The sequence below is a fragment of the Tiliqua scincoides genome, chromosome 4 (genome assembly GCF_035046505.1).
Source record: "Tiliqua scincoides isolate rTilSci1 chromosome 4, rTilSci1.hap2, whole genome shotgun sequence".
Taxonomy (NCBI): domain Eukaryota; kingdom Metazoa; phylum Chordata; class Lepidosauria; order Squamata; family Scincidae; genus Tiliqua; species Tiliqua scincoides.
Window position 1 is genome coordinate 210,630,504 of NC_089824.1, and position 144,179 is coordinate 210,774,682.

The following is a 144,179-nucleotide window of genomic DNA, read 5'->3' on the forward strand; positions in this document are numbered from 1 at the left end:
GTGCTCATTATGAAGTAAGTCTCATTAAAGTCATTGGGGCTTGCTCCCAGGAAAGCGTGGCTGAGACTGCAGCCTCAGAGCTCAAGCCTATGCATGTCTACTCAGAAGGAAGTCCCATTAGAGTCAATGGGGCTTGCTCCCAGGAAAGCGTGGCTAGGATTGCAGCCTGAGGGCCCAGTCCTACTGTCTACTCAGTAGGATTGCATGTCTACTCAGAAGGAAGTCCATTGTAGTCAGTGGGGCTTACTCCCAGGAAAGTGAGGGTAGGATTGCAGCCCTAGTCAAAAGGGGGGGTTGCTCCTGGTTTAAGAGCCCAATCCTATGCATGTCTACTCAGGAGTCCGTCCCATTATAGTCAATGGGGCTTGCTCCCAGGAAAGCATGGCTAGGATTGCAGCCTTGGAGCCTGCTCCTGTGCATGTCTGCTCAGAAGTAAGCCCCATTGCAGTGTGCGTGTGTACTCAGAAGTAAGCCCTATTACAGTGGATGAGGCTTACGCCCAGGAAAGGGTGACTGGCATTGCAGCCTTGGAGCCTGCTCCTGTGCATGTCTACTCAGAAGTAAGCCCCATTACAGTGTGCGTGTCTACTCAGAAGTAAGTCCCATTACAGTGGATGAGGCTTACTCCCAGGAAAAGGTGGCTGGCACTGCAGCCTTGGAGCCTGCTCCTGTGTGTGTCTACTCAGAAATAAGCCCCATTAGAGTTGATGAGGCTTACTCCTAGGAAAGAGTGGCTGGGATTGCAGCCTTAGAGCCCACTTCTGTGGGTGGGGCTTAAAATTTTTTTTCTTTGAGAAAATGAGCAGTGGCAAGGTCTTGCAGCCACCCCCTCCCTGCCAATAGTTCTTTACCCAGCATGTAATGAGTCTGTGGAACTCTTTGCCATAGGAAGCAGTGATGACAACTTGCCTAGATGCCTTTAAGAAGGGATTGGACAAATTTCTAGAGGAAAAGTTCATTTTAGGTTACAAGTAATAATAGGTAAAAGTTGTTAATGTATGAGTTGTTTTTTTTCTAAACTAAAACCTCAGTATTCAGGTTAAATTGCCATGTTGGCACTTTGTGATAAATAAGTGGGTTTTAGGTTGCAGTTTGGGCACTCGGTCTCTAAAAGGTTTGCCGTCACTGCCCTATACTGTTTTTTCCTCCACACTTCTCTTATCATGGGTCACTTGCAGACCTGCCACTGCAGAGAGGAACAGGTTGCAGGTGAGGTCATTGCTCTTTTGTTGCCCATTGCACTGGCATGGGGGGGGGGATGCTAAATTTCTGGCTGCTGGTGTAAAGTGGCCCCCCCTCCTCACCTTTAGAGCCAGTCATGGCTGTAAAAGCAAGTTGTGACTGACTCTGAAGGTGAGGAGCCAGGGCCGCTTTATACCAGCAGCCAGGCGCCTGAAGAATCTTAGTGTTTTGCCCCACCTCCAGGAACACCAGTGGCCCGTTACATTGGAAACATAACAATAATATTCATTGGGAGATGTAAAGGTCTCCTTCTTGTGTCCAGGATGCAAGGTGGCAAACCCGATAGGATTTACTTGCCTTCTTTTAGATAAAAGTCAAGTAAAAATGGCAAGTGCTTTCTTTAGGGAAAAAAGGTGTTAGATCTGAGCTACAAATCTGTGAAGTAGGCCATGTAACCGGAAGAGTCAGTGAACAGCTTCTTAAAACTGGATAACAAAAACTTCTTCCCTCTTGCCTGAAGCTGGGATGCCTCTAGGAATAAGAGGTGATTAAATGCAGGCAAAGACAGCTGTGCACAGAGAGAGAGAAAGAGAATCACAAAGAGATGTGTCAAGAAGCTGCGGAAACAAGGATTAAGCCCGGGCCTGGGGAGAAAGCTACAGAATTGGAAACTCTGCCCAACAACAGCCAAGGCATGTGTTTTTGGGTTCCTTAGAAGGAGAGATAGCAAAACTGTCAAAAAGACCAAAAGGAAATTCTAAACAAGAGTCAGGAGACTGAAGCTGCTTTCAAGTCAAAGTACGTACCTTCCAGCCTTCCATCTTCCCCAGTGCCAACTGGGGGGGGGGGGGGAGAAGAGTACCTCATTCATATGTAAAGTGTCCTGTGGCTTTGCAAGGAGTTGTGCAAGTTTACCAGGGACTGAGCAATTGTCAGGAAGAGCCACCATCTTCACCTTCTTCTACGACAGCAGCAAGTGTGTCAAATCTTTCTGAAAACATGTTTTTCTGCCTTAATAGTAATTACCAGAACCAAGCAACTGTCAATCACAGCAAAGATTTGTATTTACAGTGAAAGTTGCAAAATCTGGCTCCTCCAGGACAGAAGGGTTGTGGGTTATCTTCATCTTCCGGATAGTAGAACATAGAGCAGCTATCAGTTTCACTGTGCAGCCACAAGAGATGCTCCTGAGTGCCTTCTGTAATCGTCAGCAGACTGCAAACTGGAATTTGGGCTGCTAAGTTTGCTGGGCTGAGTAATAGAGCTTTCCCAACCAGAAAGCCTAACATGAGAAATAGCAAATATAATTAGTCTTAGCAGGCCTCACTCTCTGGCTCATTCCTTCTGCTGGCAAAGGTCAGCATTGGCCCTAGACCAGTTGTTCCCAAACATTTTAGCACTGGGACCCACTTTTTAGAATGATAATCTGTCATTCACCAGAAATGATGCCGTTAACCTGGAAGTGATGTCATGGCTGGAAGTGACACAATCACACAGGAAATTTTTTAACACACCTATGTGACAAAATCAAATTAAATTAAGTAAATAAGTAAATTAAAAGTTTATAATAAGTATAAGTTAAAAAATGTATTTAAAATAAAGAATGCTCCTAACCCTTTCATTACTGATCTGTTTTTAAAAATCCCCAAACATCCCACAGGCTGCAATCCTGTCCGTACTTACCTGGGAGGGAGCCCCACTGACTAGCATTTTTAAAAGCATATACATAGTAGCCTGTTAAAAGTACAGATTTGTAACATTTCCCCAAATTCTGTAACATACCATGGGAGCATCAAGTCTAATATATTAAGAAGAAAATATACCTTGAAATGAATGGGGACCCACCTGAAATTGGCTCACGACCCACCTAGTGAGTCCTGATTTGCAGTTTGAGCAACACTGCCCTAGACCAATAGGTGCTCCAGGCTGGGAGTGTCTTCTTCGGTGCCTCCTTCATTTGTTCAACATTTTAATACCTTATTTTTTATTACATTTATAGCCTTCTTCAGAACCTTGATGCACCATTGGCATGCATGGGTCTATAAATCTGTATGCATTCATGACTCATTGAAGCGGATGAAAACAAGTTTGTTTCTTCCAGGTTCTAGAGCCTTTCTAATGTTAAGAAGAACTGAAATCCCTGGCCCCCTCTCCTTCCAGGCCTCGTGCCCCAGATGCTTGCTGGGGTTACCTGTTCCAAAATTCTGCTCTCCTTGGGGAGGGGGGGGGTCTACAGTTGCTTTTCAACCAGCCTTGTCTGTTGTGCCCTTAGCAGGGACACAAATTGTTGGACGTTTCTTACCATGCAGTCAACTTACAGGTACTGTTAGGGGTCACCATACCCATCAGAAGGTTCACTCATTACTAGTGCAAATGCTCATGCCCATCAGGGGGGTGCCATGGGGGCTCAGTGCAGGGCTATGGTCCAGGGTCCTCAGACACCTGGTGCCAGCACTACTTGCAGGCTACAATGGTCCCAACATCCACCAACCTCCCCTTACACCTTAACTCCCTTCTCAGTCAACTACATTAAGTTGTAACATTTAAAACTCACACATGTTAAAGCAGTTCACATATACAGTATATTAACTTAATAATAATTAAAGCAGTCCTGGAAGTTAGGTCATAATTGGTTACCCTGTGAAGTGGGGGCAACTGAAACTGACAGTGGTCTCCCTAAGGCTCCTAGGCCCAAAAGAGGTGATGTGCTTATTGGGTGATTGGGGCCTACAAGCTTCATTTTTCTATTCCAACGTTTATGGTGACGCCTGCTTACCTGTCTCAGACCCTCAAGCCAAACCTGTAGCAACCATCAATACAGTGCAACAAAGAACCAAAAAAAGGGGGGGAAGAAGGCAAAAAGAAGACAGAAAAAGCATGAACTTAGGGGAAAGCTTTAAGAATTAACTGCTCTGCTCATTTACTGCTCTGCTATCAGTTGGCAATGTTTCTTGGCAAACTAACAAAGTGTCTAGCTAGCTAACCACAGACACCTGCAAGAGATGAACTTTAGAAAGCACACATTTTAATTAGATAAGCAAGCATCCTTGAACAAGTCAAAGTGAGACAAGGCTACTCCCTCTTTGAAAGTAAGGAGGGGGCGAGAAGATGAAAGGGAGAACAAGAAAGTACCAGGGAAACTTCTGCCTTTGAAGGCTCTCTGTTTGAATTGCAACTGAAATAGAGGCAGGCCATAGGGGACTAAAAGTTACTTGAAAAGTTTAAGAGAGCAAAGAAGCTGGCTGAAGCCTTAGTTCAGAGAGATTACACTTTAGCAGGTGCTAGGCAATCACTGAAGAGGAATGAGGTCACTTCTTAGCAAGGACATACACCACTATGCCTGCCAATATCTTTCATGCTTTTTAGGGCAAAAGACATATCCCTTAATACCAATGTACTCAAGGTAACTGGTCACAATAGTTATATAGAATTAAGCTATAGAAGTTTTAGTTTAATAAAGCTTTAGAAGACCCCTTTCAATAAAAGGAACCAGAGGCTATGTTAAGCAACAAGTGTAAAAGATAAAAGGACTGTATCCGGGCGCACTAATGAGATGGGCATGCCAAGAAACAGGTCTGAAGTTCTGCCAAAGATGAGGTCTTCATACCTGTGTTTGTACCCTCTTTTAATGATGTTACCCATCAAACAATCTGTATAATTGGAAGGTTCAGCACTGGGTCAACAATGGGTCAATACTGGAAACTTTGTAATTCAATATGTTTAATTGTTTAATTTCACCTTTTTGGAGACCTGTAACTTGAAGATCACCTATGAGGTGTCTCTAATGTTATCTTTAGCCTATTAAGACTGAGCCCCATCTATGATGTCAAATCTTCAGCAAATGAGAAGTCTAGATTTGAAAACAAAGAGCCTAGAATTATATAAAAAGTGTCCCATGCCTCTGAAAAGGGCCTTTTGGATTTGAGCTGAGTCTCCCATAGGCCACAGGCATGCCTTGCTGAAACCATAAACAGCCTTCATAGCCGTCCACCCTTCAGTGTCTCGCTTATGTGGTCTCAGCGGCACTGGATGGACCCACCCCTGTCTACCAACTGGCGCTGCCCTTTGGAGCAGGGTATGACAATGGTATGCACAGGGGCCTCAATCTGGGTTACAACCAGGGCAGGAGAAGGGGGCTTTCGGCTCCTCTGAGAGCTGTCCCTTCCCTGAAGGTGTGATTTGCAGGGAAAAAAACCTATAACCCAGTGGTTCTTAAACTGGTGGGTTGCAACGCACCAGTTCATGTAATGCTTCCCCGTTCCTTTAAGGGGCGGGGGAAGGGGGCAGTGACGTGATCCCCAGGATTGTGTCACTAAGGGGAGGCGAGGGGCATGCTTTTACTTACTGTGTGTTAGGGCAAGCAGCAGGAGTTGCAGGAAACCCCACGCAGCCCTCCGCAGGGCTCCCCAAGGCTTGGAATCTTCAGAAATAGCAAGTGCAAGCCACTTTCGGTTTCTGAGCAAACCCAAGGGCTCCCCAAGCCTCAGGGAGCCCTGCGGAGGGCTGTGCGGGGCTCCCTGCACCTCCTGCTGCTTGCCCTAACACACAGTAAGTAAAAGCACCCTCTCGCCCCCCTTAGGGATGCGATCCTGGGGATCACATTGCTGCCCTTGCCCCTCCCCTGCAAAGACTTACTTTTGGAATGAAGCTTCCAAAAAGTTTGAGAACCACTGCATAGCCTACATAAAAAATACGAAGGAGCTCTGCTGTGGTGTGACCTCTGTGCCTCCACGTATACTCTACTGGCATGTTTCTCAGTAATGGAAATACGATGCAAATGTTGTCCCCTCCTCCAAAGGACTGAGTAGCACAATCCTGGGAACTTGTCACCAACTGTCAGGAGTGGCACCAAGGCATACCAAGCCCTGGGGTGTCACTAAGTTTTGGGCCCTATGTGTAGATGTATACCCCAACACTAGCTTGTCCCACCCTTGGCTCCCGCCCTCTTCCCAGTTCATGCCGCTCCTCCCTCCTGAAATCCCCCGCTGTCCTGGGCAACCCTATGTGGTTACACTATGTCACCAGGAACCAGTCCGTACCCCTCTGTGCACTGTCCTCATGTCTTTGCACCCAGCTCTAAAAAAATGCTACCTACTGCACTACCAGGCATGCTATTTGCACTGATTACTCAACACTACTCCTGTTAAATGCTTCTATATATGCTATTGGTGCCCTCCCTTTGGGGAGAGGGTTCTTTCAATTAATAATAATCATAATAATAACTAGGTATTTATATACCGCCTTTCTGGTCATCGGATTACTCCTCTGACTTCATTCAAGGCGGTTTACATAGGCAGGCGTTCCTAAATCCCTCAAGGGAATTTTACAATCATAGAGGTTCTCTCTTTCAAGAACCAACAACATTTCAGAATGGATCTTCCTGGTTTGGTCTCACTTCTGGCCTCCAGTTCTCCCACGCAGGCTGACAAGCAGCTCCATCTCTCACATGGAGGGCAGCCAAGACGCTTCTTGCTCACACCCAGAGCAGGTGGAAACACTCAGCTGGGCTTGTCAGCTGCTTCAAGGTCTCGCCATTCTCAGCCTTTCAGGGAGCTGCTGCTGTCCTCGAATTGGCAACCTTCTGGTGTTAATTAGGGGGATTTGACATTGATTATGTACTTTCCTGTCTCATGAGACAATAAAAAGCCTCTTTTTGATTTTCCCCCATGTGTGTGTTGTATTGTGACTCTAAGGTTGCAATCCTAACCACACTTTCCTGAGAGTAAGCCCCATTGAACAAAATAGGACTTACTTCTGAGTAGACCTGGTTAGGATTGTAATTCCCACACCAACCCACCACAAATTTGTGTAATGCTCCTGCTCACCCAGCAGGCAGACGACAGTGGTGGTGTCAGCAGGCAGGCAGGCAGGCAGCCACTTCTCCCTGTCCCCAACTCTTCCCACCACTGGCATCCAAGTTGCATTAGCCTCTGGGAAGAGGAAAAGTCCAGTTAGGTGCTTCCTGCTCCTTCCCCACCGAAGCTAACGGAACAGCCACATAGACCATGCTGGCCACATGTCTGTTGACAACCTTCAGTCTCAAAAGATTATGGTATCGCGCTCTGAAAGGTGGTTCTGGAACAGCGTCTAGTGTGGCTGAAAAAGCCAATCCGGGAGTGACAATCCCTTCCACACCGGGAGCAAGTGCAGTCTGTCCCTGGTCGTCTCCCTGGCTATGGGCCTTCCTTCTTTGCCTCTTTGCCTCAGACTGTTGGCCAAGTGTCTCTTCAAACTGGGAAAGGCCATGCTGCACAGCCTGCCTCCAAGCGGGCCGCTCACAGGCCAGGGTTTCCCACCTGTTGAGGTCCACTCCTAAGGCCTTCAGATCCCTCTTGCAGATGTCCTTGTGTCGCAGCTGTGGTCTACCTGTAGGGCGCTTTCCTTGCACGAGTTCTCCATAGAGGAGATCCTTTGGGATCCGGCCATCATTCATTCTCACGACATGACCGAGCCAACGCAGGTGTCTCTGTTTCAGCAGTGCATACATGCTAGGGATTCCAGCTCGTTCCAGGACTGTGTTGTTTGGAACTTTGTCCTGCCAGGTGATGCCGAGGATGCATCGGAGGCAGCGCATGGGGAAAGCATTCAGTTTCGTGTTGTGAGCAAAGAGTCCATGACTCGCTGCAGTACTCAGGACACAAGTGTACTCAGGACACAAGCTCTGTAGACCTGGATCTTGGTATGTTCCGTCAGCTTCTTGTTGGACCAGACTCTCTTTGTGAGTCTGGAAAATGTGGTAGCTGCTTTACCGATGCGCTTGTTTAGCTCGGTATCGAGAGAAAGAGTGTTGGAGATCAGTGTGTTGAGCCATGGTACATAACGTCATGGACAACCTCCAGTTCATGTGCAGAGATTGTAATGCAGGGAGGTGAGTCCACATCCTGAACCATGACCTGTGTTTTCTTCAGGCTGATTGTCAGTCCAAAATCTTGGCAGGCCTTGCTAAAACGATCCATGAGCTGCTGGAGATCTTTGGCAGAGTGGGTAGTGACAGCTGCATCGTCGGCAAAGAGGAAGTCACGCAGACATTTCAGCTGGACTTTGGATTTTGCTCTCAGTCTGGAGAGGTTGAAGAGCCTTCCGTCTGATCTGGTCTGGAGATAGATGCCTTCTGTTGCAGTTCCAAAGGCCTGCTTCAGCAGGACAGTGAAGAAAATCCCAAAGAAGGTTGGCGCAAGAACACAGCCCTGCTTCACTCCGCTTCGGATGTCAAAAGGGTCTGATGTGGAGCCATCGAAGACAACAGTGCCCTTCATGTCCTTGTGGAAAGATCTGATGATGCTGAGGAGCCTGGGTGGACATCCGATCTTGGGGAGAATCTTGAAGAGGCTATCACTGCTGACCAGGTCGAAAGCCTTTGTGAGATCTATGAAGGCTATAAAGAGTGGCTGTCGCTGTTCCCTGCATTTCTCCTGCAGTTGTCTAAGGGAGAATACCATATCAGTGGTAGACCTGTTGGCTCAGAATCCATACTGCGATTCTGGATAGACGCTCTCTGCAAGTACCTGGAGCCTCTTTAGTGCAACTCGGGCAAACAGCTTTTGCTGTGGCCACATGCCACATGGCCACATGGATGGAGAAGAAAGTATTTGTCAAGGCACCTCCTTCTCACCAGGGCAATAAGAATTCTGTCATGGGCCCTAGTGTTACCCAACCAGTGGTACTCGTACCACTGGTAGTACTTGAGGTGGTGTCTGGTGGTACATCAGGACCCCCAGACCTCTTCTGCCTGGCAGCGAGACCAGCAATATGGCAAGCAGTGGCTTGGCTCAGTGGGCAGGGCTCCAGCATGTGTTTTTCTCACATACAAAAAAGCCCTCCCAACCACCCTGAACTTCTTACCAGTGGTTGTTGCATCATGTCTGGCCTCCCAATCCGAAAGCAACTGGTGATGACATCTTCATCAGTTACTTCTAGCAGTACTTCTAATAGATGGACCATGCAAAGTGGTACAGTGGGGTACAAATGCTAAGAAACATTGCCCTAGAGGGCTCCTGGAAGAATCCCATTGGCTGATGAAAGAGTCACAACAACCTTGGTTTACTTACGAAAACTTAGAACCCAATCCTATTCAGCCTTCCAGCATCGATGCAGCCATGCCAATGGGTCATGCACTGCATCCTGCACTTGCAGGGAGCAATCATGGAGGCCTCCTCAAGGTAAGGGAACATTTGTTTCCTTGCCTTGGGGGTGCATCAATGCTGGAAAGTTGGATAGGATTGGGTCCTTGGAGTTGCTGTGCCTCTATATTTTCTATATGCTGTGTGTGAGTTGCACATAGAGTTCAGAAAATCTACAGGCACCACACAAGGCTAGATTTTCCTAAGTAAGATTGTAGCGTAGGAATGTTCAACTCTTCCAGTTGATGATGTCACTTTTAGTCATGACATCACTTCCAGTGGGTCCTGACAGATTCTCATTCTAAAAAGTGGGTCCCAGTGCTAAATGTGTGAGAACCACTGACCTAGAACCACTGACCTAGACCTCTTCTGCTTCACGTGCTAGTCTTTGAGACATTGGAGATGGCATGCAGTGTTCTTTCAAACAGCATATATTTTGTATTTACAGTAGTTAATGTCTAAGGGCCCAATCCTATACAAATTTTCCTGTGCTGGTGAAGCTATGCAACCATGAGGCATGCATTGCATCCTGTGGCGGGGAGACAGTCACAAAGAACTCCTCAAAGCAAGGGAACATTTGTTTCCTTACCTCGGGGCTGCACTGCGGCTACACCAGTGCTGGAAAGTTGGATAGGATTGGGCCCTAACTGTGGTAAAACATTCAGGTCCAGCTTGCAATGGTGGTCAGTGTGCTGCGAGATGAAAAAGACTGAAAATCACTGAAGCAGAAGAAGGCAGAGAAGCAGCTTGAAATCCATTTTGTAGTTTACACTGGCAGCCCAATCGTATCTTGTACCAGGCTGTAGTGGCCTGTGCTGTATCCAGCACAGGTTAAAAGGCTGCTGGAGGTCACCTTGGGGTATGGGGATATTTTTCCCCTTACCGCATGTCATGCCGCAAGCTGTCCTATAAGGCTACGTGGCTCTGCACCAGCTATTTAGCTGGCGCAAAGCTGAGCAGCCCATGTAAGGTTGCCTGGCCCAGGAGTGGGATTTGGTGTGTGCTGCCATCGCTAATCCCACCCCACCTTTTAAAGGCCCAATCCTCCCCCATTCCACCCTCCCCACCCAAAAATGCCCCCTCCTCACCTCCTGGACTTCCCTCCTGCACCCTCTCCCACCCCCTGTACCTCCCAGCACAAAAGTACCCTGTCTGGGCAGCACAGGGGCTGAATTCAGCTCTGCTGAGCCAGCATGGGCCTCCATACCAGCTCAGCCAACTTCCAAGTCAGTGCAAACATGCCTTACAACACGTTTGCAACACTTAGCAGCCAGTGGAGGGGGCCTGTGCAGCTTAAGGGCCCAATCCTATCCAAATTTCTAGTGCCGGTGCAGCTGTGCCCATGGGGTGTGCACTGCATCCTATGGTGGGGAGGCAGTCACAGAGGCCTCCTCAATGTATGGTAACTCTTGTTCCCTTACTTCATGGCTGTATTGTGATTGCACCAGACCTGGAAAGTTGGATAGGATTGGGGCCCAAGTCGCTCTTTGAATTGTGCCCTTAGGCAACAGAAAATTTAGTAGGAGTCAAACAAACCTGGGTGCTGAACAGCTTGCAGCCCTTGTAGCAGCTTTGCCCCTTTGTTTTGTTAAATCCCATAAACGGGGGAGGGGGATGGAAAGCTCTTCTCAATCAGAATTCCTGCCAAAGTAGGACAGATTCCTAGGTGGGCTCTGTCCTCCCATCAGGTAGACAGGTGACATCATTATCACCAAATGTTAAAACTCTCAGCCCGCACAAAGAGAGTGGGCTTTGTTTCAGCTGCCAGTGAGCCCACATCCTGAGCTTCCCAGGGAAGCACCCACTCACAGGCAGTGAGTGACAAGTCCTGAAGATGCTACTGTGCACTGCAGGTAAATCAGACCAACAAGAGGGAAAGTCTATGCAGAGACACTTAGGTTGGTGTTCATTTTGAGTTGGCATTTCTTCAGCCAAGTTATAAATTCTTCCCAAATACTGGCAGATTGGTAGCTCAAGCTCCACCTGCTGGTCACTAGCAGAAATTTCACTCCCTATCAGTTTAACCATTAACCTTTTGCATCCCACTTTTTTCAATTTGTTATGTTCTTTTGCTATTCTATTTAACCCTTTTTGCTTAATCTTTTCAATAAAGATATTATATTTTAACCCTGGGTCCACCTGGTCCCTGGTATAGGAAATACAGTGGATTGTCACATCTCCTCATTCTGCAGATGCTACACTGATAATGATTTTGATAGGAAACCCTGAGGTCCAGGATTTTCCAGGGTGGGAGGGTTGCCCAGATGGTCGCCCTCTGCCTGGTCTGATCACCTGAGCTGGTGGCAGTGGATACATTCTACTAAGGCTTTTCCATGTTCGGCAGTAGAACATTCTCTTCAAAAGGAGAGAAGGAAGCAGGAAGGAAATAGCATGCTAACCACCAGGTGCTACTGTCCAGGATCCCCTCCCTCTTCCTTGTAAATAAAGCAAATATTACAAAGATACCCATTGCCTCCTGTGGTGAAAATCCCTACTGTTACCTCTTTTTCACTGTTGTGAGCCTTTCCAGGGGCTGCTGAGTCATTTGAAGACACTAGCCAGTGTTCACCCTACTGCACTATTGCTTATTGGTTGAGTGTCTTTCAGTTGATTGGGAAACAAAGAACTTGATACACTCATTGAACCAAGAAGCCCACCCGATTCCCACACCAAGAAAGTTGAGGCTCAGGTGACACCAAGCCACAGAGAAATCTAATGCAATGACAAGAGTTGATAGAAAGCAGGGACTTGCGCACGCACGCACACACACACACACACACCACTTTGCCCTGGGCTTTCATCCAAAGCTTCAGAAGCTCCATGGGGAGGTTGCTAACCCATCCTGCTAAAGCGTGCAAGGACCAGGAACCTGGAACACCATGAGCAAATGAGATAGAAAAATGACCCAGAAAAGACTCATCAGGTTTTATTTGCTGCTTGCATTTTAACATCCTTGGCTGACTTTTTTTCCCTTCCTTGCATGTCTTGGTTTGTCTTTTTTTTAAATCTTTACTGCCATAGTTTTGATTCTTTAAAACCTTGTAATAAACTATTTATTTTTTAAATGTTTTACCTGCCTGGGCTCAATTGACACAGGAGTGAGAAGGCTGCCACATCTTGCAAATTGCCCATATTCCACTACGCTTTGATTTTAAAGTAACCCTCTGGATTTAGGAGCTCTCTGTTAACATTTGCTGCCCAGAATGGCTCTGATGGTGAGTAGGACGCTTACATGGCTCACTGGAGCACTTGCAGTACTGATTGTTTTGGCTCCCCTCTAGCTACGCTACTGAGCACAAGGCAATTGGTATGTTTGAGGTGGAAGCCATGTCAAATCCAACCCAAGTCTTATGCTTTAGAAACACCCCCCCCCCCAAAAAAAAGAGACATTCAAGAAAGAACCCTACAAACAGTTGAGTTTTTCAATCATAATTTTAATGTGATCACTGCAATTTGACCACAGCTTCAGCAAGGAAAAAAAAGAGAGAGAGAAAGATACTCTCAAGTGATCTGTGCTTAGAACTTCAGTCAGTCTGAAACAGTTCACTGCCAACAGCTGTTCACGTTAAGAATTCCTGACCATAAAGATTCTCTTGTCTGAAAGGCAGGATTGCAACATGTTGAATAAATTGGTGCAACAACGCAACTCAGGAATGCTTCTTTTCTTCAAAGGAAAACAATACTTCATTTGCACACACACAAACCTAGCATGCAGATATACCAGGAGTGGAAGGAAAAAAAAATATATATATATATATATATTTATATATATATAGCACACAGTCCATCATAAATAGTTAGTTGTAGCCCACTGAGGATGCTTGGCTGATGACCACAAAATGCAGAGAGCAAAAATGGGAGGACTTTGTTTTTCCTCGATCAAAAGTTGGGCGTTGCATTTCGGAGGCAGGATACATTTGGGTAAAAAACAAAGCAAAAAGGTGAAGGCAAGCAATCCAAAGTATTGTAAAATTTATTGTTTTAAGTATTGCAGCTTTTTTTAAAGGATAGAATGACATATCATTGCCACTAACTGGTTACTGTTACACAAGAAGCGTTTTACAACAGAGTTGTGGAAATTGGCATCAGAGTATATATTCATACTAAAAACAGCAAAATATAAGTACTGCATTGCATGTGTTGTCTATCGTTTACATACTTTTATTTGAAAGAAAAAAATAATAATTCAGGATACAGGACTGCCTATAACAAACTCCAAAGCCAAAAGCAATGCAATTGGAAATTGAAGAAAATATTAAAATACAATGAAATGTGACTATAAGGCAAGCAAATTAGGACTTTTATTGTGGTCCTTCATGAGCTCTTATATTACAGCAAACAGGTGAAAGCGCAGTTGTATGGAAAACTCTGGTTGTTTTTTTTTAATTATCCCCAACCCCTTTAGTTTTGTGTAATACATGGGTAAATAATATCCAAGAGCCACACAGGTGGTACAAGAGAATACAAATTCAACCTGCTCGTGGTTAGTATGTTTATGCTACACATCTGACCTCCTTTAATTCAATTCTGGTGGGGTTGTGCCTTTCCATTTAAGATAGGATTTAGTGCAATTTTTAAAGAGAGATTCAGATGTACTATTGTTTTTAAAAGGCCGTCCTCAAGAATTATACTGATTTTTATTCCAACCAGATCTCTCCCTTATGATAAACTGTTCTGCTCCTTGTTCTTAAGCAAATAGTGGATCAGATTTCTAAACCTAATTCTTACTGCTGCTAAAAGCAAGGATCTTGAAAAGAACCTTTGTATAGTTGGAAAGACCAGTTCAAACCTATCTTTCTTACCATTAACTTCATATCCACACTCACACTCCAATACACTTTTTTTTTTTTGAACTAGTGCTTTTTCTTCTGCTTGTAAGATATGACACAAAGAGACCCTGAACATACTGCTTCAATTTTTAAAAAAAAAAAAAATCTAACCCAACTCTTGATAACTCCTAGCAAAATAGGCAGATGGGCACAGGAGGTTGCTAAATATAGGCGATGCCTTGTTCTTGTTTTTTTTTTAAAGTTCATCTTCCTTTGGGGTTTGCTTGATTTCTCCTTGAGTTGGGGTAGAAAGTTCCCATGGGTTTACATCAATGGTGTGTAGTCAGTTCAGCTGCAGCTCAACAGTGCAGGTCCCCTTCAGTACCTCATTAAGGTAAGGGGGAAATGATGGAATTCCAATTTATGCATGATAGGATGCTGCCTGTTATGTACCGAGTGAACAGATATGGGCATCTTGGTTATAAATGTACCTAGGATTCTTAACACAATTTCTGAAAAATTGGAGATTCGTAGGGCCAGGTCTGCAGCCTTGAACAGATACAAAAGATCAACACTGCCTGGAGAACTGCCACACTTGGCCTCTGTGAAAGTAATCTGACATCATTGCCAGTACACCAACTAACGTGTGTTGTGGATCTCATTGCAAAGTTATTTTGCAGCATTAGTAAAAATGGTAGAAAGATTCCTGTTATCTTGCAAATATAAGCCTAAATGTGAAAAACCCTCTCTCTCTAACAATTCCCAACAGCAGATAACCTCTTTGATAATTCTAGCCCAGTGTCAGGATTCCTACTACAGGGCATGATTTTTTTTCCTGGCAGGAGTCCTGTGTCTGTAACATCATGACCAGCAGAAATTCAACAGGTACACCTTTTTCTAGGGCTGTACAGACTATGATGGGGAAAACTTTGGCTGTTCCATTTTTGCCTTTCACCAAACTTTAAAGATATAGGAGCCCTGCAAAGGAAAAACACCCACAAAACACAGGGGACAACACTATTTTCAGTGGGAATGGGTCTTCATATTAAAGGACTAGCCATCCTTATTATGTGTGTATGTGCCTGAAACGGTTGCAGCTTTGTGTCTCTCTGTGAATGTCAAATACTGTTGTTGTTGAATGACAACTACTGCCTTGGAGTCAACACACGTTTGCCTGCATCCTAATGAAATGAGTTAACATGCCTTTTTGTCCGCTTGAAGCAGGTTGAATGGATCAACCAAAATCCATTTCCAGCAGAATCACCGTGTGCCGGAAAGATGTCACCCAGTGTGACCATGGTGGGGCCTGCTGAAAACAGTTGTGTGCTTGGCAATAGCTACAAAACCATAACAGGTATCAGCAAAGTTTGAAATACTGAATGGCATTAAAAAACTTGGAGCTGACCTAGCCAGATGGACACTCTTATGGAAGGGGTGGGGAGGAGAGCCAACTGTTGAGAAAAAAAAATTGTTGAAGTCTTTGTTTGATTCCCTCTAATAAATAAACCTCCAACATTTTACCTTGTTCTTAGTTTGCCTTGCCAACCAAGGTGCCACCTCTATTCTGGTCCTGCACTTTTTCAGGTCCAACATGGAGAAATGTTAACAGCTGAAGTTTTCCCCATCATTTTAATTCCATACCAGGAAAAGTTACCTTCTTCACTGCTGCATTCCAGCCAACTATTAAAAGGCAGAGGGGCTAGTAACACTGTCGGCAATGCCAGGAGATTAGCCCATCTCATAAAAGGCACTCCAGTGACTTTAGCAACCTCTGGTCCTGGGCGCTGATTCTGTCATGTAACTATGGCAGAGTTTTGAGAGATGTGATGGACACTCCACCTATAACCTATTGAGGTAAGCATTTTTTTTCCCTTGTAGCAAACACACTAGTAAGACCACAGAACAAAGAAGAAGAAAAAATCATCATCATAACAACAAACAATAAAAACAAACACCAACATTACTATTCACTCATTTTGGCTCAAGAGGGCAGCAGATATTATATTTCAGTTTTGTCTTTTGGTTGGTATTCTCGATTACAATATCCACCACAGTTTACTACCTACTGGAGTAGGATATGTGCATAAAATATATTCAAGTTACCTTACAAACAGTCCAAGCAAACAGATGGCAAAAGACAGGGAAGGAGCACCTTACGCAGCTAGGCACGTCAAACTGGGTCTAGAGGGTCTGAGGGCACAGCTCAGAGAAGAGGTGCCCCCCTCGCTTTTAAATAAGTAACTAGAGAAAACTGAAACCCAGGGCTCTAAAGGGAAAGTGACCATACCCTGGAAAGTTATATCGCTAACAATGATTGGATTTCTCCCACTTTTTATTTATTTATCTTTTTTTTTTTTTAAAAAAAGGGAGGTTTTCTGTTTCGTTTAATAAGGCACTAAATAGACATGTTACATAAAGGAAAGATACATATTAAAAAAACTTCTATAAATTCATTGACTTTGTACCTTTCATAGGAAGCTAGATATTTCTTTTAGTTCTCTTTTTAAAAAAAAGTTTGTAATTTGTAGGTGTTGTAAAGCTATTATCAAGAAGCTATTGGCACGGAGGGAAGGCAAGTTGCAACACTGTTTAAAAATAAAACAGTTCAGGAATCTATCACTAGGCAAAAGCGGGGGGAAGCAAAATTTTCCTCTAAAAAATGGTGAAAACTTCAAGTTCATCACTTCAACATCAGTATTGTCCTCTTTAAAATACATATAAATAGCATCCCAAATGATCAGAACATCAAAACTGTTCTCAGGTTTGTTTTAGGGTTGTTGTTTTTTTCTTTTTTTCTTCTTCAAGTAATAGAAAAGTTGCATAAAAACAAGTTATTGCCTTTATATCTTTCATTTATGTTACCTTACTAGTTAGCATCTGGCAAAAAGCAAAATTACACCTCCTTGTAAAAGCAGGGTCACTCAGTACAATTCCCTCTACTAACCCTTCCTTGCTTCATCATGGGGCTCTTACATTCTCCAGCAGGTGGCATTGTGTAGCTGTACAGGTTGCCAACTTTTCAACTGGCCCTTCTAGCTCTGCCTTCAACAGCAGCCAAAACCATGAATCCCAGTGGATCAGACTCAAAGTGCAAAGGTTCTTGAGTCCAGCTTCCTGCTTCCCAGTGTGGCCAATCAGACACCTCTAGGAAGCTTGCAAGCAGAGATCTTCACTTGTCTTCCAGTAATGGGTATTCTGTGGTATACTGCCCCTGAACCTGGAAGTTCACTTAGCTATCAAGGCTTATAGCCCATTGTATTCTCCATGGTCTGCACAGATATTAGCAGGCAAGAGTGTTTATATCTCCATGCTGTGAAAAGCTTCTCTCATCAATATCTGCACAGTATGCTGCTGTAAAAGGCACAAGAGCAGACTAGGCCAGATTTCTTCTGATAAGCTGCCAACCTTACGCTATTGATTAAAATCTATGCACAAGGCAAGAGAGAATAGGGGGTTTCATTCCCTTATGTTTTATTTCTTCCTCTCTCTCCAGAATTTACGCCTCTCACACTCTCACATTTGATCACGTACAGATTCACCATGAAATTTAAAAACAACCAATCAGATCTTTACACAATATAAAAATGTAAACAATAGCATTGTAAGACAAAATGCTTTATGAAACGAGAGGGCGAGACAAACACATGCACACTTTTTAAAAAAATACATGACGAGCAGATTTGTTTGAAAGGGGATAAGAGGGCAGAACCTTGACACGGAACGCAAGATGCTGCAATGGTGACGGTTGTGGGTGAAGGACAACCTTCAGAAGAGGTAACGGGTTTGCTTCTAAAGCATTAAGCATGACTCTTTAGCCTTAATACATCACAAAAGTTGACACATTTCCATCTATGTTTTTCCCCAGCACCACTTCAGCTAGAATAAATCAAACATAGCTAACAACCAGAGGCAGTCAAGAAAGGGGGTAATTCACCAAGCACTGCTTGTTGGACACCTTCCACTTCATACAATGTGCAGGTAGAGCACAATGGTGGATTGAATAAAAAAAGACTGCCATAGAACTGCAGGCTCTTTCCTTCCCTGATTCACAAGCTTCATACCTTGTGACCCACCTGGCCAATGTAGATGACTGGCTACAAACTGTGGCCCAACACAGGGCTTGGAAACCCACCTGTTTTTACCCGGGAATGCAATGCACCAGAAATTGGCTAGCCACAATACATGGCTGGGTGAACTGTGGTTGGCTTGGTGGGCCACAATTTCTGCAGACCCAGAATATCAGGTGCAAAGGAAGACAGGACTCCTGTCCCTTTAAGAGCTGCACAGAAGAGAGAGTGCAAATGGTCTTGCTGCCACAGGGCCAGAAGCACTTGCCAAATTCAAATCTTAAAGACACAAGAGCCCTGTCCTTTACCACTCCGCCAACCTTGGTTTATGAAGCTTATTTAAAACATTATGGAAAATGGAGTTACTCAAAACCAGGGTTCCAGGGCTTTATTTAAAAACTATCTATAAAAATAGGTTTATAGGATCTTGAAGGTTTTTTTTTTCATTACTGTAATTGATGAAGAGAACCAAATTAGCTTGATATTAAAAAAGACAATTAGAAGCTATCACCCAGTCATTAAAAGAAGGTGATTTAATGAGTAGTTATGCTTTTATGGTCCCCTTGAAATTAGTGGAACAGTACCATAGAAGAGGGTCATTCAGGTGCCCTCTAAGGGGACTTGGTTCTGCAAAGATCTGTCAAAAAAACACAGCCAAAAGAACAACTGATCCATCTGAAGTAGATGAGGGTTGGGGCAAGTTCCCCACTCACTTCAATGGGTTTCGCCATTCACTTCAATTTTGAGAGCTTTTTTCCTGTGCTTGTTAGGAGTGTCTGTGCACATTGTTGTCATCAACGCTGAGGTGAGTGGGGAATACCTTGCCACAGCAAAGCTCTAGGTGCATTTTAGAGCTGGACTGAGACAAATTAGTTAAGCACACAATGCTAAAATGTGTTTCAAGCATAAATCTGCATAGTGTGTGCCTGTGGAAGAGAAAATCAGAAGTGTGCCCTACACTCTGTGCTATCATGCTCCTTAGTCAAACCCAGAGGCAAACTCCTCGCATAGAGGTACAGCTAAGGAATGTACTAGTTGGGGGGGGGGGGAGGACTAGATGGCATAATCCAGTGTTTCTCAAACTGTGGGTCGGGACCCACTAGGTGGGTCATGAGCCAAATTCAGGGGGGTCCCCTTTCATTTCAATATTTTATTTTTAATAAATTAGACTTGATGCTACCATGGCAAGTGACTGTATTTGGGGAAATGTTACAGATCTGTACTTTTAACAGGCTACTACATGTTTAACATTGCTTTTAACAATGATAGTCAATGGGATTTATTCCTGGGTAAATGTGGGTAGGATTGCAGTCCAGGATTGTTAAACACTTTTCTGTTTGATGATGTCACTTCCGGTCATGACATCCCTTCTGGACAGATTCTCATTCTAAAAAGTGGGTCCTGGTGCTAAAAGTTTGAGAACCACTGGCATAATCCCATTTCCCCTCCCATCAGGTTACATTTTACTCAAACAAGAATTTTGCTCAGATCTTTAGAGGACCAAGATCCAAAATTTAGTTTTTGGAATCCTCCTTGTTACACATCCAGATAACCATAAATTGTAAAGCCGATGTATATTCAAAAATGTAAAATAAAAATAATTAAACCTTGATTTCATCAGAAGAGAATAGAATGCTTGCCCAGTTTTATGTTCTTGAGAACAGAGACCTAAGGGCAAAAAATGCACAAGCATCATGTCAGGTATGCAGCTTGCACAAATGCATACCATGCAGGTTGCACAAATGGTCTTTGAAAAACGGTGCATAAAGGTAGATGCCCGGTCCACTTCCATGCTGGCCTTTTTTAATGAGAAAACTGACCATCTATGTGTGCCATCAAAACTGATATAATACATGATGACCACCAAAACCGATGCAGTACATGTATATTCTGTAGCCAGGCCTCTGTGCCCAAATGCAACATGTAGCATTTTGTCACAAACCTCAGTCCTCAGGTTTGAGACATGACCTTGTGACTCTGGAAAGAAAAAAAAAAAAACTAGCATAAAAAGATGCAGTCCTTACATGAAGTTTCTGACTGGTCTGTTATTCTTCTATTCTTCTAGAAGCCCATTCTTCTAGGCTTTCCCTCCCCCAGGACTCCGTTGACTCTTCACGTCAATATATTTCCCTTAACAGTTTTGTGGTAGACACGATAGAGGCTTTTGACCAACACAAGCACAGACACATTTATATTAAAAAATAGTGCAAAATTTCAACATTTATATAAATAACTCTAAACCCCTGCTTTTGTGTTTTTTTTTCCAGGTTTTTTGTTTCTATTTTTTTTTTTACAATGTAATACATGCTTTTTTTGAGATGGCTCTCAAAAAAATCGCCATGTTTTTATTCTAGTACAGAAAAAAACAAAAAACTTTTTTTTCAATAGGCCTCTTCTAATATAAAAATACTCCTGCTTCCCCACCACACATACAGTTTCTCTTATTTTTTTTAATATATATTTATATATTTATATATATATTGCAGATCTTTAAACAAACATTTTTGTGCAAATATTTTTGTCTTTAAAGTTAAGTGAAAGAAACGAACAAAAAAAAAAGTGTAGCATTTACACACGCAGCTCAACTAGAAACAAAACCAGGGGGAATGGTTGGGGGAGAGGCAGTAGCGTAACTAGACAGGGTGCAAAGCACTAAGTTTTGCAGTTGCCTGAACGCTCCGTGCAAGGGGCCCCTCCCCCTCCCCTTCAGAGCCATTCCAGGTGAATGGACGGAGACTCCATTTTGCGCTTGGCACCAGGAATGGCAATGAAGGGGAGGGGCCCCTTGCACAGAGCGTTCAGGCACCTGCAAAACTTAGTGCTTTGCACCCCCTCTAGCTAAGCTACTGGGAAGAGGAGGAAAGACCGCTATAGACTTAAAAAAATTTAAAAAACTTCTAGACAGAGCTCAACAAAGAAAAGTTTCTGCAAGCTTTGTTGGCATGTGCATTCAGACCAAACGTAACATGTAAATATTTATACTACATAGAGGTGGAGAAGGGTGTTTCGTTTCGTGCATTGCTTCCCTGTCTCTCAATATCTTTTTTCCCCCGAAGTGCAGAGTGTTTTATTCCATTCCATTCTTAAAAGGGGTGCCCTTTTTGTTTCTCTTTATCTTTGTTCCATGCCGTTGTGCTCTCGAGACTGCTGATATGTGACGAAGGGTGGAGCCTGCCGCCCTCCAGTATTGAGGGCATCCCACTGTTGTTCTGCTGGTGTTGGTAAAAGGTCGAGCCGGGGAAATGACCTATGACTTCACTGTATGTGGGGGGTGGTCCTTCCATCCTGCCATTGCTTCCATAACAGGTGGCGCTGATGCCCGAGTTGCTGCTGGGAGGGCAAGGCCCTCCATATACCGAGTTGTCTATCAGGTCACTGTCGAAGATGGTCCTGTTGGGAGGCGCTCGGACAGACTCCCTGTTGAGTTCCATTTGCTGCTCTGGGTCCCGGAGCTGCAGTGTGCAGGGGCCCTGGTAAGGAGGGGGCTCTTCTCCGTCAGACAGAGAGATGGTGGGTGGCAGGTCAATTTCATGCTGCATGTAAGGATACGTCGGCTGGAATCTGTTAAAACGGTCTCTCTGTAAGAAGGACGGAACGGCTAGCCTGTCTGTGGGTCTCGGTGTGTAGACCTGCTGCTGGAGGCAAGGAAGTGGAAAGACATGGCTTTAGAATTTGGTTGTTTGTTTTTATTTACTTGCAATAGTTATATATCCTGCCTACTAAACTGCAGTCCTTGAGGCAGCTTATGATAGATTTAAAATATGCTAAAAAATAAATGATTTGGATCTTAGAGTCCCTAGGTGGATGGGACTCTCTCTCCCAGAGTGCCAATAGCTCCTTGTTAGTTCTGAATCATGAGGACAGACTCAAGAGATACAGGCTGTGGCTGACACACAATTATTTGCTTGCCTCTCCTCAGCCCTCATTTGCTCCAACTGCCACACTGCTGCTGGGTGTCTGGGCCTGCCTGGAAATGGCTGGTAAAGCAGCCAGGCACCCAGGTCCTTCACCTATGCTGCTGCTGCTCTTGCAGCTTCTGGCCCCTGATGACAATTGTAAAGGGCTCCTGAGCATCACGTGCAAACTAACAAGTGATCCAAGGAACACTCTGTCAGTTTTGCTTCTTACCTCTGTTACGCCGCTTCCCGACACTGTGCTTTCTGAAGGCCACAGGCTTCCTTCCTAAGATTGGAAAGAACAGGGAAAGGTTAAGCCTTGGACAGAATAATGCAAACTGTTTATGGAAGGAGTTACTACAGCACAAAGTTAAGAGTAGATCGCTTTGGGTTTCTTGGCACTATTGGAAAGGTTCACTAAAGACTGCAAGCACAAGCCCTTTCCCAACTCAGCTGCCAGGGCAATGCTGGAAAAAGCAACTCAGACGAAGAGACACACATTAGCGGGGAAGATGTTTGGCAACAGATGTACTGATCTCAAAAAGAATGGTATAATAAGACTGCAAGGAAACAAGTTGCATCCGGCTTCATCCATCAGTCTTGCCAGGAGTGGCCTGCCTGTTACACCTTCTGATTTTTAAATCTCTTAAGTTGCCAGGCCGGGGGGGTGGGGATCGGATCCCTGCATTAACTGATGGAAATATGTGCTTGCCAAATCCCTGCAAGACCATATAACATGACAGCTCACAAGGTATTTCTCAGTAATGTATGGCTCTTTGCTGAAACGAGCTGCCTTCAGGAATCACTGAAGGGCAAGTAATTATTAAATCTCGGGGTGCCTCTTGGAAGACTTCCAGACTCTGTCAAAGGATACTGGTTTAATGGGCAGCAGGTGAATGAAAGGATGGCATTTTGGTACATTGTTTTAAAAAACGACATCATGTTAATCACCCATAGAAGTTTATATGCACTTATATTGGTGTCTTTATCCTGCCCTTCCTCCAAGGAGTTCAGGTTGGGGTACATGGAGCTATCCTATTCAGTTCTCATAGCCCTGTAAAGTAGATGAAGCTGAGACACTGGAAGCAGACAGAAGGAGAAAATAGTTCAATTCCATGTCTGCAGTTTCCTCCCCCCCCCCCTTTTAACTTATTACTTAATCAATGAGATCATCATTACAAGCCATGGTCACACTACAGCCATATTGGCCATAATATCAGACAGGTCTTGGCAGTATGTGTGAAAACAATTTCAGTTCCCACATACCCAACACCAGGATCAAGCACACCATTAAGTGTATGGTACATCCAGGAGGAGGAGGAGCCAACAGTGGATGAACAGGCATGTCTCCAGGGGCTCCTGAGAGACAGTTTGTTTTCCCCCAAAAAACTGCAGGTCTGAAGAAGATCTGAAGATCTTTATCAGGAGAGATAAGATCTTTCCACCGTGCAGGTGCCAGAGATTTTGAAAGCCCGACCGGGGGGGGGGGGGTTTCTTCTCGGAAATCTAACCATCAGGGACAGTATTGGGGGAGGTGCAGTGTCTGCAATCAAGCTGCTGGCTCCGTGCTAAGATACCATATGGAAGAAAAAGCATGAAGTGTAAAGTTTAAGTTGGAAATTTAAGATAAGTATGTGTTAATATTGTCTCCAGCTTTGATTGACTGATTTGGCTAAAAGCCCTGGATACACTGAAGGCATTAATGAGAAACTTTTTAAGGATGTTGAAAGTGTTCGTTATCTTTGTAGTGGAATAAATCGGTTGTGTATTATAACTATAAATATAATTTGGTGTGTGGACTAAAATCCAGAATTACTTGTGGACATAATTTTTTATTAGACTTGAAAGAGTTTTGTCTCCTTGAGACTGTTTCTTTGGTTTTGTTTTTCTCCATTAATCACACTGTTATCTGTAAGAAAAATTCAAAAAATGCCTGACTGAAAAAACATGTGGTGGAAGTAAGGGGAATAATACGCTGTGGACATCTTGTGGATTAGAGAGAAATTGCAAGACGGAGCCTGTTCCAGATATTTGGACTCAAATGATGCTCAAAAATTTGGAAAAATTGCTCACAATGAGAAGACAGCAGTTGAGTTGGTCCTTGCAGATTCAAGCCAGTTTAAAGACTCTATCTTAACAGATAGATGTGTGCAAGGAGCAATTGGAAGATGTGAAGAAAACAGAAGATAAACAGAAGGAGAAAGCGGAAAAGAGGATGATGAGGGATGAAATCATCATCATAAGAGTGGATACAGAAATTAGAAGAGTGGAAAATCAACAGGATCTAGAGGGGACACTGATGGAGATTGAAATAGAGAAGATGGACAGAGTAACGTGGGCGCACAAAATACAAAATTTTTTGGAACAAGAAGAAGAAAACATATCCCAGTTAATTGGAAAAATGAACATACCTTATACAAGAAAGTGTGGGCTTTTTGGATTCTGTTATGGAGATAAATTATTAAAGATATTACAGGAGAAAAAATGGAAAGAAAGAAAGAAAAAGAAACCCAACGGTTAACCTGAGGGTTAATGAAAATCGGAGGATTTTATTTTCTTAAAAACTGGTTTAAATTTACTTAAAAATAAATATATACAAAATTGATATATATGAATTAGAATGAATTAGAAAAAATAGCTGGAAATGTTAGTGTGTGGATGAATTGTTTTATAGGTGGTTATTATGTTAAAGAAAAAAATGTAATCAGATTGGAGAATTAGATTGGAGAATGGTAAAGTACATATAAGAGATTGTTGGTTTTATTATACAGTGGTGCCTCGCATAACGAAATTAATTCGTTCCGCGAGTCCTTTCGTTATGCGAGTTTTTCGTTTTGCGAAGCGTGTTTTCCCATAAGAATGCATTGAAATTTAATTAATGCGTTCCTATGGGCAAGAAAAGTCAGAACAAAGTCAAATTTGGTTTACAAAGTGTTTATTAAGTGCTCTTTAAAGGCATACATACTGTACTGAGGATTTCAAAAAGGGGGGGATGCTGAGTGGGGAGCTTGAAGGCTGTAATCCTGTGCACACTTTCCTGGGAGCAAGCACAATGGGACTTACTTCTGAGGAGACACACACAGGATTGTGCTTTAAGCTGGGGAGGAGGACAGAGCAGCTGCACTCAATTGCTTGCTTTTGCCGTGATCATGGGGGGAAACGTGAAGGAAATGGGGCAGTGAGAGGGTGAATGAGCGATGGGGGGGATGCTGAGTGAGGAGTTTGAAGGCTGTAATCCTGTGCACACTTTCCTGGGAGCAAGCACAATGGGACTTACTTACATAAACTGACATGAAGATCCTCCCCTTACTAGGGTGGACGGGATCATAAACTGACATGAAGATCCCCCCTTATTAGGGTGAATGGGATCAGGCTTGCGGGGGGAGGGGTGGGAGGCTGCGATGGCAGGTTGCTGGGGGGGCTTACATTCAGATGCTGGATGAGGTGAGTGAAGGCACCCCTCCCCTGCTGTGTGAGTGGGGGGGCAGAGCGTCTGTGTGTGTAAGAGAAGGGGGCAGCCTGTGTGTGTGAGAGAGGGGGGAAAGTGTTTGTGTTGCAGAGAAGTTGTGATGCTCCAGGCTTGGGGTGGGGGGAAAGAGAGGCTGCAATGCTCCATGCTTGGGGGGAGAGAGGCTGGGATGCTCCAGGCTTGGGGAGAGAGAGGGCTGTGATGTTCCAGGCTTGCGGGGGGCACAAAAACGGGTGGGAACAAGAACGTGCAACCCCTGACAGGCACACAGGAGCCTGGCCCTGTGAGTGAGTGAGTGAGGGGTGGTGAAGAGAGCGTAAGTGTGTGTGTGAGAGGGAGGGAGGGATGCTGACTGACCCGCTGCTGCGCGAGGAAACCCCAAGAACTCATCATCCTTCCTTAGGGTGAACTGCATAAACTTGCATAAACTGGCATGACGATCCTCCCCCTTCCTTAGGGTGAACTGCATAAACTGGCATGACGATCCTCCCCCTTCCTTAGGGTGAACTGCATAAACTGCATAAACTGGCATGACGATCCTCCCCCTTCCTTAGGGTGAATGTGAGCATAAACTGGCATGAAGATCCCCCCCCTTAAAACAAACCAAAACAAACCAAAAAAAAAATTCGTCTTGCGAAGCACGGGTCATAAAAATTCGTTGTGCGAGTCACCAAAAGTCGCAAAACGCTTTTGTTCTGCGAGTTTTTCGGTGCGCGAGGCATTCGTTATGCGAGGTACCACTGTAATTTGGAAATTAGATTATTATTATTAGATATTAATGAGTAATTGAACTAGTTGAGATGATAAAAGTGAATATTTAGAAAAGATATCATAGGGAATTAGGAAAAATCTATTATATTTGATATAAGAAATATATAAATGAGTAGAAGAGTTAGAAGTAGATGGAAGAATTGTTTTATATGTTGTTATACTTTGGTAATTAGATTATTTTGTTTTAATATTAATGAGTAATTGAAGTAAATTTATGTTTGATAGAAAGTGAAAATTTAGAAAATACAGTACAGGGCATTAGGGAAAATTTAGCATATATTATATAAATAAATGGATAAACTAATAAGAGGCAGAAGTAGATGAGCAGTAGATTAGGAGATATAGTATGATTAATGAGTAATGGTATATCGTATTTAGCACTCCTAAATGTATGTTATATGTTTTGTATGTCTGTGCGTGTTAATTATAAATAAATAAATAAATAAATAAATAAATAAATAAATGTATGGTACATCCATTTATCACCTCCCTGTTCCAGAATCCACATACTATTAGCTTGCATTCAGTAAGTTCATTTTGCAGGAAACAAAACAAAACACAATCAATTCAGAGATTTACTTCCCCCTCCATCCCTTCTGAATCTTCCTAGCTGGATTGTAAGCTTTTGGGAAGAGCTTTCTAAATCCAAAAGCACTTCGGTGGCACTGGGTTCTTTTATGACTTCCCTCAAGGCCAAGACAAGACTGGAGTGTTAGTTAATCCACACTTTATTTGCCCCAATCAATAACTTTTTGCTAACCCAGTTTTGCTCTGCTTGAGCATGCCACCCATTGAACAGCTAAGAGTTACAGGACCACAGCTTTGGAAGGAATGGTCAGATTTTGGTGCAAGGCATGCCTGCTTGGGAACAGAGACCACAATGCAGTCATCCTGAACTTGGAAGAGGGATTTTTCCCTCTAAGGGCACAATCCTAACCAGGTCTACTCAGAAGTAAGTTCTATTTTGTTCAATGGGGCTTACTCTCAGGAAAGTATGTTTAGGATTGCAGCCTAAGAGAGTCATTTAAATGGAAATGGCAAAGGATCCTTGGCTTTAATATGTGGATTAGACAAGTTCATGGAAGAAATACTGACATCCTTAAGGGGAATAATTTAGTTGTTACACTAGTAACAGAAGCAGAAGGAAGGAGTTACAACAGAAGTACTATGTTATTGGTGTGACACTTGGGGAAGGGGAAGGTAACTTTAGAGGTCATCTCTCCGAGTTTAGTTATAGCTGCTGAGATAAGCAAATTGTTTGGTAGAATATGTTGATAAAGAAAGTTCAAAGAAAAATCTTCCAGAGTCATCACTGCAGCAATAACTGCTAATAGGGGGCCTATCAGCAATGATATTTAGCTGGAACCTCCAGAGGCCATATTCCCAAGAGGACCAGCTGCTAGTGAGTTACTATCTCCCATCATGGCCCATTTGTGAAATTCCCAAAGGTGTCTAGCTGGCCACTGTTGGAGACAAAGTTTTGGCCCTTGGCTCGAACAAATAAGGCAGTTCCAAGGCCCAAGAATCTAGGGTGCTATTATTTCCAGAAGGGAATAAGCAGCCAGTACACAGGCTGGAGTGATGTGCAATGTGTACTGGCCTTGTCTGTACATCAACTGCCAAGCAAATCTGGCTTTCTGAAAGCCCTGACTGCTCACAAACCTCAAGGCAGTTCTGTTACCAGCAGAGGGAAAAGGAAGTGATTTATATGGAAATGAGATACCCCAGATGCTTTCACCTTCCTTCTGTTTTATAGCAAATCTTGTCTCAAAAACGCTACAACATAAGATAAGGGACTACTTTGGAATGAAAGATAACGGATTGCCAATGTTGGTTTCATATGGCATACTAATTCAGCGGCAGCATTTGAGTGATGCAAATAATACAACATCCATATTTCAGAAAGGCTGTTGGATGTAGCTGGGGATTACTTAGTTATTCTGGTTGCCCTTGTGTCTTACTTTCTACATTTAAATTGAAATATATGAGAATCAGAAGAAGAAAAATTAGGGAAACGCTTCTGAATATGCCTCTAGATGATAGAAATGGAGATAAAATCCTTTTGATTTTAATAAATTTTGATTTTGATAATGGTTTGATAAAATCCTGTTGTTTTTCAAATGAAAGGTTTCCATGTAGTTTTCTTCATACAGCTGAGGACTCATTTAAAGAAAAAGTAACCAGAGAAAAATTATTGAATTTTTTAAAAATCTTGTAGTGAGATTTCCCTGTTTAAAAAAAGAGAAAAAAAAGACTAAGGATCCAATCCTGTCCAACTTTGCAGCAACAGTGCAGCCATAATGTAGCCCCAAGGTATGGGAACAAATGTTCCCATACAGCTATACTGGCAAAGGAAAATAGGATAGGATTGGGCCCTGAGTAAGCATATTCCTATTTAGATTGTAACTCTCCTTGGAATGTCATATAAGAGCATTTATATCATGATCTGGATCAGGCATGTCTAGGCCTGAGATTCAAGGAGTATACTTTTGTTTCTGATAAGAACTATGGGGACCAACTTAATTTAGGGGAAAAAATAGTAGTGGGGGATGGACAGACTCAAAGTCAGATGCAAAAGGGTGATTTATGGCAGTGGTTTCCAAACTTTTTTGACTGGTGGCTCCTTTGACCTTCTGGCCACTGGATGCGCTTCCCATCCTATACATTAGGCTACAATCCTATACATTATATAAGGCGGCAGGTTTTTCACGAGAATTCTACTACTCCCCTGGCTGGATTCCATGGCTCCTCAGGGAGCTACAGCTCACAGTTTGGGAACTACGGACTTATGGGATGGTGCCCCTTGAGCCAAACACATTGCAAGTACCAATCAATACTTAACAGGCAGTCCACTCCAACTTAAATCCCTACGTGGCAATGGAACAGCACAGGTTGCACTCTATCCCATCCCAAAGGGGATTTTTGACTGCGGGAGGTATCCCTCAGGGTAAAAGGACATTTGCCCCCTTGCACTGGGGTAAGCCTTCAGTAGCCACGGCTGGTTAATTCGGATCTGCACCAGTGATATTACTGGTGCATGTCTGTGTGGATCAGTGCAAGTGGACCAGGCCTGGGAAGGGCCTTGGAATTTGGCAGGTGCCAATCCTGCACCCTCCCAGGTCCAATCCACCCACCCCATCTCCTCCCTATTCCACCCTTGCACCCAGCCCTTGCCTACCTTCTCCCTGCCCCTACTCTGGACTTATCTGCTCCGGTGGGCCTCTGTCACTCCACCAGTGCCAGAAGGATGGCTCTGGCCTTCCTAGCAGTGTACCTGGGCCTTGCACTTTTGCAGCAGTGTGCAGGGGCAGTATGTGCACCAGCACAGGCCCTCAATAGGATTGGGCCATAAGGGTTCTAAGTTAGGGAGGAAAGAAGTTTTTTTTTTTAATTTTATTTTGGTTATGCCATTGTTAACCAGTTGAAAAACTCAGAAACACTTGCTGAGCTAGTGCAGATCATTTGCAGTCTACCATAGAATATCAGTCTAACCCATCCCTGCTCCGGAAATCTTCAGTTCACAGAGGAAAGGTCTATCAATGGCTATGAGCTATGAGACTATGTGGGACCTCCACCTTCAGTTGCAATGTGCCCCTGAACACCAGGCACTGGGAAGCAACAGTGGGAGAGGGTTTTCCTCTTCAAGTCCTGCTTGTGGGCTTCCCAAAGCCCTTAGCTGGCCACTCTGAGAATCAGGACACTAGGCTAGATGGACCCTTAATCTGACTCAGCAGGGACCTTAAAGTTGTCCGCACAAACTTTTTATCAGCCATACTTATAATGGTCCAATACAGTACATTGTGATTATTTTCCCCATATAGGAGACAGAGGGCAAGATATAGTAGATTGTATAGTACAGAAGATCAAATTCAGGACAGAGGCCAGTTTGGGTTTTGCCAGCCCTTCAGCTTTTTGATGTCAGTTGCTCCTCTCACACCCACACTTCATATAAGAGGGAGGATACAAATGGACCTTTAGAGGGGTAGGCATGTGCTGGATGCATAGGCCACATAACACATATGGAACTATGCTTGGTTGGCTCAGAAATTTGCTTGACAACAGTCTAGCCCCCTGGGCATAGGGGAAAATCACTGTGAGACATACAAATGTTTATTTTTCAGCATCCCATTGGGCAGATTTATGAAGTGGTGAATGTATCTCTGCCTTATACTCACTGGTTTATATTTTATTTAGCAGCGGGCAGTCTCGGTGCAGGATCCATCTGCTGCTCCAGCCTTGACATGAGTGGCGAAAGAAGTGGATGTTGATAGGTGAAGGTTGCCATACAATTGGAAAGGCAGCGCTTTGGAGCAGTTATTGTCCCTTTCACTTTTAAGAGCCCACCTGATCAGATGAAAGAGCTGAGAGGAATACCCAGGAGGTCACAAACCATCCAACTGGATGGCGCTATGACATCAACAACCCTAGAGTTTTTTAAAGGTTATGTACAAAAATGTTTAGATGTGTTGCCTTGGTTCGTGCCTGAAAGCAGTTGCTGCTTTGCAAAAGATGCACCTGCTCACCAGGTGAGTGCAGGGATCACACGAGTAAGTAGAGCTGGGAAATAGTGGTGTTAGGGATTTGGTTGTCCCCCCCCCCCCGGCTTGTTCTTTATCTGTTATGATATGATCTGTTATCTTTATCATTTGCCAACAACTCCCCTTTTCTTGTCCCTACTACTTCTATTGAATATTTATACACTGCTTCTCGGCAAGCAACATCACAAATTTTGGCCTTCCTGCGAAGAGTAAAGGCAGCCATTTCAGCAAGTCTCCAGTGTAATGGCAACTCCATTTTCCATCATGTGCTGCTGATCTTTCTTTAACACATCAATGCTCCTACTTACCTGTTTATGTAATGTTGTACTCTGTAGTGTTTTTCACTGTTACCTTAAATGCATTGTCTGTTTTCAGATTAATTGTGGTTTATGTTGCTTGGGTTTTATTGACTGCCTTGCACATTTTGTACGGAGATGAAGGCTAGAAATAAATACAGTTTACAAACCATGATGACTATATGCAGCCTCCAGGTTTGAGTGCCAGATGCAGGAATGGCAGCAGGACGCAGGTATCCTGTCGTCTTGAGTGCTCCAAGAGGAGCCAATGTGACATAAAGGAAGCTGGACTAGATGGGGCCTTACCTGATCTAGCAAGGCTCTTCTTATGTTCTTATTAAACAAAATAAATAAAAGACTATACCACAAAGGCAGCTTCCAGCAGCAAAGTTGAGTTTTGCCACTAGTCCACTGACAGCCCAATCCTATGCATGTCTACCCAGAAGTAAGTCCCATAATAGTCAATGCGGCTTGCTCCCAGGAAAGCAAGGATAGGATTGCAGCCTGACCTGGAAAAGAAGCAGCTGTGCATCATGGGAGGGACAGAACAGGACACGCCCTCCCATAATGCAGAAGGCAGAAGGACTCACTCATCTAAGATCCCTGCTGCTTGTGCCACAGGCTGTTCAGCTGCAACTTACATTAGCAAAGACTGGAGGACATTGGTCAAACATGGTTTTAAATGCCCTTTGCAAATGGGAGTGGAAGGGATATAAAAGCTGACTGAAGTCTTTATGTCTTTAGTCTTCTTAAAGCACCCAGGTCAAAACACATACAGTAAACAACTGGAAGTGGCAGGGGGAACAGGAGGGACAGGTTACTTACTGATGATAGGTTCTCCTCTCTCCTCCGCCCTTGGCTGTGCCGATTGATGAAGGACCGTGCAGAGAGTTTATAGTGATTCAGCAGACATGTGATGACGACCACCATCACCATCATCACCACCACGATTATGATTATCTGTACAAACTCCAACTCCGCTATAAAGAAAAGAGAGAAGAGAAACCACATATTTTGAGAGGTCCCAGTAGAAGAAAAGGCACTAATTGGAAAGTAAGCTCCACCACTAAGCAAGGGAAGATAGACAATTGTAACACTTGCAAAAGCAGATTCAAATTTCCAAACCTCAGAATCTCTAGTCCAGTGTTTTTCAAACCATGGGTCGGGACCCACTAGGTGGGTCGTGAGTCAGTTTCAGGTGGGTCCCCAGTCATTCAATATTTTATTTTTAATATATTAGGCTTGATGCTGCCATGGCATTGGACTGCATTCGGGGAAATGTTATAGATCTGTACTTTGAACAGGCTACTCTGTATTTGCTTTTAACAATGATAGTCAATGGGACTTACTCCTGTGTAAGTGTGGGTAGGATTACAGCCTAGGATTGTTAAAAAATTTCCTTCTTGATGATGTCACTTCCGGTCATGACATCACTTCTGGTGGGTCCTGACAGATTCTCATTCTAAAAAGTGGGTCCCTGAACTAAAAGTGTGAGAACCACTGCTCTAGTCATCCATTTGAGGAACAACAGGAAAAGGAATATGGACACAAGGCCCACAAGCCCCATAAATTAGCAGAAGGCACTAAGTAACAAAGGCAGGGCACCCATATTTTCCAACAAAAAGATGGGTGTGGGAATTATTGCCCTCTTATTTGATATTTTGGCTAGAACTGAGGTAATGCTTTCCAGGGCAGTCTACATGGTTCCCCTTCCTTTTATCCTCATGGCAACTCTCTGAGGTCTGTTAGGCTGAGAGATGGTGACCGGCCCAAGGTCACTTAGCTTCAAGGTTGAGTGGGGATTTGAACCTAGGTCTTCCAGGTTATAGTCCCAGCTTCTAATCATGACACAGACTCTCAGAGCAAGGTCATCTGCATTTAAGCAGACGAGATAAGGGTTTCACCACTGATGGTATGCCAGGCAGTGTTGGGTGGTACGTGCAGTAGCTGCTACTCGGCAGGGAGACCACAACAGGAGTTTCCAATGGTGGTAGGAAGCTCAGACCGACAGGCAGAGCTCTGGCACATAGTTTTTGCATGCTTGAAAAAGCCCTCCCACCTGTCCTGAGCCTCTTTCTGCCGTTGGAAGCTTCTGTCGCGATCTGTGAATTGGGAAGTAACTGATGATGATGTCATCGCCAGTTTCTTCCTCTGGTATTTCCGCAGCGAGTGCTGAAGCAAGTGGCACATTGGGGAAGCAGTGTTGAGAAATGCTGAACTAGATGACAACCCTACTCCAGGAAAATTCAGTCAGCCCCGTTTTGAAGTCATCCCTCGTTGACTTGAGTTGAGAATGACTCAATGGGGCGATGCCACATATCAGTGGTAGAACACTCACTTGGGGCCCCAGATTCGGTCCCTGGCATCTCTGAGAAAGACCCTGCATGAAACTCTGGAGGGAGAGATCTACTGCTGGGCAACGCAAACAACCTTTTTCATTAAATGTATAAGCGTCATTAAATGTATAAATGTACATACATTTCATTAAATGTATAATGTGGGCAACACTGCCTGAGATGGACCACCAGTCTGACTCAGTGGAAGGCAACTTCCCAAGTCCCTGATAGAACCAGTAAGAAAGGATTCTAAACTTCAGTCTAACTAACTTGTTTATTTTCAAGCACAACAAAATAGGGCCATGTATTAATTAAGGGACTCTTGAGTTGATTGTTCATCCGCTTTTAAACTGACTGGTTAAATGTAACGAAATGTGCATACACCAGAACCTCAGTATAGGTGATTCTTCTCCTCTCCGTTTTTAAAATGTTGTCTTTGTTAAATTAAAATTTATATTATCTCCCAACAACAAAAATACAATTTATAGCTTAATGCAGTGTTTCTCAAACTGTGGGTCGGGACCCACTATGTGGGTCACGAGCCCATTCCAGGTGGGTCCCCATTTGTTTCAATATTTTATTTGTAATATATGCTACCATGGTAGGTAACTACATTTGGGGAAATGTTACAGACCTGTACTTTGAACAAGCTACTATGTATATTCTTTTAACAATGACAGTAAATGGGACTTATTCCTGGGTAAGTGTGGGTAGGATTGCAGCTTAGGATTCCAAAAAAATTTTCTGCTTGGTGATGTCACTTCTGAACATGACATCACTTCCGGTGGGTCCTGACGGATTCTCATGCTAAAAAGTGGGTCCCGGTGCTAAATGTGTGAGAACCACTGTCTTAATGTAACAGTTATTTTCTGTCTTGTTACAGTAAGAGACCAGAACAAAAATAGCTTCAAATAACCTCCAAAATACATGTACCTTTCAGTCTCACCCCAAACAATTCCTTCAAAAGTTTAACCTGGTTCAAACTAAAGTGCAAGTTGATTAGCCTACAGATTAAATGCACTAAATAAGCAGTTTATAAACAGACTATCTCTCAGGGAATATTTGTCACCACCACCCTCAATTTTCAAAGCATATACCTGGAGCTCCACTCGGCCCCAACTGCAAGACATTCCTCTAGATTTCAGCCTCAACCCTCCCCTTCCCATTGAGCAAATCAATTGACGGCATGCAGATGGTGAAAAATGAAGTCTCGCCCTCGCGCTGAAAAACGCGCAGGCTTTTCTTAACCTATGCTGATTCCAGACCATTCCCAGCGGCATCCACATACCAGACTTCCAGACGTAATTTAATTTAGTGCTCAGTTCAGCCAGCTGGCAGTGGCAGCTTGAATGGCCTGAGCTGGCACAAAAGTGTATTGCAAAGGAAAAATGGGGGGGGGGGGGAGAGAGAGAGAAATGCAACCGAAGCCGTCAAGTAAACAAGAACAAGTAACAACAGGGCTACTAGTTAACTTCAACAGAGGGGAGAGAGAGAGAAAAAGGAAAGGGAGAGAAAGAGTAGGCAACCTTTGGCAAAAATAATTCCATAAGTTTGCAGATACAGTTCCCCACACATTGCTTGGACTGTGGTGTGGTTTTTGAGGCACAGAATTTGACCCCGGAGACAAAACACTCTCATTTGAGAGAGACTTATTCCCAAGCTGCTTTAGCCCCAGGAGGATGCGTTCTCCAGGCAGACTGCACAGATGCCACCCCTGCAGAGTCCTCTTTCCTGTCTGTGGCCGAGAGATTATGACTGTAAAACACAGATGCTCACCTGTGCTTCAGGCAGAAGGGAGGCTTTTCCCTCGTGCACTCTGTGTGCCAGGCCCAGGAGCTTAGTTGGGAAGGGAAGGAGCCAAGCCTTCAAACTGGAGCCAGGGCTCAGCCTCCAAAAGCCTAAGACATGAAGCAATTTGCAATGGAAAGGCAAATCTTTTGAGCAGGTGGGCTCAGAGTGCATTGCAGGCTCCCACTGGCGGGGGGGGGGAAGGCAGTTCCCTTTGCGCATACGGCTTAGATTTGTGCAAGAATGCATACTGTTGCCACATGGATAATGTGAACCAGACTCGCCACAAGACAGTGAATGCCTGCAATGCATTGGAAAGCCACTGTCAGCTCCAGATACCCTCCACCAGGGCCTGCAGCCACAAACGGATTGTTCTGAATCACATTCAGCCCTACCGGTCTCCCTTGCCCTCCTCCCATCGACAGCACGCTCCTTCTTATGTCCCGAAGCCCTATGTGAGGTTATCCTTTCAGTCAAATTCCTGACAGCGGTGTCACTGGTTGTCAGGATTTTGCAAGGGATGTTTTCCCCTTCGGCACTTGGACTGCTTGTGAAAGTTCTGGGACATCACAGCTTAGCTGCGATAGTCTGAAAAACCCATTCCAGACAGACATGCAAGGGAGCCCATCCATGAGGCTGGGTGAAGCAGCTGCCTTGTGCAATGGGCTGGGGAAAGTGCCAAATTGAGAAGGGGCATCTTGCACACTACATCCACTACCACTGGTGCCACTACCACTACCACTGGTACCATCCACTACCAGCACTACCACTACCACTACCACATCCACTACATCCACTACCATCCACTAGGGTGTGGTTGCTGCCACACCCTCTTCTCCAGTGCTCTCTTTCAAGAGCAAGTGAGGTACGGCAATGCGGCTTACCTGCACCTCCACCTTCTCTTCCAGAGGCACTGGAGAGGATCATGGTGGTGGGGTTGGAGAAAAAAGGCAGCCACTACTGCCATCACAGCTGCTTCTTTTCCTCCCTGCCTAAAGTTGCCAATTTAGGATGGGAAGGATGGTGGAAGTGGACAGGATCCTTCCCAGCTGGGCAGTTTATATGAAACTGAAGCAGTGAAGGGAGGGTGAGGCAGTGGCAATTCAGCAGAATTTGGCCCCATTTTGGGCACTGGGTTTTCTTGCACCTGGCCTGGAGACATGTAGGAATATGAAGGTACCTGTCCTGCTAGCCATTTTTCATGTTGGGGAATGTAATACTGCATTTCTTCCAGCTTACGTTCAAGTGGGCAGGTCACTATCTAATGTAAACTTGAGTTCATTTCAGCCCATGGAATCTGTTTTGTGAAGCCCAGTCGCTCAGATCTCCCATACCACGATATTCGGTTGGACTGTTTTCTCGTGCTGTGGGGACACGTAAGCAAATCCCTGTACTGCAATTTAGCAGCAGGAATTCCAAGCTAGGAGAACTGAACTTACTTTAGTCATGTTTTAACAAAGTTAATACTATCTGGAATTGAGAGAGCACTTAAAGATTAAGAGAAGTTGGCAAAGGTGGGAGAGAGAAGAGCATTTAAAAGAAGTCATCGAACACCATTGCCAACTATTTTTATACAAACTATGTTCACGGAGGAGAAGCCATGGAAACCACTTTTTGCAAAATCTGCTCTCAGCCACCACAGTTTGTAGTCAAGAAACAAGCAAGTCCCTGAAAAAAAAAAAAAGGAGCATGTCCACATAATTTCATTTTATGAAATGGGCTACTGCTGATTTGGGCAGGGCAGGGGAGAAGTAGAAAATTAATGGTGAGAATTCTTTTTGGCTTCTGAGAGCAATTAAGTACAGTGAAAGTAAACGAAATTGCCAAGCAAACAGCCCAGGTAGAAGACCCTGCCAGTTACCTTGGAGCAAATTCTGCTAATTGGCATCCACTGTGCCAGTCACTGCATATGCTCCAGTATAACATTTCCTGCATTTCTTCCCCAAAAGTGCCCCAAAGAACTTCCATAGCCATGAACTAGCTCCTTGTAAAAACTTTTATTTGTTTACTTTACTTTGAATTAATTAACTTGGGTTCAACCTATTCCCTGATCTGGCCTGTCAGCTGAATGTGGTTTACAGAAAGGATATAACATTTTTTACTATATGATATTACTTCTTCATTTACATAATTTAATATCCTGTTTCTTGTATCTTAAGATCTCAAAGCAACTTACAATTAAAACAATAAAACAGTTGCAATATAAAAACCGTTATCTCCCATAACAAATTCCAGCAATAAAATGTCCCATAAAACAATTTTGTTTTAATGATTGTCCAAAAAAAACACACCAAAACACTCTTGCGCTGCAATGGTACATGAAGTCAAAGGGAATTAAGCAATCTAGTAGCATTCACGATTGCAGCCTTAAACTTGTCCACAAAAAGCAAGACGGGTCATGCCCACGGTGTCCATGGGTCATGGTTTTCATGTAGGTGATCCCAGATTCAGTTCCTGGAATCTGCAGGTAAAAGGATCTCACGTATAGCAGCCGCCAAGAGCCTTGTACCCTGGCAATGCATCACTGTGGCCTGATTTCCTAGGGAGGACTGAACACAGTCAGCTGGGTTGGGTCTCCTCCCCTAATTATTGTGGTAGACGCCGTGGCGTAGCTAGAGGGGGGCAAAATGTTAAGTACCGCAGGCACCGCATAAGTAGCCCCCTCCCACTTGCCATAAAAGCCATTCTGGACAGTGACGGCAATGCGAAGGCACTCACCAAACCAGGTGGATTTTGCTACTGGGTAGATGTGACCGTGTTTCATTCTTGGTGGGCTAGCAGCAGCAACAGTGTTTAGCTGGGTTCTGTTGCCCACCATGATTTTCAATCCACAATGCCCCATGCAGGGTCACACAAGAACAAAAGAAACCTACACCTACCACCATGGTTAAGTGGAGAGGTGCCTAACCAATAGGGAGGGCGCAACTGAAGGGTGCCTTGCCAAGGGTGCCTTGCCTATTAAACGTGGAGCTGGCTCTGCTCAGGTATCTGGACTGGGATGATGAGTGTGAAATTTGAGAGCTGCTGCTAGTTCAAGTAGTAGGGTAATACTGGAGCTAAAATGACTAATGGTCCAGTTCAGGGATGGTCTGTTTGAGCCATCACCACCAGGACAGCCAGGCTCCATGTTACTCCAAGCAGAATGTGAAGAAGGGCTTTACTCACCCCAATACACGAGCGAGTTCATATGTGACAAGGCACTCCTTCATACACCACAGGCCTCAACCAAAATTGTGGGGGGGGGGGGTGACTTGGACTGCCCTTGAAAATGATCGGGAGGCCAGTGCAGTTGCTGAAGAAGTGGGGAGGGCACATATCCTTGCCAACCTGCCCCTCTAGAGACAGAGTCCAGTGAATCTGACACCAGACATCAAGAGCAGTAGCTTCACATAATGAAGAGCACATTTCTGTAACAGATCCTGGTGTCACTCAAACATGGTTAAGAACATAAGAACAGCCCCACTGGATCAGGCCATAGGCCCATCTAGTCCAGCTTCCTGTATCTCACAGCGGCCCACCAAATGCCCCAGGGAGCACACCAGACAATAAGAGACCTGCATCCTGGTGCCCTCCCTTGCACTGGCATTCTGACATAGCCCATTTCTAAAATCAGGAGGTTGCACATACACATCATGGCATTATGTAACCCATAATGGATTTTTCCTCCAGAAACTTATCCAATCCCCTTTTAAAGGCATCCAGGCCAGATGCCGTCACCACATCCTGCGGCAAGGAGTTCCACAGACTGACCACACGCTGAGTAAAGAAATATTTTCTTTTGTCTGTCCTAACTCTTCCAAAACTCAATTTTAGTGGATGTCGCCTGGTTCTGGTGTTATGAGAGGGTGTAAAGAGCATCCCTCTATCCACTTTATCCTTCCCGTGCATAATTTTGTATGTCTCAATCATGTCCCCCCTCAGGCATCTCTTTTCTAGGCTGAAGAGGCCCAAACGCTGTAGCCTTTCCTCATAAGGAAGGTGTCCCAGCCCAGTAATCATTTTAGTCGCTCTCTTTTGCACCTTTTCCATTTCCACTTGATGGAGAAAGGTTTGCTGTCAATATAACAGATAAAAATGCGCCTGGCAAAAGTGGTTGAACTCTGAAAGCCTACAAAACACCCAAGAGAAGAAAAAGCAAAATGCAAGGCAGTAATAGGCAAGGGGAAATTGCCATTCAAGTTGCCCACACTTTCCATGTTCCTTTCCATGTTCCATGCTCCTTCATTCCCCAGCTCCCATTCTTTCCTCTCACCCCTGCACAAATCTGCACAAGCACCCGGTCTAATTTAGTCATTTATTCCTCTCCGTGTCTTTGGCATCTATGAGAATGAACAAGACGCCAGCGAGCATCTCATTGGAACCAAATTTGAGTGGGGGCTGAAGGAGAGTGAAGAGATTTACCCAGCAACAGCACAAAACTCTCCCTCCGCTCCCCTGCGGCTTCCCACTCTTACTGGCTTTCAGGGCTCGAAGCCAAAGCAGTACCCTCCATTCAATGGAGTATCATATAGTGGTATATTGTTTCAAATATCTCCATCCCTCTCACTGGGGATTGTCTAGAGAGGGCCTGTAAATAAACAGAGGCCTTTAAATTGCCCCGAAAGGGGGGGGGAGGAAGGCAGGTCTCTCCTTTGTGCCGTAATGAGATACATATCCAAAACATGGCGCAACTGGCGTCAAGGCTCAAGGAGGTGGGAGAAACAACAAAGCCCAGTCGCGCACAGGGGCCAGGCACCTCATTTGAATGTTTAGCCCTTTTGGGTGGGGGTGGGAGGGAAATTCAAGGGCTCCCTTTGTGAGAAAGCCTCCCTGCGTCAAGCAAAGGACGAGAGGCCAGCAAAAGCATGATGCGCTGGGTCTCTTTGTTTCGTTACAGCCAGGAGGGGTTAAAGGTAACAGGAACCCAACTGGGGGACCATCCCCTTGTCCTTGTGTTAACTGCTTTCACCCAGGGTATGGTTGGCTGAGTCCTAGACAGCTTTAAGCACTCTGGCAGACAGACAAGGGAGCCTCAAGGATGGAGTTCAGGCAGGGGCTTTGGCAGTCACGTCACGCACCAGAGAGGCCACTGTGCACTGTCTGCCTGATGGGAGAATCGCAGGAGGCCAAGCGAAGTTTGTGCAAGAGCCCTCTCCAACCCCCCACCCTGGCCTGGTCAAATCAGCCCTGTGCCTGTCTTCAAGGACAAGGCAGGGGTTCCCACAGACACTATCTCCACATACGGTATATTGATCTGTGGGACTGAAGTGAGCCTGCAATTGGGGGATGCACTCTATCACAAGCAAAAACTAAAGACTTTCAGAATGTATGCTTTTCTCCTGCTGCAGAGTGTTGGCACTGATCAGTTTTATTATAGTGATAATGCTGCAAGTTTGATTTAGCATTACCTTGGATGTCTTTTTAATAAGAAACTCTTAAAAACAAAAACAAACTCAATAACAAAAAGAACAAAAAAATACAACCCCTCTTTTAGGATCTCTCGTTTCAATTGGATATAGACAGATTTCAGATTATATTCCCTCCAAATGTTTGTCAGCTTTAGTCATAATCTATTAGATGAAAACAGGCACCAATGTTTTATGTTAAAATGAATAGCCAAGACAACAGTCAGTGTGAATAAGCTGCTTCTATGAGGTCCAGCAGCTTGCCAAACCCACATTGGAATCCACTCAGCACATTTCCTTAAAATCCGGGGGGGGGGGGGAATCATAATTAAATCAACATTTATCTTATTTAAAGTGGCTGCCGGCTCTCTGATTCTCATCAGGAAATGATATTCTGCAAATTCATGATTTCTTCACATCTGTCTAACCTGGTACATTGTATACAGGTCGGTATATCTACAATGGTATAATGGCATTCTGCAAATTCATGATTTTCCCACTTCCAACATAGTACCACACATTAACTAAGGCTGAACTCACATAAATTGAACATTCAGAAAGAATTCTAGATTTTCAGATTTTTTTTTTCAAAGCATAGCTAAACCGTTACTGGCTTAAAGAAGAGTTTGATAACATATGGGTGGCACTGAGTGAAATCCTTCCACGATTTGGCTTCAGTGATGGACATAAATTTCCAGTTGCTTGCTAGCCTGAATGCTTACTCTACCAGCCACCAACCTTTCATCTTCATATCCTTGATTACGCCAAATGAGCAGATAATATATAACTATATCTAGGAAAATGGATTATTTGTCACTTTCCTATAAGAATAATTTTCAATGTGATGTGCAAAAGTAATCAAAACTAAACGCCATGTTGAGACAAAATCATAGCATTAGAAAAAGTATCTATACTGTATTTTACATTTATATTCTCCCTTTGTCCACCATGGAACTCAATGTTGTGTAAATAGTGTTCCCAGGCAGTTTCCTACCCAGGCACTATCCAGACCCAAGACTTGCTACACTCAAAGTCTCTTGCCTCATGTATCTTCAACCTGTGACCCTAGAATCTAGCACCATCTTAAAATCCTGGAGGTGAAACTTCAGACATGACATCTTTCTTAAGAACTCTGAAATACTATAACTCAATTACAGGTTAACAGGACTTAGTTTTAAGTAAGGATATGTAGGATTGCAGCCCAAAACCAGCAGGTAAACTACTTGAGTCCAGCCAAGACTTCTGCAAAAAACACAGTCTTTAGCAGATGAAGGAAGGCATGTTAAGCCAAGAGTCTCTTCCAGATCCCTAAAAAGGGAATTTCAAGAGCCAGGGCCATCACTGATAAGACTCTGCTGTGTATATTTTGAGATCAAAGTGAATACAGATCAGCCTCTGAAACAGAAAGCTGCTGTTCATGTAGCACAAAGAACCCTTGCAGTACTAGGCACGCGTACTCAGAAGTGAGCCCTCCCCATACAAAAGGAATCCCCACCAAGTAAATGTCGGCTTCTAGCAAAATATGATGGCTCCTTGACAGCTAGGTAGATTTAGTGTGGCCTTCCAAATGCTGATATGAAGTAAGAGTCTTACCTAACTTTAGGGAATTAGGTTACCCCCAAGTATAATTATCTCTGTCCCCTTCTCATCTTTCCCTCCATGGTACACTTGTTTGTGCTTAAATATTACTGTGGGGATCTGCTTTCTATACAAATCAACATTTTCTGTATTTCTAGCTTTCGTCTCCTACTCATAGGTGAACTTGGTCAAACACAGTACTCGTAGGTGGCAAGACACCTCTAGAATCTAGGAGCAGTAAAAGTGGAGTGAAGGCATCTTGCTACCTGCTAATCAAGTCCGGTCCTCCTAGACCACAGAATGAAGGGAGAAAAGAGAACAGTCTTCTCACTACCTTCTCACTATGTTTAAGATAGGTGACACCACTGAAGTTTAATGCTTATGGGGATCTTTTCTTGCACTTCATATTCATAACTACAGTACACTTTCAGGATGTGGTATAAGATATACAAGGAAATGAGAGACTAATCCTATGCGTGCCTACTCAGAAGTAAGTACCATTATGGTCAATGGGTCTTACTCCCAGGAAAGGGTTGATAGGATTGTAGTCTGAATCTACCTGGTTAATTTTTGATTCAGACTTGCAGTCACATGTGTCTGAAGGGGGATAGGAATCCCACAAAAATCCAATATCAGGTTAATGTATTACTAGAACAGTACTAACTCAATCACAGTGCAAGGAAAAGCCTTTGAGGATAGGAAATAAACATAAATTTATAATTCTGCTCACATCTCTTTACACACACACACACACACACACACACAAAATTTCAAAAAACCCAGCCCATTTTGTATTTGGCTTCCTAATCATTGTCACTTTTCAATTAGAGGAGACCTCATTCCATTTTTCCTCTGTAATTTTCTCCAGGGAAGTGTGATGGATGCACCAAGCTTTATGAGTCGGACAAATGTGGCTTCGAAATGCAAAGTAAGGTCACACTAATTTAATTTAGCATAATTTTAACTCCTGAATACATTTCAGAGGCAGGTTCAGACACTGCATTGCTGTGACACAACCTGCTTCTTTGTGTTTTCTGTCTAGACAAACAGTGACGCTTTGGGAAGCTGAGCGGCAGGAACTGGAAGCAATTCATAGATTGCTTTGCAAAAAAATACTTTTTCACACATTCCCATAAGCTTGAGTTATCAGTTTCAAGAACTGAATGAAAACACTTACTTATCACCAGGGGCTGTCAGCACTCACACAATTGTCTCAGGAGTTCTGCAATAGCCAGTTTTCTTCAATTATGTCTGTAAACCTCAAACCACTAATGTCCGCTGGGACTTAATGAGGCTTTTGCAGAAAATGTGGTTCTTACCTAACTGCACAATACATTGATCATAGCTTTGATGGAGAACTGAGAAACACAAGAGAGGTTAGCTACACATTGTAACAAATCTTGATACAACAATGTGCACAGTCACACCAAGTTTGCTTTTTTGGCTGTCTTCTGCCTGTGCACACAAGTGCACATGTACATTAGTAAAACCCTTCAAAGAAGAACCCTGATGAGATGTTGCATTTGATCACATCAGGATGGGGCATTTTAACCAAATGCACACAGCACACAAATTAGCCCCTGCTCCAGTGCCCTCAAAAGCCCCCTTTGCAGATTTTGTTGAAAAATATTCCCTATTGTCTTGGTTTGAGGCCATTTGGTGCATTTGATTTTACTTGATGATTTTTCAATGGCAATCAACAGCTGACATGCAGAAGTATTAACTTTTGACAGTATCCAACATCAGTAATAGCAATACTATTACATCCAACAGCAATAGCATTAAGTATTTGGCAGTTGTTGGCATCCTTCAGTCTCGAAAGACTATGGTGTCACGCTCTGAATGGTGGTTCTGGAACAGAGTGTCCTCTCCAGAGCGCGAAGCCTGGGTAAAGTAGGAATGGAGGATAGGCTGTTACCCATGCAGCAAATCCCCCCTCTCCACGTCGCTGAAATGGTCCAATGGAAAGGCAGAGGCCAATACGGTTGGTTCCAGCGGCGTCGCAGGAGTTGCCAGAACGTGACTGTGTTCAGCCATGAACTGCCTCAGGGACTCCGGCTCCGGATTTTGCCTCGAGGTTGACTCCTGAAGCCTTTTCCATAACTGGATGTAGCCACAAGGCAGTGAAGGTTTGGGATCAGAGTTTTCCTTCTCTCAGATGAGCTGCCTTCCCAGGCTAACATATCCCATCTAACCGGTGGCTGTTTAGTCACCTCTTACAACAAGTACAGCCAAACTGAGGGCCTATTCTTATCCCCAGCCCCCAGGGGTAATATTTGGCAGTATCTTATATGAAACAGGATTGTCATGAGGACAAAATATGCCCTTGGAAGAAGGGTAGGCAGGATATAAGTATGATCTAAATGAACAAAAAGCAAACAATAGCCTGAAAGAAAAGAAGGAACCAACTTTACAAAAGTTCCCTGCCTGGTCACCTTGAGGCAATCTTCCCTTGCCACAGGAAACTAGCTATACACTTGCTATATGTAGCAACACAATGGCTCTAGTCTACTACATTGTGCAAGAGCATAGGAAGAGACCTGCAGGATTAGACCAAGGAAGCTGACCACAGTGGCCAGTCAGATGCCTTCAGGAAGTCCACAAGCAGAGCATGAAGGGAACTGTCCTCCCCTACAGGCCCTGTCTTCCTAGCAACTGGTCTTTGGCAAGATGCTCCCTTCAAAGATAGAGGTTCCATGGAACCAAAATGACTAAGACCCATTGTTACAGATACTCTCCACAAATTTGTCTAACCACCCTTTAGAGTCATCTAACCTTGTTGCCATCTAACATCTTGTGGCAGTAAAGTGGCCAAATAATGGAGTGACCACACCCCCTTATCAAATTATGTGGCTCATTTTCTTGAGCTTGGAAAGATCAGAGTTCAATTCTCTACTCAGCAGTAAACCTCATGGAGGAATGCAAGGAAATAAATTACCAGCTCTGAGCCTCACCATGCTATCTGCTAAATGGAACAACAGTCAACCTACTTAAAAAGGTTCTGTGAAGATTGACAGAAGCAATCATCAAAACACTTTACACAATGCAAATGAAGTGATTTACGTGTAAAAGATTGTGTATCAGAAAGTCAGCAAATAAATGAATTTGGAAATTCCAGAAAGGAGTATGGTGTTGTCATTTAAAGGAGAAGTACAACGTAGACTTTGTATAACACAGAGTGTTCAACAAACCCAACAACAACTCCACGAGGTAGTTTTATTATGACCTTAAAGTAGATGTGGTCACCTAGTGAGTTCATTGCAGAGGTGAGATCTGAACACAGAGGCTAATCTTAGTAATGGCACCCTGACAGTGAGTGGTGGCTACAGTGTGTGACAATAACTGGGAAAGCCTATTTGAAATCCATGTTCTACCATGAAGTTCACTGGGTGATCTTGGGCCAATAGGTCTAAATATTCATAAAAGACTGCAGTAAAAACATACTTCAGCAACGCTCAAATCTTCAGAAACTTTGTCATTACAGTACTCTTTATTTCCCATTTCCTGAATCTTCTGAGAACAATGATAGGCAGGAGCTGAATTTCAAAATCTGCCTTTGAAAATACTCAGTGCACCAGTGGGAAGAGACTTGGGCTGCAATCCTAACCACACTTTCCAGAGAGTAAGCCCCACTGAACAAAATAGGACTTACTTCTGAGTAGACCTGGTTAGGATTGTGCCCTTTGTTTGTTAGAGTGAAACCCTATGCACATTTGTCTTGGGGTTAGCCCCACTGAACACAGTGGGACGTACTTCCAAGCAAACTTGAATAGGACTGCATGATTTTTTTAATCTATTTTACTTACTAAATGTATACCCCGTATTCTCTCCCCAAAGGGCATTCTGCATATGTATACATTTTACACATTTGAGGAAATATCTAGAAATCCACACAAAATCTAGTTTTGTTAGAAATCTACGCAGTGTTCCGTGTGGCAGACTGAGTGCAAAAATTGAGTGCAAAGACAGAAGGGAGGAGAAGGAAAGGCAGGCTCTATTTCCTAGAACAACCTTTTTAAAAAGCAAACCTATTAAATCCCCTCTGGCATACACTCACCCACCCCCCTCTGCTGGCTTTCAACCAAGCATGTGCGAGACCCAGCCATGTCTGGGTTCCTGGCTGCCCAGGAGGGTGCGGGGGAGGGGCAGTGTCTCAAATTTATGAAAATCTAATCTTGTTAGCCAATGCAATCTGTGTGACAAGGCAGAGGAAAAACTCATTGTCATTCTCACTGGCAAACCCCCCTCTCCCCACGTGACTGACTTGCATCGGGCATGCAATTTCATTTATCTCGGCTCCAAGCACAGGCCTAGCCAAGGTTTCCTCTTGATTTGTATGAAGACCTTCTTTAGGATTGCCAGCCAAATTGAAGCAGACACTTAAAGGAATAACTTTGCAGGCACATCTCCGGCGGCGCTGCAGCCACAGAGCATTTTGTTCCCATAAAAAATGTTCAAAAATCTTTTGCCCCTCTCTTTCTCTAGAATTCCCCCCTCCCCAAAAAGAACACTCAAGGTAGTTGCTCTTTCTGCCACTATCAAGGAACATTACTCTTCCTGACCAGTTGAAAATGTACAGCTCTAAGGTTGACTATCAGGGTCAAATGCCATATTTAGCATACTGCTTTGTGCTTGAGTGTGAATCCCTCTAAGGGCAATGCACATTTCTCCCAAGGAACTCAGAACCACAGACATGGTCTTGACCCTACTTTATTTTCACAACACCCCTGTGAAGTAGGTCAGGCCAAGAATTGGTGCAGGGCCCAAGGTCATCAAAGAGTTGGGATATTTGAACATAGCTCTCTCTGATCCAAGTCCAGCATTTTAACCACAATCCCACATGGGACCTCAGGCTTACTGAATGTGAACACAAAAAACCACCTTGCTGATCACACTGCAGCAGAATTACCTACTCTGCCAGCAGCTTTCCAAGGATTCAGACAGAGGCCTTTGCAGCCTCATCACACAGAGAATTTAACCCAGGACCTTCTGCATGCAAACACATGCCTTGTTGCCAAACTCTTCCTCTTAAATCAACATGTTAAAAGAATATATGTTCAGAAGTGGCAATGGACTGTGTCCCTTGTTTGTATGTTTGACATTCCAACCCACTGCTATACATGCAAATTATAGTGAAAATTTGTAGATCTTGTAGCCCAATCCATCCTGGACTGGCCCATAGCATGCAACAGTGGCAGTACCATCTCTGCTGCATGCTATCGGCTGGTGAAGGACTACTAGGCAGTGATGGAGAGGTAAGTAAAAACACTCTTTAACTTACCTATTCTGCTGCACATGATCTCCAATGGGCCTACTTGGCTCTGCACCAGCTCTTTGGCTGGCATAAATCTGAGTGGGTCCAATGGACCACGTGGAAGTTGGAGCCAGTCAGAGGCATGTTAGGGCTGGACCGGGAGCATAGGATGTCGGCAGAGCTACTGTCACTGATATCCATCACTCTGCCATTGACATGCCTCCTGATGGCCCTGATCCCTGCCCTGATCTTCCACTGGAATTTCCCCTCCTGAAAGGCTCTGGTGGCATGGGAGGGGCCAATTACCCGGCACACTGTGCCACCTGCAGTACTTACCACACACCCCCTCCCATAGCTAGGACATGTTTGTACGTTCTCTCCATTTTTTCTGTGGACTGTTTCAGCAACTCCCAGCAGCAGATATTGCTCCACAATTTGAGATACTTCTCTCTTGCCTAATATAAAGCAAGCATGCCCTATTTTCAGCTAGCAAAATGTTTTCAAAACCCAGAAAATGAGTCACATTAACAAGGAATGAATTTGCCTGTTAAGTATGGAAATTTGCAGTAACTTCCTAACAGTTTCCAATACCAAATTTCAGGAAGAAGGAAGCCAAACCGGGCATAAGGGACGGAAATTGGGCTTCATTGTTAAGTAGCAGTTGCTGGGTCTCCAAGTATATAAAGTCTATAAAGTCCGAAAGCCAAAGCTAATGCGGGCTTGGAAAGGGGCAGATGAAAAAAAAAAAGAGCAAGAATTCATTATGCCAGAGAGGAAAGGACTGGTCAGGACAGATGATCAGCTCAGAGTAATGATATTTAGCATTTGTATTTTGCTTTCAAGTGTTCAAAGGATTTAGAATAATCCAATACAGTAAGCAAGGATTATTATTCCCACAGTACTGCTGCAGGATGGAGGACAGAGGCTGAGAGATCTGCCTAAGGCCATGTGGTGAGTTCATGGCAGAGGTGAGACTTGACCTGGGAAAGTCCTGACTTGGAGCTCCATATCTTCGGCACTAATTTATGAAAACCGGATAGGGAGCCACTCAACACTGCAAAAACCTAACTCCTGACCTCTGGAAACTCACCAGAGGGCAGCTCAACCTCGAAGCCTTCAGGCACTACCGAGTGTTTCCATACAACTCATAAACAACATGTTTTAATATAACAACCCCCTAACATTTTTCTGCGTAAGAATACCCTGCAGACATATTCCGCTTGCCTAGCTGGCAGTGTTTTTGCTCTTGGAGGAGGACAAGAAGAGGAGAGTGAAAAACCTTGCCTCTCGGAATACACAGATGCAAACTGCACTCTGAACAAACCCACAAGACAACTTGGAAGGGTCTTGAAGAAACCTGCACAGATGTCAGATTTTGCAGCCGCAGACACTCAGGGAATGTCCCTTTACTAAAGGTGCATAGCGAACTGTAATCCTAAAAAATCGACATCAGTACGATTTCCCCCCCTTACTCACTGCATTGCTTAAAGCCATCTATTGTGGGGGGGGGGGGAGCTGCCTGAGTGCTACAGCTCCTCAGCTAAGCACAAGCACCTGTGCTGAATTCCAAAGATTATACTGGATAGTTAACAGAGAGGGGAGAAAAGCAGAGGGATAAAGGGATTAAAGAGGATTCACAAAATATACACGAGGTGGGGATGGGAGAGGCAAACTGGAGCTTTCTATACGTAAGCAGAAAGGGCCATTTGTGAGCCTCTGTGCATCTTGGATCAGGGTACCTCTCAAACCTGCATGATCCTGGGAAAGGCATAGCCCTCATTTTCAGTTGTCTTTCTGTAAAATAAGGGAAGCAGACTGGGCCATGCCCATTGATTTATGTGCCAATAAATCAAAACGTTGCCATTGAAATGAATCACACAGATTAGGCACAGCGGCATAAATCCAGGTTCTGCCTATGCCTACCATGCCCAGGAGTCTTTCTTGGGATGCAACATTAGGACATTTATGTCAGGATGTGGTGACGGCATCTAGCCTGGACGCCTTTAAAAGGGGATTGGACAAGTTTCTGGAGGAAAAATCCATTACGGGGTACAAGCCATGATGCGTATGTGCAACCTCCTGATTTTAGAAATGGGCTATGTCAGAATGCCAGATGCAAGGGAGGGCACCAGAATGAGGTCTCTTGTTATCTGGTGTGCTGGTGGGCCGCTGTGAGATACAGGAAGCTGGACTAGATGGGCCTATGGCCTGATCCAGTGGGGCTGTTCTTATGTTCTTAAAAAATACATTCTACAGCAAAAAAGCAGAGCTTCTGAAACTTGTCTCCCTTGGGGAATCCTGTCCACTTCTTGATTCACATCTAACTACAAAAAGCAGAGCCTTCTCTCAGGGCCCATTTTTGAATGCATAGGCTCAGCCCTTAGGATACGAAAAGTGGTAATATGAATATGGAAGTGCCTCTGAGAACATGCAGAATATCCTTTCTTCAGTACCAATGATGGATTGACACATCAGAAGAGGAGCTGGCAAAGTCAGCTTTCCAGATTCCAATTGGACATCAGGAAAAAATTCCTGACCATCAAGGCAGTTTGGCAGTGGAACAGATTGCCGGGTGAGGTGGTAGTCTCTCCCTCACTGGACACCTTCACGCAGAAGCTCGACAAGCACCTGTTGGAGATGCTCTAGAAGGATTTCCTGCTACAGGCAGCGGGTTGGATTAGATGACCTATTAGGCCCCTTTCAACTCTATGATTTTAAGTCTTGAAAGGACTATGATTTTAAGTTCTGATTTTAAGTAGTAGAATGGACTGTGCCCGCTGAGACTGCAGGTTCCCAGAGTGTGTGCATGACATGTATTAATTCTGCTTTATGTTTTAAAAAATGCTCCTGGCAACTAGAACGATAACACAAAAGGAGATGGCTGAGAAACAGCCTTCTCCCCACTTTGTTTTCTACAGAAAACAAAAAAACAGAACATTTTTTTTTAAACATGGCATGCACCCCTATATGTAGTCCTAATTTAAGTGTTTCCAGGTCTTGAATTCACAGCATAAGTTCATAAATCCATAATGAGCATCCTCATGGTTCAAGTGGCTTTTTCTAGCACGGCTTACCATGCCCACTGCCATAATTAACACCTCCGATGTCATTAGAGCTGTACTTGCAACAGAACTCACAAAAGAGAAAGTGAACATTGGTGAGAGTCCTCCCGAGTTCTATTTTAATCTCCATTTTCCATTCATTCTGCCCTGTTCTGTTCTCTCTCCAGCAAGCTCAATTTTTTGCTGGGTTGCTTTGCATGAAGAGATTTCTTAGGGGTGCTGCCGGTAGGGTCATCATGTGCAAATTGCAGAACACAGACAATGATGCTGTAATATGAAATAAGGCGCTCCTTACATACTATGAATTATGACAGGTGGGAAGTCTCAAACAGGGTACAGGGTTGGTTCTAGGTAAGTATAGGACCAAGACAACTACTCTTTCCTCCAGTGTTGACTTCCCTTTCACTTTGAGAGTTTCCCATTTCTTTATTGTAGCCGCCTTGGGTGCCCTTCTGGGCGGAATATAAATCCAATAAATAAATTTACTACTTCTGTGCTTCTAAAGCAGCATGTTCTGTGGAAATGTATTTGGTGAAGCATTTCTCAGTACTTTATCTCGATGGAAAGATAAGGTTTCATGTGCTAAAGTTTGTGTGATGGGTTGTGATTAAAGTTTGTGTGTTGGGTTTAAGCATAGGAGCAAGGACAGCAAAAAAGTTGGCTGTCTTTCTTACGCTCCCATTCTCTCTTCCAGGGATTGGCTACATTTTCTTTATCTGCTGCATAGTTGGCTAGAGGGGTTGATTAAACTCCTGTAGTCTTCATATTTAAGAATAGTACTGACTATATCAATAGGATAACGTCAAAGCATAGATTGATAATCACAACCTTTCTGTGATTCAGGAATGTTATGTAACAGTAGGAAAAATATATTGCAGGTAACTCTCATCTACCATCATTCCCATTGTAAGGCAGGTGTGTACATACAAAAACATTTTGTGTCAGAATCACAAATTTTTTTGGGAGATCCTGGACCACTTGTTCATTTGTTTCAGGCTTATTCTCGGGTCTCTCTCTCTCTCTCTCTCTCTCTCTCTCTCTCTCTCTCTCACACACACACACACACACACAGTTTTAGGACCTACTTGAAGGGTTCTGACTAATTTCATGCCACACTGGATTTTGTTTTAAGTAAATGAAAAGTCTTATCTGAACTTGTCTTTTGTTGCCACCTGTGTTGACAGTGGCAGGAGATGCAGAGTGCAGCCACCTCTTGGTTGGGGCCAAGATGAAGTAGCATCCCAGGACAGCACAAATAAATAAATAGCCACCCCAAAACACCAGGTCACTTCTGTGAAAATATAGTGGTTGTCAGTGCAGCAGCTGTTGTCCTTTTCAGAGCGACTGCCACATTTTTACCTCTACACAGAGGGTGAGGAAAATAAATTCAAAATATTTTTTATGTAAAAATGTAAATGGTAATGAATGAGGTTTCAAAAACCCCATTAATACTCATTTCTGCACCACCAGGTTAGTTTCAGAATGAAGGGAGCCTCAACTGAATTCAATCTGGGTGCAGGGCCCTTAAAAGGCAAGTACAGGAGGAAATTTGAAGCCAGATCCAGGGTCATAAAAGGGGCCCAGGAATCAAAAGAGCAGGCCCAGAAATTTCCTGATCTTACATTTTCCTATCTCACCTGGACTCGCTGCACACATGGGATGCTGGGGGTGCTATGCGGGTGCATGGCAGTAGTTGCAAAATTGAGCACTGGGTGACATTTGTTTCAAAAATGAGTGCCCATATTGGCTGTGAAGTCTATGAGGACTGATTTCCTTCTGATGGCTTTCCTTTACGGAAAAATGTTCACGAAGGTGTCAGCACAACAGGTACAACATCAGAAGTCAATATCTACATGGATTTTACAGTAATGAACTACAAGCAAAATCAGACAGGAATCCAGTCTCCTGTTTGCGGATCTTTCATGCAAAATTCATGAGGTCTTTACATTTTTTACTTTTCACTCAGCAGAACAAATGGAAAAACAGTATCACATCTGTGCCCACAACGGGTTGGATCAAAAGCCTGGATCAAAAGGTGACTTCTGCTCATCAAAGAGCTGTTTATGCCTCACATTAACAGCATTGCACAAGAAATGTGAAACTAAATTAAAAAAATGCTATTCCACCCACACAACTTGCACAACTTCTTTTGCACAAGCAGATGCATGAGAACTCCTATAGAATCTCCTACAGAATCCCATTCCACACAATGATACATCCTGCACAAGTATTTGTGGGACAACACTGTGGTTATTTTTTTCCCCATTCACAGTTACTTTGGTTCCATCCTAGTATACTTCAGACTTAAAGGAGATCAGGATCTACCAGCAGAGTTCTGGGACATAGGCTCGTAGATCAGCAAAGGTTTCTGACTCCCAAGAGTTGAACAATAGCAAGTCAAATTTTCAATTTAAAAAATTTCTCACTTTGTGCTTATTGTTTCTTAATCTCAATGTCCCTCATTTACAAAGGATAGATGTTAATTGGCTTCCTCTGACCAGGTGTTTGTGTAACTCTGCTGGCTAGTTTTAGCATTTTCGTGTTTGAATCCCTGATATGTAGTAACTCAGATGCAGCTTTGCCCTTGTATATACAGGTCATCTTGATATTTGGCACACAGATTGCAGTGGCTAACCAGTTCCATCACTAAGCCACCTTTTGTATTGATTTATTTTTATCTAATTTAGGGTGCAATCCTAACCAACTTTCAAGCACTGGCCTAGCTGCAATGCAGCCCAAAAGTAAGGTAATAAACATGTCCTTACCTTGAAGATGCACCCTTAACTGCCTCCCCACTGCAGGATGCAGTGCATGCCACATTGGTACAGCTACATCAGTGCTGGAAAGTTGGTTAGGATTGCGCCCTTATATGCTGTTTTTCTACATTATGGTACAGTAACATTCAGGACTGTAGTGCTAGTTCAGTCACTGCTTTGCACCTGGATCCTGCTGGTGCAACACAGTTAAAAAAAAATGAAGTGGGTCTTGGAAGCCCTTTGCCTATCCCTGTTTTAAAGGTGTCTTGAAGATAAAAACAAAGCATAAACCCAAACACATCCAACATACTTTTCCCAAACAACAAACATACCTGAGCTTGTCAAGTGATGCCAAACACCTGTAACATATACAATGCAGGACTTGTTGCCTCTCGTGGATTTCAGAATTTATACCAGGCTTGTAAATATACCAGAATTTATACCTGTGGTAGAGTTTCCAGGCAAATTAGAGAGGAAATTGTACACAGGTTGACTCTTAAAAAAAAAAAAAAAACTTTTAGTATATAGTTGACCAAAAGAGGTATATCTTGCTGGCATCCTAGTAACAAACTTCTGTGGACTTGGAATTATTGTGAACTTACGTGCACATGAAGCTGCCTTTTTTCTGAGCCTTGACTATTGGTGAAGAAAATCCCAAACAAGGTTGGTGCAAGAACCTGCATTGGCTCGGTCATGTCGTGAGAATGGATGATGGCCGGATCCCAAAGGATCTCCTCTATGGAGAACTTGTGCAAGGAAAGCGCCCTACAGGTAGACCACAGCTGCGATACAAGAACATCTGCAAGAGGGATCTGAAGGCCTTAGGAGTGGACCTCAACAAGTGGGAAACCCTGGCCTCTGAGCGGCCCGCTCGGAGGCAGGCTGTGCAGCAAGGCTTTTCCCAGTTTGAAGAGACACTTGGCCAACAGTCTGAGGCTAAGAGGCAAAGAAGGAAGGCCCACAGCCAGGGAGACAGACCAGGGACAGACTGCATTTGCTCCCAGTGTGGAAGGGATTGTCACTCCCGAATCGGCCTTTTCAGCCACACTAGACGCTGTTCCAGAACCACCTTTCAGAGCGCGATACCAGAGTCTTTCGAGACTGAAGGTTGCCAACAACAACAACAACAATGACTAGTGGTCTAGTAATTGGCTCTTTTGGTCTACACTGGCTGGCAGTAACTCCCTAGAGCAGCCATTTTCAGCCACTGTGCCGTGGCACACTGGTGGGCCACAAGTGGTCCACAGATGTGCCACAGGAATTTGGGGGAAGGTCATTTATTAGTAGGGCCAACGGGGGATGTGAGCCTCCACTGGCAGCACAGTGTGCCTTTTCAATTTGTAAAAAACCTGACGGTGTGCCTTGTCAGTGTGACGTGAGTTGAAAAAGGTTGAAAACCACTGCCCTAGAGTGTCAGGTGAGTCAATCCCAGCTCTTCTGAGAGAAATCAGAAATTGAACCTGGGAGCTTCTGCATGCAAAAGGCCACTGAAATTTGGCCCACCCCTAAATTTGGGTAGCTTCAGCCATAGTCAAAAGCTGAATGATTGAAAAATGAGACTGGAGAAGATTGTTTCTTTGTTTTCTGGGAGCCATCAGTGGTTGTGATCATTTTTCAGCTTCCAGAGCTAAAGAACTTTCTCCTTCTAGCACGCTAGGGTCACATTCATTTTTCAGGTTCTAGCAGCTTGCCATGCTAGCAATATTCCCTGTGAGCTTGGGGCTAGAAAACAGAGCTGCCCCCATGAATAATGTTACCAATTGCTCTGTCCTACAGACTTTGGCCAACAGACTGAGGCAAAGAGGCAAAGAAGGAAGGCCCATAGCCAGGGAGACAGACCAGGGACAGACTGCACTTGCTCCCAGTATGGAAGGGATTGTCACTCCCGAATTGGCCTTTTCAGCCACACTAGACCCTGTTCCAGGACCACCATTCAGAGTGCGATACCATAGTCTTTCGAGACTGAAGGTTGCCAACTGCTCTGTCCTAAGGAACCAACAGGGTGCAGCCATTTTGCATGGCAATCAGGAAAGGTGGTGGAAGAGAGGAATTTGGACACAAAGGAACCCTCCATTCTCAAGATTTGAAAAGCATTGTACAGAGGTTAATCACTTTGAGCTAACTTTAATAACTACAAGGCAATGATGAAATGTCGAGAAAACTTCCTAAAGTATGTTCAACACCATCATGTTCCTAGCATGTTAGAGGTTTCACTTCCAGTTATTTTCTAACCAAAAAATGAACTCAGCTATTGTCTGGCCATCTTCCCTGGCCTCTGCCTACACCTCCTGGTAAAGACTCATCTCAAATTTTGAGGGCCACTGCTTCCAATTAGTTACTTTACCTCAGTCTGGGCCTCACCTGGATTCCAAATATGCTTCCTGTTTGTACCACAGCATTACTCAGAACCCCATCACTATCAAGACACTACTAGCTGTTGTACTAACCAAAAGAAGAAGAAAACTTAACCACACTACATCCTCAAAAAAGTGGGGAAACATGGGGGGAAGAGGAGGAAGACTCTATTGGTTCAATACTGTTAAAATACTGTCATCTGTAGTCCATGTTTTCCTCATGGACCCCCTCTCTTTGTAACATCAATTCTGAAAAACACAACATCAGCAACAGTCATGGAAGATATGATAGAATCACCTAACACAGAGCTGTTTTATGTGCTCATAACACTTACTTTGCCACAGATGTATAAATTGGGCTACCACTCTGTGCAGTGGGTACCTGAGCCATATACCTGCCCCAAAATAAAAACACTTATGTTGCACTTCACAAGTCTTATTGATACAATGCCAAAAGCGCTATACAGAACGAAGTAAAGAGACAGTATCCTGCCCTAAGGAGTTTAAAAGTGGTACGCTACATACATCAGCTACGTTAAAATTTTCTCCATCTATATAATTTCCTCCATGCACTGTGTATGAAGATGTCCACAGCAACATATGAAATTTGGTTTTGGTCAGCTTAGCTACAGTGCTATTTGAGGATAGCTTTTAATTTTGCAGATATTTAAATGAACTTACAAATAACCAATGGCTACCACCCCCTCCTTTCCCAACACACAGCAAAGTTTTAAGGCTGGGTGCCATTTCTCTCACTGGGTCCTTGCACCATTTTTCTGGTCTCCTTTCCCAATCCCAAATATGGGACTGTCGCTTTCTCTGCAATAACCATCCCCAAACCATAGCTTTTCACTTCTATACTCCAACTTCTGGAGTTCCCTCTTGGAACTCAAGGAAGTATATGTGCTTGCATCCAGACATTTCCCAAATCCCCAATTTGCTTAACTGAAGCACAGTGATTCTATCAGGTCCTCTCAGACCATGTCCTGAGGCATATTTTCACACTAGAAATTCTGATTTTTGGAGTGGGTAGGCTCATCTGGGATTAGAAAAGCCACTCTCTGGCTAACAATCTTTTGCCTTAACCTAATGTTTACATTTTTATCCTTGCCGGTGCTGCATACTCCCAGGATGGCCCAGACAGACAGACATACAGACAGACAGACATGGTTGGAATTCTTAACAACAGTGATAAATTTCACAACAGTAAAAGGTCAGACTGAAGTATTCAGTTTTGCAAGCACTTTCATTACAGAAACACAGCAACACCACTCCGTCATTTGTTACTGACAGGGATTTGCAGTCCTCCTTTCCAGTTCTTCAGCAAAGGCTAGGAACATTGTCCTTCCTGGCCAAAAAGAAACTTGTCGATTTGAAAAGATAGAAAGCAGGGACAAAAGAAGGAAAGATGTCAAGCAGTGGCGTAGCTAGAGGGGGAGCAAAGCACTAAGTTTTGCGGGGAGTCTCACCATGGCATGCAAGTGACCCCTACCCCTCGCCTTTGGAGTCATTCTGGGAGATGGGAGCAAAATGGAGGGGTATTTGTAGGTGCAACTTAGTGCTTTGCACACACACTCTAGCTATGCCACTGATGCCAAGGATTTCTGGACAGTTTTAAAAATTGGAATTGATTGTTCTGGTTTGATAAGAACCTCAAAGAGCACCCTTTGCACAGCCCTACACAACCTGCAATACCTCAAGCTTAATAAACCATGTGCATAGGAGCCTGAGTTTGATAAGAACCTACAAAGAGCCCTGCCAGGCCTAGGGCCCATCTAGTTCACCTTCCTGTATCTCACAGTGGCCCACCAGATGCCTCAAAGTGCACACAAGACAACAAGAGACCTGCATCCTGGTGTCACTCCCTTGCACCCGGCACTCTGAGGTAGCCTACTTCTAAAATCAGGAGGTTGCACATAACCATCACTGCTTGTAGCCTGTGATGAACTTTTCCTCCATAAATCTGTCCAATCCCCTTTCAAAGGCATCTACGCCAGATGCCATCACCTGTGGCAAGAAGTTCCACAGACTGAGCAAAGGAAAAGCCATCTGTAATGAACAAAAGCAGGCTTAGTTGTTCTATCAGCAGGCATGCCTGACATGGATGGCTTTGTAGGGGTCAGGAGCATCACCTCACCTTCTTCTTGCTTCCTTGGCTAGCCTCCTCATATTTTGCCTCCTCACACAGAGCTGACATGCAGCCCAAAACTCTGCCAGTTACTTCTCAGGTCACCAGCTTAAAGTCTAGTGCAGGCTTAAGCTCTGACACTGTCCTAAGTTATTCTAGGAACTAATTGCTTTAATGGACACTGAGCCTGCTCCAAGCAGTGAGTGAACAGTAGAGTGAGGCAAGCTAATTAGAGGAAACACAGATGTAATTTGCCACTGTATTGTAGTAGATAAATCAAGAATAAGAGCCCTGGTATGAGCCCTCCAGTGGTGCATGGCATCTGTGAGCAAGACACCAGAATCCATTCCGCTAAAGCCAAGGATATTGTGCAAATAAGACTTTTTTCTGGTCGTTCAATTAAACAGTAATAAAAATACTATGAAAGCTGGAGCTTGATCTGCATGGCTCTCAGAATACAGTATTTTCTTCCCCAGTCCCCAAGCCACCCACAATTCACAACATCAGGAAGCGTGCCTCTCTTTTGAGTTTAGCTATAGATACTTCTACTAACTGCCATTTAGGAATTTCATTTCCTGCATGATCAAGTCCTAGTGAAAGAGGCAATTATTAAATTTGTTTCTAGTTATGGAAATAGATGTTTGTTGTTACCCAACCACATCTGTCTCGCCAGCAAACTGTCTGCTCTGGGCTCCCTAAATAATAAAGGGGGGGTGGGGGAAAGAAAGCAAAGCCATTCCCTAGAGAGCTGGCTACCACTACAGAATGCTAACAGCAATCAGATGGATTAGGTTGCTGCTTCCTTTTAAAAAACAAACAAACATAAAACCCCAGCAACACTGTGTCTCCAATTTACCCAACTTTTACAAAAATGCCACTCTGAAAGCACACATCTCCCTAAGGTTGGGCAGATGCAGTCATTCTCTCTTTTGATACCATCAAATGAACAGTAGCATAGTTAGGGGAAGGGAAAACTGTAAGTGCTGCAGGTATGCAGTATGTGAACCGTGTAAGCAGGCCCTCCCACTCACCATTGGAACCATGCCAAGCAACAAGGGCAACAAGCAGGTGCTCGCTGAACCAAACGGCACCTTTTGCACCGTGTGCCACTTGCTATGGACAGGAGTCGCCACTTGGTCTAGAGAGCAGTGGACCTTCTGATCTGTGTCCTGCCAGCCTATATGCTGCAATACTTAGGACCGCAGGTCAGAGGCCTCGTTCTCACTGAGGTTCTCACCTGTGTGAGCGCCAGATGTCATCCCATCACAGGGGGTCATTTCACATACTGTGTTTAAAAAGTGATTGGATCGAACCAAAGAAAGTCAGCCATGAATAAGCACCACTGAAATAAAGGAGATACTGTAATTAGTCATGACTAACTTGAGTGGGATGTAGTCAGGGCTTTTTTTTTTTTTTGTATACAACCCCTTGTTTCCAGCTTTCTCCCACACACCAAATGTCTTCCAGAAATGACTCAGGGCCTTTTTAGTCGTGGTGCCACTGTTACAGAATTCCCCCCTTGAGGGAGGTCTGTCTGGCTCAAATTCTGCTTGCCTTCCATTAAACAATTAAAAAAACAGAACACCTTAATGATTCTGGAAGAACTTCAGCGCTAATGCATATCAATCCCAAATCGTTTCTAGATTATCTTTCAGAGTGGTGCTTTTTCTTGGGATGCTGCTGGCCTTTTGTATTTTTTAATCAACCCCTTTTACTGCTGTATATTGCTGCTAATATTTCCATAATCTGCCTTGGGGATCATCAAGGGTCAAAAGGTGGAGTATTAAAAATAATGTACAAATACAGAAACACAAATCTTTCCCTCCTCCTTCTCCGTCTGCAGTACCTCTAAGAACAAGTTTGAAGAGGTCATGTTTGGAGTTCCAGTTCAATAATTTTTCTTCCAAGCAGAAAGAAGAGGCAAACATGATGCAGGTGCCTATATGTGTTAGGACACACACTTGCTAAGGCAGGAAGGGAGCAAGCTGTACACGAACCACAACCCATTTCAGTTTTGCAGGATTACCAAGGCAAGTCCCTGCACAGCCTCTCAATGGAGGCCTCTTTCCCCATGCACTAGGAACCAGAAGGTAGATGGATAGGTTGGGGGTGGGATGGAGGCAAATATTTACAGCTTTTCAAGCAAGGTCAACACCAACAATAGCTCTCCCTCCCCACTTGCCCACAAGGAGGAGGGACAAAACAAAGAAGAGCTCTCTTTTATGGCAGACTAGAGAGAGAGACTGGCTGCTCCCCCCCTCCCCGCTTGGTCTCCACAGATGTAATTTTAGCTCTGCTTCCAACCCGCTTTCCAGAGATCTTTGCATTCTCAATTCAGAAAAATATCTACCACTGTGGTATGAATGGAAAACTTTCTTTCCTGGGACCTTGGTCAGGAAGGAGAAAATTACAACATTCTTGACTTGGCAATTTTGTCCTGATGAGGGATAGCATCAAGGGGAGGACTTTGTTTGGGGACAGGGAGCAGAGGGCAGATTATCCATGAGCACAGCTTGTTCCCCCCCCCCATGTCTTGCAACAATAAAGAAGTCACTATGGCAACAGGGTTAATTAATGCATTTCATCTGCATAACTAAAACTCATTCAGAGCATCTTCTTGTTTCCATTCTTAAAACCTGGCCTAAGGAACTGTATTCTTCTTGCTGAAGCATGAATGCAAGCAAATGGAGCTGGGGAAACCAACCAAAAAAGAGAAGTGGCTATATTAAAATATAGACATAGCTTTGGAAATGTGATTGGCTTCATGAACACCATCCCCCCCCCCTTTATCCAGGCTTTACTCAAGTGTGAGTCTGTCTTGGGGGGATAAGGACAGAAAGCACCCACAAAGTAACGCATCGCAAGAAGCATGCAGCAAAAGACTGGGAAAGGCAGAACACTGGAATGCCCTTTGCAAATAATAACTCAAGGTCTTGGAAGGGCATATAGGGAGAAAGGCAATTCCAAAAATCAGGTGGTTGGTTAAAAGGGGCTGGCTGAAAAGGGTTAAGGCTATCATATAACCAGAGGGGGAAATGCCTTTTCGCTGCAAACACGTATCTAAATGATGTCTAGACAGTCATAAAAAGGGCAATTAAAGTGAAGCAAGCTGCAGTAAGCTAATGTCTACTGCTGAAAAAGCCAGCTACTTAAAAAACACAGTATTTTTTTTCCTTCTAGTTTAGGCCCCCCTCCCCTTATAAAAAGGAAAAAGGGAGGAAAAAGTTTGCCATAGGCCGATAAAAGGGAAAGGGTCGAAAGAGCCTGGAAATCCCTTTCTAGATATAGCCAGTGAAATCCACCTAGACCTTGTCAAGTTTCCTGTTTTTCCCCCTGCACCTTAAACGTATCAAATATTCCGCCAGCGTCCTGTCTAGACGGTGATAACAAAGGGCATTTAAACCCGGCAAGATGCACTGAGAGTGGCCATTTAAAGAGGCCATGCTGTGTTTCTCAGTGGACTACAGTGTGTCAGAAAGCGTTTCAAAGGAAAACGGGCAATTCCTGGTTCTCCACTACCTTTTTCTGGAAACCAAGAAAGTTCACATCTTGAATGACACCTGAAAGACCCCTGTGTGGTGGGCGCTTTTGAAAATGAATCTTCAAATTTAAAGAACCAACAGTTTAAAAGGGTTTCTATTCCATTCTTATTCAATGGACCCAGGGTAACTTAGAATTTATTTAAATAAGAGCTTTTGGGGAAAAGTACTATAAGAATTTTAATTTCAATTTTTTTAAATCACAATGTGTTCTTTCATCTACAAAATCATGGTGGCATTATATTCTCCTTGTCATAAATTTTTTTACGTGTTTCCCCAGCAAGGCCCCATCCAATCTTTCAGCACATTTCTCATTCTTTCCCTACTGAAGACCTTTGCTCCCTCTATCATCCTTAACTGCTAGGGTTGCCAACTGGCCAGGAAAAAATGTCCTAAACTGCTTGATAGGCACAAGGAAGGAGAGTGGCATACAGATAAACATTACCACTTGCCTATGCCTTCAGAGCAAGAAGCTGTTAAAGTCATAAAAGCAGAGGCTGTTGAAAGAGATGGCAACTCTGTCAATTGCCCAATGCTTCTTGCTATCTTGCAAATGCATTTGCTCCTATTCATCCCTTGTTGCCCTTGCCTCTTTCATCCATCTCCTTTGTCTCAATCAATGTCCAAATTTTGAGTAGCATCTCCTTGTGTCAAGAAACCGACAGGTGTACACATTTGGTCCCTGTTGCATATATGCAACATTGGGCAGAAATGGCTTAAACTTAAGTATTATTTACATTGATGACCCTATTATGACTATCACCACCACTATTAAAGGTGCCACAGTGCAATTCAAAGTCCAGTTACCTGAATTTCCAGGAGGGCAGTTTTCCAAATTTGCTAGGATTTGGTATAGATATGTGCCAGTTAGGGATATACCCAGGCAGTCTCAATTCTTCAGCCAAGTCGAGAATTGAACCAAGCTCTAGAGAACAGATGATAAATCTCTACTGTAGAAATTATATATATTAAAAAACCCAAGGCTTGCATTCTACAAATTACAGCCTTTCAAAGATCAGCCCAAGAAACCCAAACATGGCAGTACTACAGCCAAGGAAGAGGCTGCATCACAGATATACACACACACCTCTCACCCCACCATGATCAGGATCATTCATGGGTTTGAAATAGGTAATGTTGATTAGTTATATGATCCGAGTCCAGATGCATTGGACACATAGTTTGCCTACAAAGTTGCATAATGCAGACTCCTGTGCCACATTCTGATGGCTGGGTATCCAAAAACCTTGCAGTGTGTGCAGAGCAACTGGCTTACCAGAAGGCTTCCTATAACCTGGGCTGTCTGCACTTGTTATTTTCACATGGAGCACTATGCAGTTTGTTCTTTACAGTGGTAAGTACTGTACTTCATGATGTCACCATAATAGGCAAAGTGATGAGAACTTTGGAAAGACCAAGACTCATGCCAAGATGACTCAGCACAAGAAGAATGAAGGAAAGCAGCAGGTGATATAGCTCAGCACCCTTTTTAAATCTTTCATCTTGAATTGCTTAGCAATTGGATTCTGGACAAAGAGTTAAGTGATGCATCAGCTCTCAGAAACACAATGTTGTTTCCAAACTGCCTACTTAAAAAGCAAAGTTGCCAACTTTTAAAGTTGTAGGCATCGCATTGATCTAAGCATCAGCACCAGCTTTATAAACAAAAGGGCAAGTTGGTGGGTGAAGAATAAACTCTTGAAAAGCAGGGCCAAGACAGGAAACATCTTCCTTCTTAGGTTTATGAGCTGTTGGCGCCGTCAAATGTTTTAAACTACAAGGAAACTCTGATTTAACCAAGATGAGACTTATAATGCCTAACAGGAACAACAACAAAGAGACTCTTGTTATCTTACTTATTGAGAAATAATTTCTGCAGCAAAGGGCCTACACTGTCAGCCACATTGAGACATGTCAATAGCATGATACGTTGCCAAGGTGTTACCAAAGTATTTGTCAAAGGTCTGTCACTTTACTATGTGTGGTGGCAACAGAAGATAAAAATACTGGGGGGGGGGGTGGAATGGTCAGAGGGGCAATGTGCGTTATCTTTATATGGATAAATACATCCCTCAACTGGAAGCAAACTGTGACCAAAGTAGTAATCTAGATCATCATATCATATGATCTAACCTAGATCATCATATCAATTGTCTGGATCACATTGGGACTCTCCTTATCTGCACTGGAGAGAAATGAAGCAACCGTCACATGGATAAGGAAATCTATAGCCCGCCCCCATCTGCACACACACCAGGGCCAGGCTATATTGCAGCAATGGGAAATACACTTTGAATATTCTCCGGCGTACTCGTTTTGGTCTTGATTGTAATGCTTCATTAGGCTTTCTCAGATTCTCTCCTGTGCCTGAGTTGATTATTTCGTCTGACTGATGTTTTTTTCTTCTTGAGACAGTTTGCTTATATACGTATATTGAAATGGCAAGAGGCATGAATTCTCATCCTGATACTTTAACCCCACTCTTGCTGTGAATGAGCACATTAGTGAGTTAAGGAAAGGCTTACTAAACTGAAGCACATGTTCAGATGAACATAGTCTAGAACAGCCATTTTCAGCCACTGTACTGTGGCACACTGGTGAGCTGAAAATCATCTGCAGGTCTGCCACAGGAGTTTGGGAGAGGGTTATTTATTAGTACGCCCAATGAGGAATGTGAGCCCCCCACTGGCAGCATGGTATGCCTTGTCAATTGTCAAAAAACTGATGGTTTTTGTACCTTGTCAGTGTGCTGTGAGACAAAAAAAAGGTTGAAAATCACTGGTTTAGAAGATGCTAATGCAACTCACACTCCACCTCCACAAACCCAACCTGCATGGCTTGCATGACAGGCTGCTTCTCCTTGGAGGTTTGAGAAGGATTAAGTCTTTGTAGAGGTGGGGAGAAGGCAGTGATGCGACCCCCAGATTTGGGCTTGGGGAGCCCTGTAGAGCAGTGGTTCTCAAACTTTTTAGCCCAAGACCCACTTTTTAGAATGATAACTGTTGGAATCCACCAGAAGTGATAGTCATGGCCAGAAGTGGCATCATCAAGCAGAAATTTTTTTTAACAATCCTAGGCTGCAATCCTATCCATGCTTACCCAGCAGTAAGCCCCATTGGCTATCATTGGTAAAAGCATATACATTATAGTCTGTTAAAAGTACAGATCTCCCCAAATGCAGTCACATACCATGTTGGCATCAAGTCTAATATACTAAAAAAAAAAAAAAAAAAAATTGACATGAATGGGGACCCAGCTGAAATTGGCTCGCAACACACCTAGTAGGTCCTGACCCACAGTTTAAGAAACACTGCTGTAGAGGCATCTGCAGGACTCCCAGCACCTCCCAAGAGGCTGGCACAGGGGGAGGTAAGTTAGAAAGCACCCCCCTGTCCTCAGCAGCAGTGTGATCTTGGGGATCATGTTGCTACCTTCTCCCCCTCCCTGACCCTTAAGGGGCCACTAACAAGTGCTTCCCAGGCTGCTGGGTCATGACCCATCAGTTTGGGAACCACTGTGCTAGGTCCTGAACAACCTTCCTATTTGTGCAGTGAAAACAGGTGATCTGAGGGGCTGCTATCTTTTGAGGGGCTATCATATATGAGTGGAGGACTTTGTCAAGCGTATCACATGTTGTGCAGGCCTGGCCTAAAGGATTGGAAGACAATGGCAAAAAAGAAACTGGCTCCTTGGATCCACAAGAACAACATATGTATAAAACATATTTTTGATGTGCAAAGTGCTTACTGTTAATAACCTTTAGAAACAGGTTATTATGGGATACTTGGGCTGATAAGCAGCAACAAGACCTAAACCTGTCAACAATTGTCCATGGCACTCTCACCCAGATCTGGTTCTATCTGTAAAGCTGGATCATGCGTGCCAGCCAATCCTATGCATTTTTACAGGCAGGAGGTCTGGTCTAGGGGAGGAGGTCTGGTCTAGAGGGTAGAACCTCCGTTTGCCTGAAGATAACATCCGCAGGTCGCCAGTTTGAGGCCACCGGTACCGTGAATGGTGAGACCTTGAAGCAGCTGACAAGCCGAGCTGATTTATTCCACCTGCTCTTCAGTGTGAGCGAAGAAGCGTCTTGGCTGCCCTCCATGTGAGAGATGAAGGAGCTGCTTGTCAGCTTGCGTGGGAGGCCAGAATGTGATACCAGATCAGAAAGATCCATCTGAAATGTTGTGGTTCTTGAAAGATAGAACCTTTCAATTGTAAAAATCCCTGTGGGGATTTAGAACAGCCTGCCTTTGTAAACCACCTTGAATAAAGTCTGAGGAGAAATCTGATGACCAAGAAAGGCAGTATATAAATACCTGTATTAATTATTATTATTACTACTACTACTACTACTTAAGCATAAGCTGTGCAGGGGAAAAGGACTGCAGACTTACTCTTGAAGAATGGGATCAGAAACCTTCAATGCTCTAGTCATAACATTGTATCATGTGATCACTGCTATGAATGATGGGGGGGGGAGAAAAAATAGTTTGTCTTGTAAATTCTAAATTGGATTTGCTGATATTTATCACCACTTATTGTGCTATCAACATCCATAATTCCACCCCCTTTTCCTGCTGCAATTCCCCTCCCCTCCTCACCGTCCTTGTTTCTTAATTATTATTTTAATAAGACTGCTCCCAACTTCAGTGCTCGTTCTGTAATAGCCCAAGGGCTACAACTGTTCATTAGACAGAATTTCTCTTTTAATTGCACTGACACAGATGCATAGGTTATCTGAAAGAAATTATGAAAAACAGCAGTTGGAAGAATGAAGTTCAATTTTTTTCTTCTAAAGGATTTGCAAATTCTCACTCTCCCTTCCCAAAACTTTCTGGTCTATACTAACAGCAAGTCCTGAAGTCTATATATGGAAACAGAGCTCCTATGCCGTTCTCAACCCTAAAGAGAGAATGTTCTATTCTATTCTATTCTATTGTAAGAATAGAAAGGCTTTATTGCATCCCTGTATAACCAAGGTCTGTGCTAGATCAGATCCAAGGTCCATCTAGTAATTTATCCATATGTCTCCAAACACTGATCAAACAGTTGCACCAGGAAGCTCAGAGTGCAAGATGGAGAGAGACAGCCTCTGTACCCAAATAATTTATTACTCAGCTATCCTAGTTAAGAGCCATGGCTTGGCCATAGACATTTTGGCTATAAACTTTGATTTACAGGACTGGCTTATTGACTGGGTTGTATAACATTTGCTCAGCATTGGGGTATCCCTGCCACTGAACTAATTTCCAGTAGAACAGTGCCCCTCCAGTAGAACAGTGCCTAGATACCCTTCTTCCTGCACAATAGTCAACAAAGTGGTTGGTCAAGCTAAGGACCAGTGTGTCACCAGGTGCCACCAGGGCCAGTGTGCCAAATGGTGCCCCCAGCTCTATCTTGTGATATGGCAGCTTCTCTTCCTCCCAGTGGAAGCAAGCAGGGGGTGCAGAGGTAGGCAACCCATGCCAATCTGCTTCCTGAGGTGACTGCTACATTTGGCCTCATGGATGGGCTGGCTCTCCAAGCCACCATTGGTGAAAGTGGTGGCAGAGTGGGGCAGACAACAGATGTGCGAGGAGGTGATGATATTTATAGGGTACAGGGCTGGTAGCTCTCCAACCCTGAATGCTTCAGTGCCAACCCATAGGCAGGTTGTGGATCAGTACACACAGTACACACAGTGTAATGAGTGCTGGGCAGAAACTTGTATCAAGTTGAAACCATTTTAGTGCCAGATAAACTGCACCATGCTGTAAAGAGCTGCAGACTCCTTCTTTTGGTTCCTGCTCCAATATGCCCCACAGGGATGGATATAGCCCGAGGATAGCAGCCTCACACCGTTTTGATCCCAAACAGGTTTGTGCAGAATTTGTCCCATTGATTTTAATGGGGAAAACTTCTTAGGATCACAGCCTGACACTGTAAGCCTAAGCAAGTCCACTCAGATGTAAGCCCGACTGATTTCAGTGGAACGTACCTCCAAGCAAACATACCTGGGCCCTGCTTCCTTTAGCGTCTGTTCGATGAAGGAATGCAGTTAACATGGATCTCAGCAAGAAGAAGAGGAACAGATGGCCCCATCACAACAACAAAAAATCAGTTGCAAAGTTTGGGATGGAACATTGTTTGAATAAAGAGGGGGGCAAAAACTTTTAAAATAAGATAAATGCCTTACCCTTAAAAAAAACAAAACAGAGGGAGGAAAAAGTCTGCCCAGGCAAATGATTGGCTCCATTTTGTTGCTATGGGAGTGTTTTTGCCTATGATCTAACAAAGATATTTAAAATTCTGCTAATGTGTTTCAACAATTTCCCCCACCCCCAAAGACTGAACGTCTTGTGTGTGGAACAGCAGACAGAGGAACATCAGTTGTACCCTTCCTGCAAGACATACTTTGCTTGGACCCAACTTCAGTTTTTTAAGGAAGGTTTTTTTTTTTTTCATTGTTTTGGTATCTTGGTCCTCGATGCTATTTGGCAGCTTGCTCAAGATTTATTGGCATAGGCTAAAAGGTTTTTATTTAGACAATGTCAGCTGAGAATCTGTGCATGTAAGAACTGGAGTGGGAGTAATCCTGACTGCATTTCAAAAGTACGTTTCTCTTTGGGAGCTGCCTTGGTAATTATAAAAATTGAGCACGCTTAAAAAGCAGGGTTAGCTCTCGGTGGATGAGTCCTGGTTTTATTTCCCAAGCATACCCCCTATTATGGGAAAGTCCACTGATCAGGAGAGAGAAAATTGGCTGGGAACACTACCCTAACCCTATGACCCCTCCTAACAAAAGGTAGAGAAAGCGTCTAGACCTTCAGTCTGAATGGGAGAGAAGGCAAGTATTGTATTATTGAGATACATGGCTCGCTTCAGAGAACAGAGGCTGGCGTATACTTGCGAGGCAGGAGGAAGGGGGAGAAAGAAGAAAACAATTTAGAAAGTAGTTTGGCAGAAGAGATCAGAAAAGGCTAAAGAACACACGACACCAAGTTTAGATTTGGGTGGCGCAATTTTGCAGCATGCAGTGCTATAGGAAATCTGACTTTTGCATTCAAAACCAGCAACTCTCAGAAAGATAACCCTGGTTCTTGCTGTGAGGACTCAAACACACCAGACCCAAAAAAAAACCCCATCATGAATTGTTTCACTCTTTTGCCCCCCTGAAGAAAGCTATGTGACAGCCTCAAGTTTTACCTTCTGCGAGGCTGATCCAATTAAAGCTGAAAGCCTTTGCATGCTTACTTGGGAGGAAGTCCCATGGACTTCAGAGGGTCTTGCTTCTAAGTAAATACACAGAGGTTGTATCAGGTTGTAGAAGTATTGTGTGAACCTGCTCTGTGCCTGAATTCAGAAGGCTGAAACCCTCTTTTCCACTCCGAGTACTGAATTGCAATATTTCTGGGAACTCTTCTAATGGGCAGTTTGGGTTTCTTTCAGAGCAGGTTGTTACAAGACAAGAGTATCTTATATCCTCCTCTAGAACTTTGAGAGTGGGAGGGCTGCAGTCAATTGGTAGACCCTCATGAAATCAGTGGTACTTGTGCAAATCTAAAGCAAACAGACAAAATCTCTGCAAAAGTGACACAGGATACAATAGAATGTCTATTTTCTATTAATATTATCATCTCTCCAGATTATTAATCTGTGTGTTTCTTATTCCTGGACTCTGCATGGAAAATATCAACTTACGAGTATTTGGCAAGTTCACGCATTTAAGAGTATTTACATTTGGGCATTGATGTACCACATGATTGAGACATCCAAAATTATGCAGGAGATGGATAGAATGGATAGAGAGAAGCTCTTTTCCCTCCACATAACCCCAGAATCAGGGGACATCTGCTAAAACTGAGTGTTGGGAGAGTTAGGACAGATGAAAGTATTTCTTTACTCAGCATGTAGTTAGTCTACGGAACTCCTTGCCACAGGATGTGGTAATGGCATCTGGTCTAGATGCCTTTAAAAGGGGATTGGATAAATTTCTGGAGGAAAAGTCTATCATGGGTTACAGGCCATGATGTGTATGTGCAACCTCCTGATTTTGGAAGTGGGTTACCTCAGAATGCCAAATGCAAAGCACCAGCATGCAGGTCTCTTGTTGTCTTGTGTACTCCCTGAGGCATTTGGTGGGCCACTGAGATACAGGAAGCTGGACTAGATGGGCCTTTGGCCTGATCCAGCAGGGTACTTATGTTCACACTCAATATCATATTTAGGAGATAAGTGTTGTTATTTATATCCTGCTTTTTTTTTTCCATGATGGAACTCAAGGTGGTCACAAAACCTTTTCAGATCTTATGGAAAAACACCATGGGTGGGGCAGTGAGAGCATGCTGGCAACCCCACTCATGTGCTGACATGCTCCTTCCAACATGCTGGAGATCCAGCCCCTTTTCCTATGAAAAGCCTTCCTTTGTAGTGGCAAATGCTCCCCATGGAAAGAGGTTGTCCCTGCGATTGTCACCCTGGAACAAAAGTAGAAGTGGGGCTTCAGGGATGTGTTGGCACGAGGTGGGGCTTGCTAGTGCACTCTTGCCAAGGACAGTGTCCACACACACCTGTGGAGGGTTATGGAATTCCAGTGTGGTCTCCCATGCTGGAACTGACCAGACCCAGATCTACTTAGCATCATCATGTACTTTCAGATCATAGCCCTGAGATATGTTCTAAGAAAACTAGTGTTTTTGTCCTTACAGAACTTTGCTCTACATCAAGTCTTCCTACTGGTCTATGTAGCCCAGTACTGTCTATGCAGCATAGTCGTGGCTCTCACAGGACTTGGGCAGAATTCTTCTCCAGTGCCTGCTACCAAGAGACTTTGAGTGGGAGAACATGTAGGGGCTGACTCTGTGACCTTTTGCATGCAGAGTATGTCCTCTAGCACTGAAATCCGACCCCCCCCCCCCGCACCATCTCTAAAAGGAGTTAGTATCAAGTTGCATGGTTGTTACTGAAAGCCACTGCTGGCCCAGCCATGAGGCAATCTGATGTGGCTTCCATCAGCGGTAGGTGGTCACAGGGTGGTGATTTGACATATCCTTCACCTCAAGTCTGCCAGTGTCTACCTCTAGCCTGCTATGGACCTAAGCCACATTGATTTGCTTCCCACTTACTCATACAGGAAATAGATACTCCACCTCTTTACCATGCTCCTCATATGACCAATGAAGTGGAGAGGAAGTGGGGAAACTTGTAGCACAGTCATGTTAAAACACTCATTTTATACTACTATTCACTGCAGTGGGTGATGTGGGACTGCAGCAGCAACACAGAAGCTCTTTTGTGTAATCCACATTAGTCATTCCTACAAAAGCCAAGATGTTTGGGTGACAGTACAGAGATACATTTCTGGCTGCCCAGTGACCACCAGGAAGCACCAACTGCAACTGGGGATGCAATGATTCAGAGATTATATCCACATGGAGGAAGGGCACATTCCTTGGGTAGCAAATGCCAGAAATGGAACTAGAACAGATGGGCATTAGCCACCAGAGGCAAGAAGGAGAATGAAACACGTCTCATGTGCTCTCTCAAGAAGAGACAAAAGTCTAATCTGAAGTGTCTACTCCAATTATCTGTTGGAGAAAATAAAACAATCCTGGTTCAATGGAGCAGATGAAGGCAAAAGCAGGTAGAACCTTCCATCTCACCCAATGGGAAAGAGCTCTCCCTACAACTCCTCCCACAATCTAGAACCCCACGTTAGGATCAGAAGCTGCCCCCTGCGGGCTCTGCTCAATATTGTCTGCTCCAACTCATAAGGACTCTTCAAGACCTCAGGCAGAGATCCTGCCCCACCACTTCAGCCCCTTTAAATGGAAAGGCGAAAGCCTAAACATGGGAAGGCTGACGACACTGTATTTTCTTCCTCTGTGTTCTAGTTCCTGGCCCAGACATTTTGTTAGAAAGGTCCTTGCTGACGCCCAGCACAGGGAAAGGTGGTATTTGAACCCATGAGCCTTAGGGTACAGGCTAAGTACAACTGCTGCAACTGACAACTGCATCACAACAGTTGAAATTTTTGTTAGGGCTGGATTTTGATGGTTGTTCCTAAGAAATACAGCCAGAAATGGCCAATAATGCTGCAGGGGTCTACTGTTATCTTTTGGAAATGGACAGAATAGTCCCACGGGAGGGAGTCTGAAACCTCACAATAACAGGGGCAAAGCCTGTGAATAAAAAGCGCTTTCGGATTGGAGAGTGGCTTTTCTCTTCTTGCAAGGTACAGGCACAGCCTGTAGCTGCAGACAACAAAGACTCCAAGAATAACTATCTGATAGAAGGGAGGTCTGTCTTAAATTGGCTTTTTACAATCCTTAGAAGTTTCTTCGTGATTTGTGTTGTTGCATACCCTTTTTGCCCAATGTTTCAACAACAATAGTGTTTGTTCCCAGTAGTACAAGGCCAGACATTGCAGAAACTCACAATGAAAAAACAACTGGTTCAAGAAGAAAATCACTGCTAGGATTTCTTTACCAATTGTTCTTTAGAATACCAAGCTCCTTTGCCAATGCAGACCTTGCCATTGCAGTGTTGTTGGTACCGATATGGGCAGCCCAAACCTAACCTGTACTGGCGCAGCCAAGTCGCGTGGCCTGTGCTGTATCCGGCACAGGTTAGGAGAAGGTTGGAGATCTCCTTGGGATAAGGGGAATTTTTCCCTTACCCTGAGTAACTAAGTCTGCCCTATGGAGCTACTTGGATCTCTGCCAGTTATATAGTTGGCAGAAGTCCAAACCTCCCCCCCCACCATCCTCCCCATGCCTCTATACCAGTCGGCACAAATCCTACCTCAACCAGCAGCCCTGGATTGGGATGCAGCGTCTGCAGTGTGGCAAAGGTCTCCCTGCTGCGACTGCCGACACTTGAGTTGCCGCAAATGTGCCTTATGGCATGTTTGCAACATTCTAGGCTGGTGTAGCAGCCACTGCACTAGCTAGGATTGTGCTCCAAGGGTCACAATATAAATATTGGAAGCTGCCTTCTACCAAGTCAGACCATTGGTTCATCTAGCTGAGCACTTTCTACACTGGCTGACAGCACCTCTCCTGGGTTTCAGATAGGGGATGTTTGAATTCAGACCTGGGACCTTCTGCATCAGAACAGATACTATCACTGAACTACAGGTGCTCCAGAGGAATTGAGGAAGCTGCTTCTACTGACTCAAACCTGTAATCCTGTGATTTTCAACCTTTTTTTATCTCACGACACACTGACAAATTGTCAGTACTAAAATTGTCAAGGCACACCATCAGTTTTTTTTTTTTACAATTGACAAGGAACACCATGCTGTTGGTGGAGGGCTCACATCTTCCAATGCCATGATAATAAATGATCCCCCCCCCCAAACTCCCATGGCACACCTATAGACCATTCATGGTACACCAGTGTACCATGGCAAAGTGGCTGAAAATGGCTGCTTTAGTCTATTTGCCACTAGTAACCCTGGCAACAGCTCTCCAAGGTTTTGGATAAGGGCTCTTGTCCAGCCCCACCTAGAAGTGGTAGGGATTGAACCTGAGTTCATCTACACGCAGAGCAGGTGTTCTGGCACTGATCTATAGCCGCATCCCCGGTTAGATGAGTCTTCTTTTTCCCAGAACAGCCTCAGTGCACAGATTGCTGCTGCTTGGGAAAAGCAGTTTCATGTGTGCTCTTTCACTTAATCATCCTATCTGTAAATGAAGGAACCAAAATGGGGGGTGGGCATTTTTACAGATTTCTGGAGGACAGGACAGAGGCAAGGGGGAGCAAAACAGGGGGCCTTACCCTCAATGCTGGCTGGCAGCCATAATCTGTTTCAAGTCTCTGGAACTGAGACTATATCATCATAGGGGGCAGGAGGTCTGGTCTAGAGGGTAGAGCCTCCGTCTGCCTGAAGATAACATCCACAAGGTCGCCAGTTCGAGGCCACCGGCACTGTGCGACCTTGAAGCAGCTGACAAGCTGAAGCCGAGCCATTCCATCTGCTCTGAGCGTGGGAGGATGGAGGCCAGAATGTGAAGCCAGATTGGAATGAAACACCTTGAATGTAGTCGTTCTTGAAAGAAAGAACCTTCTTTGAAACTGTAAAAATCCCTATTTAATAAGGGATTTAATAAAGCCTGCCTATGTAAACCGCCTTGAATAAAGTCTTGAATAAAGACCAAGAAAGCCGGTATATAAATACCTGTTATTAATTAATTTATTATCATCATCATCATCATCATCATCATCATCATGTACCTGAGCTTAACTATCCTTGGCAACTTCAGCATTTGGATCCACAAATACATGAACAACAGGAAGGAAATGTGGATTGCTCAGGACCCCTCTTGGTAGAGCTTGATGGTAAGAGTTAAACTGGAAAGAGCCAATGGAAGAGTTAAACTGGAAAGAGCAAAGCCCTGGTCTGTATATATGCCACAGATCCCTGCAGGTGCAGGAATGCAACAGAATTTGGCATGAGCCAAAAACATTCAGCATTGTGGGAGTCTCAAGATCTATGTAACCACTCCAAGTTTCTTAGCCCATATGACTACCAAAGTCTAAAGATGTGTGAGCAAGAGCAAGAACACTTCTAAAATGAGAGTGCTTTGATTACATGAAATGTGCTATATAAATCCAGAGTGTACTTACTGCCCACAATGTGTCTCAAGTAGCTTGAAGTCTTCCTGGAAAGCAGTAGACATTCTTATGCCTGCCGAGCATGAGAAATTTCAGCCTATGTTGCGAGACCCACAACAGGAGCTCTTAACAGTACAGAAAGAAGCATAATTACTGATCCTGGCAGTTCCTGAATACATAGCCAAACCAGTTTACCTGGGAAAATGTGGCCAGACAGTCAGTGCCTGAAGACATCGGAATGAAACACAAACCACCACAAACAAGCTTGTTGTGGGAGCTCCATCATTTCTGGCTCAGCAGCAGCAGTTCACTTGAGGGCTGCCAAATACCCCATGAGTTATGGGGCTGCATCTTCTGGACTTGAAGGCATGCGGCATGAGGCATTCCATTTGCTAGTATCTGAAAGAGGTCAGGCGCCCACAAAGAAGGAACTTAAACATGTGTAACCTAATGTCTTGCAAAACCGTTTAAATGAACTCGGTTCATCCAACAATAAATTGCCAGTTCTCTCAAGACCATTCAATATTACTCCCAAATACAATCGTGAATAAGACTGCCAAGTGCATTTCAGCAGGCATCTTCTTCAGCCATTGTACTTCTTTAAAATATATCACAAACCTAAAGCAGAATGTTTCACCTTCTTGCAGTATTCAGAGCTGCAATATTATAACACAGAGACACGCGTAGGTCTGCAAGTACAGCAATGTACATGCACACGGCTCAGCAATAGGCCCCATCACCTTTGATACCCTGGAATCATGAGGTCCCACACATTGCAATAGAACTATTTCCACTACCATCTTTGCCTTCTCAAGCCCCAATTGCTCTTTCCACCCTGTGCGATATGCCGATTTTCTGTAGGCAGTTCTTCCGTCAAGACTAAAGGATCACAAATTTAAGATAGTTAAGGCATTTAATTCAATGAACTGCAAAGGCAAATTCCTTTCCTACCCTGCCGCCTTTAATCCCTTTTCCCCATTCAGAAGCCACTAGCACCCTGACAAGGAGAACATAACCCCACAAGGGTCTAATTAGACATGATGTTTAACGTGTTTGGCCCTGTTTGTTTGGTTTGGTAAATGACAGATGCAACATGGCCTTATTTGAGTTGGGACCAAGACATGGATCCATATGGGCAGATCTGCTATTGCAATTTACCAAACAAAAAACAAACACACAAGGCCAAATAACATGTTTAAAGTCACGTCTGGACTAGCCCTCGTAGTTAGAAATGCAATTTAGTAAATTAAGAGACGGCAAAGATACTGCAGTTCACAAAAAGTGAATTACGGTGAGCAATGGGTACCGACCTGCCAAGTGACAGATTTTCTTTTTTTAAAAACAACTCTTCCAAGTTTGCCAACTCCCAGAGTATTATCATTAAATCTCACTATTTGACAAACACCTTAAAGCTTAAATTCACAACACCCATGATAACAATCTTAGAAACCTGGGATTTAAGAAGGAAGAGACAATTATCAGAAAATTCCATTGACGACACCAGGACTACAGGCAAGTCAGTGTTTCCCAATCAAATTGAAGCCTGTAATCCTGCTCCTTCAAGCCCTCACCTCATGGAGAAAAGTCCATTAAAATCAGCAGAGTTTTGAGCCAAGCATTCACAGGCCTGGTTTCTAAGGACCTACTTGAGACTACATTACCAAGGCAAAAATCAGGGACATACACTCACGGAACTGGCTGGTTAGATCAGAGGTTCCCAAACTTTCTCTATTTGCAGCACCTGTACAGTTCTCAGTAATTTTTTCAAGGTTCCCCTACAGTTCCACCATTGGGTTTCCTTTTGAAATTTAAACTATCCTGCAGCAGCCCTGTTAGTTTGTTGCAGTGTCCTGGGATACCACAGTGCACAATCTGGGAACTGAGGGGTTAGATGAAAAATCAATCAATAGATGACATAATCAACTACATTTTTATTCCATTTTTCCTTTAATGAATTTAGGACTATAGAGCATACAGTGGACCCTGGATATCCATGGATTCTGAAACTGCAGATTCCTTCATTCACAGGTTCCAAACCCACAGATTTGGGCCCACCTGGACTCTCCAAATCTGACTGCAGCTGCAGTCTGGTCAGGTTCAGAGGGTGATCTGAGGGCCTGGAGGGGGCCATATGCGGCCTCCTTGACACTCAGAATGCCTGTTTCGGGGGGGGGGGGAAGCATCTTCCAGTTTCTCAGGGAAATCGGAAGATAAGTTTTTATGCCCTAATAAGGCATTCTGAGGCCTGGGGAAGCTGTGCTGGATTTCAGTATCCACAGGGGTTTAGGAACAGAACCCTTGTGGATAACAAGAGCTCCCTGTTTTTCTCATAGCAGCTCTGGGAAGAGAGTTAAGAGGAGAGGTGGTGACTGGCCAAGGATCACAGGTAGGCTTCATGGCTGAGAGGGGATTTGGAATCCTCATCAGGCATCCAGTCCACAAGAGCATCCAAGCCTTCCACTGCCCTTGTCACCTAATAATTTCATGGCACAGGTGACATTTAAATCAAGGGACTTTGTAGCTGACAGCTTACAGTGCAATCCTACGCATCACTACTCAGAAGTAAGCCCCACGGTGCTCAATGGCACCTGTTTCCAATTAAGTGTGCTTAGGACTATCATCTTCACCACTCTGTTATACCCATCTCTAAAGCTATTAATGCTTGGTTGTGGACGATATGGGTTTAAATCCTCAGTCAGCTAGGAAACTTGCAGAATGGTCTCAGATGAGGTACCAGCTCTCACTGTTTGCTTTAATGTTAGCCTTGAAAAGAAATACAAAAGCACTTGTATATGGAATAAGCTTTAAAACTTCAATCACGCTGCTTAAATTTCAGTTCCTTATAAAGATTTACTTCCAGACAGAATAATTTTGCTGAGGGTCTTGCTCTTTCCTCCAGAACTTGAAAATTTTACAGGATCAAACTATATCTCAAACAATAGTTGGGAGGGAAGAGACATTGTTTACATTTATCTCTGTATTGGTCATACCCTTTGCAGTCAAGCTGGAGCACCTTCCCAGCACTGATATCATCACGGCTCCTAAGCTGCTTGGCTGAGATGCTTTTGACCCTCCTACAGGCTGAAGAACCTGCCAGCTGCCTCTCCCAACCAGATCCCAGAATGTGCCTCCTGAGGTCTCTGTGTCTAGACTCCCAACCCAACAGATAGAGGGGCTGGGGTGACAAGGAGTGGGGGAAGCAACCCCTAGATGCAGGCTGAAAATCATCTAGTATACTAAGGGGCTATGAAACAAAGAAGATTAACAAAATATAATTGGAAAGGTGCATTATATATAATATTGGAAAGGTGGTCAACAACGAGGTATTTTAAAATGGTGTTATTTATTTTACTCAGAAGTAAGCCCATTGTGTACAGTAAAACTTAGGCTGTAATCCTATCTTACTCACCAGAACATTGTATTGTATTGGCAACCTTCAGTCTAAAGAGACTATGGAATTGCGCTCTGAAAGGTGGTTCTGGCACAGCGTCTAATGTGGCTGAAAAGGCCAATTCGGAAGTGACAATCCCTTCCACACTGGGAGCAAGTGCAGTCTGTCCCTGGTCTGTCTCCCTGGCTATGGGCCTTCCTTCTTTGCCTCTTAGCCTCAGACTGTTGGCCAAGTGTCTCTTCAAACTGGGAAAGGCCATGCTGCACAGCCTGCCTCCAAGCAGGCCGCTCAGAGGCCAGGGTTTCCCACTTGTTGAGGTCCATCCCTAAGGCCTTCAGATCCCTCTTGCAGATGTCCTTGTATCGCAGCTGTGGTCTACCTGTAGGGCGCTTTCCTTGCACGAGTTCTCCATAGAGGAGATCCTTTGGGATCCGGCCATCATCCATTCTCACGACATGACCGAGCCAACACAGGCGTCTCTGTTTCAGCAGTGAATACATGCTAGGGATTCCAGCATGTTCCAAGACTGTGTTGTTTGGAACTTTGTCCTGCCAGGTGATGCCGAGGATGCGTCGGAGGCAGCGCATGTGGAAAGCGCTCAGTTTCCTCTCCTGTTGTGAGCGAAGAGTCCATGACTCGCTGCAGTACAGAAGTGTACTCAGGACGCAAGCTCTGTAGACCTGGATCTTGGTATGTTCTGTCAGCTTCTTGTTGTACCAGACTCTCTTCAGACTCTCACCAGAACAAACACCTCTATAAACGGATGAATGAGCCATGGGCCTTCAACATAAAGATACCCTTTTCTCATTCCTGGAAGAAATTGTTCACAGCCTGTCTGTAAAATTATCAGCCCAGTCCTTCAAACTATGGAGTCCTGTCTCAGATGAGTTTCCAGTTTTAAGTCAGGCTGATTGATAAGAGCACTTTGAGACAGATTGCAAATCACGTCTTCGTGAATAGGAAGCATCAGAGCAGGATCTGCAAGAATATGCAAAGCAAGGAGCCTGCACTTCCACTGGGCAGCATGTAAACACGAGCCTGTGCACATCCGATAAATCTTTATTTAAATGCAGCACTACAGACCATTTATCACGGAGAGGGAGACAGAAGTGAAAAATGCCACTAAGATCAATGCCAACAAGTTTATTACTATCCCTTGCCCTCAGTAACCTACTAATCAAAGAGGAAAAATGGTCAATTTGTTTAAGCCTTCTAATTCCCACAAAAGACACCTACCTGTATCTATTCCGTTGCAACCTGAGCAGCTAACCAAGGGGCCCAAAAACGACGCAAATTCTTGCAATTTTATAAATGAACACTGCACGCACAGGTTTATGGTGGCAGGGGGGTTCTGCGAATACATTCAAGGGCAATGTACTTAAGTTTAAGAGGAGGGTAAGAACTGGATAGTTTATGTGGAACCTTTGCAGTAGGAAAGGGCAGGAAAGAAATTTAACTAAATATAATGTAGATTGTCAAAGGAAAATGAAATCAGACCCAGCACAAGCTACTCAGAAATAAGTCCCATTAGGCTCAATTGGGCTTACTCTCAGGAAAAATGTGGATAGGATTGTAGCCTTATTTTGCTTTTGATCAAGGCTTTGCAAATAATGTCCAAGTATCACAGGATCAGGGCCTACCTATGAGGCCAACTGAGGCAGTTGCCTCAGGCAGCAGACTTGCAGAAGAGTACCCACCTCCATCCTTCCATTCATCTTGACTGCTTTTCTCTCTCCTCCAATCCAGGGAGTGGAAGAGGACAGAGCAGAAAAGGACGTATAGAGGAGAGTGATGGTTTAGAGTGTCCACCACACTTCTTCTGCTACTCCACCCCCTTTCTCTTTTCCAATCCAGGAAGTGGAAGGAGTAGAGCTTAGCACTTCAACAGATAAGGGGGCAGCATTCAGCATGCTGCTTCAGATAACATGCTGACTCTGCACAGAATGAACAGTCCAATCTAACCATGATTACTTGGATTAAGAAACACAGCTGTTAGAACCACTGCAATCTAAGGTATGATCCTGCTAGTGCTGTTGAACAGCTTTTGCAAGTGACATTTGGAAAAGGGATTAACATTAGAAATGTAGAGAACTGGGAACCCCAGAGTCCAAACCAAAAGACTTCTAGAAGAAATAATTCATAAAAAGAATCAACAGATCAGATCAACCAACAAAAGGATACGAGCAGGGTAAGTTGTAGGGGACAAGACTGGAGATGCATAGGTGAAGTTGGTACGAGCCAATCTATTGGACCAAAATGTTAGAAACAGAACAATGATTGTGGTGGGCTCATGTACACAGGGGAGAGGACACACGAGCCCAAGGGTCAAGATGTTGCATAGAACCAGCATGAAACCATGATTCCATGTGATGCCTGGGCTACGGCGTTTTGGACTAGCTTGGGAGAATAAAATGAGAGTGGGGGAGAACTTTATATGCCGCTTTAAATTCCACGGAGGAAGGGCAAATTGAAATCTAACTACCCATAATGGAAATACTACCACCATAGTAATTTGATCAAAATGTGTCATATGAAACAACTCCTTGAATTTAGGTACAATGCACTTCACCAGTAAAAAACCTATCCTCGTCCCCAGTGGGAGACAAGATGTGTCACACTCATACCGTTCTGGGTTCAAATAATTAAAACTGTAACTTACACTCACACTCCAAGATGCTGTCTGAAGTGGTGCAGTTCATCCAACCTGCCACCACCTCGCTGAGCTGCATTTGTACCAGACTGGAGAATTCCTTGCTCAAGGCCATACAATGTACTGCAGGGCTGAGCAAACAATGGAATGGCCATTTCCAAGTCCAAGTCACCACTGCCCGTATATCAAAAAGGAAAGCCAGTTTTAAGCTTTGCCATGGAAGTTGGGCTAACAGCGCAATTCTATACAAGTTAACCCAGTACTAAGTTCCACTGTCTTCAGTGACTGTTACCCTGCACATGCCCGATCTTGTCTGATCTCGGAAGCTAAGCAGAGTCAGGCCTGGTTAGTACTTGGATGGGAGACCGCTTGGGAATACTGGGTGCTGTAGGCTTATACCATAGTCTTTCGAGACTGAAGGTTGCCAACCAGTGGGGCTTATCACACACTATGGTAAATATGTATATGGTTGCAGCCTTAGATTCAGCTTACCTCCAGTGATAAACTCCCTTCACTGGAGTATTTCCCTGTAATAATCCAAAGAAGATGGAACAGTATTTCATGATGACACAGGAAAAGTATCCGACCCTCTAAGCTGAACAGAGTCACACCCTGACAAAAATGTGCTATTGTGGCTGGATTTTTATGATTTCCAGATGAATCTTTATGGAAGATGAAGACAAAAAGGCATGGCCATCCCTGCAAAATATCCTCCTGAAGCCATGAAACGCTTGACAAAATCATCAAACTTGCTCCTCAGCACCTGGAATCCATTTCTCCTCTTTCCTACATTTAAAAAAGTCCAGACCTAGCCTTCTTCGTGAGAAATGAATGCAATTTTAAAACACACTCAAAGAGGGCAAATATCTCCTGCATTCATTTTTTTTGAACATGAAATGCTCCGGATTTGAAACACTGGAGAGCTGGTACTTTGAACAAAACGGTTGACATTATGCCACAGTAGGACAAACATCTATCCTTGGCAAAGGGGAGGAAAGAAGAGGGGAAAAGCCTGATCTTGTCTGATCTTGGAAGCTAAGCAGGGTCAGGCGTGGTTAGTACTTTGATGGGAGACCACCTGGGAATACTGGGTGCTGTAGGCTTATACCATAGTCTTTCGAGACTGAAGGTTGCCAACCAACCAAAGTCCAGCACCCCAACATCATCATCATTGGGCTCTATTCTGTCAACCTGCAGTTCCCACCTTCATTTTTGAATATGGCAACTTTTAAAAAACCCTTCATCATGTATTCTCAATTTATTAATATATTATTTATCTTATTTATATCCCGCTTTGCCTACAAAAGCAGCCTGCAAAAATGCAAGAGTAAATCCACAGAGGCACCAACAGAACCCATAGATCTAACCAGTAAAATCAGTCAACAGATCAGGGAATACAAAAGCAATGGAAAGGGACTCAAAACTGTATAACAAGCCATTAACAGCATTAGAAATAGGACAGGCTTAGCCTCTGTCATTTTACAGATCACACACAACTGTCCAGGAACTAAAGATTCATCCCCTGATGTATTGTCAGTTCTCGTTCTCCGCTAGGTTTAAGTTCCTGGAAAATATAGTGGATACCAAGTTAGTGGATACAGAATCATTGAGCCTATGGGGAAAATGGAGTTAAGTTCCAGGAGACCCTCTTCACCATACACTCCATGAACTTCATGAACCTGAATCTTAACTTGAGGTCTATGGGGCTGGGGAGGGGGTTGCTTCACCCATCCTTCTCCTCCTCCACCTGTCTCTTGGATCCTTCCCGGGACTTGCCCCAGCCCCCAAGCAGCTCTCAGGTAGTCTTCCAGAGACCTCTCATTATTGTCCTCAGAGTCGTGAAGGTTCAGCTGGAGTCCCTGAGATGGTGCCAAAGATGGTGGGGCAAGTCTGGAAGCAACACTAATGTGCCTGATGATTCTCCACTGGCCAATACTTTGATGCAGAAGATTGACCCAATCTAGACAACTTTCTAAAAAATTGAGGAGCTTGCAGCAATTGGCTGGATGTGTTTACTGAAACCCCCTCCTCTTTTGGCTGTATAAGCATCTCTTTCTTCCCCCCCCCCCCGTGCAGTACCACCTTCTACTCATGAGGAGGCCACTGTCTCTTTCCCCCCCTCCTCTTGCAACCTCTCTCACCGCCGTCTGCCTGCTTGTAGCTACCCCAAGCCCTCCACACCTCGAGTGCACAAGCACAGTAGTGGAGGCTAACAATAATAGAGTTGAAAATAATAAGTTAGGTGGCAGGTCTGCCCTTTGCAGATAATATTTACTTATATATTTACTTATATTAATTTAGCTGAAGAGTGCTTTGGCCTCTTGGCTCCAGCAAACCTTGTCCTAACCAGCAACAACCTTGCTGGAGAAACCACAATGAAGAAATAAATTTAGAGGAAGATTACCAGATTAAGCAACCAAAACAAAACCAAAAAGTCGAATGGATAGAACAAGTTCAGAAGTGGCTGGGAGGTAGATAAGCCCCAGTCTGCATCTACCACTCAGAGAGCGACTGTGTTGGCAGCTCTGTGGGAAGTGAATGTTTGTTTCCCACCATGTTGCTAAGCCAAACACCTAAATCCATTTCCCCTAAAAAACGGACAGCATTCAAACCGTACTGAAGTGTCACTTGATAGTTTGGAGTGTGGGAAGGGAAACTTTTTCCTAGAATAAAAAAAAAGTTCCACTCTTCCCTTTCAAGAGAGGCAAAGAAAACAGAACAAGCTCTCACTGCGCCAAAAAGGGCTTTAAAACTCCTGAATCACTCCAGGCAATTGAATTGACACAACACCTCCCAGACGCAAAACAAAGCTTTGGTGGTTGGATTTCCCTTGGCTTTTCAGGGGCAGAGCAGCTGCTGCAGGCTTTGCACAGGTCTCATCTTCAAGGCTGTCACAAGCTTCTCAAACTTCCTCCTAGACGTTTGGATGATGGTAGAGGCTTACTCATGGTTACGAGAAGGAGGCCTGCTTGATTTCCCTGGGTCAAAGGGACTGATTTTCCTGCCTTGCAGAGGACAGTTTTCTTTACAGCAAGAATGTGGGAACAAAAATAGCTGAACAAAAAGGGGCAGGGGCCAGAATGGCCGTTTCTGAAACCCCCAGCTGAAAATTGCTTGGTGCAGGAGGCATCTGTAAAAATTCCTAGACGCGTAGTCAGGAAAGACACACGCACAGTCATCCAGACCCTGCCTCTAGCAAAAGGGGAGATGACACACACACTTCCTTCAAAAGCCCTCTGAGAACAGAGCACATGGGCTGTGCCAAGCCAGAAAGCCCCACAGCACTTGGGAAAAATGATAACCAAAGCAATTTGGCATTCGTCAGGGCTCGGCGCGCAACACTTTTTGCCAAACTTAAAAGAGGAGTCGGTTTGGAAGAAAGGAAAGTGCCAGCCACACATGAGGCAAGATGGAACGGCTGCTTCAAACAGCAGGTGCAGGCAGGCAGAACTCTGCACCCAGCAATCCACCTCCACAGATGCTTCAACCATTTGCACCCTCTCCTATCCTTGCTCCGTTTTCAAACAGAGCAGCAGAGCAGGGCTGGAATGAGGAATCCATGAGAAACATCAGAACTTCCACTCAGGAAGATTTTTGCCTTTTTTGAAAGGGAAGGTGATGCTTCTTCCAGTTTTCTTGTTCTAGCTCGGCTGTATTTCAAAACAGCAAGGAGGGGGAACAGGCTAAGGAAGGGACAGTGGATGGGTGGCTTGAGGGGACTGCCTCCATTGCTGCAGCCAAAGATCATGGCAGCAGAGCAGAAGGAAGAGGACAGGGAAATCTGTCCCCAGCAGCAGCAGCAAGAGTAGAAGATCCAGTTAAAAAAACCCAAGGCAGCTATGGCTGTGTGAAGACATTTGGAAAGAATGCTCTGTTTTATGGGAGGGACTATCAGTTTTTGTTTGGTGTATTTACTCAAAAAATAAGTTCTGCTGACTTCAATGAGACTTACGCCCAGGCAATGGACATTGGATTGCAGCCTAAGCAGCACATTTAGACTTGTTCCTCTCATACTCCCTACCCCCAGGGATGATCAAATTGGCTGGGGGAAGCTGAAAGAGCTAGCACAAAACTGGCATGGGTTCTTCATGCTTCCTCCACCATCTAGCCCAGGGGTGTCAAACTCATTTCATATGGAGGGCCACATAGCATTCATGATGCCTGCTGAGGGCCGGAAGTGATGTAATTAGGCAAGAAGTGATGTCATTAAACAAGTCATAACAAAAAAATAAACTTTTCTCACTTAGGAGCTCATTAGCTGCAAATAAAAGAGAAAATATATGAATCTTGATCATATTTCAAGATATGGGAGAGCCCAGTTTTCATGTGGGCTGCCCTTTCAGCAGTGACCCCTCAGCACTACTCAGCAGTTGAAAGCCTGAGGGCCATATAAAAAGCTTCCACAGGCCACATCTGGCCCCCAGGCCTTATGTTTGACACCCCTGATCTAGCCAGTTGGCCATGACAAAGAGAAATGCTTCACCACTGCTCACCATGAAGGAGACTTCAGGGGGTCAAATAGGTGGGCTTTAAGCAGAGTGGGGGGGGGCCTTGACCAGTGCCCAATTTGGCCGGCTTCTGATGCTGCCCATGTAGACATGGATGACCACCACTATCAACACCTGCTCTTTTAAATGAAGGCTGAATTGTAAGGATGGGGCTATGGCTTAAAGGTAGATCACATGGTTGGCAAGCAGGAAGTCCCCAGCATCTCCAAGGAAGGCTGGGAAAGTCCCATCTGAAATCCTTGAACACTACTGCCAGGCAGTCAGTATAGACAATACTGATCTAGGTGGCCCAGCAGGAGGCAGCTTCAGGTGGTTTTATGTTCAGCTGGGTGGATCCTGCAGTCTGTTGCATGAGGGCAGTCAAAGCTGAGCTTAGACAATAATGACACCAGGCACTTATACAGCACTTTTGAACATGCTATTTTTATAATTATTGTACTACATTTTTATTACTGTCAACAGCTCAAAAAGTGCCCTGTGAGAAGGATATAAATATATTAAATAATAATAGTTACAATGTTCAAAGCACTATCATTATCTGAGTCATTCTTACAACAATGGGTATTATTACCGAGGCTGACAGCTGTCTCGCCAAAGGCCATTTAATAAGCTCATGGCTAAGGGAAGATTTAAACCAGAGATTTGCTGGTTCACAGCTCCATGTGGTTCACTGAAGCACACCAACTAAACTTGATTGGAAATCCCTCAGACCAGCAAGCCCAGAAAGTCCAGCATGACAACAGGGCAGAAGCCCATTTCTGGGGCAGCTTCTTTCATTTCACTCTGAGTATCATTTCATATTTCTCTGAGACCCAGAAGCCTCAGTATGAAGAGCCTTCAACCAAGACCTGAACTTTCCTCACACCTTTTGAAAGACAGCGGAGAAGCAAACAGCTGAGCTGCGTCCTTGCAGGCAGTGCAAACATCCACAGGATGGGTACATTGCTGATTAAAGACAAGCCACCCAGGGTTTGGGGCCTCGCCTTTTGTCAGCACAGACAAAAGGAATGTGTAGAGGAAAACCAATGGCCCTATGAGTAACTACCAGTGGACATCCCCATGCTTCTAGGCTCATCACCACAACATGGAATGTTGAACAGGTGTGGTTGTGTGCAGGAAGGGAGGAGGGCTCTAAACAAGTCTTAGTTTCCCTTTCTCTCTTGTCTTTAGTTGCTTTTGTTCCAGAAATTTTTTTTCAGGTTATTTCAGTACAGAGTGCTACTAACTGAAAGCAACGAGGCTTTTGCAGATGTAGCTAAAAGTATGAACCATGAATTGAGAAGTCCTGAGTTCAAATCTTACCTCAGGCGTGAAGAAAGAGGCCATCATGACCAAGTCAGGCACTGGCCAAGGTCCATGTCCATCAGAGACCAAACTTGGCCAGGCCAACACCTGAATCTTCAAGTACCAATGGTACGGCTAGTGTTCAATGCACCAGCAAGGTGTGCTGGGAGTGTCATAGATGCCTCTGGGCCCAATCCTATTGTTTACTGGAACAACAATAATAGAAATACAAGTGTAAAAAAGTGCAGTTTTAGAGTACGTGTAATAATCTGTAAAATGTGTTCGTTTTCTATTTTCTGCTTTTGTATATAATTATAGCTAACAAAAAGAAATGTCTGTACCAGTCTTCAATCTCTCAAACATACTAAAAATTAAAATGCTCAAACAATACATACATTTTTAAAAAGGCAGCAGAAAGGACAACTGAGCCAATGTAAAGGGCTGTACAAAAGCCCAACTTCTCCAAAGACCTAGGCACATGAACAGGACTTTACCTTGCTCAAAAGGAATTTGGGCTTAGTGGGAGGCAGACCTCCCTGAGTTCACAGGTGAAGTGGCTCTATTGCAGCTTACCACCCACCTTGCCTCTTCATGGCAGGAGGACTCCAAGGTATTTATTCTCAAAATGATCCTCTGAGGTAAGTACAATCTGCAAGTGAAAATGGACTAGCTGCCTCCAACCAAGGGAAACAGAGTAATTGCAAAACAAAGTGAAAACCGTCCCATAGAATCCATCATGGAAGCAGAATCATATGCAGTTTTCCATGTTGGAAAGAGAGGAAGGCAATTCCAAGTTTTTTAGGGCCACTTGGCAGAACATTTTAAAGGCTACATGTAGATTACTTGCAAGAAGCCCAAAGATGTCCCCAACTCTGGTAGCAATTTCTGACACACTGCACATCTTACAAACGATTTATACAAGATGCAGGACACATGAAAAGCAGGATCCTGCGTAGCCCGTTGCCCCTTCAAAGGACTTCTAATCCATGCATTGGCCCTTTGGTGAATTATGGGCATGGCACATGCTCATGTGCCCAGAAGTAAGTGATGCTAGCCATGAAGGCTGCACACTTAGAAGCTGGCTCATAGCTTAAAAGTCCTTTATACAAGTTGTTGGGCCACACCAAACCCTACACAAGGAAACAGTTTTTGTGCATCTTGGGTCTTGTATAAAGGAGTCCTTGGTCTCCAAGATAGACATCTATGTTCTCATTAAAACATTTCTATTTCTACAGATCGTCACACCCTGGGGAAGATTCTTAACAGTGATCCCATGTCTTTCAAGTTAATTTAAAAGAGAAGTTCTCAACCTGCAGCTTGTTCTGACCATGGTGAAATTAGTTTAGATTTATTTGAATAAAGAAGATTTACTAATTCATTTTCAACCCGCCAACTACAGTAAACTAAGCGTAGCATGCACAGTCCCTTCTGTTACATGTTGTTGGCAACCTTCAGTCTGGAAAGACTATGGTATCGTGCTCTGAATGGTGGTTCTGGAACAGCGTCTAGTGTGGCTGAAAAGGCCGATTCGGGAGTGACAATCCCTTCCACACTGGAAGCAAGTGCAGTCTGTCCCTGGTCTGTCTCCCTGGCTATGGGCCTTCCTTCTTTGCCTATTTGCCTCAGTATGTTGGCAAAGTGTCTCTTCAAACTGGGAAAGGCCTGTTACAACAACCCAGTGATATAGGCTAGGCTAAGAGATAGCAACTGACCCAAGGTCACTTAGTTAAATCCAGCACCCTGGTCTCGGTCCAATACTCTAATACAGTGTTTCTCAAACTTTAGGTCAGGACCAACAAAGTGGGTTGCAGGCCAATTTCAGGTGGGTCCCCATTCATTTCAATATTTTATTTTTAATATATTAGACCTGTGGCTACCATGGTATGTGACGGCATTTGGAGAAATGTTACACACCTGCACTTTTAACAAGCTACTATGTACATTCTTTTAACAATGTAGTCAATGGGACTTACTCCTGGGTAAGTATGGATAGGATTGTTAAAAATTTTCCTGCTTGATGATGTCACTTCTAGTCATGACATCATTTCCAGTGGGTCCTGACAGATTCTCATTCTAAAAAGTGGGTCCTGGTGCTAAATGTGTGAGAATCACTGCTCTAATCACTACACTATGCTGGCTCTCATCTAGAAACAGAATCAATATATTAAGGCTGCAATATTATACATGTCTGGGAGTAGGTCGCAATGAACTTAATGGAACTTAAGTCTGAGTAGGTAGGAAAGTGAATATAGGAGCATTTGAAAGTTAAGTCTTGCAAGGATCAGCAGCAATATGTAAAAAGTGGCTTTTATATAACTGTTAGCATTACCTAACTGGTTTATTCATAAGGGTAATTGGCACCTATTCCATCATCCTTCATACACCCACCTCTTTGCCCAACACCAGAAATAGATTTGAAAAGTTTCTACAGATACTGATTCCATTTGTTTGTGCACTTTGCCATGTATGATTCATTCTTGGCTAGTAGCAGCTCTCTGGAATTACTGAAAGATAACTAGTTGACAGACAAACCAATAAATGAATCACGCTTTCCTTTCCCGTACCTTTGGGCTTCTGCAGACACCAATCAGAAGGTGAAAAAAGAAAAGAAAAAGAACAAAGAAATTGTTCGTGCTCTTTGCACAATGCCAATCAAACTCGATTCATAAGACCGAGCTGTAGATTTATTACTAGAAGGCATTTATATAAATTTGGGGATGGTGGTAGCATAGCAAACCTCCAGCTTGGCAGACGGAGGTGATCAAAGACTAAGTACTGAACTTGACACTCCAGCTCATAAAAGGTCAATCAAGAGCCGGGAAAGGAGCGGAAAAAGGCAAGCAAAATGATCAAGGAGTTAGAACACCTTCTCTACATGGAAAAGCTAAAGCAGGGGTGTCAGACTCCTTTAATACAGACGGATGAATAGCATTCACGATGCCTGCTGAGGGCCGGAAGTGATGCCATTCAACAGGAAGTGATGCCATTAAGCAGGTCATGACCAGAAATAAGCACTTTCCTTCCTCACTGAGGAACGCTCATCTGCCAATGACAGAAGAGAAAATACACAAATCTTGATTATATTTTCAAAACATGGAAGATGCCAATTATCATGTAGGTTGCCATTTATGGTGACACCTCAGCCCAGCTCAGAAGCTAAGAGCAGCTGATGGAGGTGCTGGGAAGCTTGAGGGCCGATAAAGAACTTTTGGGGGCTGCATCCGTCCCCCCAAGCCTTATGTTTGACACCTCTTGGGCTAAAGCGTTTGGGGCTATTTAATTTAGGATAAAGATGACTTATGGGAGATATGACAGTGATTTTATGCAGTGTGGATTAAATTAAAAGAAAAAGGTTTCGCCTTCTTCATCATACTAGAACATGGGTTCATCCTATGAAAGTGACTGACAGCAGACTGAGAACATGGCCAAAGCAGGTACTTCTTTTCATGCAATGCCTAATTATTTTATGGAATAAGATGTGGTAATAGCCACTGTTTCAGATTAGGATGAGATACCCATCACTGGCTATAGTTCTGATAGCTATATGCTGCCTTCATACTCATAAGAAGAAGGGAGTAAGAACTGGAGAGGGCTATTGCTAAGCTAAATGGACATAAGAAGAAGCTTATTCAATGAGTTCCAACTGCTAGCGCAGCCCGAAACTGATAACACAAATACTGACCACAAGCCATAAAGACCACCTTACCCGAGATCCAGTACCACTGTTTTATGACAATGAAAAAAAGACTTTCAGCATGTAACAAATACACCCATTTGTTTTGGAAGATCCACCCCTCTTTCCCCAAGTTAAGGCTTATCATGAAGATGTAACCTACATGTGTGAATGGACTTCTAGGGATAGGATACCACAAATATAATGTTTCATGTATCAGACCTGAGGGATAGCACTGAGACAGTGGTAGTCATACTGGCAATGGAAACTTTTACCTTCTTAAACAGACACTCACAGCTTAGACCTCCTGGGCTTCAACTGATGGAAATTAGGTTTATTGGATTTGTGAATCTGAATCACCACCTAACTGCTACTGGAAATATTTCCTGAGCACACTCATCCCTTGTCACACGCCAGACCTATGAATTGCTTGCCATAGGCTTCCTTTATCTTGCCCCAAGCTATTGTTCCCACTGCAGAAAGCAAAAGTGATGTATGGGTCACATCAGCCACTTACTTTAGAAATCCTGTTTTTAAAAAATGCATGAAGACATCATCACAAGTACATACATAGTCAATGGCTCATTTTCCATTGGTTTCCCTTATTAACCCAACACCTCAATATTGACCTAAGGCAATTTGGCACACCAAGCCAGATATTATTACGATGACCCCACTGAACAGGAGTCTACAAGTTCTAGGCTACAACTTTTCTTAATAAATATTTCACAAACAAGTGCAGTTACTGAAACCCTTACTTTTTTTAAATCCCAGTAAACTGCTGATCCAGCCTTTTAACCTTAGCATCTGAACCCAGAAGGCTGATTCCAATCAACAACATTCTTCAAGGAACTAACTTATAACAGCTAACCCTTAGCACATTTGCCAAATAATTTAATAATAAATTTGGCATTGGTGCTAAACATCTAGTAACAGTAGGAGTCTCACATATTCCAAACAATTTCACAATTCCTTGTGGGCTATCAGCCTAGGGGTCACACTGGGGGAAGCTGCTGGCACCCAGAAACCATCCTTTCTAAATCCAGACATTCTGGGAACCTGTGGAAAGTACTAACACTTTTGATGTGACATATTGATATGGCGGTAGGTCAGGGAACTTGTACGTAAGTGTACTTAGAATGGAAGAATTAATCATTAAAGGACTCTGAGCTAACCCATTTCTTTGACGAACTAAGTTCAGTCATGTGGCCATGGGTTTGATTTATACATACATTAAATACTAACTAACGTAATTGCATTACTCACTGCTTGCCTTGCAGCTGAATATGTGAACCACCTCCATTGAAAAGGCAGTTGTTTGATGTCAACGAGTCCAAATGCTCCGGTTGCATTGTTTTACCTCTGATGGCCATTTTTGCACATGCAAATCATTGAGTGAGAAGTGCGCTTGCCTCACTACGCCAGCACAATTCCATCTAATGCCAAGAACAGCAATATAAGAAATGAATGTGCTGTGTAAGGAGCTCATAGAAACGAGCATGGGCCCTGGAAGACTGAAAGGGATTTGTTCTGTGGGAAAGAGATTGGAGACTGTTAAAGCAGCAGTTTGGTATCAGAACTGATGGAATTCAGAAAAGTATCTGAAGATCCCTTAAGATCAAAGATGAATGTTCAGAAAAAGGCAGCAAAAATAGATAGAATGAAGATGGGGAGGAACAGGAGCTTTGGGTGGCAGGTTACTTAGGCAGGCGTTGGAAACACTGATGATGAATGAAAGAGGCTTCATTGCTAGGTCTGGATCATAGCGGATTCTACAAGACAAGCATGTCATTGTTGGGTTAATCTTTTGAGATGACCCTTTTAATATTGCTACTTAGGAAAGAGTACAGATTATCATTAGCCTGCTGTTTGATTACTTTCCAACATGCTCCCATAATCATGTAGGGAGCTACTCTTTGGTAGCAGCAAAGAGGATGCTCTCTCCGCATATGACACTTACAGCCTTTATTTCATGGTGGAACTCAAGATAGTGTACATGAGGTTCCTGAAAAGTCTCCCATCCAGGTACTGACCAATCCTATACCTGCTCAGCTTCAGCAAGATGGCTGTATCATGCATCTTGGAAAGGAACACGAAAGTGTCAGTGCTGATGTTGGTCTGAAATGTTTATGACAAACTTATTTTTGAATTGTTTTTATCATTGATGGTTTTGCTTAGATACTGGAATTATTTTGATGTACAGTTGATATGAATTATTACTGTATTAATGCAATATTGACAGTATATTCTGATACTGCTTTGATATACTGATTGCATGTACTATATTTTATTTTTCATTGTTATTTTCTTACAATTTTAAAGCCACTTTGGACCTATTTTGAATAGGTAGGGTACCATTAAACTTATGATGCCCATTCCACAAATGGAGCAATAAAGTCCAGCTTGATAAAGCCAGTTGTCCACCCGGCCCAATACTTTTCTGCTATGACTTACTCCACGTTTGATAAGTGATTTTAAGTTCTGAGAGATTTAAACAAGTTAACACACAACATGAATGCTGGCCATTGAATTATTTGTTTTCCTAGAATTGATCTGTCCTACAAGTCAAAGATCAATTAAAAGGACATTTATTTACGGCACAGGCCAACTCACATCTTGTTCTTAAGATACAGCTGTTTTCAGCAATACTGTACCAAGTTGTCTTTTACTTTCTTGCCATGAACACTGGAGATGGAATTCAGCTTTGACCCCACCACAGTCTACAGTAAATCCCCAATGATTTCATTACAGGCTCAACTCCTGACAATCACAGATATTCAAGGGTTTATTTAGTGCCTGTATGTCTAGGAGTCAGTCCATTCTAGGCATACATGTATCAAGGGGACTTTTAATCTGCACTGCTCTCTCTAAAAGGCACTCTGGGCCTATTCACCTAGCCAGAGCCCTCTGGTTAATAACCTCAAAACAGCATGCAGAGTTGAAGAGGCAAGGAGAACAAAGGTATAACATTGCTCAAGGAAGAAATTAATATTTCACTGCAGAAAAGCTGCTGATGTGAATGCTTGAAACTGCTCCCAAACAGTTAGCTCATCATAATATAAGCACTATAGGATCCACGTACCCAGGGCTAGAAAATCTTGAATCTTTGGGAGACAAGGAGCTTCTCTAAATGGAATGGGGGGGGGGGGAATAAAAAGTTCACGTGACTCAGCAATGTCATTGTCTCCAAAGTGTGGAGACAATGAAACTGATGGGTCACGTGAACTATTTAGTCTTCCCTGTTCCATTTAGAGAAGCTCCTTATCTCCCAAACATGACCCATGCTACACATTATGAAGTGGTTTCTCTGGCCACTTTCTCTGGCAATAGATTCTTAGGTGCAATCTAATTTGTGTTAAATGTTCCAGTAAAGTGTGAATATACATTATTTCTTCATATGAACCCACATCCAGGAAATTTGATTGGCTGTGGCTCCTTGTACAGAGCACACTGGGTTTGCCTGGGTTTGCATCTATGTAATATGTGAAATGGCCTTTAAGACCATGAACAATGTACAGTACTTGCAAAAGGAATACTTCTAGATTATGAAGGGTCTTACTGACAGTGCTAATGACAGTACTGACAGTGCTGATCTGATTAAACTAAATAATCTAGGACATGACATATGATCCAGGACATGACACTAGAGAGCAGGCTTCCTAGTCAAATGGTATTGTTTTCAGACAGGCCTAAACCCGGGATCCTCTAATTCAGCCATTTTCAACCATTGTGCCGTGGCATACTGGTGTGCCGTTAATGGCCTGCAGGTGTGCCACGGGAGTTTTAGGGAGGGTCATTTTTAGTAAGGCCACTGGGGGATGTGAGCCCCCCACCAACAGCATGGTGTGCCTTGTCAACTGTCAAAAAACTGATGGTGTGCCTTGACAATTTTAGTACCTTGTCAGTGTGCCATGCGACGAAAGAGGTTGAAAACCACTGCTCTAATGTTCCAAATCAAGTTTGTGTGTCATCCAACCTATTCTAACAAGCAATACAAGTGCACTGGACACACAGATTGATCATGATTTGTTTGCTGTGGCCCTGGAAAAAAATATGAAGGAGATGGCATTAATGGGGACAGTGCTTTCTTTATTTAAGCAGACTACCAATCCCTATTCTGTTGTACTAATGGCAGCACCTCAAGTTCCAGACCAAGGACTGTTCAGCTGCTCATGAAACTCATGCCAGTTTGTATGCCAGTTTCAGGGTTGAAATGGAACATTTTCAGTTTAGGATTAAAATCACACAGTCTGAAGCATGGAAAGAGGTCCCTGGATATAGAAAAGGAAGGGGCAGGGAAGGGAGCGATCAGGGAGGGCAGAGGGAGATTGAAGGGAGGATAGGTGGAAGAGAAGGCTTCAGAAAAAGGACAGAGGAGAGAGGTATATGAAGCAGCTTCATAAGATTAGGATGTCGACAGTGGCAGAAGAAAGGCTGAAGCCTAGTGCAGCTGGTGAAGGGGGGTGTCTGCAGGAAATGGGACAAGGGGCTGTGGTATGAGAAGCAGGGAACCAAGAAAACCAGAGGTGGCAGAGACATGGGGCTGAAGAACGAAGAAGCCCAGAAGAAGGCAGAAATGTGAAATACCAGCAGAAAGGAGACAGGCACACAAAGGTGGTCTGCTTTCTAGCCTCAACAGGGGACTTGTGCCAGTTCTGGCTTCTGATCACTGCCCCATTGTGACCTGGCAACCAAAACAGCTAATGAGGGCCAAAATGCAATGTAGGTAGGGTGGCCTGAACTTAATTTCACATACTGATTTGAACCAACAAACCAATTAGTTGGCAGCACACTTCTTCCATTATGCCTATTAATATCAGCTTACCCCCTAGGGTCATATTACTAAAGGCGAACATTTACAATGAAATGGCAAAAATGTGGGTTCCTTTACACCTTGAGAGGTGCCATCTCATTCCTCTGAATTTGCACCAATCAACTTCACAACAAAAGTAAAATAAAATATAGGAAGACCCTTATTATACACATGTAAGACATCCCATCCAAATACCTTGACTGTCTTAGTTCATCGCATATCCCCAGATACCTGTCATCTGCTTATTATGATGGGCAGAACCTTCTGTTATCGGAATCTGGATTTCTGAACATTTTTAATGCCTCCAAGACCATTCAGATAACTGAGGTCTATTACTGCAGTAGGAATATGGAGGAAGGCTAAATTGTTAAGGATTTCCAGTTCTGCCTGTCTGTTCATATCTCTCTTGCTCTCTCACTCACTCATGCACACACCTCTGCAGGAAATATAACTTCCTGACAATGAAGCAAGCAGTCCCTTTTGCATTTCTCTGAAAACTACCTAGGTTAGGAAAGTACAAGTGCTGAACAAACAAACCCACCAACAAATCTGAGCAGAATAAATGCAGCGAATTAACTGCTTCTAGGATTCCTAGGGAACAAGAGTGGTTGAATGAAGGGCACAGCCTTACTCCGCTGGTCTGAATGATTCGTTATTTACAGAACCAGCCAACAGTGTGATCTCCCTTGACCTCATTTCACTTTGTCTGACTGATTAGGACCACATCAGAGATGTCTGGCTGCCTGAGAAAGCGTCACAATGAATGGTTGCTACGGCGGGTCAGAGTACTTGCTAGTCTGTACAGTAGTCAAGACTTTGAACTTTGAAAACTGGTGGGGGGGGGTAGCAGAAAGAGAGAAAGGCAGAGAAGAGCTGCTTTGTAGCCCTAACCCAAGAGACCACATTGTAGGAACTGGGTGCATTCTCTATCTACAGGCACTAATGGGACATGTAGATTCCCCCAAAGTTTTCACACAGTTAAGTATGAATTTATACACACACATAGTGTTTGTGTGTTTTAAGATAACAATGGTTAAAACAATGATTTTTTTTTTTTTGGGGGGGGGGTTGAATTCTACACCTTCTATTGGTTCTCAGAATCAAACAAAATTAACACTTTGCCTAGGCTGAAGTGTGTTTGCAGCTTCTAACTGTGCATACCCAAGCTCATTTTGTGAGGTTCTGTAAACCCTCTCCAGTGCTTACCCATGTACAGAATAAGGAGCTGAATTACTGCCACTACTTCAGTGCATGCTTATGGATGGAATAAGGATGGTCTAAGAATATGGATGGTCTAAGACTCCTCAGTGACTGTGTACAAGGAACCAGGAGTGGGAATGGGAATAAACCAGGTTACTCTGGAATTAAAGAGTGCAAGCTAGCATATGGGCTATCTGGGTTCAGAGGGGTTCAGCACAAAAGGTAAGTTGACCAGGCCCTTCCCTGTAAATCAAGAATTTTGACATGAAAGACAGGAAGGGGTTGGTACCTGGGTGCAGAGCTACAGGCCTCTCTGAGGCTGCAATTCTATGCATACTTACTTGGGGATAAGTCTCACTGACCTCAAAGGTGCTTACTTTCTAAGTAAACGTGCACAGGATCAGGTTTCAAGTAAGGTAGTGTAAGGCAACCCAAGCCTATCTACTTTTGCTCAGATGTAAGTCCTGAGGATTTTCCTGTGGTTTACTCCCAGGTACATTTGCCTAGCACTGCAGTGTTACCAATCATAGTAGTTCGTCCTTAGCAGAAGATTGTAATTTCTTCTCCATACCCAGTTCTCTGCATTGCTTTTTACTGATGAAATTATTCACCACTATAAAAAAAGTAAAAGGACCTTTCTAAGGTTGCAAATTCACATATCAGATCGCGTTTGTCTTTGGCGTGCCAAGGAAATAGTTGAGAGAAAACCAAATCATTCCAAATAGGAAACTTTTCCTGTGAGTCACACAAGACTTTTTCTTCTAAAAGAGGTGGAAAGCTGATTCTGATCTAGTTAGTTACACCAGTTACTCTTCCGATGTTTATCAAAGTCAAAAATTTCTGAACTGTGGGGTGTGGAGTGTCTTTTGAGGTTCATTCTCACCAGCTGTTATTATGTTGACTAGACAGAGATGGTATGTCCCATTCATGTGTGCATGCAAACTTGTACATGGGTGCAGCATAATTATTCATTGCATGAGTACAAATCAAGGAAGATCAGATTTAGTATAACATTAACATAATCAGACAATCCAGCATAGAATAAGAGGTTCAAGTTAAGTCCAAAATGAAATCCAACATATTGTTTTACTGAGGTTATAAAGCCAGGTTTTCAGAATTCAAACAAGTAAACAGCAAGAATACAGTCATTGTGCACTTAAATGTGATCAGATTAATTCTCAAGCAGGTATGCTGTTTGCTGGATATATGTCCAGGAAGCCACAAATAACATGAAAACCCAAGTTCTCTAGGAGCATGAACAGAAACACCACTGCCTTTCACACAAATATATAAGCATTAAAGGGGGAAATTTGCTTTCCTTTGATATGAAGACATGACTTTTTCCTGTTATAGACCTTACCCTTACCAGAATAAAATGCTTTAAGGCATTTTAAGTGTTTGGCATGCATCTCTTCTTGAAAGCAAGCCCCCCAATGATTTCAGTGGGGCTTACTTCCCAGAAAGTGTATAAATATATATCAGACTGTAGCCCATCTTAGATTTTGCCACTAACTCCAAAAAAAGTTTAAAAATCAAATTAGCTCTATGCAAACTAAATTTTAAAAAAAATCCATTAGACACAGAACTGTTCAATTTCTGAATAGTCCAGATCTCCAGCCTAGAATATCTAGTTGACTTTCTGCCATGAAAGAAACAGAGGCTTACTGTATATGCCTGCAGTTCAATAAGACGCAATAGCAACTATGAAAATTAGGGTGATTTTGTTCCTGCAAGAACATTTTTAAAGCAAGCACTTAAAAAAAAGTTCACAGAATATTCCTACCCACATTTTGCTTTGACCTTGAGCCCTGACTAACAAAAGGATGATTTTGTTAGGTATATTTTGAATGCAGTTGGTACCAATTCTGGCCTGGTAGGTCAAATTCCCCCGAGTAGCACTTCTCATGAAGTGAGAAATGAAGTCTGTTTGGAAGAGGAGACAACTAAATTAACAAGACTGCCTCCGTGTCAGCCAAAACATCATTATAGCTGATTAGCTGAGAGGAAGGGACTGAAAATAAAAGTGATGAATTTGAAAAGGAAAAAAAAGAAATTTTACACACACACACACACACACACAAACACACACACAGAGAGAGAGAGAGAGAGAGAGAGAGAGAGAGAGAGAGAAAGAGGAAGAGGAAGAGGAAGAGGTGGAAGAACATTTGGCTTTGGATCATGCAGGCAGAAGCCCTATACAAATTTTGATAGCAAAGAAAATATAGTCATGTGCCAGGGATTCTTTAGGAAGTAAATATTCAAAAGCCACAGCCAAAAGAGTTGAAAGATCAGAGATGAGATGGAGAGGAAAAAATCCATTTTAATTGCTGCAATATTTAGAGAGAGATAATCACATTTTCCATGGATGTTGATTTTTTTTTAATTTGGAAATTTTTTAAGGGAAAGTAATTTGACACCTATATTTCCAACAGAAGGAAGAGGACCCCTTCCCCAATGATTATGGGTAAGACCTGCCAGGTTAGTGAAATAGTAGCTACAGCAAGAGCACTGGTGCACAGAATTAATGAGGATGTGGCCGTGCATTGCTTATGTTCTTCACACAGATTTGGTGATGCTTAAATGCCAGTCCGTTTACTTGGGGAAAATGGGGGGGGGGGGGAGAGAAAGGAGAAGATGGCAATCAGCCAAACTCATTACAATAGTGCAACTGTTAAAAATATTCCAGACCTGGGTGCCTCCCAAGGCTCACTATGCTGGAGAGTTCAGAACGGGGCAGGTCTTTAGACATGCTTGTGCAGAATTGTTGTGGAGGAACTGGGCAGGAAGGAACTGGAACTGGAACTGGGCAAGGAAGGAACTGGGCAAGACTGTATCCTGCTAATGTAGTGCAATTCAGTCTCCCATTCCAGCCCAGGGCATTTTATAAATAGGCTAAGATGTGCCATCCCTATATCTTATACACAAAGACATGCATAGGTGTTTAAAAAGACATTTTCACAGGAAGCTGAATCTATATCATTCCTTGGGATCTCACCAGTTTTAGGACAGTGCATTTACAGCACAATCCTAGGCATGCCTCCTCAGAAGTTAATCCCATTGCATTCAATAAGGCTCACTCACAGGTAAAGGCTGTTAGGATTGTGGTGTTAGCCAGCTTTCTAGACACACACACACAGGGAAAAAAGCCAACTTTGTCTGACTTAGCCTTTCCAAAGGCTAGACAAAGCTGTAATCTACTTCTCAGACCTAGTGATTACTATTTATAGCCACAAATTCTAGATTGCTGGATGCAACATTTGCATTCCCAACACACACACACACACACAGCCCTAGTTGACCAGACTACTCAATTGTTTAGCTACTCTCTTTGGCGCACCATGCCATAAAGAGGTTCCACTTCCACCAGCTTCACCACTATCTCCACTGAGTCTTCAGGCGCATCACAGCAGCAGCTGACTAAACATTATGGAGCTGGTGTTGGTGCAGGAGGGACAGACTCACAGCCCAATCCTATGCATGTCTACTCAGAAGTGAGCCCCATTAGAGCCAGTGGGGCTTACTCCCAGGAAAGTGTGGCTAGGGCTGTCAGCCATCTACTACCCTGCATTCAGTTGTCCAACACTGCCTGGAAAACTCACAAGTAGGGTCTGAAGGCAAGAGCTCTCCACTCTTACTGGTGTCCAGAATCTGGCATTCAGGGTTAGACTGTCTCTGAACCTGGAGGTTCCATTTAGCAATAATAGCTTTGGAGAGATCTGGGCGCCCTGGATTTTTTTTTTTTTCTAAAAGGACCCAAGTCTTCAGAAAGAAGCTCTGAAATAATTGTTAAAGGTGGGTGGGTACAAATAGGGGGAGCAGGTTGATACTAAGACGTCAGGGGTTTGCTACTGGGGGAGGAAGGAGCCCCGATCTGCAGGGGTCGAGGTGGGCAGGCTGCAAAGAGGCTGTGCAGCGGTCGTAAAATCGGAGAAGAGCCGGTGCCTTGTTCAGAGAGAAAAGGGCTCCCGGGGTTTCTCGCTGGATTCTCCCAGCCAGCATGTGCTTTAAATAGTCCAGGCAGGCTGCTTCTCCATCTGGCTTCGGAAACAGACAAAGCTCCTAGGGGCGATCAAGCTAACAGCCTCGGATCTCCAGCCTCCCTCCCTCCACGGCTTCTTCCCCTGCCCCAGTGGCGTAGCCAGAGGGCGGGCGAAGCACTAAGTTTCGCAGGGAGCCTCACCGCAGCGTGCAAGCTACCCCCCCCTTCGGAGCCATTCCGGGCGAGGGGAGGCGAGTGCTCCGGAGGGGACGCTTGCACGCTGCGGTGAGGCTACCTGCGAAACTTAGAGCTTCGCCCCCCCTCTGGCTACGCCACCGCCCTCTCCAGTGGGGAGACCCAGCCGCGTAGCAGACCAGAACGGTTTTCCAGCGCTCCGCACAGACCTCTTGCAGCAGATCAATACAACGAGACTTAGCCGCTTCCGCCACCCCCCAACCCCCCCCCCCCCACCCGCAGGCGAGCTAAGCAGGGCAGCCTAGAGAGATCATCGGGGAAGGAGATGTTCAGAGCTTCACCCTAAACTTCAGATCATGCTAATCGCTGTCAAAAAGAAACTCTTTGCGGAAGGGGGGGGTGCTTAGGTGGGGGGGTCTAAGGGCAAGGGGGGTCTACGGGTTTCAAAAGGGCAAGAATCCCACTTCTAAAATCTGCTTGAAAAATGCATTTTGGGGGGAATGATTAATAGGTTGGAAATTAAGGGATATTTTAAAAAGCAACAACTTTTTTAAGTAAAACTTTTAGGCATCCACACACCCACCCACGCCTAACCCCCCGCCCCAAAGTGAGGGAAGCACACTCACAAGGGTCATCTTAAAAATCAAGACCAAGACTCCAGGGGGCACATTTTTGATCCTCTCGCTCCCTGATCGTTTCCATCGGGAGCTGGAACCCCCTTTGCCAAAAGGACACACTGGAGAACTCTTGAAGGGAAGGAAGGGGCAATGGAGGGAGTAAGGAAGCAGATCAGGCAAGAAACACCCCCCTTCCCCCCCCCAAAAAAGGAGTTTTTTTTCCTGTATGAAATACATTGAGAAATGAAACTGACAAACCACATGAAACTGACTAACCAAAAAAAGTACTTACTGATCTCCATACTCTGAAACAAAGACCTTTTGCAGTTGCAGGTACAGGAGACATTGGGCTGGTTGGCTCCGGTTGTGCTGTTGAGACCCATCAAGTTATACATTTAAAACAAAATTAAAAAAAATAATAATAAAGTGGGGGGGGGGAGTCGAATCAGAGGACGGGAAGACCTGGTGGGTCTCCGGGCAGCACAACATAAAGACAGCAGGATCCTCCTTGGGGTTTGATGAGTGGAGGGGGGGAGGGAGAAGGAAAGGGGAGGCGAAGAGGACTGGCTAAAAAAAAAAAAAAACACCCTTAAAAAACCCACCCTCCCAAAACTCCCCTCCCCCCAATTCGAATCAAGACCTCGAAAGAGGCGATCTCAGCTCTGAGAGGTGCGGTGTGGCCCCCATTCCCCCTGCAGAGCGAGAAGTTGGGAGGAAAGAGACTTGCGACTTTGTTTCTCTCTCTCCCTCCCTCGCCTGCCCAGGCAAGATCTCAGTGGCTCCCCCCCGCTCCCGTCCTTTGCTCCTCATTCAAGTCCAAGGAGATTCAGTTTCATACAGGAGAGGGAGAGGAGAGGAGGCTGGAGCAGACAGACGGGGTGACGTCAGCGCTAGACTGGAACTGCCCTTTCCAAAGGGAGGGGAAGGGAGAGCACAGGGGGGAGGGGGGAAGGTGAAAGAAATCTATAAGAGAAGAGGTGGAGGGGAAAGAGGAGGAGAAGGGTGATGAGGGACTGCCCTCCTGGCCAATCAGGGCAGAGATAGCCCTTTCTCCCCGCCCCCCAAAATCCCCTAGCCCTGCCTCTTAAAGGCAATGATGCCCATTTCTCTCTTGCCATTATGTTCTCCAACCCTGCTAAAGAGGGGAGAAACTGTGGGAGGCTCAGAGGCAGTGGCGTAGCCAGAGAGGGGGCAAAGCACTGAGTTCTGCAGGGAACCTCACCTCAAGCGTGCAAGGGCCCTCTCCTTTGGAATCATTCCGTTTTGCACCCACCGCCCGAAGGAGAGTCCCCCCCTTGCACGCTGCGCTGAGGCTCCCTGCAAAACTTAGTGCTTTGCCCCCTCTAGCTACGCCACTGCTCAGAGGAACCAACAGAGAGATGGGTCATCGTTGGTAGTAGTAATACTAAATCCTCAGTCCCATCCAGAACCTTGCAAAACAGAACAAGACGATCGCCTTCTTCGTCCTTCCTTTCATCCCCCACCCCAGTTTCAAAGCCTCTTACAACATAATCCGAGGCAGGTCTACTCAGAAGTAAGCCCCGTTGTGCGAAGCTGGGCTTACTCCCGGGAAAGTGTGCATAGGATTGCAGCCCTGGGGCCCAATCCTAGACATGTGTACTTAGAAGCAAGTTCAATTGTGTTCAGTGGGGCTTACTCCTGGGAAAGTCTGCATAGGATTGCAGCCCTGGGGCCCAATCCTAGGCATGTCTACTTAGAAGCAAGTCCAATTGTGTTTAGTGGGGCTTACTCCCGGGAAAGTGTGCATAGGAAAAGTGTTAACAAGGCTCCTCTATATCACAAGAGATCAGCGGCTGGGGGGATGGAGCTGCCGGCGGGGGGGGGGGAGAGAAGGTGGGGGTCGTAGTCCGTGTGGGGCATTTGGGATCATCGAGGGGGAGAGAGGCGCATAGAGGTCCAGCTGCCCCACGCGGCGCGCGTATGCGGGGCGGTGTGAAAAGGGACTGGAGGAAGGTGATCTCGCCTTCGCCACCAGTCCCCCTGCGGATCCGATTGCAGATGGAGCTATTCGTGTCTTCACTTTGCTCGCCCCCCTCCCGCCGATGCCCCTTCGATTTGTTGGCAGGGGATCTATTAATCGACTAGGCGCCTTTTAGTCCCCGCCCCCCCCCCCATTCACAGCCGCATAGAAGAACCTTCTAAGAACAAGAAATGCCTCGCTGGATCAGAGCTAAAGTCCATTGAGCCCCAGCATCCTTTTTCCAACTAGGCAGAAGCTGGCCAGATGCCTTCTGAGAACCTCCCAAGATGGTCGTGACTCCCTTCTGTTTGAACCTGCTCTCAGGGGTACACTGTTCCTGGATATGGAGGGTCCGTTTATTCCAGTTCAGTGCTCTTCAACTTTTTTTGTGCCATCCCCTCTCCCAATAAATGAATAAAGTATGAGTCTGGGGACTCACCACCAATTCTGTCCTCCTTCTGGAACCTGATCCACCCACCCCTGTCACTATCCACCACCACCCGCCCTGTTTCCCCACCTCTTGTGTCTTGTGTCTTCACAACAACCCTGTAAGGCAGTGGTTCTCACACATTCACCACTTTTCACAATGAGAATCTGTCAGGACCAATCAGAAGTTATGTCATGACTGGAAATGACATCATTAAGCAGGAAAAGATTTAACAATCCTAGGCTACAATCCTACCCACACTAACCCATAAGTTCCAGTCACTATCATTGCTAAAAGAATATATCTAGTAGCTTGTTAAAAGTACAGGTCTGTAACATTTCCCCAAATACAGTCACATACCATGGTAGCACCAAGTCTAATATAGTAAAAATAAAATATTGAAATGAATGGGGACCCACCTGAAATTGGTTTGGGACCCACCTAGTTGGTCCTGACCCACAGTTTGAGAAACACTGTGGTAAGGTACCAGCCTGAGTAGGACCAGCCTTAGGAGCCGTGGGGCAAGATAGGGAGAAGAGGCTGTGCAGGATTATATCAAGAACTCAGTTCTCATAAGGCAGTCCATTATTGCAGGGGTGCCAAAACCCCGGCCCTGGGGCCATTTGTGGCCCTCAAGGCTTCTCAGTGTGGCCCTTAGGGAGCCCCCAGTCTTCAGTGAGCCTCTGGAGATTTGTTGGAGCTTGCTCTGGCCTGACGCAACTGATCTCAGCATGAGGGCAACTGTTTGAGTTCTTGCGTGAGCTGTTGGATGAGGGCTCCCTCCACTGCTTGCTGTTTCACGTCTGTGATGCAGTAGCGGCAGCAAAGGAAAGGCCAGTCTTGCTTTGTGCAAGATCTTTTATAGCCCTTGAGCTATCGCAAGACCTTCATTCATTCATATAGGTTCATCTTTAATATATTCATTTATGTAAACTTATGTAAATTTATTCAAATTTTAAATGTAAATTAATTCTTTTTTTCCCTCTGGCCCCCAACACATTGTCAGAGAGCTGATGTGGGCCTCCTGCCAAAAACTTTGGACACCCCTGCATTATTGGATTGGATCCATTCAAGCTCTCCCTTGCACAGGCTTTACAACCCCATTGGGTTCATGACTCAGGGCCTAGGAGAGGGGGGTAAAGGGGGTAATTTGTACCCAGGACCGGGGTCAGAAAAGGGGCCTAGGAGCCAAAGGAGGGGGCCCAGAAAGTTCCTGGGACCTGACATTTTGCTATCTTACCTGAACTGCCAGTGCATAATGCTGGGGCACAACCACGTGCATGCAGTGTTAACTGCTGCCGAAAGCCATACACACCAGGCCCAGGAAAGCATCGATGACCCTCCTTAACACAGTGTCAAATCTGAGAGGAAACTAGTCTGCTACAGTAGCTCTTTGGCTTGTGGATCCCATAACCATGAAGGGGTGTATAGAAGCCCAGCTGTGGGGCTATAGCTACTGCAGAAGTTCATTTTGATCCATTCTAGTGTGAGCCTAAATACGATAATGCTAATATTCTGCAATCCATTTTCTATATTTCAAAAATTTTACAGAGACTTAGGAGTGTGTTTGGTTTTCCATATTACTCTATCTAGCTTCTAATGCCGCATGGTCGGGTAGACCTGGCTTTGCATCAAGAAGCCTAGTAGACCTGAGCTCCAAAGACTATTGTGGCTGTCAGCACCCTCCCCTGCCCTATTCCCCTCCATTCTGCCTGCCCCCATTGCCCCTCTTTGCTAAGGGGCCCAGAAGATACTTTGTACCCCCTGCTAAAACTCTTGTCATAGGCCCTGTCATGACCCACAGAATGAAGAACACTGTTCTAGCTAATAACTGTTGATTAATCTATTTTCCATGCATTTGCCCTTCTTCAAACCATTGACATTGGCTGCAATCCTATACATACTTTCCAGGGAAAAACCGCACTGAACAATGAGACTTACTTCCAAGTAGACATAATGTACCCATAATGCCATGTATTGTATATGATGGTTGCACATAACTCAGTAATAGTGTCCCGTCTTACTGAAATGTTGATTTGTTAACCAGAGAGTTTTGTTCCCCCCTAGGGATGCTGTCACCCAATTAAAGACATCTTAGCTGATTAATCAGAGGCATTTTAATCAAATAATGAGTTGCTTAATCTGCACAAAATTGCATATGGCTAAACAATAATTTTGAAGGGGAAAAAAATCTTTTAAGAACATAAGAACAGCCCCACTGGATCAGGCCATAGGCCCATCTAGTCCAGCTTCCTGTATCTCACAGCGGCCCACCAAATGCCCCAGGGAGCACACCAGATAACAAGAGACCTCATCCTGGTGCCCTCCCTTGCATCTGGCATTCTGACATAACCCATTTCTAAAATCAGGAGGTTGCGCATACACATCATGGCTTGTACCCCATAATGGATTTTTCCTCCAGAAACTTGTCCAATCCCCTTTTAAAGGTGTCTAGGCTAGACGCCAGCACCACATCCTGTAGCAAGGAGTTCCACAGACCGACCACACGCTGAGTAAAGAAATATTTTCTTTTGTCTGTCCTAACCCGCCCAACACTTAATTTGAGTGGATGTCCCCTGGTTCTGGTATTATGTGAGAGTGTAAAGAGCATCTCCCTATCCACTCTGTCCATCCCCTGCATAATTTTGTATGTCTCAATCATGTCCCCCCTCAGGTGTCTCTTTTCTAGGCTGAAGAGGCCCAAACGCCTTAGCCTTTCCTCATAAGGAAGGTGCCCCAGCCCCATAATCATCTTAGTCGCTCTCTTTTGCACCTTTTCCATTTCCACTATGTCTTTTTTGAGATGCGGCGACCAGAACTGGACACAATACTCCAGGTGTGGCCTTACCATAGATTTGTACAACGGCATTAATATAATAAATAATTATAATATTTTCTTTTGAGATAGTGCATGTCTGTGTCACAGAAGGCACTAACTTCAAAGAAATATTTTCTGTTCTAAGATGGTTCCTGCCACCTTCAGTATTATATTTAAAATAATCAACATTTTTTAAAGGGAATTGCACAATAAGATGAATATTCCAGTTTCGTTGATTAAAGCTGCAATCATAACTACACTTTCCTGAGATTAAGCCCCATTGAAGAAAATAGGACTTACTTCTGAATAGACCTGGTTAGGATTGTTTGCCCCAGTTCTATGACAAAAAGCCAACTTGGAAAAAAAGCCCACGTAAGAATTACCCACGAAAAAATACCCTAACCTTTACCCTAACCATGACCTTAATCCTAACTCACTGATGGCCTGATCCTATCGGCCTGGTGCTGGCACTCTACCAGTGCTGCTGGCCCAACTGTGAGGCACATTTGTGTCAGAGTTACAGGTGTACCTCTGGTGCCAGGCCCAGTGGCAGTCAGTGCAGCGCCACGGTGCCACATATGGCGAGGGCCCCCAGGGGTAAGTTTTACTGCTGGCCAGCAAGAGGGCATTCTGGGGACGGGGAGAGGGCAGGGAAGGTATAGAAGTGGTTGGAGTGAAAGTGGCGGAAGGAGAGGAGCAGGCCTGGGAGAAGAGAGGAGACGGCGGCAGGGCCTGCCAACACCCTCTCAGGCCAGGAAAACCAACATGGGCCTCCTCGAATCTTTGCCTGCTCAATAGCGAGCACACGTCCAAGGAGACCCATTTGGACTACCTGGGTCTTGCATGGAGTAAGGGGACATAAGCACATAAGTTCCCTTACCTCAAGGAGACCTGGCAGTGCTTCCTTGGCCTCACTGGATGCAGCAGTCACCATTTTGGCACTGCTGCATCCCTGAGCGCTAGGGAAGATTAGGATTGGGCTTCCCATTCCTCCACCATAACCTTAACCCATGTGGGCAAAATTTGTGTGGGCTTTTTCCCATGTGGATTTTTTGGGGGGCTGCATTGCAGCTGCAACGGCACTGGAAAATTGGATAGGACTGGGCCCTAAAAGAGTTTGATCTATCAATCAAAACTGCAGGCCATATTTTCTGCATTTGTGTCAGCAGATTTCCGTGTCAGAATTTTGACAGCACAGGGGTCTGATAGAAAAGGCATAGTATCCAATATCTGATAGACAAAAATGTATACCAGTTTACTTGAATGATAGCTTCTGCCATTTCATCCAAGATAAAAGGCGTGCCGCACAATCCTAATTTGTGCTGGAAACAGGCAGGTCAGTGGGCCTGCACTGTATCCAGCGCAAGTTTTGGGTGCTTAGTGGCTCAGTCCGGGGCAAATGGAATTGGGGAAGAGCCACTGCAGCCCCAATGGAGCTACTTGGATCTGGATCACCTCTGGAGGTAGTACAAATCTGAGCAGCCCAGGCTGGCCCAGGCTGCCCAGGAACGGGATTAGGATTTGGCATAATAGCCGGATCCTGGCCCCACCTGCCCGCCCACCTCCAGGACTGCCTGCTGCCTGCCCTTCTCGGCCCCAAAGCACCTCCTCCCCACCTCCCTCCCCAGACCCCTGCATTGGCCAAGCTCAGATGCAAATTTACCGCCCCCAGGGCTTGCAATGGCGCACTTCAACCAACGCAGACTTCTGCCGGCCTAACTGTCTCCAGGGTGGCATGAAAGTGCTTTATGGCACTTTCACAACACCCTAACTACCAGTTGCTGGGTGTTTTTGGACCCAACGGGAAGACCTGAGGTCAAATTCTCACTCACAAAGTTGTTGTGAAGATAAAATGGGGGAGGGGGGGCTAAGACCATTACAGTGTAAACCACTCTGAGCTCCTTGGAGGCTGGGTGGGTAGAAACATTACTAATAAACAGCAGAGTTAGTGAGTGCAAGCCAAGTGAATGATCCAATTCTATTAGATTTGGTAGTGGAACACCCTGCCAAATAATTTTTGAACGCACGCATTGCAATCCTGTGCATGATCACTCAGAAATAAATCCTGCTTACTGTGTTCAATGGGGCTTATGTATAGATAGATAAACATGGTGTTTCATTCATAGTCAAATATACATTTCTCTAGAGCTTAGAAAGCACATTTTCATATATGGAGGTCATAAATCACCCCCCTCTCATTCTGTGTGTGGTCACACAGTATTTCACTGCCCAAACATAAAGTAAAATGTTCAGAGCTTCAAGAATTTGATACACATTGTGAAATCCACCTCCCTCCTGAGACAGTCAGGTTTGTGCCAGCCATGTAGGTGTGCTGAATGGTAAGCACTAGTATTAGCAAATTGAATTCACACCAGCCAACTAGTACACTTTGTAATAAACCGGAACTCTCATCTCATTTATCAGGTACTGTACCAGTAGCAACTGTGCATGGAGGGCCAGTTCTTATTTGATGGGAACAGTGTGTTTGCTGATCTCTCCTGTTGGCACCCTACACCACTTGGGTAATGTTTTGTTGGTTGGTCTCCACATTGTGCATACAGAGTTGGAAGTCAAGGGTCACCATATCCTGGAATGTCCTATTTTCGAATGCAGGAAAGGAGCCACATTTCTGATTACAATCCCAAAGGAGATGTGTGAGTTTTCTATACGCAGTGGCATCACTAGGGGGCTGTGGGGGGTTGTGGGCCACACTGGGTGATGCACACAGGGTGGTGACACCACTATTGGCCAAAATGTTTAAAATCTTGGTATTTTTGAATAATACCATCATGTTATATATCATTCGATGCATAATTTCATTCGGAATGCAATGAAACAAATCACACTGAAGTATCTCTATCAAAAGTTATTGCCAGAAAGCCAGCAGGGATGGGATGACGGTGCATCACCATGCCCACTTCCAGGGACGTTGCCCTGCCCACTGATGGGGGCGATGCACTGGGTGATGCAAACCCTAGTGACACCACTGCAGAGAACAAGGTTAGTCATAGCTCTGAATTTAACCTTAAAGCTCTAAATGCCTTACTGTTGCATGTCAGGCATCACTTCATAGCAATGTTGGCATGAGGTTGGCTTAGCTGGAGCATTTCAATGTGATTCTGTAGAAGAACTCCCGATTTTAGAAATGGGTTATGTCAGAATGCCAGTAGCAAGGAAAGGCACCAGGATGCAGGTCTCTTGTTGTCTTGTGTGCTCCCTGGGGTATTTGGTGGGCCACTGTGAGATACAGGAAGCTGGACTAGATGGGCCTTTGGCCTGATCCGGTGGGGTTGTTCTTATATTCTTAGAATCAAATTTATCTTTCATGGGTGTTGTGTTAAGAGCCCAATCCTATATGTCTCCATCCCGCCAGTGCAGCTGTGCTAAAAAGATGCAGAGATGTATTCTGGGGAGGGGTTAAAGTGCCAGAATGTAGCCAGAGGCCAATTCACATAGCTGGAAATCTGAAAAGAAGACAATTCCATCATACATTGTGGATGATAATTACTGTCATTAGGTAGGTGCCTCTTATGCAAAAGAACACCCATTCCAGCCCATCAGTTCACAACAGTAAATACAAATATCTCCACAAGTTAGTCAATGATTCAATCATAACAAAGAGAGTTTGTTTCATCAGATGCATTTATTTATTTCATTCCATTTATTTCTTTCACTTACACTGAATAAATCTGTTGGTCTTCATATCCAGGTGCCCCCTCCAACCCTTGTGTGTAACCTATGTAGTCCTAACCCTAAGTCTATCCAACTTTCCTTACCTGTATCTGTAATAAATAAACAAAGCATTGTTAAAAAAAAATAATAAATCTGTTGGTCTTTAAGATACTATCCCCCCCTTCCATAGACAAAGACTGCAATCCTACAAAACCCTACACACAAAGACTGCAAACCCTTACAAGGGTTTACCAACCTCTAAAGAAATACAAAATACCAGCTATCTGGATGAAATGGATAGAATAATCCTTTTGGATCTGGAAGAGAGGGATTAAAAAAAAAATCCTACCTCACTGACAGCCCAATCCTATATACACTTTCCTGGGAGTAAGCCCCATTGACTGTAATAGGACTTACTTCTGAGTAGACATGCATAGGATTGGGCTGTGAATAGGATAGATTTTGGAATGTCACAGCCTGGCAGTTTCTTTGTGCTTATTATGGGTACCTGTTTGCTTTAGATTTCATTCTCATTATTGCTGCATTATAGTCTGCACATCTTTGGATAAGAGGGGCAGCATTTTGCATGCCGCCTCAGGCTTTGGGAGGTCGTGGTTGGCCCTGCTAACAGGTACAAATGGAAGCAACGGTCACTTTCTTCACAGAGTTGTTGTCACATTATTGATATTAAAATATGGGTCCACTCTCACGCTGAGTGTTCCCACCTGATCCTAATCATATTTACTCAGAAGTAAGTCTCATTTCCTTGTCAGGAAATTATTTACAGGTAAGGGTGATTCAGATTTCAGTCAGAAGGCTGATCATGTTCAGAAAAGGTGCACCTTATGGCCTTCCTGGGACTGTAACTCTCTGGATCCTCTTAGGGGGAGAATGGCGAGCTAGAAATACAATAAATGAATCCTATCACACATTTGAGTACTTATTTTGGCATGTGGAAAGCCAGCAATAGCAGGGATTGGGCTCCTATTAGCCTCCCCCTCCCATGTCCAACAAGGAGCATAAGAAGCTAATCTCAGATGTCCTCTTACTGTACTAATTCCAAAATTCAGTACCAGGACACACTGAGAATTGTTAGTGTGGCACAAGAAGTAAATTAATTAGAAAACTAATTAACAGAGTCCCATGTGAGCTCAAAGCACCCATCCACAAAGGAAGTGGCTGCTTCATGGTTCATAGCTTTCAACGGCCTCCTTCCAGTTAGCCTTTCCCAAGTCATTTTACTATGCCATTCCACTGAGTGTGACTGAGTATGCAACAGAACTATCCACAGCCCTCCTACGTTCTACCTGTTGCATCTGCTGGATTACAGCTTGCTAGTCATGCACAGGACTCCCACATCAGTGCTCGCACTCACTCTGTAGGTGACAGTCAAGGGATCAAGAGATTGGACTTCAGTGGATATAATCTGTGATGGGCAATGCTGGTGAAATGGGATGAGTTTCCAAAGTGTGCCAAAGGACTTCTACCTATACATTGACTTCTGCCCGGGTTTGTTTTTAAATCACAGACCTCACAGGGTGTCATAAACTGTCCCCAAATTTCCCCCAAGTTTTGAAAGTGGTTTGTCAGAAAGTAGAGGGCTCTCCTTGAGGCACCTTGGATCTTGTCCTTTATGCAGTAGTGTAGGTGGGGGGCGGTGCAAAACTGAAGTTCACAGCCATGCACTGTGTAAGTGGCCCCTCCCACTCATTATTGGAGCTACTATAGGCAGCAATGGCAAAGCACAGGAGATGTTGTTTGGTTCGGCAAGCACCTGTGCATTGCCATTGCTGCCCAGAATGGCTCTGATGGTGGGTGGGAGGGGCCGCTTACACAGTGCATTATGGGGTCTGCAGTACTGATTGTTTTGCTCCCCTCTAGTTAAGCTACTGCCCTTATGTACAAGAGTTATATTGGGACTTCTTTTTTGTTATCCCTTCCCAGCATTTTTATGGATTGAGCCCTGGCTAAATTAGACTTAATATATGAATGATGGGGGGGACGGGGGGACGACAAGAGACTGTAGACAGATATATTCTCTTCTTGCTACTTTTGATAACAGCTTGCAGTAGTTGGTTTGTTTTTACTAAATAAATGCCCAGGGGACAAAATAGCTCCTGAAATGATGCCAGTCTTGCACCAAGTTTAAGTCCAAAGTGATTTTTTTCTTTTCTTCCTAAGCTGAAAAATAAACCTGTGTGGAGAAAGGAGTTTATAATAAAAAATGCTGATGCAAGCTTAACCATAGCAGTGTGAACAAGCTGCTAAAATACTTGGCGAATCCTGCTACTCAGAGATAAAGACAGCTTTGGGTTATCTTGTAAAAAAAGAATACTTCTTCCATAATTCTCGATAGCTATGATTTACTACGTGGAGTTAGTTAAAGGGTCTTTATCTTGTCCCTCTGCTCCCTAGAGAAGGCATCATGCCAAATGTACTAATACAAGGGGAAATTGTTATAATTTTTTTTTTTAAATTCCACTATGAAATGACATGCAAAACCAAAGTCGCTCAGAAGCCAATGAAAATAGCGAAGCACCTGGCATGGTCGCTCTTAATGGCAAGTGTGAACTGTTATTGCCTTCCCTAGAAAATGGGATTTAAAAATAGTATTCAATAAGGCTTTTACAGTCTCCGGAGGTTTTTTTGGAAACTGGCTCTCCCTACTGAAAAGCCCTCTCTGGAGCTGGAACGGGCTCTCAGAAGGTTGTTTAATCTTCATGCTTTTGCCACCTGACAGTCTGTGCCCAGCATCAACAATACTTGATAATCCAGTGGGAATGAGAAGAGGGTCTTGTATTGCAGAGAACAACTGTGATTTAGGAAGTTAAGCAGCTGAAAGGTTGTGAATTATCATAGGGCTCGAAACGGAAGAGGGAAACTTATCAGGTCACTCCAACCAGCTCTCAGGTGCTGCTTCCTCCTCCTCTTCGCATCTCTGAGTGGCTGGAAAATCACGCTGAATAAAGAAGAGGGGAATCAGGAAACAATTATTTGTATTAAAAGCAAAAGAAAAAAAATTCACTTATGAGTTCATCTGCCAACAGCAATTCATTTCCAGCCTCAGTGCAGGAGCCTCCAGAAAATGGGGCCCAATGACAGACATAGGCCACATTGCCCTAAGGCCAGCCCTGTGTGTGCTTTCTACTTCAAAGTAGCCTCAGGTGGGGAATCTGGATCAGAACCATGATGTGGATGGAGGGTGTCTTTAACCGTCTTCACCTCTGTCACTTCCTGTTGAAAATTCCCGCACAAGCAGCTATTTATCCCTGACAGTCCCATTTGTTGCATAGCTTTCCATTTCTAGCAATCAGAATGTTTCCCAGAGTCAATATGTCCAAATCAATTTAGTTTCACAACACGTAGCGACTCCATGCAGCAAATGGTACTGTTTTTTGAAGGTAGTATGGGGTCTAGGCAATACACCCTTTGCTCTTCAGTGCTCTGTTTATTGGGGGGGGGGGGAAGGGGGGAGGAGAAAGACAAGATATAATTAATTTAAATAAATAATAAATGTACAACTCGGATTTCTTTAAGCACAAGGTACATGTCAAACCCTCTGTGGTTCTGAAACACCAACAACATGGGCACTGAGGCTGTGATAGGACATGGAGGTCCTATCATCAGGTCCATGCATAAGGTCCTTCCTTTGATACCCAGCTGGGAAAGACCACCTTACCTGAAATTCCAGAGCAGTGATTTTCAACCTTTTTTGTCTCACGGCACACTGGCAAGGTACTAAAATTGTCAAGGCACACAATCAGTCTTTTGACAATTGACCAGGCACACCATGCTGTTGATGGAGGGGGGGGGATTCACTTCCCCAATGGCTCTACTAATAAATGACCCTCTCTCAATCACCTGCGGCACACCTGCAGACCATTCACGGCACACCAGTGTGCCATTGCACAGCGGTTGAAAACGGCTGCTCTAGAGAGCCAATGGCCATTAGGAATAAAGACAATACTGATCTAGAGACAAAGCAATAGTCTGACAGCTTCATCTGTTCATAATTTGTCCCAGTTTGGGAGCATTCCCTACCCCCACCTTTAGTTTTTCAGACATGTCCTATTTGGCTGTTGTCACCCGTGATTCCACCATTGTTCTGTTGCGCTCAAAATTCTTTCCCCGTGCCCTACTTCTTTATTTTCTTCAGTCTTGACTTTGGCACAGCATCTCATCTCTGGATGGTATTTATAAACTAAGGTGATTGGTTTCCCAGAGGACCTGAGGCTGGAACCTGACAGCAAACAAGTTTTTGAGCAAAATCCAAACCATACTACTACTTATGCAATGAGCACACGTCTTCACACTTACAGTATGGGGCTGAGTCATAAATAAGTCACTGTGTTAACAAGACACATTTCCTCATGTTTCATAGAAAACCATTAAACAGTGACCTACTTACACAAACCTTACAACTAACTGTTGAGAAACCGTCTGTCTTCAGCATAGGCCCCGGTTGCAGGTCAAATATGAGTGACACAATTCTGGGTCATGTTACAGACAGGACTTGGCCATGCTGCTGCATCTGGCACGGTATGCTGGGAAAAAAGGCTCCTTACTGTGCAGTCCGCATGCTGTTTTTGCAAATCCAGACATGCAGGACTTCTGGTTTTATTTACAGGGACAGTACAAATGAAGGAGCTCCTTCATTTGCCCTGTAAAATTCCAAAAGTGGTGTGAGGAACACAGTAAGGAGGTGTAAGGATTATCTATTTCTCCCTTGAGCGACATGACATGGATCAATGCAGTTCATGTCTGTCAAACTGGAAGGAGGTGGCAGCAGACTTGGGGCGAAGGGCACCCTGAATCCGCCATCCCTTACCTCACCACCATCTGTCACTGATGGAAAAGCCACATTGGTGGCCTCATAGCTGGGCTGGCTGTGGTTTCCATTCAATGTGGTTTGTCTGCTTCATCTACCACTCCAACTCCAGCAAAAGAGATTGCAGTCCATGTCCTAAATTTTATTTATTTATTTGAAAATTTTGGGAAGGGTGAGAGGGAGGAGGAGGAGCTGCCATTGTTGCTGATGGCATTGGCATTTTGTTCTGTACCAGTGGATGATGTTAAATTGCATCCTGTCATGATTTGCTACCCAAGCAATTCTCTTTCTTTTTCAGAAAAGGTAGAAGTGATACAACTGAGCCAAATTGTTTGTCAAAAGCCTTCAACTGCTTTCTGCATCCCTCGTCCAAAGATAGCAACATCAGACTGGCAATAGTGCTTTGAAACAGACCGTCTAAAATTGCTACCTAGAAATATAAAGAAAGTTTGCATCTTTTGTGTTGTTTTGATTTCTCGACCAGTGCACTGCAAAGTAAAGCATTCCCACATCTCATTTACTCCTCACATACCATCGCAGCTGGCATGTGGAGTCCCTGTTGCAATGTAGCAGCTCAGCAAAATCTACATGTTTCAAACCTGCCACCAATGAAAAGTATTTGGGGTTGGCAATTCATACAGTGCAGTAGGGATGGGAACTTGAGTCAGGTGACTCGGGTCTGAGTCATGAAAACAAATGTTTTTTGCTGACTCATGGAGACTCGAGTCACCTGTGCTGAAGACTTGGGCATTGACTTGAGTCTGAGCCACTTGACTCAGCACTGATTCCCCACACATGTGCACTGCAGTCTGTCTGTGTCTGGGTGTGCTTGCTTACTTTATTCACAGCCTGAAAGACCTTGTGGAGCCATCATTCAGACTGGGCGAACAGCAAGGAAGTTCCAGCTAGAAGATAGAGAACAGTTAATGTTTTGCTTTTGAATCATGTAGGACGGTGGGAGGCCAGAGCCTATCTCTTTTGCCCATCTCTAAAGGAACTGATGGTCATTGGATGAAGGGATGAAAAATGGGTGGTCTTTTTTTTTTCCTTTGGATGAGGGAGGGCAGAAGGAAGAGCTCAAAGGGGTTCTTGCCTTGGAATTGAGTGGAGAAGCCCAGGGAGAGGGAGGAGGCAGTTCATAGTGATCACACTTTCCAACCACATGTCTGGCTCCTGTGTACTCCAGTAGCATAGCTAGAAGGGGTGCAAAGCACTAAGTTTTGCATGGAACCTCACTTTGGCTTGCAAAGCACTACATGTTGCATGGAGCCTCATCTCAGGCGTGCAAGCCGGGGTGGCAGGTGAGGTAGAACTGCTGTATTGTAGACCATGGAAAAGCACCACAGCCGCCCCACCTACTTACACCTGAGGAGGCTCTCCTTACACAAAGGTTGCCCTCTACACAGCTCCTAGTCTGATGATTTTCAACCAGTGTGCCATGAAAAGGTCCACAGGTGTGCTGCAGGAGTTTGGAACACAGCAGTTCAAAATTGCTGAAAAATTCATCCAGGTAATGCAGCTCTGTTTCTAGGACAACTGTCTGTACTAACAAATTGTCCATGCTGGTGTGGTGGAATTGGGACAGATAGTACAGATGGTTGCCCTAGAAACAGCTGCAGAATCCGGAAGAGTCTCCTGGAAGTCAGAAGCGACAGCATAAAACACAAAGACTATAGAGAAGAACATAGAAGTCAGTGTTTCATGAGAAAAAAATTGCTGTCCTACTGCCCAATCCTATCCACACTTTTCTGGGAGTAAGCTCCATTGACTCTAATGAAACTTACTTCTGAGTAGGCATGCATAGGATTGCTAGTCAGTCAGCAGCAGGAAATTTGCCATTGTGTTTTGAATGTCCACTGCTTGTAAACATTGTTACTGATTGAGGGCCAAATCCTATCCAACTTTCCAGTCCTGGTGTAGCCATGCCAATGGGGTGTGGGATGCCATGCCAATGCATCCTGTGGTGGGAGGATAGTTATGGAGCCCTCTGCAAGATAAGGGAACAGTTGTTCACTTACCTCTGGGCTGCACTGCAGCTGCACCAGTGCTGGAAAGTTGGGTAGGATTGGGCACTTACACATGACTGCTTAAGCACAGTTTTATGTGACTTCAGAAGCAAGCATGGCTCTTTTTCTTTCCTGAAAGCAACTTCTGTGGAGGGGTAGAGCCTAAATCCAAGAAGGAATTAGTCCTAGGACCAGGATACTTAGAAAAGAAAAAGAACAGGGGTTCGTAGGTGCTCTAAGGCCAGCAAGAAGCTGACCAGAGAGCACCTGGCCAGCTTGGCTGATATTTTGCTTGGCTGATATTATTAACAGTATTTATTATTAACAGTATTTATATACCGTTTTTCAACAAAGAGTTCACAAGGCGGTTTACAGAGAAAATCAAACAAACAACTAATGGCTCCCTGTCCCAAAAGGGCTCACAATCTAAAAATATGCAAAAGAACAACAGCAAACAGCCACTAGAAAAGACACTGCTGGGGTGAGGAGGGCCAGTTACTCTCCCCCTACTAAAAAGAGGACACCCACTTGAAAAGTGCCTCTTACCCAATTAGCAGGGGTCAATTGCAGTAGATATTGCTGCCTACCATGTATTGCATTTTCTAAATATATACTGAGGGGTTTTTTTTCCACTGAAAAAATAAACCAGACTGTTGGCTTTTGTAATTTCTGACTGGTTTTGAGTTCAGCATAACTGAAGGTTCTCTACCATAGCAGAGCGGAAATGTTTTGGTTTTTCTTGCTGATATTATCCTCATTAGTAAGGATAATCTGAAATGGGTTTTATCCACTGACCTTCAATTAGGATTTGTTCAGAATAATAAGACATATCTAATTTGTATTAATGGATTTTTTTGTGTAATCTTACACTCAGGTAGACCTTGATCCATTTAATGAGCTGCGTATATTCTGGGAATTTGTATTTTAAGGGTTCCATTTTCTATACCCAGAATTCCATGTCTTCTATATCTTTATTGTAGGTTTTTTAAAATTGTATTGTGATAATGCAATGTTATTAGGTGTGCCACTAGTTAATAGCACCCAAGGACAGGTCAGACTCATAGGTGCCATACTACATTGGGGTAAGGCCCCCACTCTGGGCTGGGCCATGCTGCGTATTGGTGTACACTCCCTCCCAGTTTACTAGATGGCAGGGGCAAATGGTCCCTTTCTCCTTCCCACCAATTCCAGGAATGAAGGGGAGGAGCTACTACTAACAAAGCCTTTGTTATTGACTCTTTCCCATCTTTCCATTGACTGGTGGGGAGGACAGGAGAAGGAAGAATAATTTCTTTATTTTCCCCTGTCCTGCCCAATGACCAATGGGAGCATCTCCTAGAACCTTTCTGATGCTCCACAGTCACTGGTGATGGGGAGGTTCTGGACTTTTGTCTGGGCATGAGCCCTCCGGTTTGTGCATGACTTGGTTTCCCTTGATACGGACTCTCTCCCTACCATACTTTTGGGGGTGGGTTTGCGCATGTGCCTCTTGTTCAGTTCAATCTGTTTTCTCTTTAGTTGTGTAGACTTGAGCTTTAGCATGCTATGGGCTGCAATGACATCTTCATGTAATCGTCATAGCTGAGAAGGGTCCACTTGTCCAGAATCTCTCAAGGTAGCTTCATGAATTGCATGTTAGCAAATGGACACTTGCTGCCAAAGGTACAGTAGTTGAAAAACTGTGGCAAACCCAGTTCCTTGATGTCTGTACTTGGGGCATGCATTTGTCCCCCATGCATGAGACCCACATTTTTACAGGTAAAATATTTCATGAGCACATCATGCAACCAAACTTGGTACGTTTCTAAGCTGAACAATTTTAAGTCTTCCACTTCAGAATTTCAATATTCTAATTATTGTATACTAGATCTGAATATAGTCACTGATGCTTTTTGCCCCCCTGTTACAAAATGCAGGGCTTAGTTCTGTCTCGGTTTAAATGGAACTGCTAGACCTAGCCTTCAAATCCACTAACACATCTGTACCACAAATTAGGAATGAATATTTAAAATTGGTCAGATGCAAAACCATGAAGACCATCAGCGAATCTTGAATGATTTATTACAATCTTAGTCATATTTCACGTCTCTTGCACTCAGAAGACACAACTGCACTTGTTCCAGTCATTCTGTATATATATATATTCAGTGTTTTCTACTGTTCTGGTGTCATGGTTTTGAAGTCAAAATGCATCTTGGACCATGTTGTTAAAGGGCAGTGCTTTTTACAGCCTAAGTCCCACATGCAACATGGGCTACTTGAGTGTGATGTTCTTAAAATATTTTGATAACTTGCATTGTCTGCAGCTAGATTAATATTTTAAATAATTCTAGCCGCACTCCTGAAAGCACTTTGTGTGCATTAATGGGTATGCATGTCTACTATGGTGCACCTGGCTGTTTCAGTAGGTGTTGGTGTCACATAGCAGACTGCTCTTGACAGTCTCAGGTTTCAAAAGCGGCTTAAGTAGCAGCTTATGTGCTGCTACTGTTGTGGGAGGGATTTAATGATTTTAAAAAATGCATGTATGCATTTTGCTTCCTGTGTAGCTTTCTGAATCCTGTTCTGATTTGCAGCCAAGTTCTCAAAAAATACTACCTCGCCAAAGAGCACCAAATTTCCAAGATATGTTTAAGTGGCAGCAATGTGGCAGCAATGGTTGTCTGAACAAATGTTTTGCAGCTCATCCCATTCTTTCTGCTCTTTCACCAATCTCTATGTTGTAATACACAAGGATCTTTTGGTAGAGAAGCCTCTGGAAGGGATTGGGTGAGTTTTAGTGGCATAGCTAAGGCATTTGTCATCCAGGGGCACAAAATTTTTTTTAACACCCTCCATAACCCCCCATCATACAACATCATAGAGGCCTCTAAAAAGCACCTCTGGTTTTTGGTGAAAAGTGGAAGTGTCTTTCAGAGATCTCCAAGAAGCCTTCTGAGACCCAGGGGCACTGGGTACTTTCTGAAGCCCTGGGCACCATGCCTTTAGGGAGTGTTGTAGAAGCCTCCGAAATGCACTTCTGGTTTTCAGCAAAAATGGCTTTTGGAGGACTCTAATGCACCCACTCAAAGTGTGGTACCTGGGGCAATGTACCCCCCTGCCCCTCTTAGCTACACTACTGCTGAGCTGGCCAAGATATCACAGAGGGGAGGAATAGGCAAAAGGTCTCTGGATGCTGTTCAGATCTGACTGGTGACATCATCACCAGTTACTTCTGGGTTGGGAGGCCAAATACAACACAACAAAAACCAGTAAGAGACTCAGGGTGGACAGGAGAGCTTTTCTGAGCATGCTTTGGAACTCTGCCCACTGGTGTGGAAGAAGTAGAGGCACAGGAAAAGAGAAGCAGAGAGAAAAAAGAAAAGGAAAAAGAAGTTGTTGTCCAAGGGAATACCTGGGAGGGGAAGAAAACAGAGAGAATGGACAGAAAAGAGAGGAGCACATTGTCAGGAGAAATCTCATTTTTGATTTCAAATAATCAGCCAATCCACAGCTGCAAAATATTTCTAAGGTTGTTTTTGATAACTCTTGGCTTGGCTGGAGAAATGAAACACTCTTAAAAGTGTGTTTGCCATCCCATCCCACTGGATCTTGCAGTTCATGCCAACTTGTATAATTTGTGATGGACAGAGCCTCGATATGTGGCAATTAGCAAGAGGAAGAAGAAGACGACAGGAAACAGCACGGAGTTAAATCACTTCCTTTAGAAAAGTAGGTGAAAGTTTGTGCCTTAAAAAAAAACACAACTGTGTAACCTCTCCAATATTTAACTAAGTATATCTATTAAAAGAGTCTGATATTTCACAACCTTAGTAGGGTTGCCAATAGACAAAGAGAAAAAAGAAATGCCCTGCATGACAACTGCCCTAGACAACCTCTGGGCCACTTGCCAGTATTTTATGTGTAAAAACCAGAAATATGGGCAGTTGCCAAAATGCTTTTCAGTAAAGCCTGAAAAGTCTGCAGCAGCATTTTTGGTTTACTGTGCATGCTTCAACAGTGTGCATGTAAGGAGACAGACCAGTATTATTTATTTATTTATTTAAAAGATTTCTATCCCACCTTCCCCATGACGAAGCAAATGTCCAAGGCAGCTTACAAATACCACACTCAAACGTACAATATGTAAAAAAAATAAATAAGGTCTCATAGAACAATAAAAACATGGGGGGGGGGAATATTTAGACAAAGCATTATTACGAAGCCTTCAACTTTTGCAATCCACTTTCAGGGGTGGTGTCAGGGGTTGGCTAGTTTGGGCACTGGCTGAGGGTCCATACGCATCAGAAGGTCCATTTGGCCAGATCAACCCAGATCAATAATATCCCATGCACCACCAGCAGTATGCCAGGGATGCCATAGGGGGGCCACTACACAGCTTTGCCCTGGGAGCTCAGCAATCTTGTCCTGCCCCGTTGTCCACCTTCATTGCTAAAACCATACAATGGGTTGTATCCAAAGGGGTGTATGCACAATGGCTTGCATGGAATTGAACACCTCAACCCCCTCTTTGGCCTGCTAGTGCTCTGCACCCCTCTCTAAGGGTTGGGAGCCTGCAGAGCAGGAACTTGAACCCTTCTCATAGGAGACCTGTGAGTTCTGTATGTGGGCTCCAGAAACACAAGGCTATGGAGCTGACTGAACTAGGTGGAATGGCCTTCCTTCTCTGCCTAGTCCTAGCTTTCTCCCTGTCAAAACATTGTTTAAGGGCCAGTGGCATAGGTAAAGGGGGTGCAGGGAGGGAATTTTGCAGGGACCCTCACCATGGCGTGCAAGTGGACCATCCACCTCCCCTTCGGAGCCATTCCAGGCGGGGGGAGCAAAATGCAGGCATGTTAAGCCACTGTTAAGGGCTGCAGCAAGCGGTGTCCAGAATGCTGTGGGATTCAAGAAGTTCTGCAATTTGTAACTGTAGATTTCAGTTGATGCCTTTCTTCCCACTGGAGGACTATTCATGGTAGCTCCACTTGTATGCATGAGAGAGTTTCTGCTGCAATATCCTGGCATTTCTGCTGGTACCTTCTTGTATGGTTAATATGGGAACTTCTCAGTAAGTACCATTATGATTGGTCGGCGGCAATGACATTGCCAGAGACCCTGTGGGAGTGGATGTCACTACTGCTCCATTAGCTATTGTTTTTAATTCAATTCTTCTGTTTTGCTCCTGAGAGGGCAATAGGATCGTGACAATGTTGGTAGAACATAAGAAGCTGCGTTTTTTGTGAGTCAGATGAGTGGTTAACACTCAGTACTGTTAACACGGACTGGCAGTGTCTCTTGAGGATCTTAGAAAGATATTTTTCTCTACCCTAACGGGAGATTGAACCTGGGTCTTCTGCTTGCAAAGCATATGCTTTACCACTGAGTTATACAGGCCTTCCTCATATACAAGCACTAACATAGCATTTGCTGGTGTAATGGAACATAGAATCACCCTGCCTGACCCAAAATAATATGCCAATCATTTTGAGGTCGTTGGCTGGTGATTGTGTAGTCTGCTCCAAAAATACTCACACTCCATGTCAAGAAAATGCACATTCTGCCATAAATAAATAAATAAATAAATAAATAAATAAATAATCAATCAATCAATCTTTCTAGGCAATAAAGACCTTTCACTCTTGTCTGTATTTGCCTATTTAGTGTAATTTGAACTGCCTTCCAAGATACCAGTTTTCAAAAGAATTTAGAATGGGAGGAGTGGAAGAGGGGCAGAGACTGAGGTTGGGAAGGTTGTAGGGCCCAAAAATAGTATCTATGAGGAACATGAGAGAGAGAGAGAGAGAGAGAGAGAGAGAGAGAGAGAGAGAGAGCGCCTCATGCCACCCTGCAGTGCTGCCCAACCTGTCTCTGGCTTCAGAAATTCACCAGACACTAGCTATACATTCTCAAAATGCCCCCTGCATATTGCATTATAGTTCTGCAGGAAAAAAGATATTGAGATGAGATTTACTGTGGGGTTCTGCAGTCATTGCTTTTAATTTTTAAAATGCTATGAGGCCATTTTGTAGCTTTTGTCCTGTTTACGGTTTTACTCTCTTTATTATGTTTTAACATGCAGCAACAGCCCCTTTGTGCGCCAGTTGTGAGGCCAGCAAGATATTATGAATCTTTTAAAAAATACAGTATGTATTTTATTTCAGACAGGTGAGACTAAATTCTGCGTGAGATTCCAAAACGTTGTCCAATTGGCTGCTTCCCTCTCACACTGTGAAATTCTTTTTGGAAAAGTAAAGAGAGAGGGAGAGAGAAACAAGGTCCCAAACTGGCCACAGTTACTCATGGCACTTTCCTTCTGCTTTAATGAACATCCTTTGTTTTTCATCCAGAGGTCTCATACACACACAGAGAGTTGCCTGGTTCTACATTTCTGTTTTAATGGTCAGAGGAAGCCCAGCTTCGGGGATGAGGTTGCAATCCCATACACAGTCCAGTGGCATAGCTAATGGAGTGCAGCAATTGCACCGGCTTACAAGCTTTAGTGGGGCAACAACCTGAGCTTGACTCTAGTGGCCAAAATTGCAAAAACCTTGGTATTTTTTAATAATACCATCGTGTTATGTGCCATTCGATGTGAAATGGTACACCCAGCCGCCTTGGGTGCCCTTTGGGGAGAAAGGCGGAATACAAATCTAATAAATAAATAAATTTAATGCAGAATGCAATGAAAGAAACCATGTCAAAAGATCTCTATTCTATCAAACGTTACAGTGAAATAAGCAGAAAACAAAAACACAACTGCATTATGTAACAGAAACTGGATTTTGTTAACTCAAAACTGACCAAAGAGACTGACTGTTCGGAGAGCCAATTGTTATTATGATACAGCAGAGAACCAATGAGGTGTTAATATGGGGTGGATCCTGGGGGGAGACAGCAGAGCAAGTGGGCATTGAGCTGCTGGGGGGAGGAGGCAGATTTTCCCCCATTGTCACTTTTTTAAAAGCCTGGGTGTGACATCACTTCCGGGGATCATCATTTTGAGCTCCGCACCAGGCTACACAATCATTAGCTACACCACCCTTTCCTGGGAGTAAGCCCCATTGAACACAATGGGTCTTACTTCCAAGCAGACAAGCAGAGGCTTGTGCTGCACATCTCCAACCACACTCTTCCTTTTCGGCACATTCATTCCCACAGGAGGGAATCATGTGCTCATCGATGTGACGGATTTTGTCTTGCAACATGGATGGGATCTGCGTCTGCCACCCAGGTGCAACCTGGGGGAGAATGTTCAGAGCTCATATACCGCCCCTGGAAGGAAAACACCAAGACTGCACAGTGTTATCTGATGCTATTTAAGACACAGTTTCCTGCTGTCTCCTTTTAAAGACCTGGAGGAACTAGGGGAGGTAAACACTTTGCAGCACAGTGTCATCAAGGGTCTGTCTGCTGCTAGGGAGGAGGAGACCATACTGATCTGTGCCTTTAAGACGTCTCCAGAGACACCCCCCCCCCCTTCCAGGGGTGGATTCCAGACATGGTTTAGATATCCCAGACAGGACTTTCCCGTCTGGACATGTAAATGACACCTTTCTCACTCTCTTCCCCCAGCCAATCGAAAGTTCAGATCTCCTGGGTGGAAGTTTTCCACTGGATGCAAGGGAGCTGATCAGCACCACTGAAAGGAAGGGCTCTCAGCTGTCTGTGTGCAGGGGTTTTAAAGCCACGTGGTGGAGGGAGGGAGGAAGGAGGGTGTCTGTAGAGAGGCAGACACAATTCATTACCCAGGCAATCAGAATGGTTGTAAAAAGGGGGGGGGATTGCTGCTAACCTCAGGTTGACCCGATGCTATCACAAAGGAATAAACAGCGTCTCCTCTCTCTCTCTCTCTCTCTCTCTTCCCACCCCACAGGCACGTTAAAGGGACAGGCCCCAGCATTTGTTCCACATCCCTGCCAGAGCCGCCCTGATGGTGATGGCTTTTGTCTGTGCAGCCAGAGAAAGGCCATTTCTCAAAGCTGCGATTGTTTTCCCAGCCAGGGAGTGAAGTTCAGTTTATGGCTACTGGATCTTCTGCCTTCTCTTTATGGACTTAATTTAAAATACGCCCCCCCCCCACTGCATTTCTGCATGTCACACATTTATGACATTTGTGCATGTCGCACATTTGTGACATTTGTGCATGCATTTGTGCATGCCAAGGTTCACCACCCCACTAGAACGCAGATTCCTTGCCTAAATTTTTTAAAAAAAAAATAGACAGACAGACAGACAAACAAACAAAAGGCTTTTCCATATTTGAAATTTTCGTTTTACTTATTAAAAAAGCCACCTTTTTATTCCAAGGTTTCCAAAGAATGACAGTTTCTTTTTAGGACAGAAAAAAATTCTGGTTAGAAATATCAGCTGGCTCTCCAGATCTGACCCACCCAACTTTGCCCACTCAAAAGTGGATTTTTCACAATCACTTTCACCCTTACCATGCTCGGATTATCCTGAGAAAACACACAGGACTGTTTAGCTGCTAGGATGGAGTGTGGCAAGCTTCTCAAAGGTGCAAAGGGGTGAATTAACTTTATTAAAGAAAACTGTTCATTATGTATGAGTAAAAGCTTCTGAATTTAAAAATAACTTGAATTAGAACAGTTCTGGGTGTCTGATGCCTAACAATTCATGGGCATTAAAATACATGCAGATATGTGGGTTTAGCAAGTGAGTTATAGATATCTCTGTTGGTTATGAAGAAAACTTGAACCTTCCATTCATTTATCAGAGACCCTCCCCTCATGGAAATATGGTAGCCCCACCTAGTGAGGAAGGCTGGCAATGACCCTGTGATAGACAGGCTAATGTTGGGTGCGTGTTTCCAAGATGTAAGGTAGAAGGCTTCCTGACACACAGCTGTTAATGATAGCATTGTTCTGTAATCCAGACCAGTTTATCTGGAGCGGAACTGTCTTTAAACAACATGAACAAATCTTAGCCTTGCACACAAATTATGTTTAATCCTTTGATTGCTGTGTTGGAAAGGAGTGAACTTTCTAGAGTCTAGACAGAAGCAAGTCCACTTCTGAACAGTGGCCAGTCTCCAATATGCACACCTAAAGTACTGCCAGTATGTACACATAGACTTTCCTGATTTATGTATTTATTTAAAAGATTTATATCCTGCTTTTCCTAAGGTGATCAAAGCTTTATCACCAGAATGCGCACAAGAATAAAAAGAGCTGTTGTGGGAATTGGTATAGTGGGGGCTGAAAAAGGCCCACTACATGAGCCAGAGTTTATGCACAGCTCTTTGAATCCTACCCAGTACCCAAAGGTAATTAAGTAGAGAAAGGCAAGAATCTGGGGAACAAGGGGCAGGGGTCAGGACTGCACCTTAACACAGTGGCTCTTTAATTTTGCTATAGTACGTTTTTCCCCAGAACACTGAAGGGCAGGCTTACTTGTGCATATTTTTCAGTTAATGAGCAAAGCCTGCAATCTTATGCTCATTTATGTTCGGAGCAAACATGCATAGAATCAGGGCAGCATGATATCTTCCTGATGTTACTTCACCAGCACATTGCACTGCAGTAGCTATGTGTTGTATAGCAGGAACTGCTTTCCAGTTTGTTTCTTAGAAGTTAGCCATAGAGAGGACCTTGGCAGAGGGGGTGAAGAGAGGAGGAGAATGGAGGCAAATGTTGTAGTCTGTCAGTGAAGAAACAACTCCTCGGTGTTCAGGTCTGCCCTACTGCATCCTTCTTACCAGGAACAAAATGATTTGGCAATGAGTTTTTGCCCCTGTATGTTTGCAAGCATTTTATGCTCACTTCCATTCCTGCCTGGAGTTGCTGTGGCCTTCTGCATCAGATCACACATGGTAAAATATCTTTTTTTCCTCTGTGCTGCTCCTCTACCAACCACAACCCTGAATGGTTGGAGCCCTCTTTCCCACACTGCTCTAAAAACCTCTGATCATGTGGAAGGTGTCCACAAAATGGTGCCTTTCCAGTCCAGCATCACCCCAGTTCTGGAATGGTATGACAGTTGTGGGAAAGAACTTCTTACGTCTGGTGTGGCATGGGAAGGACACAGACTTTAGCAGTTCCCACAGTGTTGATGTAATATCCGAAGGGACCACACCACAGAACTTCAGATGTCATGTCTTGATTGCAAAATGATTATTGTAGGTTAAATACCAGAGACAGTACTTCTATATAACATCACCTCCTCATCCCCACAGACGAGATTTTTCAACAGAGCATGTGCACCTCTACATATATGTCCATATACACCTTATAGTAAACCATTTGGAAGCTGCTTTAAATTATACCGCAGGCATCCCACCACTTGGGAAAGTTCATTACAGTATGTGCACAGTGACTCAGCAAGAGGACTGGGCTATTTTCTCCACACCACTACAGACCTCTGTCTGGGATGCTAGTTGTGGCAGCAGGGGTAAAAAATGCCCAATTCTTACAAACAAACCAAACCAAACAGTACAAAAAGTTCTCTTGGAAAGAGAAATGCTTTTCTTTTGGGCAGGGTCTGTGTGTGTGTGTGTGTGTGTGTGTGTGTGTGTGTGTGTGTGAACAGAAGAGAAAGTAGTTTTTCATACAGTGCATATTTGTGGGCTTCACTCCCACAAAATGTGGTGCCAAACACTGGCTTGGATGGATTTAACCAGGGATTAGACAAATTCATGGAACTCTATCGATGGCTGTCAGGCTGCAGAACAGCCTATTACCCATCGATAGACTTATCTTCTGTGTTCAAAGTGACTATTACTAGATTCCAGTTGCTGGAAAAAGTTTAAACTTCTCTGAGCAATTTCAAAAGTTTTGTTTACAGCTTAATCCTAACTAACTTTCCAGGGCTGATGCGGCCAAGCCAACAGAACATCCTCTGTGTTCTGTGATGGACGGGAAGGCTTCCTCAAGGCAAGGGACTGTTTGTTCAAGGCTGCACTGAAGGCTGTATCAGTGCTGGCAAGCTTTTATTTTATTTATATAAAAATTTTATATCCCATCTTTCCCATGCCGAAGCAAAAGCCCAAGGCGGTTAGGAAAATTACAGCCCAATCCTGAGCTCGCACGGCTGCAGCAGCCCTGAGAACGGCTGCCGCCGCATCCTGTGCATCAACGGCAGCCACAGACAGTACCTCGGGAGAAGGGGACTTTTGTCCCCTTCTTCTGGGTAAGGGAAGTAGCCCCACAATGGGGCTACTCGATTCACCGCCAACCTTTTGGCACCAACCGCCAAACGAAGTAAGAGCGTTTGTGTCGGGCGCTGAGCCCCACACAAACTGGACCTGCCTCCCTCCCTGCCTGCTCCTTCCCCCTGGCATGCCTCCCCCGCCCTCTCCCCCTCCCTCTCATGCCTCCTCCCTGAAACACCTCCTCCCAAACTCCCCCCCACCCCAGCTTTCCTTTCTGCAGCTTGGCGGTCCATGTGACCGCTGAACAGTGGAGGCCAGGTGCCCACCTGGCGCTAGCCCAGCCACGGCATGGGTGCTCGTCCGGTTGTAAGCCTTGCAAATGTGCCTTACGGCACGTTTGCAACAATGCACACTGACACTAAGCCAGTGCATCAAGCCCAGGACTACGCTTTTAGTTAGGATTGGGCTGTTAGAGAGTTTGTCTTCATGCCCTATTTTATTTATTTTAAAGATTTCTATTCTGCCTCTCCCTTTGCCATCAAGTGGTGCCCTAAATGACTGATAACAGAATTTAAAAAACAATAATGGAATAAGGAAACTTACTGTTAAACATTGCAGAGTCAATAACAACACCCCAGTGCCAATAAAAATCAGAGCATCGGGTAACCCAAAATCAGACCGGATAAAACAACGCCAGGAGCAAGGTGGGGATTGAAACTTAAAAAACCCCAAGGTAAAGAAAATAAATATGTTTTCAGCTGCCACTGAAAGATTATCAGAGCAGTGGCATAGATAGAAGGGATGTAAAGCAGCCCTTCTCCCTCTCCTTCAGAGCCATTCAAGGTGGTGGGAGCAAAACAAATGGATCCGAAGGGGAGGGGGAAGGGTCGCTTGCAAAACTTAGTGCTTTGCACCTCCTTTAGCTACGCCACTGGAGCAGAGAGGAAGCTAACAATCTCTAATGGTAGGAAGTTCCACTTACGTGGTATTGGCATGGAAAAGGCCCTTTCCTGAGTCAACACCAACAGAACCTCTCTTGAAGGCCTCTCAGAAGGCCTCACCCAGCTGATCTAGAGATCAGCTATTTTGGGCTATTTTGTTTGAGGGAGGTGATTTTTCACATATCTTGCTCTGATGCCACTAAGAATTTTAAAAGTAATGGTCAGCACTTGGAAATTAACGGTGAACTAATGTTGTTGATACAACAGCCGTGGCATGGTGAAACCACCCGGAGCCAGTCAGAACTTGTGCAGCTGCATTTTGAACCAGTGGAAGTTTCTAGATGGTCTTCAAAGCAGTCCCATGTAGAGCACGTTACGGTAAATCCAATCTTAAATGTAACCAGTGCATAGCTGGGTTTGACTGGTCTAGGAAAGGGCATAATTGGTGCACATACCAGCTTAACCTGGTGTGGGAAATGCTCAGGAGGTCTCTCTTTCCTGTAGAGCAAGAGGTCTATCATAAGCCTAACAATACCACCTAATGCTAGAGCCCATGCCAGAGGAGTAATGTTAATCTCCTCCTCGCCCCACTTGCCCTGTGGTAAACCTCACATTCAGTGTGCATGCTGCAACATGTGTTGGGGCAGATACTGTACCAACTGAGACAGTTGCTATGGCAACCATAGCATCCTGAGCTGCTCCTGTACCAGGGGCCCGACTATGGACATTGAACTCCTCCAGCACCCACCAGGTCTCCATTATGTACACCAGATTGTCACCCTTAAACATAATTAAATCCTGGATGAGGTAGGTCTTATTTTAAACCAATGTGGTGTTAAGGAGCAGCAGCAGCTTTATCCTGGAGGAGTTGCTAGCACCAACACCGGAAGTCCCAGGCTGAGAGAACAACCAGAAAGAGGAACAGTCCTTGTTTTACTATATATGGGCTTTCTGAAAACCCCTATGGGAATGCTGGACTACATGGATTCTTGGTTTGTTCCAAGAGATCTTCTTGTATTCTTAAATAAATTAATTTGAACTCTGGTCTATGCTCTGGTATTCACCCTCTTATATTATCTTTTCTGTTTTTCTTAAATTTCTAACTTATCTTAATTCTTTCTTATTTCACCTTCCCATCTTTTTATTAAAGGCAATCACACAGATTAGATAAAGTGGATTGCTCTGGCGATCTTGTCTACTGTTGGGGGGGGGGGGCTGTTCTGTATTTATATTCACAGAACTTTTTTTCCCCAGTCAAAGAAGTAAAATTAGCAGCATATGATTTCCCCATAAGATTGGACCAGGCAGTTGCCATAAATCTAGTATCCTGCTGGTTCGGTGGCAGCAGAACCCTAATATTTCACCGGGAACATTTGGTTAATGCATTTTGCAATTTTCTCAGAAATGCCCACAGATAACATTATTTATCTTTATTTTCACTGCTGGTTTGGAGGGAATTTATGCAGCCGTATTTTCCACGTTGAGGTGAGATCGACATGCTCCAGTCTTAAGTGGGTCAAGAGGAACTATTCTTTGAACGTATCACGCAAACATGTTACTTTGAGTTTTGTTGTGTTTTGAGCTGAATTGGTTTTGGACTTATGAACAAGACTGGATTCTACATGGATCTTCACTCTGCTGTGACTGGAAAAAGAAATCACTCTTGAGGACCCAATCCTATGCTTCCCTAGCACCCAAGGCTACAGCAGCGCCAAAATGGCTATCACTTTGTCCTATGGGGCCATGGAAGTAGCTGGAGGTCTCCTCAGGGTAAGTGGTTGGCAACCTTCAGTCTTGTCAATCAGAATAGTATAAGCCTACAGCACCTGGTATTCCCAGGTGGTCTCCCATCCAAGTACTAACCAGGCCTGACCCTGCTTAGCTTCTGAGATCAGACAAGATCAGGCATGTGCAGGGTAACAGTTGCTGCAGTGTAAGTGAACAAACATCAAGCAATGGCAGCCCCAAAGGGTCTCCTCAGATTTGCACCCACTATTGAGTGGGTGCAGAAATGAAGAGACCCATGTTGGGTTTTCGGCTCAGGAGGGAGCATTGGATTTGGCGGCTGAGTCTGCCGCCATCTCCACCCCCTTCCTGGGCAGGTCTGCTCTGTGATCCACCCTCCCTCTGCTGTTTTCACCCCTCCCTGCCTTCTCTCCACCTTCCCCCACCCTGAAAAGCCCCACCAGCAGAAAACTTAGCATTCTAGCAATGCATCATTCTAGCACTGAAGCCCAGCACCAACTGACTGACCTTGGCACCGGCCCAGTGTTCTAACTGCTGACACAAGAGTGCCTTATGGCACATTTTGTGACACCCAGAGCTGGGGGTAAATCTGGAGCATGGTGGATTGGGCTGCCCATTAGTGGTAGCTTTCCTCTGGGGACAAACAGCAGCCAGGTATATGAGATCTGGACTGGGACTACAGTGGGGCAAAAGGTTAATCCGCCTTCTTTCCAGTACAATGATTCTGATCTGCACTGGGGCCTCCGTGGGTCCTAGTTTAAAATAATTCCTTCAACTCACAAGGCAAGTGAGTGTGTCAAAGTTGCATCTAGTTCAATTCTGAATCATTTAATTCCAAGGGCCTGTGTGCAAACTGAAAAATGGAACCCTCGGGAATTGTCCATAAAGCATATCATACTTTTTAAAGCCTTTTCATATCGATCTCCCCCCTGCTATATTACGCTTTGTCAGAGCCAGGTTTAGGGACAGGTAGCAAAGGTGACCACCTGGGGCTTCGCATTTGGGAGAAGACAAAGCATGTTTCACTTATTCTTTAAAATCAATACATTTTTATAAGATTAGAGAGGGAAATTGTTTTTAGTCACTTAAATAAGGCATGAACAAATCAGATTTTCAGTTCATGCATGCAAAGTTGCTAAACCCTGTATGTAGATTGTACATTAACATGACAAAAATGTAATCAAAGTGAGGAATGCAAAAGACACTTTTCCTTTGGCGCACCATTTGATCTAGGGCCAGCTCTGCACTTAGCCTCATCTTTAACCAACTCCAATCTCTCCTTAGTCACAGTTTTGCTACCACTTCCCTACTCTGTGATATTAAATACTTTATGGGTGGACCATCCATGGATTATTAAACATATGGTTGAAATTATTTGATGCATGTTCCAGCTGAAAGTGAAAGGACCCAGTATGTGGGCATAAATATTAAGGACTTCAGAGGTGCGGGTTGAGGCTAAAATCCTAAATTAAAGTGGGAGTAAGTCCCATTGAACTGAATAGGACTTATTTGTGTATAGGTGCACCATTCTCGAAATTATAAAGCCAGGTGTTTTTTTTTGGGGGGGGGGAAGGGGAAATAGAAATTTGGGGGGAAATTGAATTATATGCAATAGTTATTTTCATAGCAATTCTAAACACATTTTCCTGCTTCTGTAGCATAAAATGCATCATTTATAACTCAGTTAGCATATAAAAGTGTACTATTTAGCATATACGTGACGTTTAAAAGTATAAAAGCTTTAGTTTTGTATATGCATAATTGCACAAAAGAGCCACAAACTAGTCCACTCTATGCTACCTAGGCATATATATCAGTTTTCACCATGTGAGAAGTAGGAAAAACTGAAAATGGAAACCACAGATATTGTAATAAATAAAATTAAGTGTATTATCTGGACAGAAACTGTCCCATACAGTCATAATCTTAAGGAGTCAGCGAACAACTCAATTGGAAATAAACTTTAACACAACATTGAAAATATTGAACTTTATCATCATACACATTATGTGGCTTAATATTTGTGGACAAAATGAGTCACAAGCCGTAAACGTATCCTTGGAAATACTACTATCACAAATCTAATCAGAATCAGTGTCTGAAAGATTTGCTTCCCCCAAGTTTCCACTGGAAAAATTGAAAATTGTCCAAGAAGAGGGGAATAGAAAAAACCTTTCTTATTCCAGATTTCCTGCAGAAGAATATAATTGTCCTTATAAAAAAGGCATATAATTATTCTTCATAAGAATTATTATTTTTTTTTACCATAACTGTGATGCTGTGAGTAACAAGGCCCTAGGAAATGTGTCTTCTTACTGCACCTCAGACATTGATCAGGTAGGTTCATCTGGGAAGATGGAGGCTTGTGCAGCAATTTTCAACTGGGGTGCCATGGCACTTTTTGTTGTGCCGTGAAATGTCCACAGGTATGCCTTGGGGATTTGGAGCAGAGAGGTTGAAAATAGCTGAAAAATTCCTCCGGGTTCTGTGGCTCTGTTTCTAAGGGAATTGTCCATAATCAATTATGAACAAGATTTGCACATTTCCTCTTCTGCCATTTGCAGCTCAAGAGTTTCTATGTGAGAACAAAGTGTTTTTTCTGCGCACCACCTACTTAATGATGTCACTCCCTGCTTAATGAGGTCACTTCTGCAGGCTCAAGTAATGCTATTTGGCCCACTATATGAAATGAGTTGGACACCCTGCTGTAGGCAATAGTGAGCTAGAGGCACCAGTGGTTTGATTTGGTTATAAGGGAGCTTCCTTTTTATGCTTTTATGAACTTTTTAAGGATTGCCCAAGATTGGAATGCTGCTGAATACAGTTTATCTACTCAGGAGATCAGACATGAAGTCTTCTTACAGTGCAAAGATGGTCACTGAACTCCATCTTTTCTTGAAGAAGTGGGGGCAAGTCACATAGCCAAACTGACATGTCCATGTGTGGGTTCTGTACTGCATGTGGTCATGAGCATGAGCTAAACTTGTTAACTCGCAGCCTACCTACTGGAAGCCCAAGTACAAAACAAAATCCATATTTGCACCACAAATACAGTACTTCCAAAAGTAGATTGGAAGTAGTATGGAAGTAGTATGGTCAATATTCTGCTTGGTGAACATTGGAGCAATCATACTCATGGCTAATTAGAGCTCCAGCATATGGCTAACTGTAACATCAGTTGCCTCAAACATGGAGGGCCAATCTGTGGCATGGAAGACACAAATGGCACAGGCATTTGTGATGCACCTGGACTGGAGGAGGAGAGCCCATAGTGAGCCTGGTTATGCCATGCAGTCAAACTTGAAGTCTTGCACATCTCTTTTTGCTACAATGCAGCCTCCTCTCTTGCTTGGTAGACAAGAAACAACATAAATATCAAGGCATTGATGTACACTAGGATGTCATTATCCACATACTTTGCATTTGTGGCACAGTTGCCAATAAGTTTGAATGCAAGTGCACTCAACCCATATCTCTCCTGCAACGATGTGACCTTCTTACCACGTTTGCGACATTAATGCCCTGATGGCATTAACCAAATGATACTACAATGGACCCAATATGGGCAAATCCAGCTCGGCTTGACTCAAGTCGAGTCATGAGTCTCTGCCCCCTTTAATTTGACTCAAAAATGAGTCCTAATGGGCAGACTTTCTGGGTTGTCCAGAGCATTTTGGGGACTCTACAAGACTCAAGTCCCAAGTCTTTTCCATAAAAAAGTCAGTGTTGGAGCTCTCTTTAAGCCATTTCTGCCAATGTTGCATATACACAACAGGGATCAAATGTGTACACCTGTGGGCTGGGCAAAAATGGGTTGAGTTCCCATCCCTGCAATCGACCTATGATTCAGGCAAGTTTTTGGATCATGACTTCAGGGATTAGACCTTGCTGTAACTTGGCAAATCCCAAATCCATGCCAAACCAAGTTTTAGCCTGGGAAAAATTACTGTACTTTCCCCCACTTTTAAATCTGATGTGTTTAAAACCAATAATACCAGTTTCCAGCCATCCTTATTATACAAACGTCTTATAATTCCCAGACCTTGGTATTTAAGCAAAAGCACAAACTGTCATGCAGACTTAACAAAATCACGTGTGGCAGGGAAGCTGATTTTTCAGAAGCACAAAAAACCAGATTTCTACAGCCGCAGGATGATTCTACAGAGCTGGAACAAGTAATCTTTAAAGCCCTGTTTTAATAAATCCTATTAATTGGGGTCTTTGTTTGAAGGTTTTTTTCTCTACCGTAATTCTAGAATTCTTTTCTGATTTTTTAAAAATACATAAAATATTTTTTTAAGACAGTGGAGAGCTCACAGAGGAAAAGAAAATGACAGTTCCAGAAGGCACACATTTGTCTGATTTTCAAAACAAAAAGAGTTACAGCATTGTTTGCAGCCAAAGTCTTTAACTTCTGCAAATCTCTTTTTTGTAGATTTGATACAGCTAATACATTGCCAATGTTTCCAAGGAAACTAATAGGGCCCTGCACTATCTTAGAACCAATGCTGAAACAATTTGGAACTTAATCTTGAGTTCTGGCTTTTGGAAAGGTTTCATCCTATACAGTTTAATTAAAATTACAATTGTGATAATTTCTTTTTTGTTTATACACATATGCTAGAGCTGCACCATTTATCTCTCAGGGTAAACCTGAAGTCCAACATATTATAATTGCAAAGTAAATGCATTTTCCAAGCGTTCAAAAGGAGAAAGAAATAGAATGAAATCATCAGTTACCTCTGCTGCTCTTTGGCCATAATTTAGGACTAGAAGTGTACAAAAATAAACCTGATTCTAAGCAGAACTATTGACCAGATAGGTTTGTTAGGCCATGTAGATCAGCCTGTACACCTTGTGGTCCTCTAAGTCAAATACAAATGCAATACAGTATAGCTTACAAGGGGCTTAAGGAGTTTCTATGCTTTTGCTGCTTGCTTTGTACTGCAAAAACTTGGCAGGATTTAATACATTTTGTACACAGGTGGTAGGCTGCATTTGACATGATGGGTTACAAGTTGTGCAATCCTGTGCCTCGTGTTAGCCCACAAAACTGAATATGTAACTATATGAGAGAGCTGGTGTAGCATAGAGGCTGAGCTGTGAATCAGAGCTTTCCTGGTTCCAATCCTGCCTCATCCATGAGCTTTCTGGGTTCCCATAGATGGGCCACCTCCTCTCAGCCGTAGCTACAATAAGGGGAGACTAGTTGCTTATCTTAACAGGGTTGTTGTAAGGATGTTGTAAGGGCCTGGGGGCTGGGGATAAGAATAGGCCCTCAGTTTGGCTGTACTTGTCATAAGAGGTGACTAAACAGCCACCGGGTAGATGGGACTCGTCAGCCTGGGAAGGCAGCTCATCTGAGAGAAGGAAAACTCTGATCCCAAACCTCCACTGCCTTGTGGCTACATCCAGTTATGGAAAAGGCTTCAGGAGTCAACCTTGAGGCAAAATCCGGAGCCAGAGTCCCTGAGGCAGTTCACGGCTGAACACAGTCACGTTCTGGCAACTCCTGCGACACCGCTGGAACCAACCGTATTGGCCTCTGCCTTTCCATTGGACCATTTCAGTGACGTGGAGAGGGGGGATTTGCTGCATGGGTAACAGCCTATCCTCCATACCTACTTTACCCAGGCTTCGCGCACTGGAGAGGACACTCTGTTCCAGAACCACCATTCAGAACATGACACCATAGTCTTCCGAGACTGAAGGATGCCAACAAGTGTAAAGATGACATTAATATCATTCAGGTGAAACACTTTGCACACTTCCAAGTACAAGTATTACATGCCTTGAAGAAGCATATACCAGTCTTTTCATGCTGGAAGTCTGCAATCATGCTGGATACTGCAATCACCCCATTTGCAATGAAGACAGGTAGGAATGAGTGAAGGAAGAGCACAGGGCAACATCACTGACACATGTGAACTGCTCGATATGGACTGTGTGACTCTCAAGTCCCCTGTGCAGAAGCTGCAGGCTACATAAAGCTGCTTGTTGACAATGTTTGATTGTGCTTTAGTGCAGGGGCTACCAGTCTCTGGCCTGTGGGCCAGATCTGGTGCGTCTGCATAAAAATTGTGGGCATGGCGGTAGTGAAGCCTTACCGTTCCACGCTTCAGTCTCTGTTCTTCACACCTGATCTTTCCAGGTAGTTGTGCTTGGTAGCCCCTTCCCCTTGGAAATCCAGGCACAGAGTCTTTTGGGGCGATGTGCTGTGGAAGCGGCTGCTTGGCGCAACTCTTTGCAAAGCTCAGGTGCAAAGAACGGAGCCTGCAGCATGAAACAGTAAGGCTTCGCCACTGCGGCATCCGAGATCCTTACACAACTGCAGTGCGGGCTGTCCTTTGGAGGCCCCTGCTCTAGTGAAATGAAGAATACTTCTGGGGAGTTAATGCTTCTGGAGGAAACTTTGGTAAAATAATCTTCAAAATCCAGTTTATTCTTTGGAAGACTTAAGGAAGCTGTAGTAATTCTAATACCTGGTTTGCTTCACCTGAGAAAGTGATAGAAGGAAGCTGTAGTAACTCCCTCTTCAAGTTCTGATTTTACTTACCTGAGACGGGAGAGTGACTAAAGGTCTGGTGACCTCTGGCAGGAGGTCTGGTCTAGGGGGTAGAGCCTCCGTCTGCCTGAAGATAACATCCACAAGGTCGCCAGTTCGAGGCCACCGGCACCGTGCGACCTTGAAGCAGCTGACAAGCTGAACCCGAGCTATTTCCATCTGCTCTGAGCGTGGGAGGATGGAGGCCAGAATGTAAAGCCAGATCAGAATGAAACACCTTGAATGTAGTAGTTCTTGAAAGAAAGAACCTTCTTTCAAATTGTAAAAATCCCTATTTAATAAGGGATTTAAATAAAGCCTGCCTATGTAAACCACCTTGAATAAAGTCTTGAATAAAGACCAAGAAAGGCGGTATATAAATACCTATTATTATTATTATTATTATTATTATTATTATTATTATTATTATTATTATTATTATTATTATTAAAGGAGAAAGCTGTAATAACTTCTCTCCCAGGTCCTGGTTTCTTTTTTTGGCAGACCAAATAGGCTATGATAGGATGATACCTGCCTTCCTTTCCCCTAGGAACATCAGTGTAACATCTGTTCCAGCTGTGAGGTTAAAACTCCAAAAGGGATATTAAAGCAATGAAATACATCATATTGAAGGTACCTGAGGGTTTTTTTCTGATCCCCCCCCCCCTTTTTGGGAATGTATTTTGCAAAATTCTTTTCAGCCATCTGCCTCACCATCACTATGAAATGTTTGGAACACATTCCAGTCCTGTAATGAAGGCAATAGTGTGTCTGCATCAGACAAGAGAAAGAAAATCTTTCTAATGAGTAACAAATGCTCTCTGCTGCTTCAAGGGTTGCTGCCAGGGGCACTGGGATGATTGTAGACAAAAGGAATGAGGTGTTTCCCTTGCAGCCTCAGTTCCGTTCCATAGAACTTGTGGAATCACCCAGGGTAGGTTTGTTTGAAATTCTTAGAGCAGAGCTCTGTGTGGCTGGGGAGTGGCTGGGGAGAACCAGTGCACTGGTGGAGAGGAATCATAGCTCAGTGGAAGAGCATATACTTTGCGGACAACAGATTTTAAAATCCAGTCCTTGGCATCTCTAGTTGCATGAGTCTAGTGTCAAACTACACATACATGCGTAATTTGAGCCTTCTACCTAATCGGATTGGAACCACAGAATGGGGGAGGGGGATTTAACTTTCTGCCCCTGCCATGTCCCAGGTCTCCTCCCCTCCACCTGCTATTTACCCCAAAAGGAAGTTCCTATTAGTACCAAAGGGAGCTTTCTCCTGGGGTAAACAGCATGCCTAATGTGAGATTGGCACACTTCTCCTTGTGCTCCTATCACATTCTAGACAGCCCCTGTGTGTGCTGTTTACTTTGAGAAAACAAGGATTGGATGTCAAGTACATGCTTAAAGGAATATGTCGTTTGACACCCACCTCCCCAAGTAGTGTAACTAGGAAAAGTCTCAGCCTGAAACCTTTGACAATGACTGCGAGATTGAGATGCAAGGTGTACCACTGGGCTGGGGCACCTTCCTTATAAGGAAAGGCTAGGGCGTTTGGACCTCTTCAGCCTAGAAAAGAGGCGCCTCAGGGGGGACATGATTGAGACATACAAAATTATGCATGGTATGGACAGAGTGGCTAGAGAGATGCTCTTTACACTCTCACATAACACCAGAACCAGGGGACATCCACTAAAATTGAGTGCTGGGAGAGTTAGAACAGACAAAAGAAAATATTTCTTTATTCAGCATGTAGTTGGTCTGTGGAACTCCTTGCCACAGGGTGTGGTGATGGCATCTGGTCTGGACGCCTTTAAAAGGGGATTGGACAAGTTTCTGAAGGAAAAATCCGTTACGGGTTACAGGCCATGATGTGTCATGATGTGTCAAGCCATGATGTGTTTTCAAGCTTTCCTTCTCAGTCGTAACTCAAATTTGCTTTTGATTTAAAAACAAAAAAAATCAAAATTTGATTATCAGGTTGCTAAAATCTCCCCCAACTACCACATTTCATCTTTTAGCCCCAACCATGTGGACATACAGAATCCACCCATTCTTGAATACAGAACCTTGTAGGATTCCTCTTTTTTTTATTCTTTTAAACTGCATCTCAGCTACCTAATTTATTTACTAAAGGAAACCCTCCAACTGAGTACAGGTTTTTGCTTGCGTTCCTCAAAATGTGCTGAATTTATGTGATGCTATCAAAAGTGCATTAGCATTCACCATACAAATCGGATTTGCTTAAGATTGAAATGCAGAGATCTGTTGTTTTCCCTTGCTTAAGAAAGAAAAACATAAGAGAAAAACATAACTTGCAATGGCTGGAAATTTCCTTGGAGCTTTGCTACAGAGCGTTAACACCATCTTGGTCCCAAGAAATACAACAGTGGACCAAAAGAGAAGAAAAGGGCTGTAATGAACTAAAATAATAATAGAGCTACAAAGGACATAGAGAAATAAATTTGAATAGGAAATCCCAAATGTGAATGAAGTTGGAAATGTCAGAACAATGGTAAGAAAAGCAATTTTTTTTGGTTAATGATGCTGTGAATCTGTTAGTGCCTGTGTACTTGCTTCTGCAACCCTTCAGGGCCTCCTCTACCAGTAAACAAGCAGACTGTTAATTGATCTTGTACAGGCTGCTCCCCAAAGCCCACTGTTTAGGAGAAGGGATAATGCAAAGTTGTATGTTTGAATTCAACAACTCTAAATAATGGCAGTTTCGGGTCAATATAATTCTCCCCCCCACCACCACCATTGCAGTGATTCCAAATTGGCAAACGCTGCATTCCATGATAGGGCTTCAGGCCAGGAGGCTTCAGTTGGAAAAAGGGATTTTAAACCCCCTTACCCCTCTGTAAGCCTTCCGACCCACAATGGATCTCCTCAGTCCTGCGACAGCAAGTTTGCCAGCACAAGTCTGAGGAGAGAAAGGGAGCGGGGAGGCTGCTGCCAGAGGGGATAGGATCTGGTATGGGCCCTCTGTGATGGATCCTCCCCCTCACAGTCTCCCCACTCCTGTCATGCCCCTCTCTCCACGTGGTTTCACCCCCTTCCCACCTCTCCCATCATCTTAGCTGCTCCAATGAGTGGGGACTAATTGGTAGGGGCAGGAAGGCACAGACCTTCCTAAGAACATAAGAAGAGCCCCTCTGAATCAGGCCATGGACCCATCTAGTCCAGCTTCCTGTATCCCACAGTGGCCCACCAGATGCCTCAGGGAGCACTCAAGAAACCTGGTGCTCTTCCTTGCATCTGGCATTCTTGGGTAGCCTACTTCTAAAATCAGGAGCTTGCACATACACATCATGGCTTGTAACCTTTTCCTCCAGAAATTTGTCCAATCCCCTTTTAAAGACATCCAGGCTAGATGCCATCACCACATCCTGTGGCAAGGAGTTCCACAGACTAATTACACACTGGGTAAAGAAATATTGTCTTTTCTCTGTCCTAACTGTCCAACAGTCAGTTTTAGTGGATGTCCCCTGGTTCTAGTGTTGCCTGAGAGGGAAACATACTTTCTGCTGGCACTCTCAGCGCAGTGCTAACTTCCACACTATTGGAGCGCCTTTTGCGGCAAGTACTGGCTGCTTTATGGCAGTCAGTGGTGTTGCAGGGGTCTCGCCGCCATCTGGTGGTGAGGGGAACATTGGGCTCTTTGTCACACTTCCATCCAAGTACTTCCATTTATAATTGTCTGCATAAAGATGGCTTGTTATATTGGCCCATCTCAGATGTGACTGGCATTTCACTAGTGCTGTTTTGCTGTCATTGACTTGATGTGTATGAAGTCAAAGCTGCAAAACACATCTGTAAAAGACTATGTTTTCATAAAACACAGTTTCATCCCAGCAGTGAGCATGACTGATGTGTCAGCAGGAAGGGGGGGGAAGAGGAGGGGGCAAGGAAGGGGAAAATGAAAAATGTAGCATATGTGGGGCAATCACAACCTGTCATTATTAGCTAAATCTGTTCTGCAGAGAACATTGTGGTATTCTATCACATTGTCAGTATTGATGCATTTATTCAGAACTGATCAGCAGCTTTGTATCCAAATGCTTACAACCCCACCCTCCCTCATTTTTAAGGAAGACCTCAAACCCAACCCCCCCTTGGTTATCTGTCAATCTCATCCCTAAAATAATCAGGAGCACAGCACGACCTCTCAACCTTTTCACTTACAATACAAAGTGTTACAGTACTTGAATTTGAGAAAGGCCTTCCACAAACCTCACCTTGGCACATAGAACATTTATCCCACCTGGCACATACAATGCCCTTAGATATACAGATATGATCTATGAGCGTACAAGAATGTGGGGGGGCAGTGTGAGTGTGCTGGCAAGTCTCACCCCCCCCCCACTTAGATACTCTAAAATCCTGATAACCATGAGTACAGTATTTTCTGCAGCAAGAATAGCGGTGCCAATGGGACATGTGCTGCATCCTGCAGTTGGGTGTCACTCATGAAGTCTTCCTCAAAGTAAGGGAATGCTTGTTCCCTTACCTCAGAGCTGCATTGCCCTTAAGTCAGTCCTGGAAAGCACTGACATAAGGGGTTAGGATTGCGCCCTTAGTCTCTCCCAACCCCTCCTGTTTTGACACTCCCATTAGGATGAACAGTTGATCTGATCAGTATGTATTTATATATCAAGTCTGAATTCTTCTCTTCCACCAAGTAGCTCAGGCAAACATACATTAAATTGTCCCCATTTAAGCGCACAGCAACCCTGTCAGGTTCATTACGCTAAAAGAATGTGACTGGTCCTAAACCTCATAGTGAATTTCATGGCTGAATTTCATGCATGCACCAGTCTTCGAGGTCAAACTTCACTGTATCCACTATATTGCACTGAATCACCTCCTCTTATCTTTTTGTAAAAGAGAAGTGATTTTGTCACAAGTCTTCTATACCTGCAGCTTCCTTTAACGGTTAGTTGTTGTCATTGTTTCCCCTCCCCCCCATCCCTGATCTTCTTTAAAGACTCTGGGAAACTAGATGTTCTTATTACTGATAAATAGTGGAGGCTGTGTGTGTGTGAGCATAAGGTATAATTTTCAACAGACATGAATTACGGAATGTCTGCCATCCCAACAAGTAAACAGCTGTATCACATTTGCATTGGCACTGCAAGATACCTGGCAAGATACCCTAAACAGAATGTTTAGCTACAAAGGCTTAAAATATGCTATAATTTGCTAGCCTGTTATTGTAATGGAAGATCAGAAGATCATCAGGTGGATGATGTGGATGTGGTGTTGACAGCTATTCCATGTTTTGACAGCTGTTTGACGGCTCTGGGAAGGGCAGGGCTGGCTCCACAGCTGTAATCAATCAAGGCCAATGGGACTCTGATGGACACCTGAGCTTCATTTGACCTTGATGGGACTTTGAATGGACATGGACTGAAGAGATGGCGCAGCTGAGCCTAATTTGGACTTAATGAGGGGCTAACAAGGTAGCTCACAGCTGAGCTGCATTTTGGATTATGAGACATCCAAGGATAAAAGGCAGCTTCAGAAGGACCAAAGCCTACCTGACCCAGAGGAGACCTGACCTGGCTTACCTAGACTTTGACCTTGGACTGTGACCCAGCATATTGACTTTGGACTGTGAGTTGGCAATCTGCATTTATTGGACTGGGACCTGACTCTGACTTTCGCTTGCTGCACTTGTGAGTTTAACAAGGGAAACTAATCAGCCTTAAGCAGGCACATGGCCCAGTGGGGAGGAGCTGTGGCACAACAGTTATCAGCTGGTATATGCTCCTTTGGGGGACAAGGGGGAGCTGCTTGATCAGTGGAATCCTCCTAATTCCTTTTTGTTTGCCTAGATCCAGTGACGAGGAAGATGTCTAAACAATTCCAGAGAGGATCATTAAGGATTCAGAGCTGCATCTAAGGTTAAGTTCCCATCAATGGCGTCTCGAGGGGGGTGCAGGCTGCATCAGGTATAGTGCATGTGACGTGATACCACTATTGGCCAAAATGTTTAAAATGTTGGCACTTTCAAATAATACCATCAGGTTATATATCATTTGATGTGTAATTTTGTGCAGAATGCAGTGAAACAAATCGTGTTGAAATATCTCTAGCCTATCAAAAGTTATTGCAAAAATGAACAGCTAGTGGGTGGGGCTATGATGCATCACCATCTCCACCACCTGGGGCACTGCCCCCCCCACTCCATGGGACAAGGTCCATCATGGGGGTGGCGTGTTGACCTCCGCTATGTGTGGTTCAAACCCTAGTGATGCCATTGGTTCCCATTGCTTGTTACCCTGAAATCAATCAGGGTATTGATAGCCGAAATGCAATTTTTTGAGGACCAGTTTATGTATCTATCTTTTTCATTCCCGGTTTATGATGCTTGCTTAGGTAGTGTTATCCGTGTTCATGAAACTTCCCAAAGTACAGGTACAGTACAAAGTACAGGACAACAGGTCTCTGTCCTGAAGGGTTTGTGTTTAAAATTTGATGCAGGGCAGGCAACGAGAGAAGGGGAGGGAAATGGAAGCAGGCAATAACAGGGGAAGGATATTCATTTCTTTCAGGTATACACAGCAAAGCTTGGCTACAGAAGAGTACAGGCTCTACGGGAATGTGCCAAAGACTCCCTGAAAAAAGTAGGTTTTAAGGAGAGGAAAAAGAGAGTGTTCTGGCCTGTGGCTGTGGCCAGGGCTGGAGGTTCCATTTGGGTTCCAAGGAAGAAGCAATTCTAGTCCAAGGCTGACATAAAAGAGCTCAAATGTTGTCAAAACATATGAGCACCAACTTACAGAGGCATCTGAAAATTTCACACGAATGACCAGTGGTGGACCTGCCATAAGGTGAAAGGGGCAAATGCCCAGGGCAAGGAGTCTTCCACACCTCTAGGACCAAGTGGAAGCCTCACTGAGGCTCCCGACGTGGTCAGAAACTGTGCTTCCTGTTTGCCAGAAGCACAGTTTAAGAGTGTGGGGAAACCTCAGAGGCTTCTCCAATGCGTCCTGGAGTCATGCGAGGCTCCAGAACAGTCATTTTCAACCACTGTGCCATGGCACACTGGTGTGCCGCGAGTGGTCCACAGGTGCGCCACAGGAATTTGGGGGGAAGGTCATTTATCAGTAAGGCAAATGGGGGATTTGAGCATTGGCAGCATGGTGTGCCTTGTCAAGGCACACGTGCAATTGCATGGTGTGCAATTGTCAAAAACCTGTATGTGTGCCTTGACAATTTTAGTGCCTTGTCAGTGTGCCGTGAGATGAAAAAGATTGAAAATCGCTGCTCCAGAACATTTGGTGAATGGAGGGGCAGCTTCACGTGCGGTGGGGAAGTAGCATCTCACAGGGGGCACCATCACAAACCTTTGCCCCAGGGCATGAAACGAAGGGGGGGGGGGTTCGCCTCTGCAAATGACTTGCAATGACTGCAATGTGTGACTGCAATGTGACTCTATGAGTTTGCATTCTAAGCTTCCACTGACCACACTACTGTTTCCATATGGGAATCAGGCCACAGAACACGTTTGTGCCATTGTCTGGACTAGTACTTCCAAAAATGTTCATTCTTTAGCAGCTTTCAAGCTCTCAAGCAGAACAGCACATCATTTGGATGTGCATCAGGCCCACGCTTGCCATTTTGTTAGGCTAACAAGGGTTATTGATGTGTTGGGTTGGTTCCTGCATGTGTGCATGTCACTTGATTTCTCATCACCATATTACTCCGCATTTAATGACTGACAGTTGGAATGTGTGAATGGGCTCCACTGAGAATGAACTGAAGCATTGTGTCTAGGGTGACATGGAAATTCTGCCCGTCATGTTTGATTGGAGCAGTCAACAAACGATGAACATGCCTTTATGAACCAATTCACTGATCTCTCTCATTCCATGTCATAAGCGATCAGTTCTGAGTCTATGACTGCCTTTCTAGGCTCTCATTAGATTGCAGC

At 44.1% G+C, this 144,179-nt stretch overlaps 1 protein-coding gene and 2 pseudogenes across 2 annotated transcripts; 1 reads left to right on the plus strand and 2 right to left on the minus strand.

The window, feature by feature from the left end:
- Positions 1-20,962: 20,962 nt before the first annotated feature.
- On the minus strand, positions 20,963-100,924 carry PMEPA1 (prostate transmembrane protein, androgen induced 1). Of its 2 annotated transcripts, none has more exons than XM_066625032.1 (4): positions 100,490-100,924; positions 31,934-32,088; positions 22,267-22,320; positions 20,963-21,770 (listed from the first exon to the last, which is right to left on the minus strand). In XM_066625032.1, the coding sequence occupies exons 1-4, from the start codon at positions 100,590-100,592 to the stop codon at positions 21,222-21,224; spliced, it is 861 nt and encodes a 286-aa protein (XP_066481129.1). In that variant the 5' UTR covers positions 100,593-100,924; the 3' UTR covers positions 20,963-21,221. The 2 variants fall into 2 exon arrangements, with proteins under 2 accessions (XP_066481129.1, XP_066481128.1); XM_066625031.1 differs by having other exon boundaries at positions 20,963-21,773.
- On the plus strand, positions 80,203-80,322 carry LOC136649793 (5S ribosomal RNA; annotated as a pseudogene).
- A 28,849-nt stretch (positions 100,925-129,773) lies between the features above and the next one.
- Positions 129,774-129,893, minus strand: LOC136650365 (5S ribosomal RNA; annotated as a pseudogene).
- Between the last annotated feature and the right edge of the window lie 14,286 nt (positions 129,894-144,179).

Excerpts from the sequence above, each read along its gene's own strand:
- PMEPA1 (XM_066625031.1), bottom strand. The coding sequence starts at position 100,592 with ATGTATAACTTGATGGGTCTCAACAGCACAACCGGAGCCAACCAGCCC. Across the intron at positions 22,321-31,933 it reads GAGAGGAGAACCTATCATCA|GAAGGAAGCCTGTGGCCTTC; the intron begins GTAAGTAACCTG and ends TTCCAATCTTAG. Across the intron at positions 21,774-22,266 it reads CGGGAAGCGGCGTAACAGAG|CAGCAGGTCTACACACCGAG; the intron begins GTAAGAAGCAAA and ends CCTTGCCTCCAG.